At 49.3% G+C, this 121,896-nt stretch overlaps 1 long non-coding RNA gene across 1 annotated transcript; it reads left to right on the top strand.

Annotated features, from left to right (window-relative positions):
* The first annotated feature begins 868 nt into the window (after nt 1–868).
* On the top strand, nt 869–102,744 carry LOC142023554 (uncharacterized). Its single transcript, XR_012648257.1, has 3 exons — nt 869–1,255; nt 63,751–64,203; nt 101,199–102,744. It is a non-coding gene; the product is annotated as an uncharacterized LOC142023554 (long non-coding RNA).
* Nucleotides 102,745–121,896: the final 19,152 nt, after the last annotated feature.

The raw sequence follows: 121,896 nt of genomic DNA, 5'->3' as shown, positions 1-121,896 counted from the left end.
CACTGCAGCGGTAGCTGCTGGGGCTGAGCGGCAGCCCTGTCCCCACTTGACTTGCCTGAAATTGAATTACGCGTGGTTTCCCAGGAATGTAATTCCCATGCAAGCCGAGGGTCTACTGTATAGGGATCTAATTCAGTACAGACTCCTCTAACTTGGAACTTGCATTGTGGCCTAGTCACCTGATTTTATTGCATGCTTCAGGATAACGGGTGCCATTCCTAACACCCCAGCTTCTGGAGTCATGTGAATAGTTGGAAATCTCAAGGTAAATTTCTAGCCTTTATGACCACAGAGGTGGGAAAAAGCATAAAAATATGAAGCCAGTGCACAGCCGGGCTAAAAAACCCCACACTGAGATGGCAAATAAAAAGAATCCAAATATATTTTGAAAAACTTACGATTTGTGAATTGGTGCTGGAGCGGCTGGGGGGCGGGGGGCAGCTGGGCGAGATACTCCTGCCTTGAAGTGGTTTCCCTTCTCTCCAGGGTTTCCAGTTGAGTGCAAGAGCTCTGAGCACCCCCACTCTAAAAACTGTCCCAGCGCCCCTGGGTTTTGGGGGGTGGCATTGCTGAACCTGTTCATCTTTGCAAGCCTGGCACTTTGCTCTTTTTACTGTGCAACCCCGGCCTCCTTCCCCCCTCCCCTCCTGCGGCTCACTTGTCCCTCCGAGACCCACCCCACACCCTGCCTCCCTCCTGCTGCCTGCAAAGGGGCCCAGGCACGGCGCCAGACGTTCCGGCTGGGCGGGCAGAACTACAAGCCCCAGAGGGCTTTGCGCTCCCCACCCGGCTGCGGCCCAATCAGCGCGCGGCTGCGAGTACATAAGGGCGGAATGGCAGCAGCGGGCGGCATATCGGGCTGCGGCTGGCGGGGACGCGCGAGTGCGGCTGTTGCGGCGCGGAAGCGGAGCCGTGCCCGGAGGGGCGGCTGGCTGGTGGGGTCCCCCGCAATGCCTGGGCGGTGCGCGGCGCTGCTGCAAGGGGGGCGCCGCCCCGGGACCGTGCAGCGGGGCGCCGGTCCCCCGGAGCGGGCGGCGCTCCCCGTGCACGCAGCGGCCGGAGCTGCGGGGCTTGCTGCGCCCCTCTGCCGGCCGGGCGCTGGAGCGGCCGTGCTCGGCGCTGCAGCTGTGGGATCCTTTCGCCGCTGGACTCGGGCGCGCTCTGGATACGGGCTTGCGGCGCGGGGTGGCTTTGCACCCCGTGTGCGGAGTGTGCCAGCGCCCGCGCCTGGCCCAGCCTGGAGGGCGGCGTGAAGGTAAGCGGCTTTCCTGCCCCCTTCGTCCCCCCCAAGCTTTGGGGAAACGTTTCAGGAGCAGGTGGGGGGCACGATCCGATTCTTGGCACCCAGGCCCCTCTCTTTCCTTGCCCGGTAATCCCACCCTGGGGAAGGGTGGGGTCAGTGCCGGGGGGGACCCCACTTCTCCCTGCTCGCTTCTTTAAAACCTCCCTTCTGTGCATCCTTCCTTCTGTGGGTCAGGAGGTGGCTCATGTGGGCATCCAACAGCCCCTGGGGAAGGTGGCTTGGGCGCTTAGGAACATAAGAGGGGCCACACTGGGTCAGCCCACAGGTCCATCTAACCCAGTGTCCTATCAGTGGCCAATACCAGGTGCCCCATGGGGAGTGGACCGAACAGGTATCAGTCGAGCAGCCTGTCTCCTGCCATCCATCTGCAGCTTCTGACAGAAGCTAGGGACCCCATTCCTACCCATCCTGGCTAAGAGGTGGTTCTGGACCTCACCTCCCTGAGCTTATCTAGTTCTTGTTTTAAACCCTGTTGTCGGAGGAGGCTGTGAAGGCCAGGACTACAAGGAGTTCCGCAGGCTGGCGTTTGCTGGGTGAAGAAGAACTTCCTTTTATTTGTTTTAAACCTGCTCCTCGTTTAATGTCATTTGGTGTTCCCTAGTTTTAATATTCTGAGAACAAGTAAATAATTTTCCTTGTTGACTTTCACCACACCACTGATGACTTTGTGCTCCTCTCTCATATCCCTCTTAGCTGCCTCTCTTTTGTAAGCTGAAGAGTCCCAGTCTCTAATTTCTCTCTGTGTGGGACCAGGTCCAACCCCCCACCCACTTGCTGCTTTAGTTGCTCTTTTCCCTGGATCTGTTACCTTGGTGGCTAAATGGGTGAGGAAATAGCACCTACTCACCCGGGCAGCTGGCGCAGGCTTCTAGGGAGTAGCAGATGAGAGTAACCTCGCAGGGCATGGGTTCAGGGGAGTTCAAAAAGGTTTCAGGTTGAGACTGTAACTTACCAGGAGGCCCGTGTGGAGAATGATGAGCTGGTTTTTTGGGAAAAGAATTCAAGTGCAAACTGATCTGAATTTGGATAGGTGTGGGGATGCTGGGGGACAAGAATTTATGGGGTGTTAGCTCCATGATCTGCTGGGTGTGTGTGTTGCCTAGGTGTTTTTCAGCACATGGTACAGAAGTGCAGTGGGCAGCTTTTTCAAGCCCGAAAGGGTAATGCCTTCTCTTTGTGTGGCTGCCTCATCACAAGAACACTGATGCCACCAGGTCTCTGCGAAAGTCTGGTCTGGTCTGGCTGTGGTCTGAAGAAGTGGGTCTGTCTCATGAAAGCTCACCTAATAATTATTTTGTTAGTCTTTAAAGTGCTACTTTACTGCTTTTTTTTTTTTTTTTTGGCTTTGATTATTATATAGACTAGCATGGCTTTCTCTCTGTTACTAACCAAGTGAAATGGCTTGTCCTTCCAGCAAATGCTGCCTGTTTGCCTGAAACCATCTTTCCAGCAAGCTGTGTTAATTTTATCTTATGTCTCTTGAGATCCATCCCCTGAGGGACAGACTATCCTTGGCCTGTAACCTAACACCATCCTCTTTGCTTTCAGGGCACAAGAAATGGGTCTAATGGCTGGTTCAGGCTTCTCTTATAGAATATCTTTGTTTCCATTTTGCCCCTACATCCTTCTTGGTGACTTCTTTTTTTTTGGTTTTACTGAGCTGTCTTTCCAGGTGGGGTACATCCTCATGTGCCCTGCAGTGAGGGTGGGCAAGGAACTGAGAAGGCTCTCTGGATTTTAACTGCAAATGCTTTCTAAAGGTTCATCACCTTAAACTCTGTCTCTGTGGGGTGTTAAATGACCTGATCCCTTGGTTTTGCAGCCTGAGCCTCCCCTATATTTGTAACAATGCCCTTTTCTTATTGGATCAGTTTCCTCAGCCCAGCCTTTTGTACCCCTCAGTGGAAATGGTTTGCACCTGTCACTTGCAGCCCCTTCCAGTGAAAACTTGAACTGGGTTTGAGCCTGATGGTGATAGTGGACCTTTTGGAAAAGGAAGGGTGTCAGAAGGAGAGCTGCTAGAATCACAGCTTGCTGTTCCCCCAGCTTGGGGAGACTTAAAACTGTGGGTGGGCAGGGAAGAGACTATTTGCTATATATCAAGAAACATGGCTTTTTTTAATGTGCATATTTTATTCTCTGAGAAACATCAGCTTTAGAAGACCTTTTTAGCCCCTCAGAATGGGGCAAACACTTGATCTGTAGTATGAATAGCATAGACAGCCCAAATGCGGGCGGAGGGGGACAATTTGGTGACCAGTTACCTGTCAGCAGCTAAGGCTGGCAGGGAGAGCAAAAAGAGTGGAAAATATGGCTAAACTGCCAGACCTGCAAGGTCAGGTGCCAATCTTCAGGGAAGAATAACTTGACCATAATAGAGATTTTTTTTTTTTTTCCTGTGCCGCAAGCTGGCTCCGGTCTGTGTGTGTTGAACTTCTCCTAGCAATGATATCTTGCAGAGGATTTGAGCTGTGTGTTTGGTTCATAGGAGACTCCTTGCTTGTCCTGATCCAGAGAAGCATTTGAGGCTGATTACTCAAGTATCTCTGATACAAAAGAGTACTCCTGTGGGAATGTTGGGGCGGGGGAATCATGGAAACTCATTTGCTTCCTACAGCAAAGACCACGCCAGTCTAGATCTGCACCCAGTAACACTCAAGGCAATTAGTGTTGTCCGTGCCCTTTAGACACAGCTTGCTGAGGACAAGGGGGTCTATGCCAAAGTGCAGGCAGCTGCTGCCTGTGGCAGGTAAGCAATGCTTATTTGGAAGGGAGGTATTTGAGCATAGCTTGACATACGCAAGAGGTGGCTTTGTTTCCCACACATCGTGGTTGCTTTTTCCTGTGGGGAATGTGTTCTGCCTGAAATTTCCAGGCTTGAGTCAGTGTCCTTAATAAAATGTCTCAGGGGGTAAGAACTGAGCAATCATTGTGCTCCCATCACAAGCTTACAACAAGAACTGGCAGAATTTGGTGTGTGATAAGGCTTCTTGGAGGCAGGTGCTTTAGACTTACGGAGGTTATGAAGGGGAAGAGTCTTAGCTCATGGTTGGAGCAGGAGACTGGGTGTCATAGAGCCTTTGATTTCTTGTGGATTTGTTTCGGGCCTTCACTGAGTCGCTACAAACTGATGCACTGTGGGGCTTATCTGTAAAAGGCTTGAGGGAAGTACCTCACTAACTTAATTAGGCCTGTTCATCCCTGGTGTGTTCAACATAGGTTTGAAAAGAGATGCACTTCTCACTAATATCACTCCAGGGTTTGCACCACTGTCCTTCCCAACAGGATATTTCCCTGAAATCTTACCAGAGTTCAGGGTGGGTAGTGGCTGGGTTGGCAGCACTATTTCTGGCTTTTTTTTTTTGTATGTTGGACTCGGGTCTGTGATCTTGTTTGTGTGGTAAAGCTCCTGATGGGTGGGTGGGGAGACTCCAGTCTCAGCACACGCGAAGCCTCTTGGAGAATCATCTTGTGCTGATGAGCTGCTTTGTAGCAGGTGGTCAGGAGAGGCACAGACATGGGTCCTGTTCCTTCTTTCTGCTCTCTGCAGGAGGCTTGCTGCACCAGCTCTGTGCCATGTGCAGCTCTGACAATCCACCCTCGCCGATTTGCTGTGAGGGACAGGAAGGTCCTGCACGCAGCAGGCTTCTGCAACTTGCAAGGGACACAAATTGCCAAAGTACACCCTGCCTGCTTACTGCTGTAAAACAGAAGCGCTGCTGCTGCATTTTGGGCTCTTTCATATCCTATGCGATTCTGGGACAAATCAACACTGTGTGTGCTTTGATTCGTCCTTCCAATGGTCCCTTGAGAGCAATCCCATCTTACAGGCTGGGGTGCAGAAGCCAGTCCAGGTGTTCATGCCGTTCTCCAGCCTTGAATTAGTGTTAAAACGCCTAGTGGTCTCACGAATGCTGGCGTGAGCACGAGGGCTGGCTCATACCAGCAGATGCCATAACAACCTGTGTTAGCAGTAGCAAAGACTGCAGCGTTGATGGGACTCAGAAGACACATCGCAATCACATCCATTAACCACTAGTCCAGAGCTGCTGTCCAAGCTGCAGCTTTCATTGTGGGGGCAGGTGAAGAGCTGTGGCCTTTCCTGGTAGACTCTGCTTGGGTGAACCAAAAAAGAAATCTGACTATGTGCTCAGGCTTAGCTAGTGAGGGTGAGAAGAACTCACAAATAGGAAAGATGAGCCACAGACTCAGGTATTTAGCAACTGATCTGGTGTGGGGTTTTTCCCTAGATTAAATTGGCTTCCTCCCTTAAGTACTCATTTCTGCTCAGGCCCTCAAGTTTGGAGAGGCCCAAGTTACATCCCACTTTGGGAGCCCCGAGCCATAATAAAAATGATGACGCATGAAAACAAGACACCAAAAAGTGAAACATAATTTAAAATATTTTATTTACAATAATCGTCTTGGCTGTTCTGGTGCAAATGGATTAATTATTGAAGGATGTGCATATTAAGAAACTTATCAAATGCTAGAACAAAATCAAGTGAGACCCCCATAGAGCATGAGGCCACAGTCAAATGGCCCTCCTGGCCCCTCTTCTCCTGCCTTGCAGAAACTGACTAAAGCGATGGGCAAAGCAATTCTCAGCCATTAGACAAAGACTAACAAGACAGCTGACTTGTCAGTTGACACAACCAAAGCAGAGCCCTGCAAATCTGCTTTGTTGCCACCAGTATCTGCGTCTGGGCATGTGCCTTTGCATATCATTGGGGCTTTTTTGTTTTGCAGGTGCAGACACTAATTCTTGTATCGATAAAGGGCCCTAACCACAATCCTGCCCTGGTCACTGGTCCACTGTGCTGTGGATCAACAACGATCTAAATCCACTTGCTGCAGGAGTGGCAGGGTGGTCATAGGGTTATGTCAATCGTTTGGGGCTCAGGAGGTTGGAATCTGTTCCTGGATCTGCCACTGCTTTGGTGACACCCACAACCAATCTCTGACTCTCCTTCCTGTTAGAGGAAGGCGATCATCCTTTGTCTTACCTGTTGTAGATTAAGGGCTGGGGTTGTCTTTCGCTGTGTACAGCACCCGGCACAACAGAGCTCTGGTTTCAGGCAGCGTTAACAAGCAATGCTGCAATACCAATAGAAATGGAGGTGCCCTGGGTCATGGAATGGAATGTCGCACTTCTTCCTGGCGCTCATGCTAATGAGTCAGACGTCTTCATGTCACCTGCCTATTTGTGAGTCCACTGATGGCCGATCAACCCAATTCTGGAACTGCAGATCCTATCGCAGAAGAGGCAGGTGTTAGTAGCTGTTGGAGGGGCACAGGGCAGTTTGGCACTCTTGTCTTCTCCGCCTTGCCCCCACTGCTCTGCGGTGGGACCTCTCAAATGGCACCACCTCTTCATGGATTACCGTTCTCCACTGGGCGTGGTCTTGGGCAAGGTCCAAGTAGCAATACAGTGGAGCACATTTCTGTCATGCTGGCTCTTGGTGAGCTTGGATTTTGCCGAAAGGGGCTAGGAGTGTTGCTTTAGTGTCTGTATCCTTTATCCTTTGTACTGCTTCTGTGTGCATGAATTTGCATGCTTGGTGATAGGAGCTTTTTCAGTACAATCTCATGTATTCTGGTTGCCATTGATGTTAGAGCCTTAGGTAACAGCAACAAAGGGTCCTGGGGCACCTTATAGACTAACAGAAAAGTTTTGAGCATGAGCTTTCGTGAGCACAGACTCACTTCATCAGAGCCTTAGGTAGGAATTCTTGGTGGAACCCTGAAAGCCAGCGATGTGTTGTAATAGCATCTGTGTGCACACCTAGAAGGGAAGATGCTGAGAACTAATCATGTTGAGTGCATACAGTGGCAATTAATCCTCAGCATGCTGAGAAATCGAGCAGATCGTGAGGTTCACGGGCAGGGGTCATAATCCTCAGTCTACCAATGGGGCGCACAAGCCATGGAAGAAGCATGTGATGTGACCAAGGTTACATAATGAGTCGGTGTCAGAGACAGAGCTAAAACTCCTGATTTTCCCCATCTTCTCCCCCCCCCCCCCTTCATCACTGGGTGTTAGATCATGGCATTGGGCTCAAGGAAGGAGAGTAAGGCTAAAATGAGCCACTATGCACAGAACAGGAGCGTGCAAACCTCTCGAGAGCTAGAGGCTCTAGATTGCAGCTGGTTACCTCTTGGGACCTGGCTTGGAAACCCTGACTTGGGTCACAAATGGAAAAGTCCCTTTGGATGTGGGGCCTTGGATGAAAATACCAATGTGAGGTGGCCTTAGCCTCTTCTAAAGAATGTCACTGTCTGGGCCTTACAGGTTCGTGTGGGAAGGGCTTGAGGCCGATTCGGAAACTGAACCACCTCCCAAAACCCACCGTGGAGACGAGCTGACACAGAAGATAGGGGACAGTGGTGGGAGAAGACCCAGGCAGCAGAGTTGCTGTCCTCCCTGCTGGGATGGGGAGAGGAGGTTCTGGAGGGCTGGCTCCTATTAGGCCTGTATCCTTCCTGTTTAGGAGTGAGGTTCTCTACCCTGCTCCTGGTTCTAGAGTGGTGGTGACAGCGGGTGGCTGGGATGGGCTACTTGCTTCCTGCACTGCTGACAGATGCAATACCTCTCACTCTAGATAATCCAAGCTGCCTCCATTATGGGAGGCCTGGGGTAAACTGCCCCTTCCTTCACCTTGGTGCCGCAGTCCCACCAGTGTTCCCTGTAAGCTGAGCACCTGGGCAGCTGTCCAGGAGAGATTCAGGTGCATCACAGCAGCATGCCTTCTATTGGTGGTGTGCATCTGCACATAGAATTTATTCTGCTCCTGGATGTCAAAAACTAGAGGGAGCCCTGGTCCCAGGTCTAGAAGATTAGGCCTGCATCAACCCCCTAACAGCAAAGCTGCAGAGCCCGAGGACGTGAGTAGGGCCGGGGGGGTGTTGGAAGTACGTATGTTCCCTGGGGTCTCTGCTTCCGACCCTTGAAAGTTGAGGATGGACGGTGGCAGTGGAATTTGATTTTTGGTCATCAGGCTGACCATTTTTTGTAAGGGTGGAGGAGGAAATGCAATTCCTCCCCCCGCGCCCCCCTTAGCGTTTGTTTGGTAAAGACAACCCACCAGCGTACTTGTGTCTAGATGAATGCAACTATCAGGGATGAGTAGGTTGAACTGCTGTTCACCCACGTTCCTGGCAAGGCTCTTGCACCTTTGCATCTTTCAGACCTCACACAGGTGCATGTGACAGCCAAGCAAAGCCACTGTGCTGAAATGGGAGTGGGAGACAAAGCTGCATTAGTGACTCTGCTTCTTAATTATGGTCTACCTGGATTTTTTGGGGCTGGGGTCTCCCATGGGAGGCTGCTCACGAGTGCATTGTTCCCTCCCAGTAAGATGAGTGCTTGGTTGGCTGCCTGGAAGAGATGCAAATGTTGCCCAGCTGATTAGCACAGCACCCCAAGCCAGCAGCCTGTGTTTCTACTGGTGGTGCAGATTCCCATGCACTTTTTGTGCATATGAAATTGATTCTGCCCATGGAGGGAAGAAACTAGAGGAAACCCTGTCCTCTACCCTTATGAACTGGGCTTTTTATAAGAGCTCAAATCACCGGCCAATACTCAATGTGGCTGCCGCTTGACAAGGGGATTATTTCTCCATTATCTTTGTCTTCTGTCCCTTTTTTTTCCCTCCATCCCCAAAAACAGGCAATTCAAGGGCCCTGATTCTGTGGCGATCAGAGGTAGAGCAGTAGACCCTTTCCAGCAAGCTGTCACAGAGCAGAAGGGAGGGGGATGTTGCCCCTGCTTCCTAAAATATCTGGGGGAAATAAAGGCCCCCTTTGATTGCTTCTCCAATTGTTCCTTTTAAAACCCCTTTTTAAAGGGAGGAAAAAGCTCATTTCTTTCAGCATCCAGTGTCCTTAAGAATTTGATCTATTGTGTGTCCAGGACAGAGACCCTTCTATGAGGGCTGCATAAACTCTCTTCAGTGGGCCTCTCGCCCTCTCCCTCCCACCTCATCTCAACAAGCCCCTCATTCTCCTCTGAAGAGGGTCTCTCTGTCGAAGGCTGAGTAACTCTTCAGGGCAGTATTTATCGCGGTGCACTCGGCTCACAAAGAGCATTGGAGTGTCAAACTCACTCAGCCCAACAAAGGGGAGCGGGTGGAAGATACAAAACCCCCTTTATTTTCACCCCTGCAGGGAAACAAATATGGACTTTGTTCCAGCCAGCAGCGATCTGACAACCTGGTGTAGTGTGCGTACTAATATGGCACTAATAAGTGTGTGCACACGTGGTGGTGTGTGTGCATGCTTCTGGGTAGGTGGATGGGAACTCTTAGGTGGATGGCAAACTAAGATGCCTTGTGCAACAGGAGGTATGCAGCATGGGTGGCTCAGAGTTGCTGCTGAATTAGCTGTCTGCGTTGTCTTGAAGTGGGCTGGGCAGGAGGAAAGGACATTCTCAAAAGCCCTCGGTACTCCAAGACCAAAAGGGCTCAGCTGCTCCTATTGTGACGCTTATTTTAATGGACCAGATCTTCCCTAGAGACCCCAATGGGCTGGGTAGCTTAAAAAATTTGCCACCAGATACAGGTGCTAATTCTTCCTGAGAACTTCAGTCTAAAGAATTTCTTCTACAGGTTGAACCTCCCTCATCTGGAACTCTGGTACAAATTTAGTTAGTTGGATGACTGCTTATCGTGAGTGTCCAAGGTTCTCATGGTCCCATAAAGCTTGTTTAGCTGCCCACCCCAGTCCTGGTTCTGTGCTGTTTAGCTGAAATTTACCCCAAACGTCATCTAAGAGCCCACTAAGCAGTGGAGGTGTTGGTAATGTCCCTAGACAATACTTACCTCCCCTGGTAAACGCTTGTTTGGCACCCGGTCAGTACCCAAGGGTATCAAAGGAGAGAAGTAGAACCTAGAGTTCTGTAGCAGGTCTTGATTGCATCTCCTTGCAACAGGCTCGCGGAGTCACTGGAACTAAACTAATTTCTTCATGTTTTACAAATTCTGTTGCATCAGTGCACCTATCTTCCCCCTCTGTGGCACCGCACCCCCTTCCCTCATGCTAGCACTGCTGCAAAGAGCCAGGGCATTTGAGAAGCTTCCCAGGGTATAGTTCATTGTGTTTAGAAAATGGCCTGAAATGCTGTGATGTGACTTCTTTGCTATGGAAGAAATTATAGACAAGTGAAGCCATGCATTGCAGCCAGTGCAAGCCAAAAAGCTGGGATGGCAGTGGTGGAAATGGAGCATCCCATGGGCACTGCAAACGGAAGATGTTCCAGCCTGTGGTTTCTGGCAATGCCAGTCGTTGCTTTGTGCGTCCAATTGTGGTATGTGGGTTTTTATGTTGTGGATAGAGACCTCAGACCTCATTTTGCGTATGGCCCTTCCGTGTCTGCCAGCAGCTGGTGCAATACTAGTTCTGCAGTAATCGAAGAGATGGCTCCGTCTCTCTGAGGCTGCCAGACAGTTATTTGCCTTCCACCAAAACCAAACCCTTCACAAACAAAAGGTGGTCTGTTTTTTCAGCTAGTGTGCCCAGGACTTCTCCAGCCTTGGGTTTTCTTGCCCAATCTTTGCAGCTGTTGGCAGGGGGATGAATATCCTTTTCACAGCTGTCATTGTCTCCATCCCATGCTGTGGATGGAAGAGCAGCTGTCAGGGTGGAAAAATCCATCCCTCTAGACTTCTGTGCTGGGATTGGGAATACTTTCTGATGTTACCCAGACAGTGTTGGCATACTAGGAGACTGGATAGCAGTATAAAACATAGGAGCGGTGCTGACCTAGCTAGTCCGGTCCTTCTGCTTTTAACCTTGAGATTTCCTTTGTGGCCTCTCTCTGGCAGCAAACAATCGCTCTTGAAGCTTAACTGTCACTTCATAAGCAAAAGGGACCATTAAGATCCACCTAGCCAGAGACCCTCCCCCAGTGATGTCTGGTGGAAAGATGGCATGTAGTTTGTCCAAGCGTTGAAAGCTAAAGGTTACTGAATGGAATTCCCATAGCTTTTGGGTGCTCCAGGCCATTCATGTTTGGGACTTCAGATTCTCAGCATGCAAACAACTAATTTTCATGTTTAAAGCTGACAGATTTCTCTGCTTGACATGTTTCTGGTAGCACCATGCTTGCATTGCTGTGTGTAAACTGGCTTCCCTTTTGAGATTCCCAACCTATGCTGGGAAACACAGCCAGTATGGGCCCAGTCCTGCAACGTGCAGAGATTTCCTCTGCTCCTATGTATGTCACAGAGAGGCAGCAATGTATACTAGGCCAGAAAATGTTCAGTGACTGTTAACTGACAGGCAATGTGTAAGCTCTCCAGAGTGCCCTAAAAGCCACTTTGAAGTCTGAGTAGAGGGACTGGTTTCACACTGCAAATTGACCAGAGTGAGAGCTTTGGAAACTGGGATCTGTGGCTTGTCTACACAGCCCTGCAGTTGGGGTTGTAAGGGATGTCACAGCATGCTCGTGCAGGGGTATACAAGGTAGGGGGTGAATCCCTGGGGTGGGGTGTGCTAAAGGTCATAAAGGGGTGCTGCGTGATGGATGAGCCTGGGACCCAGCAGTTGATCTCATTTAAAAATACTGAAATGTTTAGTTTTATGGACACTTTTTCATTTCTATACTGAAAGCTTTTACATTCCACATATTTTTTTACACCTGCCAAAAGGACTCTCTTTTTTTCATATGCATGACCAAAACATGAATCGGTTTGGATTACACTACCCAGATTGGGTGGGTGGGGCTGCTAATTGCAGGGATGAAAAGCAGGCCTGGTGTGAAAAGCTTGTTCACCCCTGCTCTCGGGAGGCTCCTGAACGCTACAGTATATTGGTGCATGTTGCAATGAACACCTCTGGGTCAGAAAATCAGGGTGAGGTTGTGGACAGACCCTAGACCATGGATGTCCAACCTTTTGGTTTGCCTGGGCCGCATTGAGTGAAGAGCAATTGTCTTGGGCCGCATATAAAATATATAATACAGTTAATGTATATAAATAACATAATGTTAAAAGTTTACAATCTCGTGGGGCCGCATTACTAGCTGTCCAGGGCCGCATGCGGCCCATGGGTTGGATATGCCTGCCCTAGACCTTCAGAGAATTGTACTTTCTAGGCTCCTGTTTTGGAATATTTTACCCCAGGTAACTTGTGCCACAGCAGTTCCATAAAGAACATGAAACTTCAGTTTTTGCTTGATTGCAACCGATTGGGCAAACTGCCGTGTAAGACTGAAGTTGTACCCATAACTGTCTCTTCTGCACATGGAGAAGACTTCCACTCTGGCTTCTGTTTAAACCTCCTTAATGATGGGCCTGAGAAGAGGAAGAGTGGATTTTCATCGGCTTTGAATACTAAAACTGCCCTCTCCTGCCACTTAAATTCAAGCACTAATTTTGCAGGCCTTGAGCCTGAAATGCTGTCCTAACGAGAGCTCTCTTCCTGAGGTTATTGGGCAGCAAGGAACAAAGATGTTGAAGTGGAGCAGCATACAAGCAGGGTTTTCTCTTCCCTGGAAAGAGAACCCTGCTGTTTTCTAGACCGCTAAGCGTGTCAAAGCCCAAGTGGTGGTGGCTGGGAGGGGGGAGCTGCTGTTTTATTAGGCCTATGGAAAACAATGGGGAGCTTGTCTCTCCAGGGCACTGAGCAACCTGGGCAGGGAGGGGGCTTGGGCTGAAGCTGAATGTTGGGACCCTCCTTGAAGGAGAAAAGCACCTTTTTGTTTGAGTAGTTAAGGGGGCTGCAGGAGGAGGATTCTGGTTCTTTGATCCTTTTGGTCTCTTGCAGCCATCTCTTGACATGGGACAGTGGTAGTATTGCCTGAAGTGGGTCTGGAAGGCAGCAGTGGCACCATAATTGGAGACCTGTGGCTCATACACTTGCCACCACCTAGCAGCCAGGGGGCTGAAGGTACATCTACACTTGGATTTCTCCCATTGGCCTCCCTCAGCGAGGATGGCCAGGTAAGATGATCGCAGATATGCGGTTTCAGGTAAGGCAATTGGTGGTGTCGTAGCTAGAATTGCATATCTACAGTTGGCTTTTAAGGTCTGGTGTAGATTTGGACTGAGCCTGTGTTGCCATGGGGGACACTGGCTTTGTGCAGCTCTGGTTTGTGTTGCTGTGACATGCTTTGTGCTGTGTGGAAATGGAAGAGGGATGCAGAATCCTGTGGCTGGATGGTTAAGTGGGGCTTCTGACTGACTGCAACCCCTCTGCTCTGCGCTCTGCATTGGCTGCTTCTTGGCTCCTTGGGTGTAGCTCAGGCTCCTGAGTTCTCCAGCGTTTGCATGGGAGGGACGAAGACAGAGCGTGACCCGCTGCTTTGGGCTCTAGCCTGCTGTGATGAGCTGAATCTTGATGATGATTCAGACACATCTATGGCAGACTTAAGGACTTGAGCTGATCTGAGAGTGTAAACCCGCAGGGATGATCTATCTTCGTGTGCTTCTTTGTTTTGTTTCTCTAATACCATTGACCACACCTTGAACGTAACAAAGCTCTAGATCTCCACTTGTTGGCGTTTGTGAAGCTCAAATGCCAGCTCCTGCGGGCTTAGGTGAGAGGCCACAAGTCTGTTGTGACTTGGCAGATGGGGGAAGCTGTGGGATGGGAGAGGAAAGCAACTTAGTCAGTGGCAGAGCTGGGCACGGAATTCAGGGGTCCAGATGCCCATTCCTTACACGTCTCTCTCCAGAGACTTTGTTCAGCATGGTCATAGGTCAGGAAGATGAGGAGTGTCTTTGTAGGTAGGCAGCTCTCTCTGCTTTGTGGTGGATAGTGCTGCTCCTGTGCTATCTGCAGGTGGGTGGCTCTGTCTGCTAATCTTCTGTTACCTGTATCCTTCAGTGCCCAGTACTGCGTTGTCTACAGTAGTCCTGTCCCTCTAGGTCGCCTCTCTGGGCTGTGGTTGTGATGCATTGTTTGACTGTTCTCAGCTGTGCCGTGTTTGCTTTGGCCCTGCGCCAGCCTTTTGTGCAGTTTCAGTCATGCAGACAATGCCATAGTCTCTGCTGGCTTTTGAGTACTCCCTTTTTGAGCATCACAGGTTGGGAGAAGTCATTTTGGCAGAGGACATCCAGAAGTCCATAAAAGCCAGGTTTGGCTGGCAGGCCTTTTGGTTCCCATTAACTACATAGGATCAGAGTCCAAAGCAGCTGTGTGAGGGCTGGCCGAAAGCAACAGGCGTCGGCATGAGCATCTGGGCTTGAATTAAGCAGTGTGGAGGAAGCACTGCAGGAGATATTAGGAAAAACTACTTCACTAGCAGGGTGGTGGAGCCTGGAATGCGTTACCCAGAGAGTTGGTGGAACCTCCACCCCCCTAGAGGTTTCAAAGCCCTGGCAGGGATGATTTAGTTGGGGTTGATTTTGCTTTGGGCGCAGGCCTGGTCTTAACCTTCTGAGGTCCCTTCCAGCCCTAGGATTTGATGAATCCCCGCTGCTGTCAGTGGGAGGTCTGGCATGCTGTTTGCTGGGGCAGGTTGAGTTGTTCCCTGGGTTTGGGGCAGTGCTTCCTGTAAGTGGAGGGTTTAGGTGGCCAAATGAGAGATTTAGGTGCTGCTGAGCTAATTACGGAGCACCCGCGTTAGGCAGGCAGCATGTATTTCTATTAGTGGTGCACATCCACGCATGCCTTGGAGTCAAGGGAGTGTGTGGAGGTGGCATCCATTAGCCTGGCAGAAATGGCCTTGAGAGTTGGTTCTCTCTGCAGCATGGATGTGTGGTGGAAGAAGGCCCAATAAAGTCTTCTGTGGCCCAAACGTTTTATGTCTTTCACTGTTTTGAACTCGGGAAACAATTGCATGCCCTGGGACCCCCTTCCCAACCCCCTTCCTGGCAGGTTTCAGGGAGGTGAAACCAGGCCCAAGGACCAGACCATACGAAAGCTCCGCCAGCTGTTTTACAAATACCCGGGTTTGTATAACCCTCTGCTCTCAGGCTGCTGGAGCTCAAAGCCAACAGCTCTTCCGCAGAACAAGCTGCCTTGTCCATCCCATGCTCATCTGCCTGAATCAGTCCAAGAAGGCGGAGGGGCCGAGGGCGTTAGGAACAAGTGACCCGTGAGGACGCCGACAGCTCTTTCCAAGAGTGCTCGGGGCCCTCGAGAGTGGGTGTCACACTGAAGAAGGGGTTCCTCTGGGGGTCTGGAGTCAGTCGCGGAGGGACCTACAACCTAACCCTGGGGAGCTTGTGAACCGCACAGAGTCTGGCACGCTGACGGGATTCTTCCAGGAGTCGTGGGATGCAGAGGGCATCGGCCTGAGAGCCTGCAACCACGCTCGGCAGCTCTGCTGTGAAGTGGCGGCGCCTGGAAACTGAATCGAGATTAAAGGAGCTCGACAAGGCAGCGTGGATGGACAATGGCAGAGCTGAGGGTAAAGGAAACTCCTGCAGAGCTGAGCCCGGATCGGGGCAGGGAACCCTGGACTGCGTGGAGCTCTGAACCGAGTGGCCTGCCACAGCTCAGGGAGGGAAGGAGCGATTCCAACCCATCGTCTACTAGCAGCCAAGACAGACCTGTGAAGAGTTTCCAGGCCTGGGCCGAGGAAGGTGCCTGTGTGTCTGTGCAGGAAAGCAGCTTGTCTACTGGGAATGGCAAGTTGTGTGTGAGAAGCTGCCTCACCACCTGGGTGACTGGACTCACGCTGCTGTTAGGAGAAGCCAGGGAATGTGGCAAGTGGCTGTCCCACTGCTTGGGCTGGCCCTGGGGGAGCCCCCTTCTGCATTCAGATAGGGTGGTGGGTGACAGGAGAGCAGTGGCTCATGCCGGATCCCTTCCACAGGCTGATGGAGCGTAGGACCGGTAGGCAGGTTGGCTGTGGTGAAGCTGCAGAGGGGTGCTGGGCAATGCAAATGGGGCGAGAGGGAGAACTCGGAGGCCCTAACAATGTGTAATCTCGCTTTCTACCGAGCATCAGTCTAAGGAAACACGGCAGGATTCTTCGGAAGTCATTGTGGCCAGTTGGATGCTCTGAGGCCTTTCTAACTATCAACCATGGGGCTGGAATTTCTCAACTCACAGCCTTGCCCTGGGCAGCAGCTGCCCCTTGCCCTCGGTGTGCATCTCGCAGCACTTGGCTCAGTCTGTCTTTCTTTTGAACTAGGGTAAACGGGCCTGATTTAATAACTTCCCTGCCTCTTCTCCCCAGTCAATCAGTAGCACATCATGCTGCTTCCTGAGAAGACAGTGTTCTCATTCAGTCTTCTCTCCCTCAGGCTCTGTCAGTCAAGTGGTTGGTGGCAGGAGTCTGGTTCTCTTCCAATCACCCTTGGCCATGGAGGGCTGTGAACTGCCACTCCTACTCGAACAGTTCAGTTATGTTTAATCATGCCTCTTCTCCCTGCCACTGTCCTTGTACGTCTCAATGAAAGAGCTCTGCCTTTTTCCCTGGCCTGTTGGGTTGGAGCACAGTGGCTTTTTTGTTGCTTTGCTCTTGAATGAGCATCTGGGAAATACCAAGCACTTGACAACTTCCATCTAATTTGCAAAAGCAGTCTGTATTGGCCTTCCCCCGCTGTTCAGAGCTGCTTGGACAGGACAATCAGTCATGCGATATCTGCATGTGGAAGACTTCTGGTGAAGACCACTGCTGAGTGGGGAGGGTGGGGGGTGGGTGGTGCAGTGGAGGGGACTTCGTGCCCATAAGGGCTGCAGAATGTGATCTAGAGGTCCCACTGGGCAAGCTTTAGCAGAGGCTGGCTGTAATGATAAACGTGGCAGCTGGATTGATGATCTCCAGGTTGCAGACTGAGATGCAGCTGTTCTGTTTGGAACGAGGGGAGGAGGGTAAAAATCTGCCCTATTAAAATTGTCTGCATGCCCATGTGTAGCACTGCTTTTAGTTTGGGGCATGAGTGAGTCCAGAATACCAATACTAAACAGACATGGCAAGTCCTTTCTTAGCCTGGGATTCTGTGGCAGAGCCAGAGGTCTGTCATGTGAGTCTCTCAAGGAAACGCCTCTGAGGAGATTGTTGGTACTGGCTGTGAGCTGCCCAGCCTTGGCGGTCATGGCTTTGAACCCCCTCTGTCAGGGTCAGCCTGTTGTGCCCTTTCTGAGGTGGGAGACAATTACAGTATGCCGGGGGGGGCCACTCTTCAGATGAAGCTCAAGAAATGAAATTGTGGGTCTACTGTGTGGAAGTGAAGGATCCCAGAGGGCAGGGTAAGCTGGTGGACTCAGTTAACGCAAGCTGATGCTTGCTGTTGGCAGCGAGGTCCAGATTAATCTATGTGCCTCAGTCAAGCACGTAGTAGGCCACTTTGATTCCAGGCCCAAGAGCTTTAGCCAAAGGACATGGAGTGTCACCCCAGCCTGGGGTTTGAGTCAGTTGTATGCCCCTCACTTGCCCTAAGGCATCTGTGGAAAGCTGACTATCTTGACATTCCCCAGGGCCAGCCGGTACCTCCAGGGGTTCTCATGACAAATAGTCATCTGTCCCTGGGCCACCCTCCCCAGCAGTTGTGCGGCACCTTAGGTGCCATGAAGTTTGGTAGATGCCACTGAGCAAAGGGCATCCTAGGGTTTGACCCTAGTGCTCTGGGGAGCTCTGGTGTTGTAGCTAATTAAGCACTGCTGTTGAAGCCATCCCGCCTTGGAGTGTAGCACAAAGCTAGTCACGCTTTGGCCAGCACTCTTCTCGCTGGGGCTTTCTGCGTGGGACACGGCAGATCCAGTGGAGATGATGGGCTAGCATGTCTCTTCTCCATCCTTCCTCTCACACCACCTGGCAGAAACCCCTTAAAACAGTCGCGTAGGGCCATGTATCTGAGGGGAGCTGCAGATGACATTTGGCATGGCTGTGTCCATGCGGCTCTGCTCTTCCCTGCTAATTCTGCTTGGGTTCTTAGGTTGCCTGTGTTTATGGCTTGGACAGGGTGCAGGGGCTCTGGGGCAGGGAAGAGGGTGTCTCCACCTCTCTGTTGGGGTCCTGCTCCCATCTTGACTTTCTATGGAAACCACAAAGAGCTGAGCTCCCCAGTCTGGCTGGCCTGAATTAGATGTGGATGTTTTGCTTAATGGTTTCCATCAAGGTTTATTTTTAAATTGATCAATAGGAAAAAATGCTTAAGCTTTGAGAATTGCACAAAATAAGGGGAGAAAAAGCTCAGACAATTAGTCCAAGCCAGGAGAGGCCGAGGCTCAAAGTGAGCACTTGGTAAACATCCCTGACTCAACTCTAAGTTTCTCAAGTGACCTTTTTTCAGGTTGCCTAACTGTACCTTTCAATTCTGGGTGGAAACACACAGGAAAAAGTAATGAAAGTGCCCTATGGGCACTTCCACAATCCCACCACATCCGGATATATATTTCTGGCTAGTGAGTGCATGTGAATTCCTGACTGGCGGGTAGCAACTTGCAGTGGGACCAAGATGTCAGAATGGTTGGCTACCTTGTGGCCTGTGGCTTTACTGCAGGAACTGAGTGAGCATCCTCTTCCCATCCCATGCAGGAGCTCCTATGTCGGAGTGCCTGGACTCCACCCATGTCACTTTGGCTGCTCTAGTCACTGCAGTAAACCCCTAACACCCCCCGCCCTTCTCTCTGGACAACAGACTAGAGCGCTCAGCAAGGGGCGCTCCCTGAGAAATGCAGGGGGTTGGAAAGAACAAGGCTCCTCTCCAACCCCAGGGGAAACTCAGCCACACCCAAGAGAACTTTGAGCACAGTCGGTGCGTGCTGCCACTACCCTCAGAGGAGAGGGGTCTGGAGGAGCAGGATTGTGCTGGCCCAGTGTTCTGGGGACCGGTGTTAAGCAGGCAGCCTCTGGCACTGGTGTCCTTTGAACTGGTCACAGCAGGTAGTGGCGGGGCCTGTCGTCTCCCCCCCCCCCCCACCACGCAGGCCTTGGTCAGAGGTGAGGGAGCAAGGCCCCCATTGCATCCTACCACAGGGCAGGGAGGTGTCTGGCTGCACCCACAAGCCAGGCACAGCAGGGCGGTCCGACGGCGTTTTGCCAAGTCGCTCTGGCCAGCTGGAGCTTGCTGGGGAACAGGGCGCCTGGGCTGTGCGTGCGGACAGCAGTGACCTCTAGTGACTGCACGGCGACTCTGCACAAACTTGAGAGTAAGCTGTCAGAGCTGCGGTTTGCCATGGCTGCCTGGTTTTCCTTGGCCAGGGGTCGGCGACCAAAATAGCAAGAAGTGCAATTTTTCTGAAATTCAGTTAAAAACCTCAATTCAAGGGCTGCAATACATATGAATCAGACTTGGCTAGCAACGCTACCAAAATACTGATACTGTATTGGATCCCGCAATGCACCGCACATATTAAAGCAGGAGTTTGAAATTGCGTGGGTCTCTGTTTACATAGGAGTTTATTCTTCTGGCTTTTAATTGTTCACCACTTATCAAAGGTGGGTTTTTACTTTGCAATTTTAGCCACAAAAGTCCTTGCTGCAGGCTGCAGACCCCCTGTCCTAGGCCCTGTGTATAGGGCAGGAAAACTACTGGGGGAAGAATTAGTGGAGCTGAAATTCTACCCTCTCCGAGAGCCCAGAGCAGAGCTATCAATGCTGCTTGTGTGGGGTGATGTGGTGGGGCCTGCACACAGAATCACAGGGCTGGAAGGGACCTCTGGAGGTCATCTAGTCCAGCCCCCTGCTTCAAGGGCCTTGTCCAGCTGGGACTTAAAAACCTCTAGGGATGGAGAATCCATCACCTCTAGAGGCAACGCATTCCAATGCTCCACCACCCGCCTGGTGAAGCAGTTTTTCCTAATATCTAACCTACACCTCGCCGTCTTCAACTTCTGACCATTACTCCTTGTTCTGCCATCTGACACCACTGAGAACAATTTCTCACCCTCCTTTTTAGAGCTCCCCTTCAGGAAGTTGAAGGCTACTATTAAATCACCTCTAAGTTTTCTCTTCTGTAAACTAAACAAGCCCAAATCCCTCAGCCTATCCTCATAGGTCTTGTGCTCCAGACCCTTGATCATTTTTGTTGCCTTTCGCTGAACCTGCTCCAGCAAATCCACATCCTTTTTATACGGGGGGCCCGAAACTGGACACAATATTCCAGATGTGGCCTCACCAGTGCCAAATCAAGAGGAATAACTACTTCTCTAGATCTGCTCGAAATGCTCCTCCTAATGCACCATAATATGACATTAGCCTTCTTGGCTACAAGGGCACACTGTTTACCCATATCCAGCCTTTCATCCACCATAAACACCCCCCCGCCCCGGTCCCTTTCCATCATACTGCTGCTGAGCCAGTCGGTCCCCAGCCTGAAACAATGTTTGGGGTTCTTCCGCCCCAGGTGCAGGACTCGACACTTCTGATGTCCCAACACATCACACGCAGGTGGCACACAGCATCCTAGGATACCAATCAGCTGTCGATGCTGAAGAGTGTGTGTGTGTGTGTGTGTGTGTGTGTGTAGAGCTGTAGAAATCCTTCTCCAAAATGAGGGTTTATATACACCCTCCCAAAGGTTCTGTGGGTCTGTGACTCGGGGCTTTGTGGCTTGCTCAAGTGATAGAGCGGGGGAATGATGCTGGGAGGGAAAGTGGAGGCGGGAGTGGAAGGTACTGCAGTACCTGAGCCAGGGGTGAAAGTAACTGTTGCATTACCCTTCCCCCAGCTCTGGGGGGCAGGGGGAGGGTGCCTCAGAGCAGAGAGTTGGGCAAGGGGATTTGATACAGCACTACCTGTAAAGAAGTGTGAAAGGGGCTCTGGGTGGGGTTATGCGCAGGAGTTAAGGGTAGAAGTTGGGGCAGAAGTGTGGGGGAGGGGAGCCCTCAGGGCAGGTAATAGGGGTGCGCAGGGGTAGAAGTAGGTCTTTAACTAAAACGTTTTAGTCCTTAAGGTATTACAGCACCACTTGTTTGTGGGGTTTTTGCAAAGCTGCAGACGAACGCTGCTACCTCCTGGAGATGGCTGAAAATATTCTTGTGTTGAAGGAAGTGATTGAAATGCCTTTTATGTTCAATCCTGCGATGTCCTTTGTTATCCCAGTGTCAGTCCTTCCTTTTCCTAACCAGCTATATGCATTGATTGCTGTTCTGCTGTCACAAATGAATACCATTTTTTGAGGCTCCCTGCGGAATGGCGTTAACCGGGTGGCCCACGGGATCTGCTCAGACCGTTTGGATGGTAGTGGTTGCTCCAGCTGGCGTGTGCTGCCACCTGCTGGGCATTTCGTATTTGCAAGTAAGTGGCAGAGGGGCAGCTGTGTTGGTCTGGAACTTCCAAAAACTGCCCCCAGTCCTGCCCTGGTTAGTCGAAGGCCCCACGTGACTGTTTGCTTCAAGGAAAATCTTGTCCCTGAGATGAAAACTCAGCTGAGTTGAGGTTCTCTGTAAGAGCTGCTGTTGCAAGGTAACTTCACCCTTCATTCAGGCTGCATAGGAGCAAACTCAGTGCATCTGCTTTCCTGGGTGACTTCTGAGTAATGCTTCTCATGAGGCCTTGTGACTGGGCCCCGTTGGGTGGCAGTCTGTGGTCTATGAGCCCAGTGGCTTGTGTGGGGAGAGCGTGAAGGGGAAGGAGGAGTGGCTGAAGCCCTGGCACTATGGAGTGCTTGTTTTGTTGGTAATAGGCCTGCTAAGAACATTCTCTTGGCAGTCAACCGCTATTGCTTTTTAGATCTCCATAACACTGGCTTTTATGCCGTATTTGTGCCTTCTCTCATCCCTGGCCCAGAGAAGCCATGGGGCTTGCAGGAGCATCACCTGTTTGGCACATGATCCAGCAGCATTTCAATAGAAAAACAAAGTAGTTGGTGACCCCCAAGTCCCTACCGAGACACTTTTTCCTTTGGCATGCCCCTTGCTTGTCTAACTGGCAGCTGCCTGCCAGGATGCTTCCTGGCTGTTAGGCCAGAGCGTGCTGCTGAACTAAAACAGCTGCATCTTTCCAGCCATTCCTATGAGCCTAGATCCTCTTCTCTCCTTACAGTGGAGGAACTGAGGCACCCCGAGATATAGGGCCAGATAGCTCACTAAAGCTGGGTGACTGACAGCAGGAACCGATCATCAGCTGGTGCTGGGATGTCAACCCCAATGGCCTGGATGCTGCAAGCATTTCATCGGCCCATCCATCTGTGCCTCTGGCTTGTTTGTGTCTGTCTGTTTCCGGTCTAATTTTTGGGGGTGCATGTGAGGGGTCCCCCCTGCCTTCGATCTTAGCAGTGGGGCTGCTCCAGCTTCATTCCTGCTTGCCAACCTTCCGTCTGGGCTCGAGAGTTAAGGCAAACAAGCTCCCCTGGGACCTGCAAGAAGTGGAGAGGACCACAAGGCTTCTTGCTCAAACGATGTTCCCAGTGCCCTTTCATTGAAGGGCTGAGAAGCACTCGCTAGAAGCAGGCATGCCCCAGGCACTCCTGCTGGGATACACAGAGGCAGGTACAGCTTTGTCTGGCCACCCATATCTTCTCCTCCCACCGCCTCATGGAGGTCAGTCCCTGGACTTAGTCCATATCCCAACACATGAAGTTTTGCTGATGCCTCTAACTCTGCTCATCCAGCCCTGGCCTGCCCTGGGTCTGTGGGTGTCCCTCTGTTGCAGTGGCTGAGTGTTAGGTCAAGTTGATGCTGGGGTTACTCAGAGGCTGGCAAACCCCTTTCCCTCTGGTCCAAGAGCTGCATTTGGTCTGCATCTGTTTCCTCTCCAGTGCAGCAAGGGCAGCTGGTCTCCCATTTCCTGTTCCCCAGTGCGTTGTCTGACTTGGCTGGAGAACCACAGATCGCTCCCTTGTGAGAGGGATTTCCAAGCTACCCCATTCCCTGCCTTAGCCATATTACTCCCAGAGACAGGCTGCCCATTACCTGGTTAATGGTGTGACCACACACAGGCTGTGTCTGCACTGCATGTTGTTTGATGTCCCAAGGTAGAATTAGTAAAGTCCAAAAATAGCATTCACACGGCCACAGCATTGCGAAAGAAAACTTCACGTGAGCCAATTATAGCTGAGCTTTGTTCACTCACGTTGCTTTTCCCCCTTGAAGAGGGAGGAGGCAGAGTCGTTCACAGAGCTGGTGTACTTATTTTGAGGTGAAGTCCTCTTCTCTTGAATTATCCTCCTTGGCTCTCTGTACTTCGGGGGTTTTCTTAGGAAGGGAAAACAGTGGGTTTTCCAACCCCCCCGCCCCACAGTTGGAATTACTGTGCAGCTCTTTCTGTGCAAGCTTTTCTTATTGCGAAAACAAAAGCACTACAGGGGGGAAAAAGCACATAAAGTACTGATAAACCTGCTAGGATCCAAGTGCTCTCTAGTATGGGCTGTCCTTTTGCTGGATCAGGAAGACATCCCTGAGTGTCTTATAACAAGCCTAATTGTCCCAATTCTTCCTTTCTTTTTTTCTGCTAGAAAATCCAGTTTGAACTAATACTTGCAGAGCTCGCTGGGGGATGGCTTTAAAGGGTTGATGACGGGAGGAAGAGATGCTATTCAACAAACACCTGCCCAGTTGCAGTTTTAGTATCGGAGACTCCAAAGGTATTTACCTTAGATCAATAAGGTTGAACTTAATGCAGTTATCAGTTGTCCAGGATCCTGTCAATTTCTCAGCCTCTTGGATCTTCTCCAAGCCAGGGGGACTGGGTCAGTAGCATGTAATGAGTAGAGCCGCTCACACCCCAGAATTCCTATTCTGTGGGCAATTCCAATGTTTTCTACAGAACGGGAATGCTGAAACATTGAGGGGGAAAAACAGCAGTCATGCCGGTGTTCTGACTGTCTGCTTGTTGCTGTATTAAATGAAACCATTGCAGTGGGTACAAGTGGTGAAATCAGAGCAAGCTCTTCAGAACATAAGAACTGAGCCAGTACAGCCACCCAAAAGGTCCATCTAGCCCAGTATCCTATCGGTGAACAGTGGCGAATACCAGGTGCCCCAGAGGGCATTAACCAGGCAGGTAACTCTCTCTTTGTCTCTCACATGCCATCCATCTCCAGACCCTAAAACAGCAGCTAGGGGCACCATTCCTTATCCATCCTGGCTAACAGCCATTAATGGACCTAACCTCCATGAACTTCTCTCTTAAACCTTGTTATAGTCCCAGCCTCCTCTTTGCACAGCCAAAGCGTGGAACTCCTTGCTAGAACTTCCATGTATTGGTTTTTAAACGTGCCACCCATTAACTTCATTTGGTTACAATCTGAAGGATGAGCTTTGATCTCTTTCCTACACTGAAATCCGCTCTTCTCCTCCAGCGGAGGAGAAGTTTCAGTTGAAATAGCTTCTAGCTCTTAGTGAGGGTTGAGAGGGAAGCAAGAGAACCATTTTGAGATGAGTGACAACTCAGCCTCTCCTTTTGAGGGAATTAGGTTCTGGTCATAGGGAGTAGGCAGCAGGATTGTAGGTGGATGTAGGACTGCTTTAGTCAAGTGAAAGAGCTGGAACTAGATTTGATTAGGGCTGTGTGGGTATGGGATGGAATACATCTTCCTTTGCAGGGGCCAAGTGAGCCTTTGATATTAATTTCATCGAGGGGTTACATCTTTGTGCTCCTGTACTTTAGACCTAATCTCTGTCTAGAATGTCCCATGGATTGAAATGGATATTTTCGAGCAATCTTAGTTGCGCACTAGTAAGCTTGTGTTAACAGGAAGTGCACTTTTAATCCTTCACTAGAATGCTTTGTTCAATGGCTGCAAATGAGATGGTAATGAAGGATGAAACCGGGTATATTGATGGATTTCTTAAGCATTGTCTGGAAGTGTGGTGGTGGTAGGATGTGTACCCACATCCTCTGAACTGAGTGTCTTAAACTTGTCCCCTTGCAAACATTCAGGGATGGCTAACTCAGTTTGTGTTCATTTTTGTGCAGAAGGAGAAATTTTCCAGTAACCTTTGCACATAAAAATACAGTCCTCACGAGCCATGTCAGATGCTGGTTCTACAGAACAGCCACTGGATGGCAGCCTTGCTCCATGACTCCCCACTCCTTTTTGTCCAAGTTTCAGGCTTCTGTGCAAATCTGAAGTGCTGTTCTCCACACCACGGTCCTTGCTGTAAATCCAGTGTTGGTCCTGGGTCACAATGACCAGCCACTTTAGCTGATGCTGAAATTTCCAGACTTCAGGCCCATTAGGTTACTGGCTGCCATTCCATGGCTTAGTCCCTCTCTTTAGCTGGCTTCTGGCAGAGTCACCCTTCTCCCTCTTCAACCATTATCTGCAATGTGGTCTCCTCATGCAGGAGTGAGCAAACTTTTTGTCAGGCCCACTTTGTATCCCTGCAACAAGCAGCCTCCCGTCACATCTGTCTAATGTAATGCAAACTGACAACTTTTGGTTATGTTCATAGGGGGGGAACCCCTCTCGGCACGTAAGAAAATAAGTCTGTAGAATGTAAAGACTTCTATTGACTTTTTTGGTGTATAAATGAGTACCCAGGCATAAAACCAGGCACCTATTGCAACTTTCTTAATGAGATGGTCAAGCCGGAGACGCAGCAGCCAGTGGGGCTGTGGGTCCCCCCCTGTGGAATTTCATGCCCTCCAAGGTAACCTGCTCCTCACTTTGCACAGCTCTGTCTTAATGGACACCCACTCTGCTTTGGCCTTTGCTCTGCAATGGCTATTTTTACACCTGGGTGCCACAGTGGCTTTTCTTGTTAGTTGTAACTTGAGTAGAATTCCAGCGTAGCTTCGAACAGAGGCACAGACTTCTTCTAGATGCGACCAAGCAGCAACCCAGGTGGACAAGTGTAATCAGGCAGAGTCTTTCCTCTTTAATCCCGCCTCCGTGCAGGGAGCGACTAATGACTTCCTCAGCTCCCTGCCAGTTCTAAAATTGTGCATGGGAGCTGCACGGGCCAGTTGAGCCCAGAGCTGCTAACTTACAGCCCACAATGTCAGCCCAATTTTAAAAGGTGGCTGCCGAGCTTGGGCTGCAGTGGTGACTGGGGGATGTGAAGCGAGGCAGCCTCTGTCAGAAATGAGGGAGGGGTGGGAGGGAAACAGGACCCTGCGGTGGTGCTGGTGCAGTTTTTGTGATGGAACACCGAAGGCAGAAGCTGTGTTTTTTTTTGGGGTGGCTGTTACTGCAGGACAGGGAATGAAACATCCCTTGTTCTAGTGCCTCATCTGCTACTGGTAGTAGTTGCCTGCTGCAGTATAGTGTGTGCGCAGTTATGCCATACACGCAACAGTGCCTGTGCTGAATGACACAGGCGTGCTGGGTTTGAACAGGCCTCGCTCACAAAGGTATGTCTGGGGATTTCCTCTTCTGCTTCCCAAGTCCTCCCCCAGTCTTGCTTCTGAGGCAGAGCCAAGGTGTGGGCAGCAGCCTTCACTCCAGCCCTGACCCCTGCAGACACACCTTGCAGTCTCACGGTGGCTGAATTGCTTCTCACTGAGTCATCCAGTCTGTTGCCAGCAGGCCGGTGGTCACGCTTCAGCCTTTCACCTTCCACATGGCAATGTTCTCCTCCCCTCTTCTTCCTTCAGACCCTCTTGCTCAGCAGAAGCAAACCAAAGGGAGCTGGACTTGCTTCTCTTGGTTCCTTAGTTGCCCCTCTGAGCCCCTGGCAGTTTAGAAGCAGGTGGGGTTTGGAACGGGCCATGTTCAATAGGGAATTGCTGAAGTGGAAGAAACTCTGGTGTGTGAAGTTGCCTGTAATAGGGGAAGAATCCTTCTACCCATTGTCCATTATTTAGAAAACAAACTCTTCAGCAAACATGGGTGGCTAGCTTAAGATGGTCTTAAAGCAGTGTTTTCTCAACCTTCTTTTATAAAGCATCCCTTTTTCAGAAGAGTACCCCAACTTCTCTCATGTACCCCAACAGTATGTGTACTATCAACTGAAAAGCATGGTCCTAAGGTAATGTGAGGTCTTGGAACAAGTACCGTTCAACCTTTCTAGATTACTGTACCCCCAAGTTACACCTCACTTAAATGACTGACTTGCAAAAAAAATCACAGAAGACTCTGAAAATGTGTGGACTTCTTACAATCCCATCAAATGAATTAGAATAGAAATTTTGTACTTGGATTCCAGTGTAAGGCATACAAAGCAGTAGAAACAAATCCTTAACTTTTAGATTGTACTGACTTGACTGGTGTGTTTTATGTAGCCTGTTGTAAAACTAGGCAAATATCTAGATGAGTTCATGTACCCCCCTGGTCGAGAAACACTGATCTAAAACTCTTGGCTCCTGTGAGAGCAGATCTTTATGCCCTGGGACTTTTGGGATCTGTCCTTTCTAGCCAGCTTGCTAGTTAAACAGAAGAAAAGAGCCACATTGTGATCATGGTAGATCTCTAGTAACATGAGGGACAGAAGCCAGCTACTGGAGTCTAGCATCCAAAGACATGCCCCTATCCAGCTGTTCCTCAGTTCTAATCCACTGAAAGGTTTCACTCTTGCTAGATGATATTCTTAGCTGGTTGCAGTTGTGATTTCCAGTGACTCTACCAAACCTGGGAGCTCGGGTTGTGTAGTGAGTTTTGTTCCATGCTGTACTAATGAAACTGGAGACAGTTTATTTGCTTGCTTTTGTTTTTGGGTCTTGCAGCAGGACAAAAGTCCCTTCCTGCTGCCATGGAAGTGTGTTCTGGTTTGGTCTGTCGCTGGGCTGTCCCCATGCGATGGACGAAGGGGCTGATGGCTTAGCAGACAAGATGTTTTGAGGAGTGCTGCTGCTCCTGTCTTGTTAGATGTGTTTTCCTACCTGTGTGGTGTATGGACACGATTGTCTAAAACAATATAACCCCCTCAAAGGAAGTGTGGACCCTACAGAGGGCACTAGTTTGACAGAGCCAGGCATGGAACCTGGTTTTCGCTGACCTTGGCCAAGTCTGTTCAGCCCTTGTGCCTCAGTTTCCCTTAACACTATTCTGTTTACTTGCTCTTCACATCAGAGGCTGTCTGATCCTCTGAGTTTGTCTACAACTGTCTCTTAGAACCCAAATCAAAGCAACAGGCTACTTATACCCTCAATTAGAAGCTGACTCAAACCCAGTAAGACTGCTCACATGGGATTTTTGCAGCTGCGTTTAACTAGATCAGTTCAGAACCACTCCTTGCATTCAGTTCATGGAAGGGCTGTCTGTAGACCAGGCTGGTATGCTCAAACAGAGCCACAGTGGGACAGATGAAGGCAAGGTGCAGCTAGAATGCAAATAACTACCACTCAATTGTCCCTGACTTCTGTTGGGTTGTCCTCTGCTGGAGACCCCACCCATTACTTTTTAACTGGGCCTGGTGTGCTCTCACCTTCACCAGCTTGATCCTGCAAAGTGAGTTGGCTTAAGTGGCTTTTTTTAACACTTCGCTGGCATGTGTACTGTCCAAATGGGCTTGTGTGGTTTGGGAGATGATTTTCTAGGGACAGAGCTACCTGCTTCTTGCTCAGTTTTACTTTTATTTTTTCGTGGGGTGTGAAAGGATTTGACAAAGCCTTGGGAGTGATGCTGGATTGGAGCAATTCCTATGCACAGAAGGCAAAAGTCTCTCTCCAGGCTTTCAAACTGAGAGAGGACAACACTGGAGCTTTCTCCTCAGAAGAGCAAACAGGAGCAGTCCCCACTTCCTCTCACCCATAAACAAAGCCAGGCCCCACTGCTCCAGCAGCAGCCCTGCCAAGAGACCTTGCTGCCTTAATCGTTTGCTCTAGTTTTTTCCGTTAGTGTCGATCATGTGTCTGGTGCATGGGCCAGTGAGCCTCCAGCACAGGGTATACCTTTTTTCTTGCTTGGTGCAGATCCAGGCCCATAGGTATGAATTTCTGTATGTTTTTGTAACTATGGACCACTCCACCCCTCTGCAGAGGCCCTGCCCTTCTCTTCCCACCGGCAGCTCTCCAGCTGGCCCTGCTACCCACTGCTTGGGTCCCAACCCCTGCAAGCTTGTCTTCAGGATTTTTCCCCCTCCCGCTTAACCCAGGAGGAGGTGGATTTTCAGGAGTAGGGGCTGGGTGGTGAGGTGGTGGCGGCAGCAGCAGCAGGCCTAGGGGATTGCCTGCCGAAAGCCTCCCTCCCTAAGTACACACTGCTGGGTGCTCCACCTCAGCCTGCTGAGCGTTGCTGTGGGTAGGCAAGGGAGACCACAGAGCCAGGCTGGGGTCAGTGTGTGGGTGAAGCAGGGAAGGAGCTGGGGGTGTGTGTGGAGCAGGGAGAGGGATGTTTGCCAGCCCCTGCCCCCTCATACAGCCCTGAGATCTTCCCAATCTCTAGCCCATTCACTTTTGCTTTCCTCTGGCTGATCAGTTTCCATGTTTGGTCCTTTGGCCTCTTGGCTCTCATTTTCTACGTCCTTGCCCCAAACTCCCAGCTTCCCTGCTGGTTCTGTACCCCACTGGCCCCACAACCAGAGCTCTGATTTCCCTTGCATGTTGCCATTTAGCACCTCAGTTTTCTTCCATCTCAGGCTATTCCCAAGCATTGAGCAAAGCCTAATTGAGCAGTTGTTACAGCTGTGTCAGCGTTCAACCCATGGCACATAGAAGGCCAAAACTGGGCTTCAGCAAAATTCCAGCTAGTGCCTGACATTGGCACGAGAGTACTTTCAAAGTGCGAGGTTGGGAGCAAAGTCCTGGTGGATGGGGCCAGCAGCTGGACCTCCCACAAAGAGCTCCCCCGCCCCCCATATTGCAGAGCCCTTCCACCTCTAGTTCCTGTCCCTGACACCTGATAACGGTTGCTGTCATTAGCAGCCATCATGTGCTGTTCTTAAGTCAATTTGCATCTTCATCTGCATATGAAAATATTTTTTTTTTTTTTTTTTTCCCCTGCCTTGAAATGGCTTCAGCTGCATTACAAGACTGGAGGGCCTGATGCCTGTTCAGCTTCACTCAGCAAAGCGGTCACATGGGATCCAACACCACATTATTTCCCAGTCAAATCCCAGCTAGCTCGGTCCGTCTGAAGTCCTGCAAGTACTTGCAGATGCTTAGAAGTCACGGCTGGCGCAGATGCGTGGACGGTTTTAATGTGCGGAAGGGCAGGACCGGTCCTTAGTGTGCTCTACTTAGAGCTGGACAAAGAGCAGAAATGTTGGTTGCCATTGCGACTGGTTTAGTCCAACAGGAGGACCTGAAGGCCTCAGGGCCCCATTGCAGCAGATGCTGTAAGGAAGGCCGCAGGTTAGGAAATGAACCCTGCCTTAAAGAGCTTATGACAGCCGGTTGACAGGAGAAGGGCATGGAGGGAGAAGGTGGAGTATGTCCATTTCCCAGCTGGGAAAACCAAGGCACAAACAGACATGCCCCAGGTTAGACAGAATTTGTAGCCCAACCAGGAGCAAAACCCAGATCCCCTTAATTCTAGTCTGGTGCTTGAAACACAAAAACATCCTTAAATTAACTATGGTTCTGTTGCAAGCTGGGTGATGGTTTCTGGGCATGTGCAGGGTAGCTTTGAATGAGGCTAGAGGGTGTTGGCTGTGGGGGGAAGCAGTGGACATATCGCTTCATTTTTAGTGTGGCTTTTGATGCACCATCCCCTATGATAGACTGGAGAGATGTGTTTTTACAGGGCAGGCATACAACGGCATGACCAGCATACCCAAAAAAAAAATAGAAGGGCTGCTGTCAAAATTGGGTGGCCCTAGTGGGGCCCTGCAGGGATCAGTCTTGGGTCCAGTACTAATCATTGTTTCCATTAATGACTTGCTTGATGGAGTGCAGTATGCTAATGAAATATGCAGAGGACCCAAGTTGGGAGGAGATGCTTGCATGGTGGAGGGCGGGATTTGAGTTGAAATGGCCTGGAGAAGTCAGTGGGTCTGCAATTTAAAATGAAATTCAGTAAGAAGTACTAAGTATTGCACAGCTGCAAAATAGCTAGATGCTGGTGCTGATGAAAAGGCTCCAGGGATGATCATGCATCAAAAACGAAATGTTTCATCGATGTGATGGAGCTGACAAGGGTGGTGGGGATGGAGTTGTCATTGAGGTCCATGAACAAGAGTGTAGTATAGTAACAGAGGTATCCATGTTAGTCGTGTTCTAACAAAGCAGCAGAACTCTCTGCCCTTAAAGGCTAACAATGATTTATTCTGTCATGGGCCAGACCCACTTCATCAGATGAATGGCATTTCTAGTACAGACTGACACAAGTACAGAGGCCTGTCTCTTGGCATTTGGCAAGGAAGATGTCCGTTTGGATCTAAATGAGTTTCTTTATATAGTTGATGGATGTAGTATGTAAGGAAAGTCAGGTAATATACCACTCTATGAAGCACTTGTGAAACCCCCCTGGAGTATTGTTCCCAGTGTCACACTTCTTGAGTGATACGCACAAATTGGAGAGATCTCAGAGGAAAGCTAGTAAAGCCCTAAGCAGTTGTGAAAAATTTGATCAGGAAAGCTTGAAGGCTTATGCTTGTTTTCTTGGGGGAAAAGAGGGACTGAAAGCCTTTATGCTGAGGGTGTGTTTGAAGAGAATGGTGATCCATTATTCTGTCTGTGCACCAAAGACAAAAGTAGTCTAGGGCTTAATCCACAGCAAGCAAGATTTAGGGTTCTTCCCCGCCCCCCCAAAAGCTTCCTAACTTGAGGGGTAGTTGAGGTCTAGGCTAGACCTCCAAGTGAGGTTGTATCTTCCAAGGGGTAAATCATGGGAAGCTTTTTTTTTTAAGGCTAGACATGGCAGTTGTCTACACAAACAGACAAAACTTTCTTTCATGAGGGGTTTGGATTTGTTGGAGCAGGTTCAGTGAAGGGCAACAAAAATGATCAAGGGTCTGGAGAACAAGACCTATGAGGATAGGCTGAGGGATTCGGGCTTGTTTAGTTTACAGAAGAGAACACTTAGGAGGTGATTTTAATAGCAGCCTTCAACTTCCTGAAAGGGAGCTCTAAAAAGGAGGGTGAGAATCTTCAGTGGTGTCAGATGGCAGAACAAGAAGTAATGGTCAGAAGTTGAACGGGGGAAGGTGTAGGCTAGATATTAGGAGAAACTACTTCACCAGGCGGGTGGTGAACATTGGAATGTGTTGCCTAGAGAGGTGGTGGATTCTCTATCGCTTGAGGTTCTAAAGTCCCAGCTGGACAAGGTCCTGGCTGGGATGACTTAGTAGGGGTTGATCCTGCTTGAAGCAGGGGGCTGGACTAGATGACCTCCAGAGGTCCCTTCCAGCCCTGTGATTCTGAGTGCTTAACCTCTCCCACCCCACAACAAAAGCTTTTCGGCAGCAAGCAGCTGCATAAGTGGTACGCTCCTGCTGAGAGCAGATACCACTCAAAAGGATTGGATGCTCTCTTGTTCAGTGTCTTACACTGCCTGACTTCTAGGTGGTGTCTACCCTGCGTGGTTTTTTTTGCTTCACAAAGCTGGGGCAGGAGAATCAAAATTGCATTCACGCTGTCACAGCATTGGCAGACAGTGTTCCCATGCAAAGCCACAGCATTGCAAAAAGGTTTTCACGTGAGCGGACAATAGCTGTTCAATTTTGACCCTGACGTGGCTGGACAGTTGGGGAAGGCTGTTAGAGCTGGAGTCATTTCATGCATGGTAGCATGAGTGCTCCACTCCCTTTCAGAATAAAGGGCTTTTCCCCACCCCCAAAGAAACCCTGCAACTGGAGACAATCCATCTGAGAGGTGACTGTGTTGATGCAATGCTGTGACAGAACGCTGGGGTGTAGCCATACCCTGAGTTTGCTTGGAGGCAGGGCAGGAGACAGGGACCTCTCTAGGTCCCACCTCCAACCCTACATTTCAACCATTCAGAAACTCTAGCTGTGATTTCTATTACTGTGCATATGCCTCTTGTGATTGTTTTTAATGTGCAACGTTGTCAGGTGGCTTTGTACTTACATTGTGTACTTGAGATTATGAAATCGCCAGCGATGATTATAAATATCAGAGCAAGTGGGTGTGGGAGGCAAGAGAGACTTTACAGAGCAAGGAAAACTCCTGCTCTCTCCACATCTGCTCTGTAGGGCCTGCCTGGCTTGTCTTTTTCTTCCCCCCAAAAGGCCCATAGGACAGTGGTGGCATTATCTTTTAAATACTAGTGACCTCTGCTACCCAGTGGTGTGCAGGGAGGTGAGCTTTCATTTGCCCTTCTTACCTAGCTGCATGGCTTCTCACTCCCCTTCACCCGTTCATCCTCCACCAACCTTGGGTAGATTGGGTTGGAGGCTAGATTAGAACCTTGAGATGACCAGTTCTGTGCCCCATGACCAGTTCCCTGTGCCCTCTAGTCCCTGAGTGGGACAGCTTTTGCTCCCCTTCCCAGGAACTGATCTGGTGCCTGCCTGTTCTCTGAATCTGAGACCTGAAGAACTGTGGCTCAGTGACTCCGCATGGACTTGGGTTTGACTATGAAGAAATTCAACACTTGTTTCTCTCACTTTCTCTGCCTTGGTTTCCAAGGTTTTTGTGACACCTCCTGGGGTAGGTGGGTACAGGGGCCATATGTACATGCATGTACCAACACCTCTGTCCAGCAAGAAATAAGTGGTGCTTTTAGCCTTCCTTTACAAAGGGAAAAAGGAGCTTGAGGGTACCTGGTGAGCATGGGTGACTGGTGCCTGCTGGGGGAGAGGGTGCAGGCAGTCCCACCCAGCGGGACAGGGCAGGGCCCTCCATTGAGCAAGTGAACATTTTGGCAGGGACAGAGACTGGTGGTGCACTGCTCAAGTGTACCATGAGTCACCCATGCTGGGAGGTGTGTGGCACAGAACATATTTGCCTTTTCCATGACAATGAGGAAGCTGCAGCGTACAGGAATGTACAGCCTAAAGGTTGCAGGCTGATTTGAGTGGGAAACGCAGTGCTATCTTTTAGTAACCTGCTCAGCCTCCCTGTTCAAAGGAGATATCTCCCCTTCCTGCCTCGGGGCGAGATCCATTTCCACAGGGTAGGTTAATTTCTAGGTAAATAGAAATAAACACCTTGCAGTGAAAGCAGCTGTTTGCGCCTTCTATTTTTTGCAGCAAATGAACCATGAAAAGTTGCTTTAAAAATACAAAAACTTCATAGTCTGTGCAGGCAGCAGCTGCCCTCTCATGCTGGTGTTTGCGGTAGCTTTGTCCCCAAGATATAGCGGCGGCTGTGCCGGCTGCTTTCCAGCTTGCCATGTTCGTGGGACAGTAACTAAAACACAGGAGTCCCAGCTCGTGCCTGGCATCTGTCTGATGTGCCCCAGCCTTGAAAACTCAGCGGAAGCAAATGACGCCTGTGCAGAAAGATCCGCTCGGCTGAGTGGCGCAGGCTCAACCTCCGTGGTTTGGACTTTGAGTTTGGCACAGTCTGTGGCCAAGCATTCCTGTGGGTGCTCCATGGCTGGAGGGCTCCCAGGGAGAAGCCAGGCCCTCTGCTTGGTGACTCTTCCTCTGCACTTCCAGGGTGCCACCAATAGCTCATTTACACTGCTCAAACTTGAAGGGAGCAGGAGGAGTGTGGATGGGAGGTGCTCGGAAGAGACTGGGTGGCCGTGGAGCCCTGTACTGGGGGACAGGAGCATAGCCACTGATTGCACTCAATGGGCCTGCTGTCCTGGGGTTCTGCCTCCACCCTACTGCTCCCCAGTTGCTGCTTGGTCAATACCAGCCTCTCCATGCTGCCCGAGTGGAGCCTGGCAGCCAATGGCAGCAGAGGAGCCAGTACTGACCTCCCCTGGTCAGTCAGACACCCTGGTTTGGGACTGATCTGGTCCCCAGGGTGCCGGAGGAGGGAGGTACAACCTGTACCAGTGTCTTGGCTGGTCCTCTGCACAGCAATAAATTGCAACTCCTTTTATGTGACTACTGGGAAAAAACTACAATGGCTCATCTCCTAAGGATGGCTGGGGCTTGACGCTTGATAGCTGCAAAATGCTCAGACCCCCTTATTCTTCCCCCCCCCCCCCCCACACCTGAAAAGTGGAGCCTTGTGGGGTGGGGTATGGTGCCTCTCCTGGCTTGGAGTGTAGGCCAAGTCCTATGTCACTCCTGTGACCCCGTGCTCAGGTCAGTGGAACCAGATGCAAAGCACTGAGCCCGAATGCTCAAAGCTACTGAAGTGCTTAGTGCTAATTAAGATCAGTGGGAGTTAGGTGCCTAAATACCTCTGGGTATCTGGGCCTGCAATATCAGACTGTCTCCCCTGTCATTCCCCCAGTACTGCTGAAATATCCACCTGGGCATTGCTTGTCAAGTGCTGAAAAGGAGCTCTGAGATCTACTTCTGGGGCTCCAATCATCTGTCAAAGATAACGAGGCCACCTTCCCTGTAACTTCTGTGGGATGGGGAGCAGTATTACCTGTAAAGTGATTGCCCAGGACAGACTCAGGTGCTGCCCAGCTGATTAACAGAGCACCCACAGCCCTCAGCATGTTTCTGTAGGGGTGCACGTGCCAGGGGGGAGAATAGCAAGCCCCTCAGTGGAGAGGTTGTCTGCCCGTGTGGAACCAGAACCAGGTGCAGAACCATTAAGGGTGGAATTGTTTTTAAAAGCAGCAGCATTTGGACTTCGTGACCTGCCCTATGCCCATGCAGGGAAACCTGTGAGGGAGCAGATGAGTGAATGCAGGTTTCCTGCACAGTGGGTCCCGGCTGTAAACCCCAAACCCATTCTTTCCCTGCTCAGACTTCCCCACCGCTCCTGGGAAGATTGCTAGCCTCTGGATGAGGCTAAAAATGGCATGAGGAGATGGGACTATCTGGTGGGGGAGGGCATTTAACCAGGCCAGGCAGGTGGGCACAGGAGAGAAACTTGCAGAGGGCAAACTTGGCAGGCTTCTTCCTGGGGTACCCAGCGTGTCAGTTGGAAAATACTATTTTTTTTTTTTCCCCCCCCCTTTTTTCAGAACAGTGTTTATTTTCTCATGGCCTCTTTTTTTTTTTTTTTAACCTGGCAACTCGTACTAGCCCAAGGGCTTTTTCTTTTCTTTCCCTCCTGCTTGCAAGGCGACTTCTCTGACAAGTCATAAATCCTGTCTTCGTTGAGGGTGGGTGTGAAATAACAAATGTTTTCAAACAAAGTTCAGGCAAATTTATGACTGAGTTTAAGAGCAGGTTCCCTTCCGCCCTATAATCTCAAGTAAAACATGTCTTTTCAAAGCATAAGTATGCGGGACCCATAAAGCCAAGGAAGCCGGTTCTGGTGCCTTGTGTTCTTTATAACATGTATGAACAGCCTCTCTCCTTGTCTGTAGGAGACACCTGCTTAGTTCTGTGTTTATCATATAATTGTAGCTGTTGCACTCCTGGTTCATTTTAAATTTGGTTTATTTGCCTGTTTTAACTGGGAATGGCCCTCATAGCACTACAGCTCAGATGCCAATGTCTTAAGCTTACCGTGCTGAAGGTTCCTTTAATTCCTCTTCTGATCGTGGATCCCTTCCAGTTGTTAACCTGCCTAGGGATTGTGAAACTAGCTTGTGTTAGAACTACCCTTTCTAGGTGGTGACGGGAGAATCCCTCACCTCCATTGCCCCAGTTGGGAAGTAGCAATGCAGCTGGATGAGATGTCCCGGCGTGGTGGCTGGAAAATGAGATCTTTTTTTGCAAAACAAAACAAACTGGAATCAAATAAGGTGGATGGAGGGGGGGGAGTTCAATTTGGTTAAAACTTTTCTGAAATTTTTCCTTAAAATGAGAAACTTTGAAATAAAATCAAAAGGAACTTTCTTTGGCTTACAAAATAGAAAAGGGCTGTCCTGTAGCAACCTTAAAGACTAATGCAATCCAAATTTATTAGGTGATGAGCTTTTGTGCCTCAGACATGAGTCTTCAGAGTTGGAGAATTCTAAGCTTGCTTTGGTCTCTCTCTGTCCCACCCACCCATCTTTCTCTTCTCTCCCTGGAGAAGAGCTAGCTGGGAGGAGAACCAAGAAACCAGGAACAAATTGACATTTTTCCAGTGAATTAATTCAAACAGCTTATGAAATGATCATTTCTCTACCTTGGACTATGGCCATGAGGCTACAGTCATTGCTTCTGCTGAAACAATATTTGATCTTGGGGCCAGGTCATGCTGGCCAGGGGCCAGTTGGTGGGGTTCATATGTGGGCTGGTTTTCTCCATGTACCAGAGCGCCTCTTGGATTAACGTGCTTGTGAGGGCAACAAGGTGGAGAGGGGACCTTTTGCACTAATTTCCTATAACTGACCTTGGCTCATCCAGAGGCCTATACAACTGAAATGGTTCCTGTCATCTGACACTTGCTTTGTGAGGTTTCCTGTGCCAGGTGCCTAAGGTTCTGTTGAAAGTGATACAACTGCAAGTTCATGGACTGTCTGTTTGGGGATGATATTTTTCCCTGCTGTCCCTGTCAACTTTCACTTCAGTGCAGTTGTGCCCCTGCAAACAGTCACTGAAAACCCAGCACCCTTCTGCGGAAGCAACGACATTTGTCTTCCCCTCTGTGCCTAGATGGTGCTTGGCCCTGCTCTGAGTGCAGGGGCTGGACTTGACGACCTCAGGAGAGGCGTTCCAGCTCTGTCCCATATAACATGCAGCCCAGATCCAACCAACAAAATACCCCAGCCTGAAGGTGTTCCACAGTTCATTTTTTTTTTTTTTCCAGCATATTTTTGTTGTAGTCCCTGACATTTTGCCACTAGCTCCATGTTAGAAACGGGGTGTCCAACCCCTAGCCACATGTGGCTAGTGGGCTTGAACAATTAGTTTCAGAATAATATGGCTAGTTCGCTGTATCGTGTCTACTGCTTCAGAACGGGTTGGACACCATTGCTGAGAAGATTGACTTCACCCGATATGCTGCTTCCCAATGCACAAAACAGAATGTGGTGCTGAGCTGGGAGCGCAGCAAAAACATAGATCTGGGTCAAATTCTATGTAGTACTGGAAATTTCAGCTTTACAGGAACTACAGTGTTAAGGCTGGGTACAGATAGCACCAGGAAATTCTTACAGTTCTGGACAACAGGCATGGGGCATCAGAAGCTGAATTCCCAGTGTGTGCATTCCTAAAGCAGTGTGTGATTTGCCTTGCCTAGACATTCATCCATGCGCATTTTCAAGCATCATGCGGGAGCTATGGAACAAGGGGAGCTGACATGTTCAGGCTTTTGCAAAACCACAGGGGGTTCCCCCCCAATAACTTTTTTAAAAAAAACAAAAAACCCCACTCTGCCCTCAGTACTCTTTCCCAATATCCTTGGACCAGTATAACTAACAGTGCTAAATGCTGCTCGGTATTCCAGTGCGGGTTTGATCTCTACTTTCTGAAGTGTCTTAGAAATCTCCGAGCAATCTGTTTCTTTTTATGCTGTGCTTGCCACATGAATGGATCAGAAATAATGGTCAGTGTCATTCCAGGCATGCGTTCATCTTTTTTTGTAAACATTTAAAAGTTAACTTCTGAATTCATGTTTGTTAGAAACACTTGAGTACGTGTGTCAATGGTTAAAGGGAATCTCTTGGCATGTAACAGTCCCCACCGTGTGTCCCCTGCAAGGTGAGCGCTGGGGCAGCCATGGAGGAGAGGTTCAAATACCAACCAGCTGATTAGCAGAGCATGCAAAGCAGACAGCATTTCTACCACTGGTGCACATGTGTTTGGTGCATGTAACAAAAGTTTAGTCTGGAGGTGAATGGAAAAAATTAAAGGAGACACTGCCCCCAACCCCTTTTATGGCTGTCCTTTTAACTAGCTGAACACATTTAACTCTCTCTGCTTATAACCCTGTTAAGGATTGACAAATGCTGAATATCAGAATACTTGGCAGCCATTGAATCTAGAGCCTGTTTTGTGTGGCTTTTCTAGCACTTACGAATGAGTAGCCTCCCAGGGGCCCCACTGAGGATGGGCAATGCAGTCTGATAACCAGAGCCGCCACTTGGATAACAAAACCAAATGGTTTAGCTGGCTCCACCATTGTGTGTGATGCTCTAGAGGTCTGGGGAGGAAAAGGCCTGTGCCCCAAGGAACCTGCCGTGGAAATGGTTTAAAAATCTTGCAGAGGATGGGCATCCGGCGCTGGTGTGAAGCAGCTTCCATTGCGGATAGATGACAACTTGGGTCAATGACGCTCGGCACCGCTGCAGTACAAATCATTCTGGCGCTCCTGGGTGGCAGCAGCTAGATCTCTGCTTTGCACTAGTGTGATCTAATTGAAGGGGCAGCTTGTGTTGCGAATTGTGGTGGGGTACCCTGATGAGACCCACAGCTCACTGAGCCAGGTGCCCGCTGCTGCTGTGTGATGAATGCTCCCCTTCCCCCTTTCTGATGTGACTGAGCCTTCATGCTTGCTGTTAACCTGGTTAACCAAACATGGTTGTAATATCACCTGTCTATTAACCTGTCGGGCTTGTTTTACAGCTCCATTTCATGCCATCTCCCCTTGCCAGAACTTCCCCTGCAGCTTCAGTCTGTCGCTCTCACCTCTTCCAAGAAGGGCCTGCCTCGGAGTGAGAACTGTACGTTGGCTCCTTTTTTTTAGAGCAGGGGTCTGCAAGCGAAATAGCAAGAAGAGCTATTTTTTTTTCCCCCCCAGTTCAGTTCCAGAATCAATACTTCAAGAGCTGCAATGCACAGGAATGAGGCAGTCACTACAAAATGGCAAACACTACATTGTCACCCTGGTTTTTAAGAACGGCTCACACACTAACTCTGTACAAGTCAAAGTTGTTGCCCCCTATCCCTAGGCTTTACTTCCATCCTGCAAACCTCCCCCAGCCTTAACCATTCTCAGCCCCAAGCTCTTCTTCCCCAAGACTTACCTGCCTGAGATGACCAGCTCCCTGGGCTTCTCCTCCACAGCCCCTGCCTCCCCCTGTTCCCTCTTATTCAGCATGGCTCCAGAAGGGCAGGCTCAGCCACCCCTCCACCTGGCTCTCCTGCAGCCTGAGAGTTCCTTCTTGTGCAGGGCCTGCTCAGCTCCTTGCCCTGCTAGCTTCCTCCTCTTCCAGGCTTTGCTGCTCTGCAGGCTGCCACCGCTTAAACCAAAAAACTAAACCCAGTTTTAATAGCAGGTTTTGCTTAAGTGGCAGCAGCCTCCAGAGCTACAGTGCTTGGAGCCTCAAGTGGCTCCTTAAAGAGCCACGTGCGGCTCCAGAGCTGCAGGTTGCCGATGCCTGCTTTTGACCATGGAAACTGACAGCAGCTGCTCAAGAAAGATGGTGGTCAGGGTGGTGGGGAGTTAGACTTCAGTGAGATGATGCTATTCATGGGGTCATGACTGCTGACCCCTGCTGGCAGAAAAGGTCACAGGCAACGACCCAAAATATGAGACAATTAGTCCTTTTTAAAATTAGTTGGGATGCCTTTTTGGCATCCCTAATATGGGACAGCAGATGGTCACCCTAAGCTAATCCCTTCCTAGTGCGTCCTTCCCCCTTCCTTCCTGTTGCAAGCTGAAGCTACCAATGGTGAGTTAAGGGGCCTAATAAGTGGTCTACTTTTACGGGGCCTCTGCTCCTATCGGGGCTTGTTAGGGACATTTCTGTCTTGGCTGATCCCTAAGGCTGTGTCTCCACTACCTCTCCGTTTTGGAAAGGGCGTGTAAATGCAGCTGACTGAAAGGCAAATGAGGTGACAATTTGCATATTCAGTGCCTCATTTGCATAATGACAGCTGCTCGCTCTTCCGTAGGGGCTGCTTTCAAAATGCAAAGCTGCCTTGTAGATGGTTTTCCTTCAAAAGGAAGTGCCCCCGCCCCCTTTTTTTTTTTTTTTTTGAAACCTCTTCCTAATTTTTTTTCCAGGAAGAAGGTTGCTTTTGAAAGTGGAGCTTCCTTTTGAAGGCATCCTGTCTACACAGCTGTTTTGCATTTTGAAAGCAGCTCCTCTGGAAAAGTGAGTGGCCAATATGCAAATTGGCAGCTCCTTTGCATTTTTGGTTGACCTGTATTTACATGCCCCTTCTGAAAGGGAGGGGTAGGGTGGACAGTAGCAACCTGCCACCAAATCAATTACAGTAAGGGCCAGAAAGTAGAGAGGATGCAATCGCAGTGGCAGTGCATAGCCTTGTCTGGATGGTTCATAGCTAAGTAGGGCAGAGGGCTGAGGCTCTATCCCTCTCCTAGCTTGTCGCATCTATGTTGTCTTTGGATTGAGTGTGGCCATTGGCTCAGCCACAGACACACATGCATGTTGTGGCTGAATTTAAAGCCCCTGCACGTGCACCATTAGCCAAGTTCCTAACTTGAGGAGACCAGCTGCTTTAAAACCCGCCGAAGTGGCGCTCTGAATGTGAGGTACTCTAGGTCTGAAGACATCTCCGGGCTGTCTGACTTCTGAATGGAACTTGCTGGGTCTAATCTGGCTCGGCTGGTGACTTGGGACAGCCCTTCACCTCTTTCCTTATCTCCCGCGTGCTGGGAAGGAGCAATAAATGGGGCAGGCGGCTTCAACACCTGCATGAAACACTTACATAACTTGTCCAGGAAGGCTGAACTCTGACTCTCTCAACTGCCTGGCAGCCTGCCCTGAGCATACAGGAGAGAGTTGGTCACTTTTGTCTTAGTGGTGCACTAATGGCTGTGGCTTAACTCGGAAAGGCGTCTAGGACAGATCATGCAGAAGAAGAAACTTGGCTTTCAGATCCCAGCCTCAGTGGCCACAGATTTCCCCCTCTCCCACCGGTGCTTTTTTTTCCATTTAAAAAAAAAAATCCTGTGGAATAACACTGTAGGGCCTGGCCATGGTTTATTGCTTAAATACAGTCTGTTAAGATGAAAGGAAGCCGGCCCCTATCGCTAATACGCTTGGGGAAGCCAACAGTAGTGGAGTGCAGCTGTCATAGAGCAGTTTGTACAAGGTACTCAGGCCAGCTTTCCTTTTTATTGCTTGTCTGTTGCGCATCAGACTGATAAGAGACTTCCAGGGAGGCTGGCGGAAAGATAGCGGCAGTTATGTTTGTATTTTCTTCAGAAACGTGCAATATCCTTCCCACCTGACGGCATTCCTCACCAGAGGCAGCTGCATTTCTACAGCACAGCAGTTGTGTATGTTTTGCTTTCCGTCAGTTGCTGGACCACATAAGGCGCTCTGTAAGCCTGTCCTGCGGTAATGGGCCTAATGTGTTAAGTGTCACTCAAGTCTCAAGTTGGATTTGTTTGTCTGGTGTTACATTAGCTCAGACAGTAGGGGGTTGTGCTTTCCAATACAGCACTCAAGGGCTCGGGCCATGCAGGAGATATGGCGCACTTGTAATGCACCTGCGGGGGGTGGGCCCTCTTAATTTTTTTTTTTTCAGTCTGTGGGTGGAATAAATTTTGTTCTGCGAGGCATGTGCAGTTGTGCCCTACTAGAAGAAGCACATGACGCTCGCCGGGGCTAGCTGTGAATGCTTTACTAATCAGCTGGGTGGCACCTGACTCTTGCCTGCGCGGCTACCCAGATGCTCAGCTTACAGGGACCGCTGCTTGGGGGCCCCAGTGGTTTGTGTTCCTTGGCCTTGTTGTCTGCGTGGGTGTAGCGAGATGCATGTTCTCCTCACGTGCCCTCCTCTCCCTGATCGTACTGTAGCTGTGCAGAGCTGAATGGATGCGTAAGTCTGGAGTCTCCCAGACCTCGCTGTCGGAGAACCAGCCTGTGATGACGCAGATTGTATTTTGGAAGCCAGGGAACAGTAGTCTGGTGCTTAGGGCTCTGCTCCCAGTGGGATTAATGCGCTGAGTAAGTGAGAGTGACAGGGTTGTACACGCTGGGGGGGAAGAAAGCATGGTTTTGTACGGCACGTTCCTTCCACAAACACCAACTTCCTGTACCCCAAGCAGTGAGGTTTTCAGCAGCATCTGAGCCCAGTGAAGACAGGAGCTTAAGTGCTGCTGTCAGCTGGGGAAAAAGCAACAAGAAGTCCTGTGGCACCTTATAGACTGTCGGATGCATCTAATAAATCTGAAGTGGCCGCCCATGCTCTTACCAGAGTACCCCAGGCTCCCTCCCCCAGCCTGCTCTTGCAGTGGCTGGGGCAAGCAGTCTGGGGACTGCCCTGCACTACTGATCTGCTCAGCACTGGGACTGGTGGCACAGCAGGGGAATGAGAGGCAGGGGCAGGCTGTAGGCCTCACCACCCACTGGCTCCCTGAATCTCCAGGGCTCGCTATGTTGGACTAGGGGGCAGTGGCCCCAATGTGTCTGTAGAGGCAGGCTGGGACTGGGCATCACCAAGGGGTCACACTGGGGGTGGGACCTTGGGTGGAAGGGACAGGGTTGCATCCGTAAGCCAAGGCAATATTTTTGCCATATTTTTAGCCCTCTTAATTGTTGAGCCATTTTTGAAAACCAGAACCTAGGGGTTGAAAAGTCAAGCTGCAAATGAAGAGCTAAATGCTCTGCTTCTAAAACCTCATTTGTTTTGCTTCTCATGGGAAGCTCACTCAAACTTTGTTTTTAATGCTGGTGGATCCTAGTTCTCTGCGGACAAAACTGAACCTGGGAGCTCAGTGTATGAGCCTTTGCCGCAGAGCCAAAAGCCAGCTGGTTGGGAGCTAAGACTGTACCGCAAGCTTGTTAGACCTTCTGGCTTGGTCTATGCTAAGGAGTTAAGTTGATGCAAATGCGCAATTTTAGCTATGGCACGTACGTACATAGAATCGACTTACCTGGCTGCCTACAATCTCCCTTACGCCTCATGATATTGAGGAATACAGGGGTTGGCTTCCAACCCCGCATAGTTGAGTTTTGTTTGTCTACCAGGCACCTGAAATCAAGCTTGGAAAATTGACCTGGTCAGGGTTGAACTTCCCGGCAGTATAGACATACCCTCTGTAAATGGTCTCAGTGCCACTAGATGGAATGTCTTCTACCCACTAACTCCTGCCATAATGTGTTTAGTTTCTAAGGTGTTACGGGCCTGCTTTCTGCTGTTTGAAGCTACAGACTGACAGGGCTCACCTAAGACTAGAAGGCACAGTACGTCACACCTAGAGGGTATATGAGTTACATCCAGAGTCGGGAATTCTGTAGGCCTTACCCAGCAGTGGCTGGGAAAGGCCTCTGCTGATGTTAGCATGAGCTGACAATCATATCCTAGAGTCAGAGCATGCTGCTTGCACTGAAGCCAGAAACACGGCATTGGTCCCATATGTAAAATGGCTGCGGGAAGCATGGCTGCAGTTCCTAGTGGTGAGCGCTGAAGAAATAAATCTCAACCATGCGTGTTCTAATGTGGCCCTTGTCACTATGGTACTTGAGCACCTCTGTCTGCTAAGGCATTTATCTTCGCCAAACACTTGTAAGGTAGGGTGGTGCTCCTGGTACAGAGGGGAACTGAGGCACCAGGAGGCCAAAGACCTCCCCAAGACCTCAAACAGGGTCAGTTGTGGAGTAGCAAACTTAACTTGATTCTCCTACGTCCTTGTGATAGTGTTCCAATTGCGGAACCATCTTTTTCTCCCCAAACCTGGTTCGTTCGAGACTTTTATTTGGCAGGTTCTGTTTGAGGTCATTTTAGGGGATTACAAGAGCCACTATGAGTCGGGGGAGAGTGCCAATCAGGATGGGCCTGGGCAGATTGTGAAGTCACTTCCTGTGCTATGGCTGGCTACCAGGACATAGCCCCATCCCCTAGGTGACTAGCCTGGCTGGCACTGCATGATTTAGTTTCAAGCAGAACAAATCCAGGATTAGTAGAGCCGTTTTGCCATGCTGAAAGTGGAGCCCTCCTAATTAGCCTTGTGTGATGAGCTCTTTGGCCTTATGCGTCTGGCTGGGATGAGGTGGACAGTGGAGACACAGCTGCATTCACTAATTGCAGGAGTTGGCTTTCATCATGGAGTCTGCTGAAATTGGGACTGGCCTTCAAAGATGCCTAAGGAAACCTTTTCTCCAAGCCTTACCGAGCATCCCAACCCAAACCACAACGAGGAGTGATGTCGTGATGGGCTGTCAGATAAACGGGGCTTTCGACTGACGGGGGGAGGGCGGGGGGGGCTGGAGCAAAGGCATCTGCTGCCGAGCAGCATTTTAGTTGGTTGGTTGGGCAGGGGTCTCCTGTTCAGGAATCCTTTCCAAGGGTCCTGGACAGCAGAACCTCCTACAGCTACGTGGGTGTGGTTTTCCTGTCCTCCCTTGCAGAGATGTGCATTGAGCTTTATACCTTGCTTCTACAGCGTAAAAGGAGGGAAGTTTTTGTGTCCGCTCTAGGAGTCTGTAAATTTGACAGACTGGCTTCTCACTGGAAATGGTAGAATCCACATTGTTTGCAACACTTAGACTAGACCAGGTGAAAGAAGATTGCATGGAGCTGGGGAAGGCCAGATCTTCTGAGGGAGAGAACCTGACTGCTGGTGGCAAGACATGTTCCCTCCTTGCTCTGGTGGGAGCATGGTGTTTAACCGCTCACTGTCTCGCCCTCCTGCCTCCACTTCTCCTGTTGAGCTCGGAGGAGCGGTTCTCTGTCAACTTTGTGCCTGTGGGGATGAGCAGAGCGTTCCAGCTAGACTTTTTTTGTTTGCTTCTACTTGTGTCACAGATATGCATGTGCCTCAGTGTATCGAAAAACTATTCCACACATGGATGGAGAAAATCTGCATGTGGATGAAAGACTAGAGGGGCCAGTGCATGCAACTTGGAGTTAGCAGAAAAGAGTGCCCGCTTAATTGCATGGTGATTGGAGAAGTTGCTGGAATGTGGCATCTCTCTACCAAGTTCCTTGCATCTGTAGAAAGAAGGAAAGAAGTGTGGCTGGGGAGAGAGAACTCCCTTGAAGATGATGGAGGAAATACAGCTCCAGGCCTGAACTTACACAGTTTGAGGGGGTGTGTGGTTGGGTGGCTGGAGTCTGTTTCTACTTGAATGGACTTGCTAATGTTGGCAAAGTAGAACCATCCTGTTCTGCCTTATGAACTGGACAAATTTAATCTGGGCAGTGCCAAGAGGTGTCTCTCTCCTCCCCCCGCCTCTCTGCCCTAGTATTGGTGTCTTTGGTTTTCTCACTCTTCACTGATTTTTTTTTTTCTTCTTTTCCTTACATTGGATTTTAAGTTTCACTTGCATTTCCCAGTATGCGGGTGTGGGTTTAGGAGCAATGTCTAGCTCTTGAAGAGTCGTCTGCCAGTGGGCAAGACTTTGGCTGCTGTGACCTTCACAGGACAGCCTCCTGTCATAGCAGTGTTTTGTGATGCAGTGAGACTGTCCAAGTATTACGTCCCAGCTTGAAGCTGGAATGAAATCCTTCTTGGAAGCAAGTCTTTGCTTCACTGAATGCCTCTGCCTGCAAGTGGTCCACGTCGGGGGTGTGGTGAGACCTTCCACACTAAACCCAGGAGGGATTCAGAAATAGCAGGTCTGATGAGAACATCCCGACTCCACAACCATCTCAGCCCATTTGGAGAAGAATATTTGAAGTGTTTGCTGGTGTCTGTGGCTTCAGTGTTCTGTCCCTCCCACCAGGGCCTCCAGCAAAGGTGAGGTTAATTTGGCAGACTCCCTGTGCATTTTCCGTGGGCTTCTCCCATCTGTCTTGTTCCAAGAACAGCTACTTCTCTGTTTCTCTGGCTCTGAAGGCAGGAGCTGTGGCCCAGTTCTGCCCTGCTGGGGTATCGTGTAACCGCCTTTACCTTCATTCCTATTCAGTACAGGTAGCCGGGAGAGCACGGCCTCAACAGCTGGAACCGAGCGGACGGACAAGCCTCGGTGGTGGTCGAAAATTAAAGGGGACAAGTGTGGGGGGGGGGAGGGAGCAGTGGAAGGGATGAGTTTGTTCTAAACGTGTTCGAAAGGCGGATCTGTGGCTAGTTTCCTCACCCCTTATTTACACAGTCTGTTCAGAGGCAGGCCAGGAGCAGTTTTGACTTCATATTTGTGAGGGATCTTAGCCAAGTATTTCTACCATTTTGGCAGCTCGACAAAGAGTTGGTCACTTGACTTCCTTCTTCCTTTGTCCTTCCTTCACCCCATGTGGTCTCCCCAGACTGTTTCTGCTGGGAGTGAGGAGCTAGGCCCTTCTCTCTGGCTGTGAGTTTGGTGTGCCCACTAACCTTGAGGGAGCTAGTCAGTCCCCCTATTGCAGACTTTGCTCCCTTATGCCAGGCAGAGCAAACGAATGCCAAATATGGGGGGCTCAGTGATGGGGTTACCTCCCTTGATCATATATTGTATGTTAGGTGGGCTTAAAGGGAGTGCCTTGGCTCTCTGAGGGGCAGATTGAGGGAGAACTCCTCCGTAGCAGCGAGGGGGGTGGAGGGTGTCTCCTGCCACCCCACTAAATAGCCCGTTGCCTTTCGAGCCTCTTCCTCCTCCGTGGTTTAGGAGGGGAGAGTCAAGTAAAATGGCTGCAGGGGGATGCCAAGTAGCATCACTGGAATAGTCACCAAGGCTTGTTGACTGGCAAACTTGGACCTGTTCAAGGCTTTGCCCCTCAAACAGGACAAAACACATGGTTTGTAGGAGTGTGCCACGTGGACAAAGGAAGTGCTCCGGTGATGTGCTGGCTTAGTGTGCCAGTAGGCACCAGGCCCAGGGAGTGATGGCACCTGCTTGCTGACTGATCCCGATGTGACTTTGAAGGACGCGTTTTTGCAGCCTGGAGTCTGGCAGTGGAGATCCCGAGATCAGTTTTTCTTATGACCCCGGTGCCTGTAGGGCTACGTCCTCAGCTTGTTACCTCTTCATAAACCCTCAATAAATGACACGTCTGAGGCTGGACATGGGACTAGTGGCCAGGAGTCAGTCTGCCTCTTCCATAGTCCTCTAAGTCAGCCAGCTTTGGAGGGGTGCCGTGCTTTGCCTGATGGGCTGTCTCTCTCTGACCGCTAAGAAGCGATGCTTCACGAGACTTGGGATGAGGAAACATGGTTGAGAGCTGAGCTGCTTCAGCAGGCCTGAGCTTGCTGAACCTCTGTGCTGAGAAAGATCTAGTGTGTCTTGCACCCCAGGATGCAGCAAGATAATTGTCTTCCTTCATAAAGGAGCATGGCTAGCACTGAGCCATTGTTGGGGGTCCCTCTACCCTGAACAGCACTTGCACATGCAGATGAGAGCTGCAACCCAGCCTTGTCCTCTTCTTGTTGAACCGAATAATTGGGTGCTGATCAATGGGTCTAATTTTCCCATCTGTGTGCAGAATAAATTTTGTGCATGTGCACCACTGGCAGAAACATACCCTGCTGGATGTGAGGGCTCTGCTAATCAGCTGGTTGGGACCCAGATCTCTCCTCGGCGGCTGCCCAAGTGCTCTGCTCGCAGGGACCGCTGGTTCTCATTTCTCCTGGCCCAGCACAGAGAGAGAGAGAGAGCGCCCAACCCAGAAGCACAGTGCCATCTCTTAACATGTTGGGCTTGTTTCACTTCATACAGGCTTTTCTGCTCTGGCTTCATCTCCCCCTTTCCGTGTGTGTGTGTCCGTCCAGCTCACCACCAGTGGGCTGAGCGGAGCTTTGATCTCCCATGAGTGATTAAATTCATATCATCCCAACTGACAGCTTTAATATACCTCAGTCAGGCAGCCCTAAATTAGTTGTGTCTATCTCGCCAAAGCTACTGCTGCCGAAATGCCTTCTGACAGCTACAGGGTCTCGCGACCCTTTCTTTTTAATATACAGTGCAGGTTACCTTTTCCTCTGTTCCAGGGCATCCTTCCTCATGTTTCATTATAAACTGATCTACCGCTGCTGGAGTTACTCTCTTTTTGTCTGAGTGAAAACATCTGCTTGAATCCTTCAAACCTTTGCTGGGCTGCCCTGGGGCTGCTTGTCTGTCTTATTAGGTTGCGAGCCCTGTGTGGGCCCGTGATTTTATTAATACATTTTTTCATTTAGTTTCAGCAGTTTAGTGGAATTCTAGCGCCCGTGAAAGGGACAGGGCGGGGAACAGGCATAATGCAGTGAGCCACTCCTAATCTTCCCCCCCATGAAACCCTGGTTTACTCCCGAACCTGCTGGCTGGGCTAGCCCTTCTGGGCTGAGGGGCCTCTGCTGATCAAGCCATGCCCAAGTCATTTAGTGTGTCCACATAACCACCAAGGGCTTGAGCAGTGTCCCCTGTAAGGTGTGTGCTTTTGCAGTCACTGCAGGGAGACTCCTATGTTGCCTGGTTGATTAGCAGAGTGCTGACAGCTCTTTTTTTTTTTTTTTTTTTTTTTTTTTTTGGCTTTTCTGGTGGTAATGCCATTCCCGCATGCCTCAGTGCACACTGAAAAAAATTAGTGCACATGTGGCTGAGAGAAATATGCACTTGGATGGAAAAGATGAGCAGGAATATTGGTCTTGGGCTTCTACTGGGTTTGACTGGTCTGTACAGGTACAGCTTGCCCGTCTTGTGAAAGGCTGTCATTCCCAAGCATTCAGAGATTGTGAGGCCAATATCACAGGTTCCTTTTATTTGCTACTCACTGAGCCCTGATGCTCATGGAGAAGAGCTTTAAAATGTGACCATGCACTAGAAACCTTATTTCAGCGCAAGCCAAGACTTTCATACACGCCATGTGAGCCTAGGAGCTGAGGGCGTCAAACTCCACACGTGAGGCTCCTTCACAAAGCTGGAGAGATGGCAACGTTGGGAGTAAACATCTCATGCGGCTGTGCCAAAACTGGTTCAAGCCTCTCGATTTGGTGACTAACCTGAGCTAAACCAGCTTTAAGGCTTAACCAGGCTTGAGTTCAGCTGCATTAGGGGCTTGGGCTAGCATAATGAGATGGTTGCAGTGCAACTATTCCATCTGGGTGGAGACCCACCAGACTTCTTCACTGGAATCCAAATTGGGATCTGAAACTGAAGATTAAGCTGGCGTTCTGTGTGCGTTGCTGAGAAGGATATTTCCTTCCCATGTATCCACATGATTTGTACTTACCCATAAGCCCCTTTTCACCCAAACATGTAAAACGAGGTATGGACTTTTCCAAGGGGTTTATGTGCCCCCAGCCCATTTGAAACAGGAAGGGGCTGAAAGCTTATCTTACACTGAGAAGAATCAGTTAGCTTTTCACGACTGCCTGAGCTGTTAAACCCAGAAGGAAGAGCTAGCAGCTGCTACTGGTTCAGCTGCTGGGAAGTGAAACGGACCACTGTGCTTTCTGCATAGGGGGAAGCCGAGTCCCACGGTAGGAATGTTCCTAGAACAGGTGAGTTACAATTGTCTAGTTGTCTCCTGTCCTAGGAGACCTGTGGCTTGTGCACTGGCTAGAACAGTGTTTCTCAACTTTTTTTTAATGAAGTACCCCTTTGTCAAAAACAAAATGCATAAGTATCCCCAGACTTGTCTCGCATACCCCGAAGGGTACCACCAGTTGAGAAACCTAGTCCTAAACTAATCTGAGATCTTGCAACAAGTGCCACTAAGCTTTTCCAAGTTACTCTTTTCAGGAGTCGCATTTGGTTTGCCTCCCCCTGAGTCGCAGTTAGACTACAGGCTTACGTTAACAGTAGTCTTCTGTGATATTTTTGCCTAATGAGAACTTGCTGACTTTCTACCATCTTATTATCAAATAAACAAATTGGAATAGAAATCTTGTACTTACATTTTAGCAAAAGGCAGCTGAAGCGGAAAAAATAAGTCATTGAATGGACTTCTAGGTTGTACTGATTTTACAAGTGTTTTTGTGTAGTCTGTTGTAAAACTAGGCAAATATGTAGAGAAGTTGATGTAGCCCCCTGAAGACGTCAGTGTATTGCCAAGAGTACATGTAGCCCTGGTTGAGGAACACTGGACTAGAAGAAAGGAGCCACTGCATAGAGCTGAGAGGGGTGATGCTGCTGAAGGTCTATGACCCTAGTAAACAGTGGGGATGGTTCTACTGGGGTGGCTTCTCCTAGCTCCTTTCTTAGCTGAAGGAAACAGCCTGATGTGTTGTGAAAGGAAGCTGCTGTATGACCTGGTTGGAGATGCACTGTTTTGTTTGGGTGTGTTTGCTTATTTTGGGACCTGACTTTTGGACATGTGGATCCCTGGTGTGTGCCCCCCTCCCCCCACCACCCTGTCCTAGGCCCTTATGGCCAAAGTGGTTGCTTTGCGGTGGTGATATCCTGTGTAACTCTTCCTTGGGATACTCTTGGGCTAAAAGATGCTCCACACATGATTGGTGAGCATAAGGTGGCTATTTAAAGCAGAATTGCTTCATGCATTGGATAAACGCAGCCACCTCTGGGGTGGGATGTGGGAGCTGTTTTTGACTCTTGGGCCGAGACAGGAAGGAATGTTTGAAACTCCTTTCAACAGAACTTGCTGAACAATACATGTGAGGGGTAAGAATTGTTGGCCAAACGCTCTGCTGGTGTAAACTAGAAAAATTCTGCTGGCTGTAGTCATGCGTTGGTAGCTTACTCCACCTGGGAATTTGCCCCTGCTAAATGGTGTTGGAGGCTTTTTAGTAGTCCATTTTAATTCAGGATTGATGCTTGTTCCTTTAAATCTGTAACACACCATTTTGGGTGTTTTTTTAAAATGTATCTCCTTGACCTCTGGCTTCTGTTTTTTGTGACCCCAGATTTTTAAACCGATCTCTTTGGTTGCATCTGCACCACTGAGAGCTTCAGCTTCTTATAATGCAAGCTTTCAACTCCATCATGGGTACGCTCATGTGTTTGCAGACCTAGGAGGTGCTCCTACAGCAGCAATGGGCAACCAGGAGCAGGGAGTGGGCTGCCTGACCGCTGATGGGAACCCCATGGCCCACTGTTGTTGCATCTGCGGTCCCTTCCCACCATGAATCTGCTGATTTGCGGCATTGAAAGACTGGGAGAAGCAGGGCTGTATCATGAATCAGTGGATTTGTGGCACTCCAGAGTGCTGGGCAGGAGGGAGAGGAGCAGGAAGTTTGGGGTTCATGTGCCCTGGTGTGTAAGAGGCATGGCGGGGGGGAGAGACAGGACGTCCATGGGCTCCAGGTGGAACCCCAGTGCTCACAGAACCCACTGTGGCTCTACCGCTTCCTGTCCTTCATGCTGCGGTGGTTGGAAATTGGGGTTTAATGGCAAGATTTGTCCTCTTCTGTTCAAATCAAGGTCCTCGCTGCTTCAGATAGGAGCTAAAACCACATTCAAAAGCTCCAATCTAAACCTCTCCAGCCAACTTAAGGAAATTCTTGTCTGTCTTTCCAGGAGCTTGAAGGGAAGGGGGTGGGGAGAGAATCTTAATTGCCACGTCCTAAAGGAAGGAATTCAAAATAAAAAGCTAATCTCCTCTGAGGATTAGCAAAGCATGCGGCGTCTTGTCAGGCCTAGGTGCACGGTTCAGGCCTTAATGTTTTAAGACAAGAGACGGTCCTGTTCAGGCATATCTCAGTCATGTGCTGGCCAAGTGACCCCAGGCAGCCCTTGCAGACTGGTAGGGAAGGGGATGGCTCATGGCATTGGCAGAGGAGGAGTTGTACCAGCTGGGTCTTGGATGAACACAGTGAAATTCAGGCCAGTGACTGAAGTTCTTAATCTTTCCTGATCAGGCTGTTTCCTGCGAAGACGCTGGTTTTCTGGCAGAGACTCCTTGTGCTGTGACGTGGGAAATAATATTTTTTACTTCCTTATTAACTGGAGAGAGGAGACCAGTGTTCCTTTCAGCTCATGGTCAAGTGGCAGGTGTGGTGCATCAGGCCAGTGTTTCAAAAAGCGGCCACTTGCTCGGAACAGCTCAACATTTAGGAGGCCGTTTCAGATCCTCTGGGACAATGATGGACGACCTAGTCTAGTGAGTGGGCTGCATGAGTGGGCCACAAGAATGTCCTGACTAAGATCTTATCTCAGGAGAGGCTAGTTTTGCCAGCTGCCCTTGTGTGCCTTCAACTTTGGGTTCCGCGATGATGGACCTGTAGCAGCTCTCTGCCTGCCAGAGCCCCACACTTCCTCTGCAGCCAATGTTGTGTGCAGACAGCACACGCCTCTCTCTCCCTTTTGCTGATGTGATACAGATATAGTGGCATGGGGTGGGGGAGGGAACAGCACTGATGGAAACCAATAGAATCTGGCAACCCAGCATGTGGGGCAGCAGTAAACAAAATGTCTCGTGGGTCATGCGTAGAACCCTGATGTGGCCTGGAGGTTGCCCACCACTGCCTTAGGCCTGGGTTTTCAGAGATAATTACACAGGTCTGGCAGTCACTGACTTCAGCTAAAAATATGGGTGCTCAGCACCTCCGGCCGTTGGAAACGGCACCAAAATTTTAATGGTCGCTTGGTGTCCTGAGCACCTGGCGGCTCTGCTGAGCTCTGGAGAGATCCAGTAAGCATCTTGTTTTGGGGGGGGCATCCGTTAGCCTGACTGCTCATTAGAACTTCCTGTGAGGCATGTGGCTAATTGGAAAGGCAGAGGGCCGTATTTTCCCAGGATGCGCTTACAGGAGCCGCTGTTACTAGCAGAACCCTCCAACCTGTTGGGTGAGCTTGGTGACTGCAGCGAACAGCTAGTTACCTTGGGATGGTACCTCCTCAAAGGGGATGCTCGTTGGCCTCTGCCTTTCTAATAAGTTAGATTCTTCCCTTTCTAACACGGGGCCTGGTATGTTGACCATTGGATTCGTGCTTCTCCAGTTGAGAGGCAAGCAGTCTGGGCCAGATTGGGTAGAGAATGGGAGCTTTGTTCTCCACACCCTCTTCCTTCTCTGTCCATTTTTGTATTTAATTCCATCCTGAAGTTTTTCGGCAAAACCATGCACATGCCAGACCTAAGGATGAAGAACACTCGACTCACCGTCGTTGAGGATGAGTGAATTCCTTCTCACCCCTTCAGTTATCTCGGGGTTGGCTCCAGGCAGGGTAAACCGAAGTGCCTTAAGTAACTATTACATAGGTGGTGTTGTCATGGTCTAAATGGGTAGTTGTCAGTGCCTGTCCAATGCAGGGTAGGCTCACCCACCAGCCTTCTATGGACTAAGTGTTGTGACAAATAAGCCCTTCATTGGTGATGTTCCCATATTGTTCAAACTGCCAAGGACTGATGCAGCCTTCAGCTTAGGTGAGCTGGAAAGTTGACGCCGTGCCCATGGGACTGGTCAGCTGGGTTTCAGATGTTACCTCCCAAGTGGCTGGTATTTGTGGACCGACCTGGTGTCAGCATGTACTCAACATCACATCCAGTTCTGGCCCTTCCCCTTTGGTTACAGAAAGGACGTGCAGGCACTAGAGGCCAGAGGGAGGGCGACAAAATGATTAGCGGGGCTTGGGCCTGTGACTTGTGAGGCAGCTGAGGGATTTAGGCAACAGAAGAGAAGTGTGTGGGTGTGATTGGGGGGCGGGATTTGATTAGCAGCCTTCAGTTACTAGAAGGGTAGATCCCCCGCAAACGCCTGCTGTGGAATCTGACCACCTCAGGATCTTTATTACATTTAATCTCCCCTCACCCTTTAACAGATTAAATGACTTTCCCTTGGTCGTGCAGGGACGCTGTAGCAGAGCAGCACATTGAACCTCTGAACTAGGCCAACGGCCTTGCTACAGAGCGATCCTAGCACGAAGGGGACCCGATTTCAGTTGGAGCCTTTTGATGCTACTGCAGTAATTAAAGCACTGACAAAAGGTGGGAGCTGCCATTCCTGATCTCCTGCAACTTGGCTGCATGTGTGTGTTGGGAACAGAACAGCAACTCATCTTCTGTGCATCCCTTGGCAGCAAGAGGTGAAAGGTGGCTTGTTCTTGTTGGTGTCCTTACCAGAAAAGCATGTAGCTCGCGCTTCTTGAGACCGGCAGCTGGATTTTACTCAGCGTTATGCCCTCCTAGTGGCTTTGCAACTTTGGAGATATGCTCCCTGTAGCGGAACTTCACTATCTGACTGGACACGGTGGTGTCAGCCAGCTGTCTATGCGGAGAGCCCTGTTGTGCGGCATCAGCTTGTGGGAGGTAGGAAGATGGGCCAGGCCCCACAAGGAGAGGCTTGCAGAGATGGCAAAGTAGGCGAGGGGGTGCAGTGCATGGGATAGATGTAACGTAAGGAGACACTGAGGGAAGGTGCCAACCTTGCACAAAACTTGCTGTGTCTAAGCAAAACAGTCTGAAGATTTTTGGTGCCTTTTGAAAGGTGCAGTGCTGGTGGGTTGCAGGCTTCAGGGGAGGCCCCCTCACTCTGAGCCAGACCCTTCTGTGGAGGAGCAGCTTCATTCTGCTACACTGGTGGAAAGCTGCCTGTCAAGTTCGGTGTAGCAGGCCATGAGGTGGAAGGGAGGGCAGGGTACTGAGGCTACCCCCCACCTCTACCTTCTCAGGCTGGGAAGAAGGGCGGCTCGGTGAGGCCGTCCAGCCTTGTAGGGCTCTTGGCACCTGGCAGAACTCCGAGCAGCTCTTGGAAGGGTTGGCCTGATGTACTGCTGGCCCATGATAGGGAAGGCATAAAGATGGCCCAAAGCAATCTTTGCACCCCCCTCCTGAGTTGCACCAAATACCCCTTGGCCTGTGTAGATGTTCTCTCATACTGGGATGTGATTTTTTAAAATGGTCCATTTTTACTGACTGCTGGTGTCACAGATCAAAGGCTTTCAAGGGGCCAGAAAGTCTTCATGTGGTGTAATCTCAGTTTCCAGAGCAGATAGCTCTCCAGCCAGTGAGTAATTGCTGGACTATTGCCTGTGTTCAGATGGACACAGGGAGGGGGCAGACGGTCGGCTTTGCATGCCTTTCCGACTTACCTTCTGACCTGCTAGAGCTTATGGGTTTCCCTTCCTGGCCTCTGACATTGGCACAGCTGAATTCCTCCCATTCTCTGCCTGGGATTCATAAGCATGTTCTCCTGTGGGCTGGTGTATCTTGGGCTAGTTTGGGTGGCCGGGGTTTTTGTGTGAGTGAGGGTTAGTGGTCTGTGCTAGACAGGAGGTCAGATGGGATGTTGCTCTCTTCCTTTCTTAAGCTCTTCCTAGGACTCCAGCAATAATGTCAGGGATGGTCTGGACAGTACTTGGTCCTGCCATGAGGGCAGGGGGCTGGACTCTGACCTCTCAAGGTCCCTTCCAGTTCTAGCATTCTAGAATTCTAATATGATGCTTGTACTATGGGGAATTTGGGATTCCAGACACCAGTGCTTTCTCCACTAGCTCAGGAACCACTAGAATTGATTGCTCCCGATCTGCTGGTGTTGGCCTGTGTGACTGCTAACTGCAGAACCCTGAGACCCGCTGGATGTTCACTCGCCGTTACAGAACGGTGACACTTTGGCAGTGCGTGATGCTGAGGCCCACCAACGGGACTGGTACAAGCAACCCAATGCCTTTTTGTTTTTGTTCCTCAGAACCTGTCTTTAGTGGAGATCTGTTATCGTCCTCCAGAATGCGGCATAGGGTGGAAACTTGCCCTGTATCAGTAGGGGGTGAAGGAACAATAAGGTTGCGAGGTTTGTTGCTTTCTTCCAGCATTTTCCTCGTATGTTCGGCATTTCTCTCCAGCCAGGACTGTCAGGAGGAGGGCTCTTGATTAATAGAACTTTTGCTGCAGTTGGTACCTCCTAAGTATCAGACTGGGGAGAAAAGCATGTGTGAGCTGGCCAAGCTGAAGCCTGAAGTCCAACACGGCTTGCCCAGGATGGGTTTTGAGACTGCTGGGATGTGCCATAATCCAGCTCTTCATTCTAGGTAGGACAAACCCCATCAGAACCAGAGGCAGGTACAACCGAAACCCTCTTCACCAGAGCAGATGGGGCCAAAAGGGAGTAGGTGGCAGGAAAGATTTGGCTGCCGGTCCATCTTCACCTGGGTTGGGCTCAGCGGGGGAAACGCTTCAAGACTGCAAGAGGTTAAAACTTTGCCCCTGTGTTTACTTTAGTTGGCTGCCACACTGCATAATAATCTGTCAGCACTTCAGGTGGGGATTTATTTGTGCATTAAAAATGGCCTGGGGCGGGCGGATGCAGACACTCTACAGCACGCTGGAAAATGTGCCTCCAGCGTAAAAAAAACAGCCTCTCCAAATATTTCACCCTTTTAATAAGTGCATTTAATTAAAGTCATATAACTTTTTTTATTATTATTAAAAAGAAGGGAGGGGAAAATTGTGGCCTGCTGCGGCTGAAGGCAAAGGCTGGAATACAAAGAGAGAGTTTAACTCTTGACTCTTAATGGAAAACTCATCAACAGCATGTTGTTTCCTTATTTCCCACCCCTGTTTTGACTGCGGATAGAAAATGGGACTTTCTGGCTTTTCTCTTTCCATCCTAAGGAACCATTTCTGTTCTGCTGAAAGTTGGAGAATTAATTTTTCCAAATCAAATTGCTGGATTTTGTTACTCTTGGATTTGTTCATAATCTATTTTCCTAGAAAAGTCGTCCTGAATCTCTCAACCGTTCTTATGCTAATAGCGCCAATGATTTCATAAGCTGGGCTAAGGTTTCAATTCGGCTCTGGGAGGGTGGTGTGACGGAAGAGGAGGAACAACCATGCTGTTGGAGAGGAGACCCCTCTGCCATGTGAGGATGCCGGAGCTGGCACAGTGCAAGGTCTGGGGGTGAGTGGTGCATCTGGGCAGAAATAAGGGAACCCTCAACTGCATTGTACCATGTGCTTAAATTCCATATCTTCTGCTAATTACCCAGCCCAAGGGAGCAAAGCTGACTCTCCTGAGAGAGTGCAGAAAGGCTCAAGAGACAGCTACATGCCCTGGTCCTGGTTAGGGAACAGGGACGAGTCGTCAGCCACTTGTTGTGCTGGCTGACATGCAGATGTTCCAGATGGCTTCCAATAAAGGAGTGTTTTAAAAGCCTGCTCTTTATTTGCATTCCTGGCTGTGGTTCTGAGTCAAGCATGTGGCGCTAGATCTGGGGACCATTAAGCCCATGGAGAGCTTTCCCTTTCCTAGATCTTCTCGTCGTCAATAAAGGACAGTAAGTATCGGTCACCCAGCTTTGCCGAGGCCCAGGAAGGCTGAGACTTCCTGGTGGGTGCAGTTCTCAAAATGTGGGATTTGTGATGCTGGAGTTAGCGTTTCAACCAATATGTCCTTGGTATACTTGCCAAGTGGGTTTCTCTACTGGCCCTCCCGTTTTTCACCTTCCTTTGCAGCTGTTCAGACAATGGTCCCTGCCGTCCCTCTCCTGCCTGCACAAAGGGTTCTGCACAGCTCCAATAAGCACCCATCTAAGAGCATGCTTTACTCGGCATTTGGCATGGCTAGCCAATGAGAGGTGTGAGGGTCTTTGACTTCGACCCATGGCCTTGGGGTTGATAGCCAGTTGGAGTTCAGCTGCATTTGGAGTGGGAAGTGGGGGCTGGGTGGCGGGGGGAGGGGGGGACATGCTGCAGCGCACACAGGTTTGCACCTGGCTTCCTGCATCTGGGAGCCAGCTCCACTGTTGGCTTTGCCAGCCCCAGGTCCTGGTCTCTGTAGCTGCCCCTAGCCATGGCCCTGGCCTGGGGTGGGGAGGGTTGCCAACTCTCCCAGCCTGGATGGTCTGGAGGCCATTTGTACCAACAGAGTCGAGTCCTGCCCATCTGGGAGAGGTGGCAACCTGATCTCAACAGGTCTAAAGGCAGTGGCAGGGCAGCTCATCACCCTCCACCCCAAAAATAGTTCCATTGCCATGGAGAGGGCAGGACGGGAGCAGAAAGGGTTGTGGTGGGGTCATGGGTGTTTTTAATCCTCCTCCAGCCAACACCCCCTCACACAGCCCTGCCATAATACAGTATTAAAGGTTTTATAGAAATTACCTTTTGGGATCTTGCCGTAATACCATATGGGGGAAAAACAATATTCCAGTCTAGTTGTTCCCACCTCCCCCCCAAAACCCTCTGCCCTGGGCCCCCCCAAATTCAGCAGCAGAAGATGCATCCAATAAAGAACTAGAAGTGGCAAAATCCTGAGTCGCGTAAGCAGCAGTGAAAAGCAACCGCGGTGAGGAGTTGGCTGCTGAGTGCGTGGCTTGAAGCGGGTCTCTGACCTGGGTGTCGTGCCCAGCAGGGCAGTCCCTGTGCCTCAGCGACCGTGCTGTGCAGAGTAGCATCAGGCCTTCCTCCTGTCACACCGCTCACACGTGGCCCGACAGCTGGCACAGGAAGGGACTAATGACGCAGCCAGAACCATCCGGCCCGTAGGACGGGTGGGGCGGCTGCCCCAGACCATGTGGCTGCCTCTCTAGTGTGCCCCGTGGATAGGAGGTGGAGGATTATGTGAAGCGGCAGGTGGCAGCAGCTGGGGATGGTCTCCTGAGCTCTCCCTGTGGCACTTGGCTGCACCCTCCCAGCCTGCTGAGCTTTGCTTCTCCAGGTGGGTGGAGCAGGGAAGGGGTAGGGTGCCCAATGGTGGGGGTGAAAATGTACTTACCCCCCCCCCCCAACAGGCCTGCATAGGACTTCACTCTGGTTTCTGCTTCAAGTCCGCTGAGTTGGAGGCGGACTGGAAGGACTAGGTGCAACACTCCCGACTTGCGTGGCAGGTTTATTACATGCTGCATAGGCAGCGTGGGGTGATGGACTCGGATGAGCAGAAGCATAAGGAGTCTGGGCGAAGGTGCCACGGCTGAGCTGTGTGTGCAGCAGGAAGGCGAGAGAAGATGCTGAAGCCAGTGGGAGCTGGCTACTGGTTCCCTGCTATCCTGAATACTACTAGTTATCCAGTGCTTTAAAAGACCTAGAATATAAATGATTTGTGGAAATGCACTTCCTGACCCAGTCAGGGTGGGGGGACAGTGGCGGGGAAGGGGCGAGTACTTGCAATGTGACTGTAGTTGCGTCAGTGATTGGGGCAGTTCTTATGACTGAAGCTGGAGAGACTCTTTGGCCAGTTGCTGATCTCGGTGCTTGCTTCATGGAGTTTTTTCTTGGGGGACTATGGCTGTCATTCCGATGGGCTCAGGCTGCCTCCTGTGGCTGGACTGCACATGTGCTAAGCTTCCCTGTCCCCCTCCTCTAGCTTTAATGTCACGGCTGACATCTGCAGCAAGGTGGGGACAGAAGCGGGGGGGGGATGGGTTGGGGAGTGGGAGGCAGATTTCAAAGCAACTTTAAGATCATAAGTCCCATTTGATCAAATTTCGTATGCAAATGTGTTGCAAGAGCTTGGCCACACAAAGCTCTTTCTTTCAGCGCAGACCGCATTCATGTGAGATGTGCTTCAGTGAAATTACACCCGGAGGTAGAGTGGTGTCCTTTTAGTTGGTGGGTCAGATTCCTCTTGAAGATGCCTTGTAATGCAGCTGTGCTATAACGATTTTAAACAATGATTGTGCGTTTTTTTTGCGAGTCTAGGGAAGAGAACACCTCTCTCTTCAGGTTACCAATGCCTTGAAAATACATTCATTTGCACTTCATAAGAAACCAAAGTGGCTACGCTATTCTGTGCTAATAACTGTCCCCAGGTTGCAGTGTCGCTGGAAACTGCAGTGATTTAGGTAATTGCAATAGAAAGCTGTTGCCAGGCTCTTAACCTTTATAAATTGCAGCAAGGGACTTCTTAGGTTGGAGACTGGGAAGAACTGTCAGCTCTTGAATAATTTTGCTTGGGAGGTTGTGGAATCTCCATCGTTGGAGATATTTAAGATCTGGTTAAACATCTGTCATAGATGTTTCTTGGTCCTGCTGCGAGGGCAGGAGATGGGACGTGGTGACCTCTCAAGGTCTCTTTCAGTTCTATTAGTCTGCTTCTATCAGGACACAAGTGAACGCCAGTGATGCTGCACCTTATAGGCTAACAAATATTTTGGAGCATAAGCTTTCGTGGGCAGAGACCCGCTTCATCAGATGCTCTGATGAAGCGGGTCTTTGCCCACGGAAGCTTATGCTCCAAAATAGCTGTTAGCCTATAAGGTGCCACAGGACTTCTTGTTGTTCTCTAAGATACAGACAGATGCAGCTACCTCTCTGATACTTGATTCCAGTGCTGCTGGTGTCTGTCTGCAACAGCTCTTGTTTTTCAATACTACTGAGCAGTGGTGGGCTAGAGAAATGGAAAACGGGTGAGTTCTGGTCAGCGTCGCCTAGGCGAAGCCGGAACTTGCGTGCTCTGTTCATGGCGATCAGAGAATGCCCTGTCCTGGGGGGCTGGATTCCGCATTAGTGACCCTTCCTTTTTGGAAAGGTATGGACAGAGGGGGAAGTGACCCTTTGCTTTGATGAGCCTTGGCAGGAAATAGGAATTTGCTGCCTTGTGGGGGATGGCTTGAGAGGGTTGGGCGATTAGACCATAATCTCCCCAGGAGTCTTCTCGAAAAGTAACAGGGCGTATGTCAGCTTTGTGCAGTGTAGGGTAGTTGGAGGGATACTGTGTTGTGGGAAGGGGAGATTCTGATAGGGGACTATTCCAAAATTGCGGCTGAGCGTTCACAACTAGAATAGCTGAGCCCAGGGAGACTGATTGGGGTCTGTAGGACCATGTGTGGCGCAGCCCATGGTGAAGATATTTTCTTTTCTGTCTTCAAAACATCTGCCCAAGAGCAGGGGGGATGTCACCAGAAGGAACAGCAGCTTCATGAGCTGCTGCACTGCACTTGGCCTGAAACAGGAAAACAGAATTTGTTGCATAATTTTTCCAGGATTGAATTGCTTCTCCTTGTCACCCTTAAACCCTCCTGAGCAGCAGAGAGGAATATCTTACTTGCAATAGGAGCTTTTTGGGAACTCAATATGAGACAAGAAGTCTTGAATGCAGCTGTTGCTTTCCCTATGCTGGTATTGATATCTTTTGTCTGTTCCTCCATCTCTCGCCATAATACTCCCCAAATAGGTGAACTACTCCATCTTCCAGGTCATCCCCTCACAGTGTGGTGGTGGTGGTGTTGGATTGGCTGATCGTCCACTGTTTTGGTCTTTCCCTTGTTAATGCACAGTCCACTTGTGAACTTTTCTTGCATGCGTTCATGTTGGTGTGAAAGGAGGGAGATGTTGTCAGCAAAATCAAGGTCCGTAGCTGTTTGAGAGGTGTCAGAGTAGGACAAAAACCACTTGATCTTCAAATCGAGAAGAAAGTGGGGACGGTTAGACTGTGCTGTCAGAAAACTATCATCCAGCACAGTCCATCAAGCTTTCAAATGGAACCCACAAGGAACATGGCAGACGTGTGGCAAAGATCCCCTGAGATTAGAGGACAAGTGGGTGTTCTCCTGGAGTTGGCTAGAAGTTTTTTGTCCCGAGTCAGTGAAGTGGAGGGGATCTGTAAATGACACACATGCCAGTCAGAGTGCAAGGATTCAAGTCAATTTAAGTCAATATGAGCTTTTAATGGCTTAAGTGCCTCCAAGCGCAGGGCTAGAGATTGGCCAAGATGCAACCAACACAAGTGCTTAACTCACCATTGGGCATGCTAAACAGCTGGAGAAAGCTTGATCTTGGCTCTAGTCCTTCAAGACACGTGCATAAAACCTTGCAAACACTGTGCCTCTCAAACTTGGAGTATTTTTTCCTCATCTGCAAAATAGGGGAGAAGAGGCCAAAGAATTACAGACGGGGGAGGGAGGGCGGGGCACTCAACTGCAGTACCAGGGTACTTTTTCCTTTACATGCCTTGAGTCTCCGAGGTTGCTGAGCATCTGTGGCTTTTCTTGGAATCTCTTGGCTCTTTGGAATTTCACCCCCTGTAACGTAGAACAGAATGTAGCCCTGGGACTTTTGTCTTGTGACGAATGAATGCAGCAACAAACGGGTCGAGTTTCACGCTGGCTGTGGCGGAGGGGATGGTTAGCGCTTGACTCGGTGAAGTCTGAGTTTGGTGGTGGTTTGGAGGACGGTCAGACTTTTGTGGCAATGCCTTGTGAGGATGAAAATGAGAGCATTCTGACAAAATGCCAGCCTGGGCTTGGCGGGGCAGGATCTAAGTAAGCTCTGGTTTCCTCTCTGGTCAGTCTGCCCCATAAGCAATAGGGACGTCTTTCTACAGTTGCCAAAGATCATGGCTTGCATTGCCTAAAAAAGGGAAGCGGGAACAACTTTTATCAATGTGCTTGTTGGAAACCATATCTGTGGCTGTCCCTCTCCCCATGCTTTAGGGATATAAACACACAACTCAAAGATGCTTTAGACAAAATGCCTCCTGTAGCATGAAAATTAATAGGTTACAATCTGCTGGAGCTGCATATCCTGTTTTTTCTGCATGCATCATTATATGCAACGTTAAAATATGGAGTATGCATCTGCTTTTAGTTTTTCAATGGGCTAATGAGAGGTTTCTGGAGTACCGGTGATCGCTGATGGTTGGGTGGTCAAGTCAACTTGACACCTTGTTTGCCCTGTAAGCCCACAAGGGGCCTGGTCTACAAAGACATTTCACCATGCCACCTGCTGCTGGAATCCATTTTGAAACTAGAGTATTTCTGTGGAGATACCAAATAAGAGTGCCACTATGGGGGGAAGTCTCCATTTAAGCAATGGGAAGCTAACTACCTGACATGCCCTAAAGAGGATATTGGAAGAACTCTGAAAGGCTGGAGACCCCAGTCCAACTAAAAATTTGAGTTGAACCTTTATCCGTGCAGTAAGAACAGCTGTTTAGAGTAGAATTTGCGTGTAACAAGTTAGAACTAAATGCACGTTTTCATTTTAATTTAGTAATTTCCTTTTGATCTGTTTCCACTTGCAACCACTGAGATCCCATTTTTTAGTGAACAAATGTGGTTTTATTAAGTACATCGGGCTCAGTGTAAACAGTGTTACCTGGGGGAGAGACCACTGTGCAGATCTCCTTTTGAGAGAGTAAATCTATGAGTGTTCCCTGTGTAAAACTTAGAGTAAAACAGATTTATTTGTGGGGTTGGGGTCCCATTTGGAGATTGGTTTCCTGTATAGTGAACTCTTAAAATTGTGTCCTCCCAGAGGTGAAGTGATTTCGTGCATTCATTTCTCTGCAGGGAAGGGGCCGGTAGTCACAACTGCATCATCTGTGAGACCAGAGCATCTGTCCTAGGAAGCCAAAGCAAGAAGGTGCGGGCATCTGTGGCAAGATCAGTGCACTGGGGAACAATCCCGAGAGGATGTGTGTGGTTGCACCCCATCACAACAACATAAAAGGTTTTAGTGTCATCTCATAGATGCTGAATGTCTCCTTACACTGCTGCTTTGCGGTCCGGTGATCAGCTTCACGGTGGGCTCTAAGAACTTCCTCCTTTGCTGCCTGAAAGAGGAGAGCTTTTGGTGCAGTGAGATTTGAAAGGAGGCACACGGGAGGCCTATACAACAACCAGCATTGGTCCCTGGTGCTCTGTCAAACCTCCAGAAGCCTCTTGGAGGCGATCAGGAGGCTTTGTGGAGGATGTCTGGGGGAGAGCAATGCAGACTGAAATGGCATTTGATGGCGGTAAAAGGTAGGTAACTCGATTTGCAGTGCAATGCCTTGTTTCCCTTGGGGAAAATGGCCTTTGTATGCAATTCATTGATTGCAAAATACGCAGGCATTTTCCCCACTTTTGATATGTACAGGGGTGGGACACAGCCTACTTAATTCGCTTCATCAACTGGTCCTATTAGTGACGGGTAACTCCTCTCTTCCCCCTCAGTATATAAACCCTGGATTATTTTTTTTTCTACTTCTTGTTTCCATCCATTTGCCCACAAAAGCTCATAACTTAATAAATGTGTTTTAGTCCCTAGACTGCTTCAGGACAGCTTGCCTTTAGGTAAGGCTATGCTGATATACAGCAGCTGGGGTTCTTCTGCTCTGGTATTTTTTCTGAATTTTGGCTCACGCTGGATGACCGCCTAACCTCTGGGCAACCAACTTTGGGTCAGCAACCTTTCCGAGGCGAAGTGCTGAAATTTGACTTTTTGACCTCCAGGTACGGGCCGAGTGCTGGTGATACTTAAAGTCACTGATAGTCCTACTTAAACCAGCTTCATAAATAAATAGAGATGCAGAGCTTTGCAGCTAAGGATTGTGAGAAGGAATAAGGGTAAGCAAGAATAAACAAGTGAGCACAGAGTTGCAATCTCCTTAGAACAGATGGCAAATGCTCGGAGAATAACATGGCGGCTGCATGCCACACACGAGGCATGTCTTAAAATTGAAAAGTAGTGGTAACCAGGAAACGAGAAGTGTCAGTTTCTTGCCTTTTTTGCTACCGGTCTCATTACTCACCATTAATGTCCCTGGAAAACGTCAGGAAGTAGTGTTGGAATACTGTATGTTCAGTGAGACAGGAGAAGTTATGAACGAAATCCTGGTAGGGTTACCAGGAAGTGCAGAGAAGGGTTGGTTTTCCCCCCCCCCCCCCCCCCCCAACACCCGCCCCCCCGAGTAAAAGGCTTCTTGAGGTGAGCTAGGCAAATTCAGCAGCTCTACTGTCCATGCACAGAATGTGCAATCTCCCTAATTTAAAAAGGGCAGGGGGGCAGCCAAACTCTCTTCAAATCTGCACACCCCCTCCTGCAATCCCAAATACAGACCAGTTCACATGAATCTTTTTCTCTGCTCCCCTCCCTGTCTGGAGTTAACGCCACTTGTTCTGTTTCAACTGAATGAACACACAAAAAAGGAGACCCACATTCCTTTGGGTAATCTTATTCAAACATGGCACGGCTGCAGTTTCTCAATTAATCAAAAAGTTTCTCTCTCGCCTCTCATTTGTTCTCCTCCCCCTCTTGCAACCTGGCATCTAAATCAGAAGCCTGGCTCCTGTCCAGTTTCTCTGAGGTCCATGCAACTGGAGTGACACCTATCCAGGTAAATAACTGGAGATTCCGGTCCAGTCTGAGGTTTAGTTTGGATTATGGTAAAATAAATACAGTAATTGATTGCTTTCTCCAAGTAGACTAGCTTATTTCCTTTTATATTCAACCCCGGTCTGTTTCCCACCGTCCACTTCTCTAAACAGCTTCACTGAGCTGCTTAATTTTACTGCTTTCTCACTGTCCTCTTCCCCCATCCCCTCACTTCTTCTTTTTGGTGTGATTCCAACCAATTTTCTTGTCTGTCTTCAGAGTATCTTCTGCTGTACCCCCACCCTGTCGGGAAGGAGCATCGGACACTGCCTTGTGAATTACACTAAGGCCACGACCTTGACGTGTACATTTTTAGTACATTTGCAAGGGAGAAGTTTGGGAAGAGACTGGATCGATCACAGGAGAGTTGCCATGTGCAGTTTTTGGTACATCACCATACTCAAAACTAGTGAGGAGGCTGAGAGGTGAGCCCTAGATGTGGGGGAAAGGTTTGGAGAACGCTCTCCTTGCAGCTGTGGCTTCTGTCCCATGGGACTGGGCTCAGCTCCCCACTCCAGAGATCGCATCCAAGTGCATGGTGTCCGTGGGCCACTCAGGTTCGGCCCATCTGCTTCTTCATAGCTAGAGGTGCCCCTTCCTTTTCCTGGAGATGTCAGTGCGCCGCCCTCTCCATGTTCTGGGGAACACTGGGATTTCAGGCATTTCCCCCTTTCCAGGCACAATCAAACCCTGACCTTGCTTGTAAGTTAGGATCTGAGGGAGAAGCATGCCAAATTTCATGGTCCTAGCTCTTACAACTGTAAGAGGAGTTCTTGAACCAGTGTAGTGCAGAGGCGCTCTAAAATATATGGTAGACTTCTTTGGGGTATGATACTGGATTAGACGCAGGCTTGAAACAGTCGATATCGCATGCAAGTTCTACTCTAAATGATACAAGTTTCATAGTGTTCGAACTAAATGCACGTTAGTGGAGAAGGCACAGAAGCCTGAGTTCAGGTCCAAGGACTTTAGCTAATGCAATTAATTGTGTAGTCTAATTCGACCTGCCCTTCATGACAGAGCATTCTTGAATTGCACAGGTGTAGGGCTCATAGTAGTAGTCCTGTATGTCATTTCAGGTGGCATGTATCAGAGAACACAAGCAGCTCAGGGCCCCGTGATGCTGGAATAAGCAGAGAAACTGGGAAGGGTTTGGGGAAGAGCTAGGAAAAACTGGATCAAAGAGCTGGCTGGCTGGAAGTACTGTATGAAGCAAGATACAAAGGACTGAATCCTACGATAATACAAGGCTGGAAGGGATGTTAACATATCATCTAGCCCAGTGTCCTGCCCTGAATGCGGGACTAAGTCACCAGCACCTTGAAGACCAACTTACTTATTGGTCTTACCCACAAATGCTCATTAGCTAATAAATTTTAGTCTGTAGTTTGAGAAACAAGCAGTCCCATTGCACCTTTGGAGGCTAACACAAATTCCTGAGCCTGTAGCTCGTTCCTGCTAGGTGTGGTATGCCTTGGCCACAGGATAAGGCTGCGGTGAGAATGGGTTTGGAGGGGGAGACCTGGGAGAATAGAGTCTCCAAGAATTTGAAGCCTATAAATCCCACCGAGGAAGCGGAAGACGTTGGGGTTCCTCAGGTCTGAGCATGGAGAATGGGAGGGTTCGGGGAAGAAAGCATAGTTTTGTGCAGTGGTGGCCCCACGCAAAGGGTGAAAGTCTGGTTTCTTAACTAGACCAGACAAAGCATTCGATACCATTAGAGGTTACTTGGTACTGCCCACCTCCCGCCACCTTTCCGGCAGATGGAGAAGGCTTGTGTCTCCGATCTGGGGGTATCAATGGGGTCAAGAGTGCGAGGTCTGTTCTTATGCGCTCTAGTGGTACAAACACTTGAAGGAGACGCGTGAAAGCTCCGTGCCTCAGTCGAAGTAACGCTGCTCTAAGTCCCAGGAAAAGAGGCTGAACTGCAAATGCTTTCTTCAATGTGAGATTTTTATGCTTGTGCAGAGGAGGCCAGCACAGGATCTGTAGGCATCCGATGTCCAAGTAATGCCGAGGCCTTATGCGGACCCTACCCGGAGGGGGTGTAACTCTTGCCTTCGGAGCATTTTTAGAGCTCTCTTTGAGAGAGACAAGACTATCTCTATGTGCGGAGGGACTTAATGAGCTTACAACAGAAAGCTTTGACTGTGCCCCCTTGACTAGGGTACAGCCCATGTCCAAAGACGCTTCATGCTGCTGGCTAGCAACTCTGGCCAGGACTTTAAGAAAGGCCTGGCTTTTCCCACTGGGTCCTTTTTGGAACTCCCAAAATCATCAGTCACTTTGCAGGTGACCAGCACAAATGCAAGAGTTTCAGTTTCCAAATTCCCTTTGAACCACCATTGATTTTGATGTCAGTGGTGTGTATTTAATATGCCCCAGCCCACCTTTTTCTTCTGTTAGTTCAGGGATCCTGCAGAGTACAGCTCCTCTCTGTGGCCAATGATTAAGCATTTTTCTACTCCTGTATCTTTTTGTCTCCCTGATCTTCTGTCCTGCCGCACCCCCCCCGCCCCAGCAAAAGGAAGAAAATGGGTTCTGTGAATGTGGTTATTGATCTCAAAGTTAATAAGCTCTCTGAGGTGTAGCTTTTCCATTTGACCTGAGGTTGGATATTTGCCCATTTTTTTTTTCAAGGCATGCTTTTTCAGAGCCGTGAGATGAGCTCTTTGGTTTGGCTGCTTTTCTTTCTTTCATGGGCAGAACTTTGTGTTAGGTTTGTATGGCAGGGCTTGGGGAGTTTGTTTGCCTGTATTTTAAAATCCTCTGCACTCCCCTCCCGCACCACACGCGTGTGCACACACAACCTCCTTCCCCCCCACACCTTGGGAGGAGGAGGCATGCAGTGTATTTGTCGTTTGCCCTGGGTGGGAGAAGGCCTAGGGTTAAAAGGTTGTGTTCTGCAGGTGTGACCTGGTGCTGAGGCTCATGTGTTTCACTGGTGAGAAGGGAATTCATGCTTCGTTTCTAATGACAGAGCATGGCAGGTAGGGACACGATGCACCCTGGCTTGCAGATGTGTGGTTAGGCAAAAGACGGTTGCAGATGTTCTTGGAATTCCCAACCCGGATGCAAAATTGCTAACAGGATACATGGAAGATGGCGTCTGGCCAAGAGTTTTGCATAATAAGAGGATCGTGTTATGTTCCCTCAAAGTCCGAGCACGGCTGGGATTGTTCGCTAGCCCTTGCCTGTGCTCTGGGTATGTTTTGAAAAAATCTTCTGATCAGAAAAGCACCACTTTTGTGTGATCATAAATCAGACTGTTCTGAGAGCCCCAGACTGCTCCGTTTGCATCTGGGAGGACCAGCTCCTGGCCTGCAGGTCAGCTCCAGGGCAGATGCATGGCACAGACAGCCAAGTACCTGTTGCATTGAACCAATTTCCTTTCCTACTGCAAAACTGGTCTGTTCTGTAGTTCTCTCGCTTCCCTTTTGTGTAGGAGTATTTTTCCTTCTCCTCTTCCATGCTGCGTGTGGGGCATTCACTTTTTAAGTGGTGAAGGCTGAGGGGAATCCAATCACATGGATCTGTTTGCAGAGCAGGTTGTCACAAGACACTGCTGATTTTAGGAAATAAAACAGAGGCCAGAGCTGCATTTTGATGAGCTGTATCAGAGCTGGGATGTGCGTGTATATTACTTGATGGTGTCCAGTGTTCCCTGCAAGCTTTGCACTTCTGCAGCTGCTTACAAGAGATTTTAAATGCTGCTCAGCTGACTAGCAGAGCTAGTTTCTACGTTTGCACATACCTTGGTGCACGTAAATTATTCTACACACGAATGGAAGAAGGTTAGTGGAAAAGTTAATGATGTTTGCTTAGAGCTTTTTTCACCATGAAGGACCTGGTGATAGCTCTTCAAGTGGGCTGGGGGAGTCTGTCGTTCTCTTTTCACATGGGTCAGCTTTGGAGGCTAGGGACAGGCGTGTTTTTTTTTTTTAAGCAGAAAACCCAGCAGAGGGCAAGAATCTGGCTTCCTTATCAGCAGTGTTCCCTGTAAAGGTGAGTGCTTGGGTGGCTGCCCAGCACAGTCACATGCCACCCAGCATGTTGGCCCACAGTGGTGGTGGTGCACATTCACACCTGACTCACCGCACATAACATTTATTCCACGCGTGGATGGGGGAAGAGGGGGACTATTGCTGCTGTGGGTTTTGCAGGCGAAATTTGACTTTTGTCCCCCCTCCCCCCCATGTCTTTAAGCCATGGGGTGAGCATCAAGGTACAGGTTTGAAAACCTGCTGAGGTGGGTCTGGGCATTGGAACCCTGCTGAGTACGTGCTGCAGAAGGAGCATGTACTTGAAGGGATGTGTTTGTTACCTCGGGGTTTGTACGCATGTTTCCTGCCAAGAATCCAACAATTGATGGTTGGCAGGAAATGTTAAAAATCTGTGTATGCTCAATGAGATGAGGAGAGAGAGGGGCTGGGTCTGTGTGTGTCTCTGCTCCATCACAAGGGCTCGGAAATCAAGGAGCAGACTGAGTGGTGAGTCTTGAGTGCAGGTTGCGCTGAATCGCCGGTGGACTTCCAGCCTAGCGGACAGTGTGGGAAGCTGCCATGTTTGCAGGAGGTGAAGGGACACCAGGAGGAGAAGCCAGTTGGGATGCTGGGAATTTGTTAAAGTAGCATGGATCCGAACTTTTAGGTCAAGGACGAGTTTCCCATGCCTCTAAGCAAGGCTGATGGGCTACTTGAAGGCAGATGTTGGAGGCAGATGTCCTCTGTATCATAGAATCATATAGAAGAGTAGGACTGGAAGGGACCTCGAGAGGCCATGGAGTCCAGCCCCCTGCCTTCATGGCAGGGCCAAGCACTTTCTAGACCATCCCTGAAAGCCATCTCTCTAACCTCTTCTTAAATATCTCCGGTGATGCAGATTCTACCACCTCCCTTGGCAATTTGTTCCAGTGTTTGATCACCCTGACAGTTAGGAACTTTTGCCTAATGTCCAACCTGAACCTCCTCTGCTGCAATTTAAGTCCATTGCCTCTTGTTCTATCCTCAGAGGCAAGGAAGAACAAGTTCCCTCCCTCTGCCTTATGACACCCTTCTAGATACCTGAAAACTGCTATCATGTTGCCCCTCAATCTTCTTTTCCAAAATTAAAGGAGCCCAATTCTTTCAACCTTTCTTCATAGGTCATGTTCTCTAGACCTTTGATCATTCTCGTTGCTCTCCTCTGGACCCTCCAATTTCTCCTCCTCGTTCCTGAACTGCGGTGCCCAGAACTGGACACAATACTCCAGCTGAGGCCTAACCAGCGCAGAGTAGAGCAGGAGAATGACTTCTCGTGTCTTGTTCACAACACACCTGTTAATACATCCTAGAATCATGTTTGCTTTTTTTTTGCAACAGCATCACACTGAATTGTATTTAACTTGTGGTCCACTATAACCCCTAGATCCCTTTCTGCTGTACTCATTCCTAGGTAGTCCTTTCCCATTCTGTATGTGACACTGATTGTTCCTTCCTAAGTGGAGCACTTTGCATTTGTCCTTATTAAACTTCATCCTGTTTGCCTCAGCCCATTTCTCCAGTTTATCCAGATCCTTTTGAATTATGACCCTATCCTCCAAAGAAGTTGCAACCCCTCCCAGCTTGGTATCATCTGCAAACTTAAAAGGTGTACTTTCTTTGTCAATATCTAAATCGTTAATGAAGATACGGAACAGAACCGGTCCTAAAACAGACCCCTGCAGAACCCCACTAGTTATACTTTTCCAGCCGGATTGAAAACCATTAATAACTACTCCCTGGGTACGGTTATCCAGCCGGTTGTTCACCCACCTTATAGTAGCCCCATCTAAGTTGTATTTGCGTAATTTATTGATAAGTAGATTATGTGAGACCGTGTCAAATGCTTTACTGAAGTCAGGTATACCACATCCACTGCTTCTCCCTTATCCACAAGACTCGTTATTCTATCAAAGAAAGCTATTAGATTGGTTTGACATGATCTGTTTTTAACAAAACCATGCCAGCTGTTCCCTATCACCTTACCACCTTCCAATTGCTTGCAGATGATTTCTTTAATGACCTGCTCCATTATCTTTCCTGGCACAGAAGTTAAGCTGACTGGCCTGTAGTTTCCCGGGTTATTCTTGTTCCCCTTTTTATAAATGGGTACTATATTTGCCCTTTTCCAGTCTGCTGGAATCTCTCCCGTCTCCCATGATTTTCCAAGAATGATTGCTAAAGGCTCAGATACCTCTTCTTCTATTAGCTCCTTGAGGATTCTAGGATGCATTTCATCAGGCCCTGGTGATTTGCAGACATCTAATTTTTCTAAGTAAATTTTAATTTGTTCCTTTCTTATTTCAACTTCTAAGCCTACCCCTTTTTCACTAGCATTCTCTGTCAGGCATTCCTTCAGATTTCTCTGTGAAGACAGAAACAAAGAAATCATTAAACATCTCTGCCATTTCCAAATTCCCTGTTACTGTTCCTCCCGCCTCACTGACCAATGGCCCTACCCTCTCCTTAGTCTTCCTCTTGTTACCAATGTATTTGTAAAAAGCCTTCTTGTTTCCCTTTATGCTTGTAGCTAGTTTGAGCTCATTTTGTGCCTTAGCCTTTCTAATCTTGCTCCTGCACGCTCGTGTTGTTTGCCTATATTCGTCCTTTGTACTTTGTCCTACTTTCCATTTCTTATACGATTCCTTTTTTATTTTGAAATCGTGCACGATCTCCTGGTTAAGCCAAGGCAGTCTTGTGCCACGTTTTCTATCTTTCCTACGCAGCGGGATAGCTTGCTTATGGGCCCTTAATAATGTCCCTTTGAAAAACTGCCAACTCTCCTCAGCCATTTTTCTCCTCAGTTTAGCTTCCCATGGGACCTTACCTACCAGCTGTCTGAGGTTACCAAAATCTGCCTTCCTGAAATCCATTATCTCTATTGTACTGTTTTCCCTTCTACCCTTCCTTAGAATTGTGAACTCTGTGATTTCATGATCACTTTCACCAAGCATCCTTCCACTTTCAAATTCTCAATAATTTCCTCCCTATTTGTTAAAATTAAATCTAGAACAGCTTCCCCTCTGGTAGCTTTTTCAACCTTTCGGAATAAAAAGTTGTCTACAATGCAATCCAAGAATTTATTGGACAGTCCGTTCCCTGCTGTATTAGTTTCCCAACATATACCTGGATAGTTGAAGTCCCCCATCGCCACCAAATTCTGGGCCCTGGATGATTTTGTTTAAAGAGAGCCTCATCCACCTCTTCCATCTGGCTAGGGGGCCTGTAGTAGACTCCTAGTAGGACCTCATCCTTGTTTTTTACTCCCCTGAGCCTAACCCAGAGACTTTCAACCCATAATACAGTCTGAGCCGCTTTAACCATGATGGGCAGAAACTCAAACCATTGATTTTGTAAGTGTCCTTTTTTCTTTCGGGCTGGTATTCATTCTGGGGCTCTTATGAGGTGATGGGTAATTTTGGCCAACAACACTTCTCATGGTGGTGAAACACACCTGGGATTTTTACTACCTGTTCACTTCATACAAGAAACTTGGATGCTCTTTGGGTACAGTATAGCTATCTGGGGAGAGGGTTTTTTCTTTGAAGGGCTGAATCAAAAGGCTGGCTTACAGTTGCACGCGAACAGCACAGCAGTCTGCAGCGACTGTGCAGAATATCCCCTCTGTCCAACCCAAGCAGTCGCCTGCAGCAGAGGCTGCAAGTGGTCAGCATAAAACCATGTCAGCCTGCTGCCTCCTGAACCGTTAGTCTTCCTCCACCAGCTGGAGCACTTGAAGAGGTCTGCGTGCAGCAGTGTGAACCAGAACGAGCCCCTGGCTGTTGCAAACCATATGTTTTGTAGATCGTGCGCCCGTCTGCCTGGGGCAGAGACTCCTTTTTTTTTTTGGACTCTCCAGGACCTGAAACTTCCAAAGAAGATGACACTTGCAGTTGCTTTCCTTTTCAAAAGAAGCGTGTATCCTGTTGCTTTAGTGAGCTCTGTAAGTGCCCGTCAGCAGTGAGAGACTGCTCACTATATGGCAGCTATAGCCTAGCTTGTTGGACTACATGCAGACTGTGGGGCAAGAGTTGTTTCTTTCTAGAGGTATGCACTTCTCTTTGACACACTGGAAAGGATTAAGGCTTGAATTGCAGGTGGGTTTCCTCCCTGGCTGTCACCTGGATTATCACCATGGTGATGTCCTCCCTGAAACAAAAATAAAGAGCAGAACCGGTTGGACAGAGAGTCCGGCCTGAGAAATTTCAGGTGCAGCAAAGCAGAGGCCAGCTCAGATGGGCCACCAGGAGGGCAAGCAATGGCTTGTGGGAAACTTGTTTGGTTTGGGAGTTTGATCAGATGCAGGTGCTGTGATATCTCAGTAACAATGCCCCCTTCCTATCCTGCTGGGATTAGGTTGGATTATGGGAGAGCCCTTGGGAGGTGAAGGTAATAAATCTCCAGTGTTAGTCTCCACAGAGATTAGGGCGGCTGTGTTCCCGTCCATGGGCAGACTAGGTAATCCGTCGACTAGGAAATAACTTTTCTATGTGTACATCATAACAGCAAGTTTGGTAGTGAAGCAGTGACTATTGGGAGTGGTGGGTAAAATGCAGAGGCGGCGGCTGAATACAGGGTGGGGGGCATTCAAAACAGAAGCAATCTGTGGGCTAGGGAAGGTTTCCTAAAATGCAGCCTTTTGCAGGTTTGTTGGCCAATTAGCCCAATGATTTTGGAGCTCACTTATGTTGTGGTTTATCTCGCCTCTGGAGTCACCTTCCTGTTGAGACAGTGGCGAGATCTCAGAGGGTTTCTCTACCTTTTGTCCCTTCCGCCCTTTCCTGATCTAGACAGGAGGTGCACTGACTCCTGTAGAAGTCTGGCTTGTTTCCCTTTCCTAAAATCGTAGCAATTTAGCTAGACTCAGCTGAGCAAGGAGTGAAGACTGTATTTTTCCTTCTTTCCTTGCAGCTTACCCTTTCAGCATCTGTCCTGGGTAGCTTATATTTTGGGTAAACGCAACAACACTGAATTTACATTGGGAACCAGCTCCCTGGGTGGAACCAGCTAAAGAAGGGTGGTGAGCTGGAGGAGAACTGGGACTCTCCTGTTTTGGTGGGTTTGTTTGAAGGTTTCTGTGGTCTGAGTGGAAGCTGGCCACAAGAGCCTGAGGACGTTTGGTATGAGATCAGGCGTCTCTGCTTGTTTAGGGACCACCAGCGAGCTCCTGAGTGCCTCAGAAACCAGCCTGCTGCCACGTTTTTTGATATTGCAAAAGCAAATATTGAGAAACCCTTTTCACCTGGGGGCTGATTAAAACCACCGACAGGAAGCACTGTTCTTTGGGCATGGGGGCTGCTGCTTGCAAATTGGAGCAAGGATGGAAAGCTTAACCATGGCTAAACTGTGTGATACATGAAAAGTGCTGGTGGGCTAGTTGGCTGGAGGCCAGGGGGCCCCTGCTGGCTTTGAAGACTGCCAGAGCTCTAGAGTATTTTGGAGTTCTGACACATTGCAATTGTGTTCAGATGCCTTCTTCTGCCATCACCTTTAAATACCAGTTTGGTGGGTTGAAAGGCCTAAATAAATTAGCTTCAAACGGTATCATTTGGTGGTGTCTTTAGCCCTCTTTCTATATTTTTAAAATTTATCTTGCGATATTTAGTCCATAAAAAGCACTTAGCTGTGCCAAAACATTCACATTTGCACAGAATATACACTGTGTAAAGCCTGATGTTCTGGATACCCTGGTACGAATGTGGCCGGCATGGTTTTGGGGACCACAAACATGCCTCAAATTCAAATGCGACCCTGATGTTTAACTTCTGACTAAGCTGGCCCTGCCCCCTCCAGCCATGGCCACTTCTGAGCACATGCCTTCGACTGTCACACCCCCAATCTAGGCCGAGTCACCATCTCCAAGGGCCTGCCGTCCAGATTGAGTTGAGGCCACTGACTAGGTTGGGTGGCTTGTGCCCATTGCTCTTCTGGGCCAGGCTTTTATTTCGTGGTGTGGGAAGTTTTTTGTTAACATGTGACAAGTCCCTGCATCTGGGTACAAGCCAGCTGGAGAGCCAGGAGAAGAGGTGGTGTCAGGGCTTTCAGATTTCCCAGAAAGCCGGTGGCATCTCAGAAATTTCCTTGCCCCACGTGGCTAAGCCAGGCCACTGGGGATGTTGCCCTCCAAAGGAAGCCTAACAGCAGCTGTAGGATCCTGGGTCAAGTTCATGTTGACAGCTGTGGTGCATGCAGGTGAAGATCAGCTGGGGAAGATGCATTTTAGACACTGTCATGTACCTGTGAGGTGCTGGTTGCATGGTGCTGCTACAGATGCACCTGCTCAGATTGGGAGTTTTAGGTCCATAGGTGAAATCTGGGCCCTGTTGAAACCAGTGGGTATCGTGCATTGACTTCATTAGGGCCATTTTTGAGATACGGATTTTTAAGGCTGTTTGAAATCATCTAGTCTGAACTGTTGTGCAGCAAAATCCATTTAAAACCTCACCCAATAACTTCCATGTATGGTGACAAGAAGGGGCCATCACCCTGTTGAGAGAAGGGACCAGAAGACCTCTGTTTTGAAGTAGACCTTCATAAGCTCTCATCTGGAATGGACAGAAGGACCCTTTACCCTATTCTGGGAAGGGGAGAGAATAGAAAGGTAATCTCAATGCTGCTTTGATAGCGATGCAGTTGAGATGTTACCCAGCAAGTTCTGGTTTTATGCTAGCTTTTCATTATTTAGCAGAACAAAGACCAGCATGGAGTGACTTTCATTTCACTTGCTTATACTGAATGTCCAGGCTACCTCCTTTGGTTGCAGGGAGCTTCTTCAGGATGCTCAGATGGTCCTGAGTGCATGGTGATCTGCCTAATATGTGTGAACCCCAGAAACTTTTCAGAAACCAAAGTGGGACCGATCACGTGCTGTGGTTGGAGTGGTCTCCTAACTTTCAAAAGCAGCTTCTGGAAATGATTGGCAGATGCACAGATTTGGGGGAGTTGGGTTTTGGTGGGTAAGTGTAACCATGGATTTCTCCCAACCTCTCCACCCTGAGCAAACTCCTGGAGTTGTTTGAGGGCAACGTAACAGCGAGGGAAGGTTGTATAAGTAGCAGTATCAACTCCTAAGTGCTTCTGCTGTTATGGTGGCCCTGAGCATGGAATGCGAAAGGGTGTTTGTATGGTGGCTTTGTTGGCATTCTCCTGATCCTTTGTGGTGTTCCAGTACTGCCCCCTCTGACGCAGATGCCCCCCCCCCCCCCAGGCATGGTGGCTTTTCCTCTGTGTTTTTGTTTCCTGCTGTTAGCACACTATGCTGCACAGATTTGTTGCACACTTAAGGGACAATTTACTGACCCAGTGTGTGGTAAAGAAAAGAGCGTGGGGAGGTAAAACTGGTGGAAGGATTAGTGGCTGCTGGTGGCACGGCTGCCCCGGGTGTGGTACAGGAACATGATGTTCTATCGGTTCACTTTGCAATAGTTTCTTAAATTCTGGGAACTGCTGGGAGTATAAACCTAATGGTTGCTCTTGAGTATCTGTGATCTGCGTGCAAATGGAACAGGCTTCAGCTACAGTATGTTTCTTAGAGATTTAACCTGAAGAGCCCTCTGTCCACAGCCACAGCAGACGGCCTTAACCATCTGATGGCTTGACTTTGGGATGCAACCTGGCTCAGAATTGCAGAGGGGAAAAGGCATCACAGCTAGGGTGCTGGGAATCAGCAAATGATGGCGGCGGGGTGCAGAGACTCTCAATAAACTGAAGTAAAATGGACACACTGGAATTTGAATCAACCTTGCCAGGAACGCTTAGCTCACAGCAGAGCAGCTGTTCCTTCCCCAGTGGTGTGCAAGGGGACAAACTCCACAGGGAAAGAGCAGCTCAGACCTTGGTGGGGTTGCTTCCACGTATTTTAGCTGGCTGTAACCACCTGGGCAGCTCTCCCTGCATTAATCTCCTTTGCTTCACCATGGGCCAAGACAGTGTAAACACAGGGAGACCCAGAACTTTGCTCCTGTTTATTGGGTCTCAGAACACAGCTTCTCAAATCTCACTTCCTGCCGTGGGACTGCAGTGCTAGTGCCATTGGCCTGGGCTGTGAGTGCTAGAGGGAGAATGCTTCTACATCCATTAGAGTAATGCCCCGAAATATCTCATCGTAAGTACAGCATGCACTACCACTGTGCTCAGGAGTCGTCTTGCATAAGAGCTGGCGGCGGCTGCTGCTCCTCCAATTTGCCTAGGGTAAAGGGACCTTGTTTGTTCCGGGGTTTGCCCCCATTGCCATGCCAGGACCCAGACAGTGGTGTGGCAAGCTGCTCTCCTTTGAACCCATCATGCCAACAGGCTAAGCCAAAATTCTCCTTGCTCCTCTGCTCCGTCTGATGCGTTTCTAGAGATGTGCCCCGCCTGTGGTGGTACAACTGCACCAGCAGCCAGTCACAGCTGGTAGCAAGCTGGGCAAATGCCCCATGACGGTACAATGCACACTTGGTTCCATAGTTGCCTGATCCAGGCCTAGGATGCTCTGGGTGTCGAGTGACCAGTAAGCCGCACAAAGCTTGTTAGTCAAGGAGACCAGAGGGAACCAAGGATCTGAGTGCAGCAGCATCCATAGAATCTATCTGATCAGGGTTGGTGGATGAGAGGCCCAGCACAGGAGGGGCTGTAGAAGCTTGTGTGAGAATGGAGAGGCACCAACAGGGCTGCCAGCGTGCTGAAAACCAGATGCATTGATGATCATCCCCCGGAAATTACCAATGTTGCTGTCCTCCAGCTGTCACAGCCTTTTTATCGCCAGGCAGAAACTCAGATGGCTGAGAACTTGCTGACAGGCCCATTTGACCTGCAGCGTTGGCTCCTCCACTCTTTTTGGTTTTGTCTAATCGTCTGGTTTAATTGAGAGTTTTATGGTCTCTGAGTTGTGGGGCTCATCTTCTGGGAATTCTCTTAAGGCCTGTAACTGGCAAGAGGTGAGCTGTGAGCGTTTGGACCGTGAGAGGCTTTTGGGGTAGGAAAGAAGTAACTCGAAACCTTACCTAGAACTGTTCTGTCTCTCAGGAGCTGGGCACAAGTGTGGAACTGAGGCCTGCTTGCTTGCCTGGGAGGAGCTAGTCCACTGGTAAACTCACCCTGGCTTGGACAAATACCAGTGGAGGCTTCTTACCATGTTGGCATCTGCTTTGATTTATTGCTTTGTGTCTTGCGCCTTGCTCTGCTACAATTGCAAGGGATACTGATTCTGTCCTTCCTTCCACTGTGCAGGGACATGTGTGTACCTCTCTTCACTGTAGAATATAGCCCAGGCATCACAAATAACGGGCAGCCCAGTGGCACCTTAGAGCAGGATTTCTTTAGACTATGTTTCGCGGAACACTGCTCCATGAACAACTTGCAGGTGTGCCGTGAACATTTGGAAAAATAATTTTTTACAATAAGACTCTATTTTCTGTTATTAAAACCAGATACAATGCTACTATTTCATTGCTCTGTTACCTGATTAAATTACTTCATTTTGTTTTAGCTGTGCATATATTGCAGTTCGCTTGGGTTTTCTGGTCTGACAAATTACTTTTGAAGAAAAATTTTGTAAGCTTTCTTCATAAACGTGGCTTGGTGTTCAGTGGTCTCAAAGCTTGAGCTTAAAAGTTTCTTAAATTTCTTAGTCTCTAACAAAAATTATTAGGTTACACACTTTTGTGGGTAGAACTTCTTCAAAAGGGGATGTGGGCAACCGAAATTAGGGATCCTTTATCTCACCCTTTGTTTTCTGTTGCTCTTCTTTTCCACCCGGTCTGGGGAGAGGCCCTGGTACTCTTCTCTAAAGCAATCCCTAGAGAGGGAACCTTGCTGTCTGTTCTTGGGAGTCACATGCCTCTTATCTCTGTGGTGCATCTAACCTCTTTTGGCTTGGGCTGGGATAGCCTGATGCCTACTGTCTGTGCCAAACTTGACAGGCCCCTGAGCCGGTCCCGCCTGCTGTCTGCACCGGAGTGTGGTTTTTGTGGCTGAAACTGCCATGCTGGGAGAGCAATGACTCCTGAAGACTGACGAGGTCCATCCACATTCTGCTCGGTTTCTGTACGTGTCTGGGTGAGAGTGTCTGAGCTGTGTGTGTGCCCGTCAGCATAACTCCTGCAGGCGGAATGTGACTCCTCTGAGTGAGCTGCTGTTCCCACAGACGGGCTCTGCTTCAAGAGGTAGAAAGAGCTGATTCAGACACTGGTTTGTGTGGTTGGCCCCTTGTCTAGCCTTGAGGGGGTGCCAGGGATGGGTGGCTGAAGGTGCCCCAGTCTCTACCTGGGCAGAGTGCAGACTTCACATCTTCAGTGTAACCCTGTGGGAAGGCGATGGTAGGGGAAGACTCCTGTGGTGATTCCTGGGCAGAGGGAATCTGGCTTCCATCGGAGCTCATTCTAAGGTTAGAGTTTAGCACAGATCAGAGGATAGGTCATGCCCAATTACACAACTGATGCTTCAGAAGAAGAGCAGTTCTCTTCACAGTGCACCCTGTGTAGGGGAGGGTGTGAATAAATATGAGGGAGACCATAGCTTCCTGACCCCTGCAGGGAAGTTTAAACCCTGAAGGATGAGATTTGATTATGCTAGTTCCTTTACAAAAAAAAAAAATCTTCCTTAAAGAAGCTGAGCTTCTGACTGCATCTTTTCCTTTCTCAGGTGTGCGTCTCTGGCCTGCTTTTGTGCTCTAGTGACCATTTGAGGAATCCCGAAGCCTTCGCTTTTGGTCAGCCTCGTGGCTCGAAAGTTAAGCAGAACAGTGAAGTTCAAACATCTAAACGAATAAATAAAAAAGCATCTCCAGCTCTTGGTTTTATTCGTTGTTAGTCCTCTAGAATCTCTTCATTATACTTCAAGACAGCTTGTTTCTCTAGGGCAGCTTGTTGAGCCGGCTCCTCTGACAGGTTGCACTGATGTAGCCCATGACTAAGGGCCACTCATGCTGTTTCATTTCAGGACTGATGGTCCTAACTCAGGTTGTTGGCAACAATTAGTCGAAGGAAAAAGCACTTTTTTAAAAAACTGTGAAGAACGGACTGCAGGCTGCAAACATCTATAATTTTTTTTAAAAAGGGAGGGGGAAGGGACTGAAATTTGGTATCTCTTACCTTGTAGTAGCTGTGTACAGTAACTTGCAGAGAAGCTGGTTCACTCCAGCTCTGCTGTGTCCCTGTGAGTGGGGAACAATGGGACCCTAAATGAGCCTTGAAGCGTGAAGCAATTTATATTTTCTGGAGGGATGAGCAGAGCTGTTCTAGCAGATCTCGGTGGGACCTAGAGGCTAGAATAGTCGGCAGTGATGCAGGGTGAAACAGGTTTGTAGGCTGAGTTATACGCCCGCGAGGCAGTGGGAGGATTATGGGGCACTGTGGTAGCCAGTAAATACAGGTCAGATCTGAGTTGTGATGGCAGACAGTTGCGCTAAGGAGTTGGGTGGGGGGAGGTGATTGGAGGCTTGGCAGAGCAGTGGAGGGGATGTTTGTGGGGAGTGGCGTGGACAAGCTACGTGAGGTACCTATGATGAACCCCAATGGGGTAGTTTGGGGAAAGTCCTGCTCGATTAGCAGGAGCTAAGGGTATGTCTTCACTACCCAGAACATGGACCCGATCAGGATTGATCTTCCGGGGTTTGATTTCACGTGCCCTCGGGGGTCAGCACCCTTCAATCTCGCCAGGCGTAAGGGGAGTTGGCAGGAGAGTTTCTCTTGTCGACCTCCCGCAATGAGGATGGCCAGGTAAGTCGACTGTTGATGAGTCGATTACAGCAATAGCAATTGTGTACAGCAATCCCTGGAAATAACAGAGCAGTGGAGGGGAGAGGCATCCGTTAAAACCAGAAGTCCATTGTGTCAGAGGATTTACTCTGAGGGTTTCCTCCTTGGGCTCCAAGCCGTCCGCGCTCAGGAGAGCCCAGAGATTCCTCCTGGCTCTGAGCCGCTGCTGCCATGGACGGACAAACTGATGGACGGACGGATGGGCGTGCACACGGAACTGGGATAACTGCAGTGGCAGCTCTCCAAGCCACGGGCAGGAACCTAGCCCCTGCGGCAGTCTGAGTTGTGGGGGGGACCGGTGGCGTCTCTGGTGACTCTCACCATTTAGAGTACTATACTCTACTCCCTTTGAAGGGGAGGCTAGCGGATGTCCGGTAAAATGGTGGCTGCTATAACAAGGGTTTACTGTATCTACAGCTACAGTAGACTTTACGGTCTGGTGTGCACCTGGCCTTGATCAAGACTGGGCAGGAGGGTGGAGAGGGGAACCTGCGATGCATTGATGTTTACCAGTAGTTTCCTCCTGCTGCCAAAATGGGTCTCATATGCAAAACCTTCTCCACAGTTTAAAGGGGGCTGGAATGATCCCAGTAGCTCCACTCCAAACAGATGCTGTGACCGGTAATGCTGCTACCACTAAAGTAAAAACTGCTCAAGGAAAAGGCAGGGGGGTGTGCCCATTGGGAATATAACGGTCTCCCTGAAACGCACATCTCCCACCCTCGGAGCTTATGGCAGCACATCTCCCACCCCCAGCATGGCACTGAGGTGAGGCTGTGAAAGAGCCTACTACATGGAAACAGGCCAAGAAATAAATCAAGGCACCATAAAAATTGAACAAGCTGCACTTTTAATCCCTCCTCTGCTGCCTGCTCCATTAAAACTAGCAGAAAATCTTGCTCGCCTGCAGAGACTGACCTCGGTGCGATGTGGGTGACAGGTGGGAAAGATGAGCGCTTCTGTAGCTGCTGCTTGGCTTTAAATGAACACAGTCCATTTCAAGCCATATGGAAGGCTTTAAAAGACAATTGTGGCTCCCTGCGGGACAGGGCTGGTTTACAGAAAACAGCATTTTCCTGGGAGATAGTGAAAACTAGGCCTGTTGTGTTACAAGCGCCACCCTAAAAATAAAAGTGATTCCCTTGAAGATTGTAGCTTCTATGATGCGCCCTAGGCAGCGCAGAGACTCTGAACTTGGAAGTTACTAGCTCCCAGTCCTGTGCTTTCCTAGACCTAATTTCTGCTTTGAGGTCTCTGTTTGCTCCTGTCTGTCTTGTGTGGGGTTTTTTTAGAACAACATTCATCACTGTGGCGCACAAGTCTAGTAACAAAGTCCCTGGCGGAGTTACTTAAATCTCCGTTCCTTTGTTTCCCCATCTGTAAAATGGGTACAATCATAATCCCCACCCCAGGAGGGGGAAATTCATTAATGAGGTTTGCAAAGCACTAGAAATGACGGCTGTTACCATGTGATCATCATGTAAGCTGGTAAAAATAAGTGGACAGTAATATCAAAATTTTTGGCAGCAGTCTGTTTAATCAGGCCATTGCTAAGCAGTGCCAGGTACGAAAACTGCCAGCTCTCTTCTACTGCATTATAACGTTTCTGTGTGAGACATGCCAGCTGTTTGATAGAAGAAGGTAAATGTTCTTCGCTTGAAGGAGCAAAGCTAGATTTTTTTTTCTATTGAAATTGTTTGTTTGTTTTTTTTTTAATTCCTCTGCTTTACTTAAATGTTCCCTCGTTTTGAGTGCAGCAGCTCGAAAGGTAAATTGTGTTGGCCTTTTGGTTGCACTTTATAAGAAAGTTAGTTAATCCTGGTAGTGGTTTGGGCTCGTGGGTTTTTTAAAGCTTTACTATCTAAAATCCTAAACCAATTAGTCTACAGGGGAAAGTTGTGTTTTCTCAGGCGTGTGTTAATTTCACGTGGAGTATCAGAGGGGATAGGGAGCAGCCTTGCTTTGCCTATAACCAAAGGCCAAATTTAGAGAGGGGGACAGTTTTTCCAGGCTTCTCTGCAATAAGCCCTAATCCTAGCCCGGGGGCCTGTCTCATTGAAAATGTGTAGTTTTACTTTGATGCTCTCCTGGGTCCGCTATGAGAATTCGACAGGCTTTTTTGCTGTGCTAATGTCCCAGATCCGACGGTATAATTATCTTTTTATTGGGCTGGTTGTGTTCTTCGTTTCCAGTGCGGCAAGGCTTACATGTGCCCAGAAACCTCTCCTCAGTTAGGGCTTCCTGTGTGAGTTCAGGTCTGGCTCTATCAAGGTATTTAGGTCCTGACTTCCAGTCTATCAGTCTCCATTTGTAACATGGGGATCATTGCGCTGGCCTGCATCAAACAGGGGCTGGGAGAATAAATGTGGTGAAGATGGCAAGGTGCTCATGTACTCCAGTAACAGAGGTCCTCTGCTGACCTAGATGATAGAGCCCTGTGCCCATACAAAAACATGGAGGTGCATCCGCCAGGCTCAACGCCTCATCTGATCAGAGTTTTACTTGCAGTCACACCACATATCTGGCAGGGCAAGGTGGGGGTCTGTGGGGAGCACAGCTGAGCAAGGAAGGGGCAGAGGCAGGCAGAAAGAGAGACTGGGGGTAAGAGGCAGCAGCTTCCTGCGTCCTTCCTTGCTGGCAGTGCAGGGGCTTGCCCTGATGCTCCCCTCCATCCCCCGGCAGCCAAGCGGGCAAGGGGAGGGAGAGACCTATGTGGATCTCTGCCGATATGTCAGGCTGTGGAGGTAGGCCGACTTTGTTTGTTCTCTGCTGGCTCACTAGGGCTTGTGAGGCCACATTCTGGCTTTCTGTAAACGCACCGCCCGCCTCCTGTTGCAAAAAGGAGCTTGAGGGCCACCCTTAAAGCTATCGCTTTGGGAGTAAGTGGGTGACCGCGAGAGCTGCCTGCGAAGATGGGAGCTAAAGCCGAACTCTGCCAAAGTGTGGGATTGTGTGGCCTCATAGGGGCATGGGAACCCATTTTCCTGAAACCTGGCTTGTAGTTTTTTGATGGCATTAGGATGGGTGAGACACGAGCATTGCATTTCATTTGGCCGTGCCCGTAAATAGAGCAGATGATTTTCAGTCCCTCCCAAACATCTTTGAAATGCTAAAGCCGGAGTGTTCTTCCTGTAGAACATACTGTGTTTTGGTGCGGGGGATGGGAACCGTGTCAGCAGGCCATCTCTTTGCCCATCTTGTTGACGCCACTGTCCAAAAATAAATGCCCACATCCTGGTGTGTAGGACTAGGATAAGTAAGCACAACACCTAGCACAGTGCGGCCCCAATTCCACACAGGTGCCTCTGGGTGCTCCTACTATTCGAACAACTGCAGTAACCCAGCCTACCTAGAGAGGAGGTTGCTGAAAGGACCCAAGTTCTCAGGTCCATCTCAGGCATCGGGGTGAGGCTTTGTCTCCTGTTGTACCCCTGAATTTGAGGGGCTACCCAGCTCTCAGAGCTGCTTACATTGCACCCATCGCTGTTGTAACTGAGCACATCCTAGTGATAAGAACACAAGCGCGGCCATACTGGGTCAGACCAAAGCTCCGTCTAACCGGTATCCTGTCTTCTGACCCTGGCCAATGCCAGATGCTCCAGAGGCAATGAACAGAATAGGGGATGGATCACTGGAAAGTTCCTTGAAAGCGTGTAGTGTCGTCCCTGACCATCCTGGCTAATAGCTACAGATAAACGCATGAAGAATAGTCGTTCTTTTTAATCCTCTTCTAGTGCAGGCCTTCATGACTTCCTCTGGGGAGGAATTCCACGGGTCGAATGGGCATGTATAGAAAGAATACTTCATACCTGGGTTTGGTTTTTAAATCTGCTGCCTGTTTCATTTGGTGAACTCTGGGTCTTGTGTTTTATGACAAGGAGTAAACACTTCCTTATTTACTTTCTCCACACCAGTCCTGCTGTGTCCTAGCATCTCGTATTACAGCTATACGTGAAGCGACCTCGCTAGGCCTTTCTCCTCATGGTTTTGCCACTGTTTTGTTTGGGAGGGTGAAAACTTTCACAGTTGATGAAGCCTTCTAGTCTTGTGCTTTTCTTAGGGAAAGCGGTGGGTAGAAGAGAGGACAGTGGTTGAGTTTCGCTGTGGTAGTTAAAATCCTCCCAAGGTGAGTTTCCTATTAAGAGTCCATCCCTCCCTTCCTTTCTTATGAGCCTGAGTGTTTTGTCTGTGATGCAAACAAGTATTCTTACGTTGCACTAGAGGAGCAGAGTTGGTGTCAGCAAGCCTGGTCTTGGAGCTTTAGGAGGTTTTTTTTAGGGATTTGATTGCCTTCAAGGCTCTTAATGGAATGGAAAGGCTGTAGTGCTGTGAACCTGACCACTCGTTCCCCTGCATGTAACTATTCAGTGAGACCCAAATGGTGGTGGTGGAAGTCAAAAACGTTGCACATGAAAGGTGCATGGGGTAATATCAGGTTTATCGAAGCAGCAGTTCCTGTTTTGCTCTGGGGCTGGTGGTTTTCTCTCCCAGGCATGCTACATCTTGCCTGTATTTGATATCCTCCTTTTTCAGGGGAGAGAGAAGGTGGGGTGGGTGGTAAATTAATCAGCTTATGGTCAGAACAGGAAAAAACAGTGCTTAAATGGGTAATCCCCCTAGGGATAGGAATCAACTCAGAGCTGTGGAATGAATTTGCAGAGTATTTCCTCCCTCCCTCCCCCCCCTCCACCCCACTTCTCCAGAAAAAGTATTCTGTGTTTCTTAAAGTGCAAGTACGCTCAGTTGCTGTGTTCCGCCTCCTGCCCATCGTGGGGTCCCCTCCTGCCTTTGGCCAATATGGAAGAAGTTGGAAGTACCTTTGTCCTCCCCAGTGGACGTTTCTGAGTCACCTCGACTCGCCATGAAACATCCTGTTTTTGAAGTGCTCCTTGAATTCTCTCATGTACTAGTTGCCTCTTTTGTCTATGTCCATTGAGGGCATTCCAGAACTTTGTACAATGGCTCGCCTCCGCTGTGGAGCTTACACACACCCCTCCAGTGACTCGTGGGCCCAGAGAGGAACAGGACGTTTCAAAGGAGGTGGCTCAGCACCTTCCAGGATTTGGCCCATAATTTTGGTTTCGTTGGCTCTCTGCGCAGGAATGGAATGGAAAGGGGTGGAGGCTCTTCAGAAGAGCGGGATGGAGGAGAAATCTGGGTAACTCAGGCTTGCCAGTATAGCTGGTTTTTTCTTTCCCAGACATTAAAATTGGAATCTCCATAAAGCTTTCATCACAGGATGCAGAAATCACTGGGGCGGGAATTCCCGGCCTGTTATGCTAGAGATCAGACTGGGTGGTCACCAGGGTCCTTTCTGGCATTAAAACCTATTACTCCCATTTTTTTTTTTCCAGTCTATTAATCTCTTTGCAGAACTTGGCTGCGGAAGAATTGACCCAGACTCGAGAATAAAATCACTGTGCGGTGTTCAAGGCTGTTTACAAACACGAAATTAACTTCACTGGCCGCCTGAGAGGCAGAAATGGGAGCATTCCCCCTCCCCTAGCAGTAAAACGCTGCCGCTTCTGGAACGAAGCATATTTATTGGTTTTAATCTAATGTAACAAAATGATTGTGGCCGATTAGGGCAGAGTTGGAAAAATACCCGTTCGAAATGCACCTACACCAGGTACGTAAGCCACGTAATTCTCAGAGCCGGATCAGACCCTGGGATTATTGTTTCCCTACTTATGGAGAGCAACCTGGGATGTTTAATGAACTCAAGTGACTAGGTCCTCACTTCAGTCTCAGCAAATTGAATGGTGTTCCCTTAGTCCAAGCGAGAGGAGAATTTGATGTGAAGAAACCCTTGTGTTGAGGTGAAGGCTTACAAAAACGCAACGTCTGTCCAAGCAGAGCTGGATTCAGGAGTTCCCAGCCCACCTGTCCTAGTATATTGATAGCCTTCAAATAAAGTTGAGCTATTTCCAGAAGAGCATTTGAGTTTCTTCGAGAAATCTGAGCAGCATAAGGAATGGCCCTTTAATAATGAGAGGGGAATTGACAGAGTTGGTTGCTGTTTGGAGAGGGCCACAGGGGAAACTCAAATATACAGTGATTGCTGCCTTTTCTTTGGCTTGTTCTGAGAGGTGCAGGGATGAGTGGCAGGGCTGCCCATCCATTTCCTTCTTTCTTTTCCTCTGAACTTTTTTTCTCTCTTCTCACCCCCCCCACCCCCAAGCTTACAAATCGGTTCAGGATAGGGGGAGATATGAGTAGGTGGCTTACACCTGTTGGCCTTCAAGAGGGAAGAGTTTGCTGTGGGATTAAATGAGATTGCAGGGCATTCTTGAGTGAAAGTTAAATTAGTCCCCTCCTAATAAGGGAGGGTTTAGGTTGCAGGAGGAACTCTGTTTCCCCTGGCTGCATTTACTTGGGGGCTGCTTCCTGCAGTTCTCCATTTACCATTCTAGGCTGCAGCGAGCCAGTTCTGTTCACTCCGTTTTCAGTTAGAAGTGCGGAATGCACCCACTCCGGGAGTGGCCAGACAGCTTTGGTGTGACTCACCCACTCTCTGGGTGGGCCAGCAGGAGCAAGCACTCTGCCAACCCCAAGGAGCAAGGAAAGAGGGAGAGGGTGGGGAATTGCTCTCATCTCGAGCATGGCTGAGTTGAGGTTGAGACAGTGGGAGGAGTGATGGCAAAAAGCATCGAGCTCACCAGTGGGGTGAAAGGGGTGTGTGAATTGCACCAAGAGAGAATTCCAGACTGAGGTAGGTTAGCACAGACTTCATTAGCTAAGCCTTCTCTGTGGTTTAACGCTGGATTGGAGTTTTCTAAACTCTTCCTTCCTTGCCCTCCCCCACCCCCCCGCACAATCTTTGCAGGGTCCCAATCAAAGAAACAATTAGCTGAGCCTCTCTCAGGCCATCTTCACTGGAGGGTACAGTTTTTCCAGTGCCAAAAATGCTCATACTGGGAGGAAAAAGACTTGGTTATTTTCATATCCATTCTCCTTCCAGGACAGAACCTGGGTGTTAAAATCACCTCATGCACCAGTAATGTGAAGCTGAGCCTACTGGAGGCAAGGAAGGGTTGAACCTCTCTAGTGTGGCACCCTCAGGACCTCACTGGTGCCCAACAAGAGAATCTGCCAAATCGTGGGAGGTCAAAATTGTCTAGTTGTGTTACCAACATTTGTTTTGCTGCTTGCTGGGCTCTTAAAAGAGATTTAGAGGTGAATAGAGCTAAATAACAGCACAGAACACTGAGAGCCAGGACTGGTGACTGTAAACCAGCTTTATGGGACCATGGGAAATGTGGCTGCACCCATGATAGGTGGATATTTGGCTAACTAAAATCCATGCCGGACCACAGATGATGTTGGATTAGAGAGGTTCAACCTGCATTTAGCAGAAATGGCTTTAAGGTCTGGTAGGTGGGCCCTGAAGATCTAAAGCACTGATGCCATGGGTGACATTATTAAAGCTGCTATTTGAACTGTGCAGCTTGATAGCAGAGTGTAAGGACAGGTCAAGCTGATTGGTTATAGCCAAGTTTGCCAGAATTATATCTAATTTTTTTACAATATTATCATTTTTAAGCATTTGTTTAAGTGGTTTTTTATTTAAATTTAAACAGTTGTGTGAAATTGCGAGGAGGGTGTGATGGTAGACATTGAGATTCACCCATTAAAACGCAAACTGTCAATGGCTACGTCTACACTAGCCAAAAACTTCAAAATGGCCATGCAAATGGCCATTTACAAATTTATGGGGCCCTACATGACTGAGCCTCCCTCCCTTCCTCCACCCCACCCAGTTTGTGCTAGAGTTTGCTCCAGCTCCAGAGAAGCCACAAAGGCTGTGCGTTCCCCTCTGCTCCCAGTCTGGCAGGAGGTAACTCTCAGTGGCTGGCTGAGAGGAGCATGTGGAGTTGGCTGAGAGGCCCTGCTACCTGCATGGCAACCAGGTAGCTAAGGTGACACAGGGACATCCTTACACATACAGGTACACACAGCTGCACAGGAGCACCCACAGATTGGATGCCCCTAATTTCCCTCCATCTCAGTGGGCCACGGGATTGTCTTCACTGAGATGCTCTCCCAAAATGGGGTAGTTTTGCTCACTGCACATATGTACCTGGAATTTTCGGGGTATACCAACTGAACCATAGCAGTGCTTTGGTTGCAGAGATCCTGCACGGCTCACTGCCAAAGTTGCGTGCAGATTGCACGCATGTACCCTCCCTTTACGGGCATGACTTAAATGCTGTAGAAACCCTGCATGTAGGCAAGGGTAAAAAATATCTTGGAGGCCACACACAGGATCCTGAGGGAAAAGGAGTTGGTTCTCTCAGAAGGGTAAAAATCCTGGGGCAAACCCTGCTCTCCAAGGCATTTCTTTCAGAACAGTATGAGTAGGTGACTCTGAAGCACATCAGCTCTCAACCACAACCCAGCATTAGCCAAAGTGCTTGCTGAGGCCTATGCTCAGGCTTTGAGTGAAACCAACACACCCAAACACACCGAGGAACAGGGCTAAAGATACCACTCCTCTGCCCAACAGTGGGTCTGCAGATGTCTCCATGAGAATGAGCTAATTTGCACCAAAAGGCTGGAGATATAACTTTCAAGAAGTTCCCATCCAGCTTGCTGGCTTCCAAGATAATCCACTGAAATGGGATCTCTCTGCAAATCACTCCAAAATGGAGCCAGAAAGGAAGCCCAGTAAAGAACAGAAAGGGAAGAACCACTCCTATACATTCAATAGACTGTCCCTCTTTAAATGCATCCTATAATTAGGATTGAAAGGATAAGATTGTGATCAGTAAATGTTGATTTTGCCGTACATGTAGAAAACCAACCAAAATATTTCCGTCAATAACAGAAAGTTACAGATAGGCAAAGTAAGCAAAATGCTGCTTGAGAACCTAGGATATTTACTTTATCTATTGATATGGCATCTTGGCTGTGTCTACACTAGCCAAAAACTTCGAAATGGCCATGCCTGTTCCTGCCATTGTTCTGCCCAGAACCTCATGGCTGCAGAGAGGAGCCAGCTTATCTTCACTGAATGCCTGAAGGGTCCTTGACTTCTACCTGGACAGGATTAAAGCTTCTCCCAGGCAGTTTTTTACCACTTGCAGAGAGGATGAAGGATCCACTCCACCTGCCAAAGTGGGTTTCAGGTTGTATTATCCAGCACATTCAGAGCTGGCAGAGGCAGCTCCCTTCGCAGAGTGACCGCACGTGCTATCAGAACCCAGCCCGCGTCCATTGCGCTTCGAGAGGTTCATCCCTTACAGGTGTCCCACCTCCTTCCTGGAGAGACCATTTTGTGGCTGAGAAGGAGCTGAGTGGTAGCAGGCCTACATGTCCCTCTGGACTCTCATTTGGAGGCCCTTGTTAGGTGGCCCAGGGCAAGTTTCTCTGCCTCCTCCAATCAAGAGGGCACGGGGTCATCTGACATTGGAGGAAAACGTGTTCGGGGAACTCAAGTTACTATTGAGGTGCTATCTCCTTTTATGGTTGGAACTCTCATTGGGGAACATCCATAATCCAGCATGATTTTAATTCGCTGGATGACCAGTTATGGGTGTGGCAAAGTTTGTTTGTTTTTTTTTTTTCCCCCCCTGAGGTTTCAAAGTTTATTTAGAGCCACCAGTCCTGGCTCTGCGTTCTGTGCTGTGTTTAGCTGTAATTTACCCCAAATGTCTCCTAAAAGCCCAGTATGCAGTGGAAGTGTGAAGTGTTGGTAATGTGGTAGACAACACTGATCAGCTGGGGACTGGCAAAGTCTCTCTTGTTTCAGCACCAGCTGGATTAGGGGCTGAACCTGTAGAGGCCAAGTAGACTAAATCTCGAAGGGACGCAGGCGCTGCCGCAAGTGACCTGAGTAAAGCTTCCATCTTCCCCCTGGTGCAGTCAAACCTGCAAGAGTGGCCATTGGTGAAAGCACAAACATTTCCTGCCCACCTGGCTTCCTGTCTCTGATCACGTGTAGCTGAAGGGAAGGACTCAGGACAGTTGGAGCTGCAGTAAAAGAGGTGAAGTTGTGGGGAAGGAGGGGGGAAGTTCACAGGCAAGGAGATAATTTAATCTGACAGCCCATCAATCCAGCTGTTACAGTTATCCTGTTGTGGGATGTTTGGGTGTTTTATTTTTTAAATGAAGGTGCCAGGTCTGAATGAAACCTGCCTCCAGCCCCTCCTGTGGGTTGCCTGGAGTCTTTCCAAATATCTGACCTCATCCCTTGTTTATCAACTCGTTGGAAGAAAATCCCTTCCTCCCTTGTTCTTTCATCTGCCGAGCTGTTTAAACATGACGCACGCATTCTGTGAATGCGCTGGTGAGCTTTTCCTGCAAGTACGAACTGTGGCAGGGTTGGAGGAGAGCAGAAATCTCACTGGATTGGAAAAGCAGAAATTAATTGTTCCAATAGAACAAGGCCTCATCTTCCCGCAGAGGAAAGTTTCTGAAATGCAAGAAGCTGAACACTGATAACCATGCAGTTACAGCTAGCTGAGCTGGGTGGAGGAGGAGTGGGGGTGGAAGGCAGGGCTTGCCTTAAAGCGTCACTGGGCTGATAGAGATGAGGCTGTTTGGGGATCAGGTTTCAACCTGTGTTCTGATCTGGAACATGGAGGTTGTCCTTTTTTTTGAATAAGCTTAAACAAAGTCTCCCGCTCTAAACACCGCAGGTTACGAGTGCAGTTTCTTCTCTCTGATATGCTTGTTGTCTGGCTTGATCAGTGACCTTTCTGTAACCGTTGGAGTGTCAAAATTTTTGTTCACGCAGGAGGTAAGATGCAGTCTGCCTCCTTTGTGATCCGGCAGGGACCCCTTGATGAGAGTGCAGCTCTGTTTCCATGGCATTAGGCCCATTGTGACTCAGCTGATCCCTCCACCAAGGGCGCCTCATGTGACGGTGTCTCAGTGATGGGGGGCATCTGATCAGACTCAGAGTTGGGTGTGTTGGTCGAGAGCCATTGAACGGTAGTAATTCTCTCCTCCCTGAGCCATTCCCAGGTCCTCACCTTTGGCCTGCAGAAGAAATGTGGCCGTTGCCTGTGTTCTGAGTGCCTCCATGAACAAGATGACACAGACTGCTCTGTGGGTTGATCACCCCTCTGATGGGGAAAGCAGGAAGCTGCTGCAGTGGTGAAAGGTGCCTCAGTTCTTTGGCATATTTTAGTGGTAAACTGAGGCACATGGCCTGGTTTTCAATGGCCAATGTGAAATCTGACTGGGCTTAGGCTGGGTCTTGAACTCAGACTTGGGGAAGAGCCTTACTCCCCTCAATTCTGCCCATTGAAGTCAAGAATAACTGTGTTCTGACTTCTCTCCTGTAGTCCGTCGTAAGCTGCAGGGGCACGAGAACATAAGTGTGTTTAGAGACCTGACTCATGATGGCTTACACCATAAAAGGGAAGTGACTCACCTTTTTGACTAAACAAGAACTCAGGCTAAGCTGACAGCACCTGTCTGGGACATGGCTACTTATTAACACGTTACCAGCAAGCGGGGCATGGGAATGAAAGGCTTGCTTTGCTTACCGCATCTTAAGGAGCTTTTAATGATCTCTATTCCCAAGTACTCTGCCTTCTGGCAGGGCTTTCACGTGGAATGTGTAGGCTGGCAAACCATGATACGTATTTTGGACCAAAGCTCTGTGAAGAAGGTGAAATATTTGCAATGGAAAGAGTCAGAATATATTGATCGGTGCTTACTGAAGTGTTTTACAGTCATGTCCGGGAGGCCCAGCGGCAGTCAGGGCCCTGTTGTGCTAGGTGTCATCCCAAAGAGGTTACAGTCCTAAACAGGCAGGCTGCAAGGGTGGGAGGGGAGACTGAGGCACAGAAGGGAACATGACTTAAGACCTTCCAGCAGCTCAGAGCCCAGAAAACATCAGTGTGTCCAGATTCTCTTGGCAGCTTTCATATCTGCTGGGCTGCTCAGATAGTGTTACAATATAATAAGAGGATACCCAGAGAGGCAGTGTGTTATCCGTATCTACTAACATGTATTAATGTGCTATATGTACTAAACACATTAATACAACATGGGTCGGTAGATACTGATCTACATACATACCCTGCAGTGATTTGCAACCAGGAACTGTGGTCCAATCTGGTAAGTCAATTCCTGGAACCATCTGGAAGAACAACATTGACCTTCTGGGTGGGCTACTCAACTGGGACACTGCCTGTCAGGAGAAGCCATGGGTGGACCATAACTGCCATTGCCAAACTAGCTGGGCTGAAGTACTGGAGGGCATGGTGCATCAATAGGCCTGTTCTATCTCCCTTAGACTTTCCCTTAAAGAAATCCTGTTCCTTGTTGATTTTTTTTTTTTTCTGTCCATCCAGCCCTTGGCTTGCTGAGGATCACTCGGGTGGTTAGGCACACTCGAGCATCCCAGACTAGGAATTGCTGTAGGGCTAGAATCAAACCATTGTCTGGGCACACAAAAGGGGCTGAAGGCACTAACCACTGCTTCTTTATCACACCTGTGTGTTCTGTGTCTTCTCCCCTTTCAGAGAAGGGAGCCAATCTGACTGCTTGTGGGTTTTTTAGCAAATTAAATAGTCCCATCCTTCTCGGCTTCCCACAAATATTCCCTCGCGTGCCTCATCCCCTGAGGCACCGACAGTGGGAGGGGAGATGGGGGCACGTTTCTCCAAGTGAGCGACATAAGAAAATGTTAGTGCATGAAGCTTCAAAGCATGTGAGATCTGTTCTGGCCCTCGAACTTACTTAGCCTAGAGATCGTCAGCCGCTGGTGAACTGGTGTAGCTCCATTGGATCTGTTTTTGCCTGTTCGCAGCACGTTGGCAATTAACCAGGGTTTCGGATAGCTCATGCCCTCAGGAGATCTGGGTTCAAGTCATTGTGGTGGCACAGATACTCTGCGTGAGCTGGGGCAAGTCATTTCTTCGTCTGTGAAAGGAGTGATAATTGTCCCTCCTTTGTCTTGCCTGGTTAGGTCAGCAGTTCTTTGGAGCAAAGATGGTCTTTTTCTAGATGTATGTACAGAACCTAGTGTAAAGGGGCCCTGCTCCTGGGTGGAGATCTCTAAGGAGCGATAAATAACTCTCAGTAATAAGCTCTGCCTCTATAGCTGTGCTTACAAAATTCAGCACATCTGATGTAAAGAATTCCCAGTGGGGTAAAGGCAGCAGGGCTAAGCAAGGAATGGCCGCCTGACCAGAGGCAGCTGGGAAGTAACCAGGCTCAGCTGGGTGCTGGGGATGCATTGAGGCCTAAGAAGATGATCTAGCCAAAAAGGACCACGGGTGTGGCCAAGCTCAAGCCAAGCCCTGGACGCATGGTCTTTGCAGGGGGGAGCCAGAAAGTCTCAAGCAAACAAATTGGAACACACATCGGCTACGTCTACGCTAGCCAAAAACTTCAAAATGGCCATGCAAATGACCATTTTGAAGTTTACTTCTGAAGCGCTGAAATACATATTCAGCGCCTCATTAGCACGCGGGTGGCCGCGGCACTTCGAAATTGATGCAGCTCATCCAGACGGGGCTTCTTTTCAAAAGGACCCCGGCTACTTCGAAGTCCCCTTATTCCTGTCTGCATCACAAGGAGCTCGACTCTTGGGTAGCCTGATGCTAGTGCATGTGAACCGTCCAGAGGAAAGGAATTGCATATGCGCTATGATTTTCCATGTAGCTTTCATCCCAGGGGATCTCTGAGCACTCTATGTGCTGTGGGTAGGAATCGCTTGCTGCCCACTGAAAGACAGTGGGACAGAGGACTGGAGGAAGGAGCTTTCAGGAGCTCTGATGCATAATGTCTCCAGTGGCAACCGCAGGGGAAGGTCATAGTTAACAGCAGGTAACTACCCAAGTTGGAGTTGAGCCAGTTCGCCAGGATTCATATCCTGCCCTAACAAAAACGGGGAGGAAGGCCTAGCAAGGAAAGGGGCTGGATGTCTCGTCTATGAGATGGCATTTGGTCACTGGATCAGCAGACTAGCTTTGGAGTCCACTTCTGCTCTCAGCTGTAATCTGGATTTGCTTTAGACTTCTCCCCACTCTCAACCTGCTTTGCTTCCCGACGTCCCAAAGAAGTCGATGGCGTGTTGCCGCTTATCCGGCCCTGTGGCAGCCTCTGCTTAGGAACCAGGTAGAATTGTTACAGGTGCTTGGGGGGGGAAAGATGCTTTAAGAACATCTGTCCCTTCCCTTCCTGGCTGGGTACTGATAGGAGTAGCAGGAGAGCCATCTGACAAGGACAGAAGGCAGCATTATGGTAGTAGTGGACAGAGCACTGGGCTGGGATGCAGAAGATCTGGATTAGAACTTTTGTCCCTAGATCACGCTCTGGGCAGTAAGTTTGTCCCTTGCTTCCATTTCCCCATCTGCAAAATGAGGGTAATGATGCCCATCTCCCTTATAAAGTACTTGGAGGTGTACTGGTGAGAGTGCTACCAGGTGTCACCTTGCAATGGAAATCTGCATGTACTTGTATCATCATGGCTATTCTAAAAACCCCTTCTGTTGTTGCGCTAGCTCTATTTGAACCTGAATTCTGGGGTACGGGGGAGCAGTGCTGCTCCTCTTGGGCAAGACAAGCCAGGAAATGACTTTGATCTCCTGCGGCGAGCCTTTTTTTTTTTTTTCTCAAATGAGCCGCGTGGAGCGTGCCCTGCTCCCCACCCTGCACCTGCCCTGGGAGAGGGCGAGATAGCGCAGCTCTGTGCACAGGCTCTGATCTGTTATCTGTTTTATGGGAGTTTGATTGTTGCTTACCATGCAGCTAAGGCAAAAACTTCAAAAGCAGCCTATTGTGACTGCACCGCCTTGTGCAAAGAATCCTGAGTCCTGCATGTTGGAAGCTGTGCCTGCCAGCCCCGCGCTCATTAAGAAATATGTTTTTGGAACGTGAAATGGTACTGCAGAGTTTCCCTCCTCCCTCGTTGCCCTTGGGGGTTGGTGAGGCCAGAGCTGTGCAAATTATTTCCTTGCCCTGTGGGTTCCTGTGCCTGGTTTTTTTGGCTTTGCTGTCCGGGGGGAAGTGGGGATGGTGTTGAGTTCCTTGGTGGTTTTTGATTGGCGACTGGAGGAAGGTGCTGCTGTAATGTTGTGTTTTGAACGTCGGTCTTGTGAACCAGGCTGCTGGGAACAGCCAGAGGATGCTGTTCCCAGTAGCCTAATTCTAGGATATTGTGCACTTTTGCGCTCCTCCAGCCTTGCTCTTACCCCTCAATTCTCAGTTGTAACCCCCTCTTTGCATACACCTGACTATTGCAGTCCTGACCGTGGCACTTCAGACTGGGCCTGTTATCTCAGTCTTCGGCCTGCTCCTGAACAGAGGTTGTAGCCCTCCTTTTGTAATTGCACAGTGGTAATTTTATTGCAATTCAGATGGCCCTTAAATCCCAGAAGGAGGCTGAAACTCACCATCCCGAAAACTGATTTTTCAGGGTTTGAACTCAGGTCTTCAGTATTTAAATTCCACCATTTGGAAGCTAGGACACCAGCTGGACCCCCTGGAAGACAATAACTCCCCTCTGTGTTCTCCCTCCCTGCCTTTCCATCCGTGGTGAAGGTTAAGAGTTAGACTTCACAGTAAACTCTTATGACCCAGAGTGGGAGCGGAGTGTTGGGCTCATTAACTCTATTGCCAGCCATTCCCCAGTCAAGGGAGGACCTCATGGAAGGGTGGGAGATTTGTGATGGTGCTCGGTGTTTGCCAGCGCCACGTGGGTTAACAGGCTGCGTTGCGGGGTCGGGGTGGGGAACAAAGAGAGGGACTCTGCACTCTTTCACTCCCCCATGCTGCTATTTCGTCCCGGCGGTTGGAAAGCTGCATATTGCCACCTGGAGGATGGGCCGGGGTAACCCCACAACCTCGGCAGACCATCTGGAAGTTATTAAAAGATTCCACTTTGCAAGAGCTGGGGAAGCTGGTGCACAGATACATGCAAGCTCTTCAGAGCTGCACTATTACCTGCCCCTAAACCTGATTCACCGAACAGAAAGCCTGGAATGGGTTCCCTTGGCTGCTTATAGGAAGAGCCCTCTTGTGGCATTTCAAATGTGGCTGGCACCTTGGCCTGCAGGTGCTGCTCCTTGTTCACTCTCCACTGCTCCCGGAGATATAGGAGGCACAATGGCATCTGAGTCACGACTCACGAGCTTGATGAGACTTCCACTTCTCCTGTGTGGTATCAACAGAAAGGGAAAGCCAGGCATGGTACCCTCATTAGGGTACCAAGTAATTCTTGATATTTTTTTGACCAAAAGGCATTAAAAAGGAGAGACTAAAACCAGGGTGTCCAACCAGGTCTGAAGCAGTAGCCAGTCCAGTAGTGAACTAGTCACAGTGGCTAAGTTGGCTTGAACAATAAATCAGCCAACTAGACAAATGTGGCTCGTGTTGGACACCACAGGAAAAATCAAATTCCTTGAAGGACAAGAACTCCAGAGGCCAAAAAGAGTTGAGTGGATCCAGGGTCACAGCGAAAGGTTCAATTCCCTCTGTGTTACAGCAAAAGCTGCTGAGATCTGTGTGATCAAACGCTGCCTGTGAGAGGGGACCCCTCTGCGGTGTGTCGGAACTGGGGTGGGGCATGGGATTCCTAGTGTGAGAGAGGTACCCATAGCAGCTGTCATCGAGTGAGCTTGCTGTAAAGAGTATAGCGCATGGCAAAGGGGAAGCTGCTTAGCTCCTCGGACAGGGGCTTAGTCGGAGAGGCAAGCCCCTTCTGCCTCTTGTGTTGCTGTGGCCAAGTTACCGTGCTAGAGTAACTGAGTGTCTGCCTACCTGGGCCAGAAACTTACACACCCAGCCCTGGAGAGGGGAGGATGGGGTGTGATCTGTTTTGTACCCTTGGTCTCGCTGCACTTGCTTTTGAACCCTTTTCTCCTCCAGCAATCCCAAGTCCATGATGTCTTTAAAAAACAAATCCATCTGCTTTCCCCCACCACTCCCCACCCCAGCTATAGCAGGGCCCTTGGTGTTGCAGCTGAGGAGACAGGAGATGGATGGGGCTCAGGGAGAGAAAAGAACACCGAAGCATCATCGAAGGCAATTCACAAGGGATACCAAAGCTGCCTCAGTGGTGACTGGGCTTCAAATCTGCCAAACCTCCAAGATGAAGCCATTTCTTTCCAACTCCTCAGTTGGAATCACAGGCCAGATCCCTGCTCTCCACCTTTTCTGCCTTTTAGGTTGTTAGATGTGGGAGGAATGGGGCCAAACAGCTGTTTGGGGCCTGATGGTGTTGGCCAGTGTCTGTGAAGGATTCATCCAATGTCCTTCTGCACTGGGCTGACATTGCTCTGCTGCAGTCATTTGGCCTTTGGCTTGCATGGAGGATGCTGGGCTTGCTACCCAAGAGATGTCCTGTCTGTCAGCTCTCTTAACTGCCATGCAGCTGACTACTTCAGCCTGGAAGTGCTTGCGTGGAGGAGCTGTATGAAGAGCGGTCCTGCCCAGCCTCCTTTCTCCATTCCTAAGCCTTACTACCTCCTAGTGCCACTGGGATATTCGTACTGGCTGCAGAGGCCACCCACGAGACCCCTGGTACTTCCACTCCTGTGCCTCATCCCTGCACAAGTGCGTGGAGTCTCTGGGCAACAGGGAGGAAGCCCCAGTTTGAATCGCACACTTTCACTGTTCCTTGCGTGCTTAGTTTCTCAGGGCGCATTTGCACTTGTTCCTAACCTCTTTGAAGCCTAGAGATACTCAGGTGATAGAAGGTAGAACGTGAGATGCCAACAAGCAGCATCCAAAGCACTCGGCCCACATCATCCAGGACTTTAAGTGCACTCCCTCCCCCGCCCCCCCCCACACACAACAAAACTCTCTTAAAACCAAGACTCCGATCTCAGTGGTTCAGGAGCCCAAATGTAGTGATCAGTATTACCCAGAAAAGCCACAGTGGTGTCATTTTGTTGTCCAGCTGTCTAGTTTCATAGCGAAACGACTGACCTAGTATTTTATTAACTACAATTTGTTGTTAACCATAGTTTAATTCATCCTAACTGGTTGACTTTTTTGTTAATCGCATTCTGTTGCAAAGAGCCACAGGGAACGTATTAAAGAGTTGTTCAGTCTGAATATCACAGTTGTGGGTAAAGCTGCTGGATTCTGTTCCTGCATCTGTCTTTAAGGCACAGTTCCTTATTGCCTTAGTTTTCCCTGGTGTTACAGGTTAATAATATTTGCCAGAGGGTTTTGTGATACTTATCAGTGACTTGTAATTTTGTTTGGAGCTCCTTGGATAAGAGGGGGCTATGTATGTAAAGTATCATTAAATAATTTATCCATCTGTGTTCCCAACCCTTGGGCATTCATTTTCTGTAAATGAGCATTTCTATTTCCTTTTAATCGGCCTCAACTCTATCACACACTCTCTGTTGTGATCAGTCCAAGCCGTGCTAAGCAAATTTTATTTAGCAGAACAGCTTGAGTTGTAAACAAAGCTGGCAGAAATTCAATGTAGGGACCAATGTCATTGCTGCTTCCCTGGAGAGATCTAGCCGAGTATATAACTTTTCCCAGTATTGTCAGTGCATCCTCCACTCCTGTCACTGAATTATAGCTCCTTGGGTTGGCTGGCTCAGTTATCTGCCAACAGCTGTTTAGCAGTCTCCTGGAAACGAACTAGAATGTCTCAGACCAGCTTCTTGTCCAGAAGTGTCTACATTGCACAATCCGCCATCTCTGCTGCCATCCCTTAGGGATGTCATCTCAACACAGAGGTTAAGAACTGAAGAGAGACATAATCTGAACTCATTTATCCCCCGAGAGAGGTCCAGGGTCGGACACACAGATTGCACAGTGCTGGGGGAGCTGGAATGGCAGCTGCTCATGCCAGACTGGTTCAGCTGGTTTGTGGACAACTTGAGTATCTTGGGCACCACTTGTTTTTGTACTGAACTAGCATTAACAGCCTTGTTCTACCCTGATGTTGAGTTGTATTGTGGTCATGCCCAGTGGTGCCATTGGGATTGGGCCCTATTGTACAAGCCTAGTGTGTGGTAAATAGTCTACTATGAACGGCTGCACTAGTCACGATCAATGTTGTTGCACCAGGGAAGTTTTCCAATCTACTGTACTAGGTGCCATGCAGACCTCTCGGAAGACACTGTCCCTCCCCCAAAGAGCTTAGGCGACCCAGTAGACAAAGGCTTGTGTGAAGGGGAGATGAATGGGATGTTTGCTGCAATTCTTGGTGCTTGTTAGCATTTTTATATTGCAGTGGAGCCGAGAGGGCAGCCAGGTCAGCGCACTGTTTGCACTTGGTGCAGTAGGTGGAAAGGATGATTGTGTGTGTCTCTGGCCCGGTAAGTTTACAGTCCTAAAAACTTCCATCGCTCCCAACCTACACATTTCCTAGGCTAGCCAGGGTTGGCAGTGCCATCTAATCCACTTCCTCCGGTCCTCAACTTACCCTCTCTGCATGCTGCCCTCAACATAACATTCTTCTTCCTGAGCTAAGCCATTTTGATGGGTTACTCTGATGCCTTCACACTGCTGGTAACTGCACCTGGTACCTGTCTTTCCCCTCGGTGGTGGGGAAGTAGCATGTGAGGATGCTGTCTTGGTGGACTTCAGCATGGTTGTGTGCTTCCCAATGGCTCAACAGTGCAAGGTGCCCAGCATGTCCCAAGAGGATTGGAGAGCTTTAGATTTAGGTTTGAATTGAATACTCAGCTTCTCTATAGAGGCAAAAAGGTCCCTTAATGCTAGGCCCAGTCAGGTCAGCCAGTTGATGTCTTCATTTTGCTGCATTGCACCAGGCTTCCAGCTGCTGTTGAACATAGTGGGGTTCATGTTCAGCTAAGTGTAACGGTGGAGGAGGTGCTGTTACAGCTGTGGCCTGACAACCAGAGTGTTCCATTAACTCCTTGCTTTTCTTTTTGTTTTTCTTTCCTGCAGGCTCTGTGGCAGAAGAGAGGGAAGAGAATTCTGGGCACGTGGACCTGGGATGCTAACCGGCCAACCAGCTTGCTCCTGGAATGTTTCCGTAGAAGAGGCTTCGTTCCAGCAAATGGTCCTTTTGGTAACACTTTACCTGGGACCGCTCAGCCTACAGAAGGGGAGCCCTCCACCTGCAAGGCCTGACGACGAAGCGTCGAGGCGAAGGAGCTCAACTTGTGTCTTTCAGGAATCTAGATGGCTTTGGAGGCAGCATTGGGATCTTTCAGCTAGTCTTCCCCATCATGGAAACTGCCTCCTTTGCCACCTGCTCGTGAGGCAGTTAGCACAGTTCAGTTGTTCTGCTTTGCTCCATTTTTTCCCCCTGCTTTATTCAGCTTTGTCCTGGTTCTGACCTTACTTCTGGGAATTCTGTGCAGAGATGGGACTTAATTAGCCTCCAGGATATGTTGTTCTGGGCCTTAGACTTGGAAATTCTCCTTTGGCCAGGAGGCTTTCAGGCTGGATATGTTGGGGTGATCAGTTGTGTGCTTTTGAGTGAAATGGGAGTGCAACATCCCTGCTCTTTGGAAAGAGCCCGCTGTTCATCTATTTCCATGGAAACAGCTGCCAAATTTTTTTCCTCTCGTCCTTGTGACTTCATTGCGCCTTGATCCTATGTGTGTGTCTGGCTTATGACCCAATGTGGAGAGCAATGTGCAGCCCCTTGCCATGGCAATAGTAAAGGTGAAGACTTCCTAGCTTTCATTTCCCAACATTGCACGTCTTGGGAACAAGCCTTTGGTGCCTGGCTCGCGATGAGAACATGTTGGGATATTTACTGGAATAGTCTCACCAGATGCAGATACACTCATGCTGCTGTTGAGAAAAGACCCACTGTATGCTCCTGCCTACTTCAGTCCAGTGCAAGCCTATGAGACACCATCTAAAACAGAAGGGGCCAACACTTAGTTGTGATCAACTTTAAAAAATAAACCAGGTTGGGTGGGGGACCAGGTGAAGGAACACGGGGCCTGTAACCACAGTGAGCGAATATCAAGGCACCAGTAACAAAATGAGGAAATGTTGCCTTCCACTTGTATTAAATGTCTCTCTTAAGCACCGTTGCCTCTTTTGCTTCTAACTCCCTTCTGCCTGAGCTTTTGAGACCTCTGTGCGGGGGCCTGTCAGCCAGCTGGAGCGTGGAAGAGTCTCAGATAGTGGCCAGTACTTGACAAACCTCTGCATTTAAGTGTGCAGGGTTGGAAGCTTGCTGTCCTGTCCTAAGCCCCCCCAGACACGCCTATGAAACATCACAGCCTGACGCTGGGAGCTGTTCCAGCTGCCATGTGCATCAGACTTAGGTGACAATGGGCAATAACGTGTGGGTCTCAGCTTCCAAACGTGGGGTGTTCTCTAACCTCTCTTATTGCCCATGCAAAGTCCTAAAAGGTGCTCTGTAGAACTGCACAGTGTAAAGAGCGCTAAACTAATACAGAGGTTGAAAATACTTCCCAAAATGGGCAAGATTTGACTTCAGTTCCCTGTAGGATCTGTCTTCTCACAAGTTAGAATAAAGACTGTATGCTTCATACGATTGTATTCAGTGTGCAAAGCTGCTGCGTTTTATCAAGGCTCAAGATTGCAGAGGCGCGACACTTTATGGTTGAAGTGTACATGATTTCCGGCATAGCTTTTTAACTGATATCGGTCTGTCTTGGCTCCTTAACCCCCTGCTGCGTTTTGGGTTTGGTCTTGAAGACAATGTCCAGCTGTATTTTTTTTGTCTTGGAGCAGTCTGTCAGCCCAGAATTGCTCAAAAGATTTTGAGACCCTTTCGGTGCCCTTGGGCGGAAATTTGAATGTTTATGAAACCCCGACTCAAATGATGGTTGAGTGGTTTGTGGTGTTGCAGTGGTGGTTTTGAGTGGCTCATAATGAAAGCTGTAGGGAGGCAGTTTGTAATTGGATCATCGAACGGAGGAGCCCAGTTTTGCTGATGGGCTCATAGACGGTCACATGGTGGACTATTTAACGTATCGAAGTGCCCAGCTGCAGATGTGGGAGGCAGTTAGTGATGCAGAATAGATGTAGATTGAAAGGATATTCTCCTCCTTGTATTTTCCAATGATCCAAAGGCAGGTTAAATGTTGGTTTTTCATCTCGCTTATTCAGGCATAAGGTAGAGTACCTGGGTGGATGTCTCACTGGTGTGAGAGGAGAACGGGTGGGTGCTCCCTGTCTCCTAGAATTGCTTCTGTCATGTCATATAGTGCTGTACTATGGCAATGATACTTACAGGACAAACAGGATCCCAAGGGTAAGTATGAAGAGCTAAAATGGCTTGAATGCAAGAGTAATCCTTTAGCCAACTCAGCTGCTTGAGTGCTTTTGAATGGTTCTGCAGGTATTTCTCCTTCTGGATACATGAAGAACTTGAGCAGAGTTCACTGTGCAGGGGATACCCCTTAGAAGTCCAGGTTACATACCTAAATCATGCAACTTACAGTGAATGACTTATAAAAGGGAATTAATATCCTTAAGGAATAATGTGTACTGTGCACACACGTGTGGTACATGTAATGTAGCGCTAACCCAAAACAAACAGAAGAAATAGAAGAAGAAAAACCAGATGGCCATGGCTCCCTACTGCCTCCCCTGGCTACCTGCTGGCTCCCCACAGCTCTCTGCTGGTCCCCCATGACTTCAGGGCGCTCTCCTGCTGTGTTCCTGGCTTTGGGTCCCTGAGCCCCAAACCACCTAAGTGTGGATCAGTGCAACTTGTAATGAATCTGCTTTTCCTGAATTACTTAACAATGTATATGTGAAACTGTTTAGTGAGGTGACTTACAATGAGGGCCCCCTGTATTGGCCGTCTGTAGCCCCCTTCTCAGCACAGCAGCAGTAATAATCCCTAGGAAAATTATAGGGCTCCCATCTGGGAGTCTGTCCTTGGTTTTCATGATTGCTTTGAGTGCTGTTGTTGCTGCCTGCTGAGGAGTTTAAGCTTCTCCTGCTAGCCTTAACCGAGGGAAAGAAGCGAAGCTGTGGCTCGAATTCTGCCGGCTCTAACAGCTTCTCCAGTGAGCAAATGACTTTTTGTCCCTAAAATGTGCATGAAGGTTGACTGACAAAGTGTCAAATGTAAAACCCAATACTCGGCCACGCTGTGGTTTCTAGGCCAACATGATGGTGTTTGGCAAGTTACACGGAGACTGAGCGTGTGACTTACCCGCTGGGCAGAGAATGCCCCTATACGATGCCTACCTCCCTTTTACGCTCTCCTGCTGGCTGCTTTTCCTGCCTCCATAAGGGTGTCTGTGCTCAGCTGATGGTGTAATGTTCACCACCATTTAAAATCTCTTCTGACCGTGAGCTCACGGAGCCAAAACAGGCTTTGTTACCTGTCCACCCCATGACCCTCTCTAAAATGAGGCTGCAGAGGTGCAAATAAACAATTACATTGCCATGGTAGGTCAGATCCCAGGAACCTAGCGAGCGTACAAACCTGGAACAAAGAGGGTCTGCCCAAAATGCTTACGGTGTAAAGATTTGTCTGCACAGCACAGCTTTTAGGCTGGCAGCATGAACCTGGCGTTACTGGCCCTCTTGCTGACAAAATACTTGACTCCCCTGGGGGGCGGGGCGGGGGGGTGGTTCATGTGGTGGACAAGTGTTCTGTTGTTGTTAGTGAGCCAGTCGCACTGCCAATTGCCCTGGCAGAACTTTTGTGTTGGGAGGGGCATTTTAAGCCCCTGTGAATTTGGTTCGGTCGGTAGCATAGACAGTGCCACCAGGTAAAGGTACATCTTCACGAAAGGGATAGATCTTCTGGAGTCCAGTTTAGTGCACCTGGTAGGCTGCTTGTTGGGAGTAAGGGGAGTCGCCGGGAGTGAACTTCCCTTAGTGGAAACAGCACGGAAGCTCAAATTAAGGTATGTCAACACAGCTACATAATTAACCTACCCTATGACAAGAGACAGCAGGTAGGTAGAGGCAGGTAGGGGAGCTCAGGGAGATAGGACTGGTCAGCACAGCAGGGGTTGGCTTCAGCACACCACCAGCTAAACCGAGGTCAGGTTTGTTTTTTGTAGACTAGCAAAGAGAAAAGTGTCGGAGTTAAAATTTTCAGAGCAGCTTCACGCCTAGTGATGACAAAGCTCAGAGCATCTCCATGGGTGGCTTTGTCCTTTTTCTTAATGCCACTGTACTTCACCACTTGTCTGTAGCATACAACACACCTGCCACCCTGTACATCTCTTCTGCTGTCCCGTTTCTTTTCTGGCAACTCAAACTGATTTTTGTCCTTTGTGGCTGGTGTGTTTGGAGTAACTATTTTGGATTTCTGCCAGAAAAGGTGTGAGTTCGGGGTTAGTTCAAATTGTGGGGGGGGGTGCGCCTGTGAATGTGGTTTTCTCATCTGACCAGAAGAGTTACTTTTCTCTCCTTACCCCACCTGTCGTGCTGTGCTGACGGGAACATCGGAGAGCCCAAGATAGGTCAGGGACAAAGAAGCAGAGTGTAGGCAGGCTTGCTCGTTATTGCCTCCTAAACAGTTGGGTGGTATCTTTGAAATAAGTTGCATGGTTGCAGTCCCCTGCCTTTTAGGACAGCCTCCACATGTCCAGAAGAAGCTACCATCGCGGCTGTCACTAATTCATGCCATTGCTGTAGGGGGCCTAATGTAACCTGTTTGGTTATATTTTAGTGTAGTTCGGTTGTGATAGAGTGAAAAATAAAGTGGGGTGGACAGGGTGCAAGGGAATGCCCATGGCTTCTGCCCGCAAGCACTGTGGTGAACCCTTGCAGATGCATTTCACTTACCACACAAAGCTGAGCTTGGTGCTGGAGCAGGTCAGAGCATTAATGGTGCTTTTTGTCACTCCTGCCAATGGTCTGTGCACACAAGGTATAAACACAATAGGGTGTAAGCCATTGGTGTCATTGTGGGAGATGAATGAAATTCAACATGGGTATGTGCCAAGTAATGCACCTTGGAAAAATAATGCCAAGCCCATGTACCTCGTGATGTTCTAAATGAGCTATTACCACTCAGACTGTGGTGTTACCATCAATAGTTGTCTGAAAACTTCCGCTCAGTGCACAGCAGTGGCCGGCAAGTCCACCAGAATGTTAGAGCTATTAAGAAAGGGGTAGAATATGTTATAATGCCATTGTCTGAATCCGGGTTGTGTCTATACCATGAATACTTTGTCCAGTTCTGGTTGACCCATCTGCAGAAGGACATAGTGAAAATGGAAAAGCTTCGGAGAGGAAACAATGATCAAAGCTTTGCAATAGCTTCCGTTCAAAGAGAGTAACAAGATTGGGGCTGTTCTGTTTTAATAAAAGACAACTGAGTGTATATTATAAAGCTCTACAACACCACAAACATTGAGGAAAATGTGACTAAGGAAGGGGCTGTTCACCCTTTCCCAAAAATCAGAGATTACCCACCTAAATTAAATAAGCAGCAGGTTTTAACAAAAACAAGAGGAAACGCTTTGCACAATTAACTAACAATGACTTCGTTGCTAGGGGATGTTGTAGCGGACAAAAGAATAACTGGGTTAAGGAGAGGTCCATTCATCGCCTTTAGCCAAGATGATCAGGGTGCCAAGTTCCGGGCAACCCAAAACCTCCAACTATAAGAAGTTAAGAGCTGAAGGCAGAAGTGGATCCCTCTACTTTTGCCCTGTTCAGAGAGCTGCCTGTGGAGACTGGAGGCAGGAATAGATGGATCATTGGGCTGACTTGGGTTTGGAAGTTAATACGTTCTTACTGGGAGCTACTCCGGGACGAATCTGCACCCACATGGACATGCGCACTTGAGGAGGTGGGCTCTGTTCCTGCTGATGCTAGTGGAGAGCACAGTGTGGGTCGTGCTGGGCAGGGGGTATGCATGCAGCCTTGCGTGGGCTTTGCTGTCTCTCTGAAGCGTGTGAATTAGTTTTTTTCCAGCAGCTCGGGAGAAGTGGCTCCTAGTGCCGCTCATGGTGAGACTTCCCTGCAGCGGCCCTCTTGGAGTTCGTAACTAATATTGACTTCAAAGGCTATTTGCTCTTCTTGTCGGCCGTGTACTCCTGCCTTGTTTGGAGACAGAGCAAACATGAGGCCAGGCCGTTGGGATGGGTGTGGGACCTGTGCGGCTATTTACCTGAGTAACTACGGAGGAAAACCAACCTGTTGTTCTTGCTAATAAATACAAACGGGAAGCATGGATAAACTCGTGGGGATTTATTGGTTTGCTTTATGAAATGCAAATATCAGTTCTAAGCTGACTTGGCCCAAGCGCTGCCTTTTGGCTTTTGTGTGCGCTGTGCTGGCTGGCGCCTGGGCTGTCGGATAAGCGGGCGCTCCATGGTTAGCCGGTTTATGCTGAGGGAGTATGTTTTTTAAAAAAAAAAAAACACTTTGCTTTTTTTTTTTTTGGCCTTGATACTGCAACAGCCCAGGCACCCCCAGTGATGTGCAAAGGGTCCTCTGTTCCCGTTGGCTCCTATGGGAGCTGTAAGACCTCCCATCCATCTTGGGAGGCACTCAGCACCTTGCAGGGTGAGGCCCTTCATTTAACAATCTACTGTAGGGAAGGTTGTCCTGCCAACAGGCATAATCAGGCTCGAGCGCAGAGCTGCATGGGGTCGGTTGATTTCCTGAGCACCATGCCAGAACTAGTGCTGAGCTTTTCATCTCCAAGCACGACGCTGGCAGCAGCTTGCTACTGCTGGCTGTGCAACGGCTCTCAGGAGCCTTCCACTTCTGCACAGTCTCTGTCCAGTATAGCCCCATGCTCAGAGGCCTGACTTGGGCATGTTCTGTTTCCCACTGTCAGAACGTAATTACAGACCCTTACATTTGCATAGGCTATTCTTTAGATAAACTCTCCTTTCTATTAATGCTGATTCGGCTGCAGACTGGAGCAGCACACGATGCACTAAGGAAAGCAGCGCTTTTGTCTTTCGAGCACTTCACTTCACGTAGGAACTTGCAAACCGCGAGGCGCTCAGCGGTGGCTGCAGCTGGCATAGCAAAGCTGCCGGAAGTACAGGCCTTTGTCCTCCCTCTCTGTCTCTCCGCTCAACATCCAGCTCAGCCAACACCTCTTCGTCCGGAATTGATTCCCCAATTTTAAGGAGAGAAGGGAGCCTCGGGTAACTGAGTCAGACCTCCTGCATTGTGCAAGTTCATCAATTAAAGTCTGTTACCCTTCTGACAAGTCCACTAACTTGTATTTGGCTAAACCACAGCTCTTGAGCTGAAGATGGGTGGAGGTGGAATATAAGAACAGCCATACAGGGCCAGACAGGTGATCTATCTAGGCCAGTATCCCATCTTCTGCCAGTGGCTTTGGAAGGTGTGAACAGAGCAGGTTATCCTCAGGTGACCCAACCCCTGTCTCCCATTCCCAGCTTTTGGCAAACAGACTAGGCATGCGTCCCTGCCTAATTGCCATTGATGGACCTGTTTTCTGTGAAACTAGTTGTTTTTAACTCTTAATCTTGACCTTTACAGCATCTCCATTTTCTTTTGGGGGCCTTAGACAGCCTGAGCTTTTAAGAGGGGTGTGTGTGTGTGTGTGTGTGTGTGTGTTGGGTCTCCCGGTAACAAGGCTGCTGAGACTCACCTTGCTTTTTGCTACTTTCACACCTAGGTCTGAGTGAGAGAGGGGACACTCCACTCCCCTCCCACCCCCATAGTTGATCTTGTTTCACTCCTGTTTGTGCCCTAAGGGAGTGAGCCAAGCCTCCTGTTTTAGGGTGATGAGCATTAAATGTGATCTCGTGTTTCTCTCTGCAATTAGCGTGAATTTCGAAAACCTGATGGACAAGTAGGGGATGGTGTTGAGGAGTTTGGGGGGAGTAATAGACTCTGCTCTTTTCTCAGCTCCTAGGAGTAAGGACAAAAGGCATCCCTCATGCAGTGCCATTGGCAACATTGCGTTGAGACCAAGGGGCAATTTAGCTCCTTGCATTGAAGTCTTGGGTTTGGGTTGTAAGAATAAATTCATGGTGATGTGTGCACCTGACAATTACTCCTCAACTGGGTCTGACCGCATCTTCCCTGGACCAGCCTGGCAGTGGACTTTTGGCAGTGGGGGCCAATGCTGGGCCCTCATTGGAGCTGTGGGGAGCAGGAGGTGGAGAAGTAGGGGGAAAAAAAAGTCCAGCAGGGATGTCTCTTTTTTTTTCCCAGGGCTGAAAGTACACCACCATGATCCCCAGGGTCTAGCTGTGCCCTATCTGGCTTGAGACGGTGCTGTTCACACTCCTGCTTCCACCCACCATCATGATACCTTAGGCAAGGCTGGGTCCAAGTTCTGGATAGACCTGGATTCAAGTCCTGCAGTGACTTGAGAATCCCCTAGACCCAGCAAGCCCATCCCTTCTATCCCAGCTATAGCTAAGCCCTAGCTCAAAAGCCGCCATATAATAGAACATAATAGTTTGCCACCATGTTATAAGTCAACACTAAGAGATGACGACCACCTCTGTTGACGTGGGGCCTGTTGTTTTGGTTCCCCTTAGGCAATGTCTACACAGCTCAGATTTTAATGAAGTGTCTGTGTCAACCCAGCCCTGTCTCTAAAACCATGTGTGAACAGGGTGTGTCAGCAAAATACTTCCACACTGTGTGAGCGGTTTTACTGGGGTGGCAGCCAAGCGCTCCTGCCAGCGAAAGCGAGGCTCAAGCTTATTTGCCATGGCAAAACCTCTCTTGTTCATGAGTAGGCAGGTTTGAAGCACCCGTGAGCGACAAAAGTTTTGTCAGTCAAGGAAGGGCCAGTGTAGGCTCAAACTAAGGCTGCCGCTTTCTTTGGAGCGGGTCCTTGTCTTGTTGCTCGTCTGATTTGAAAAGCCGCCTGTCCCATTTGCCTTCCCCACTTTTAAGGCAGAAAATGGACTTTCCCTTTTCTCCCTCTTGCTGAGCTCCCTTTGATTTTCACCTCCTTGTTTTGGCAAATGTCCTCTTGTGGCCCTGGAGGAAAGCCGGGTACCCCCAGAGCTTGGCTGAGAGATGGTGAGCTCAAAGTCTCCCATGAAAGCGGCAGAATATTGAGCGGGGGGAGATAAGGCTGTTTGTGTCTTTGGGTTTTTTTTTTTTCTTCCGTTCTGCAAGCTTTTTCCAGAGTGACTCTACCCCCCCCTTCTCCCCACCCTCCCCCTTTTGTGTAAGGTGAAAGGCATCTCTCTCGTGTTTTTGTGACCCCAGCAGGTAGCTGATTGTAAAACAGCTCACCAAGAAAAGGAGAGCTGAAGGGAACTTCTTGTTTCAGCACTTTTATTTTGCTTTGAGCTCGACGCAGCGGAGAGGAAAAGAAAAGAATAGCTGTTGATTTTACTTGGCTCTGACCCCTAGCTAAGGATCGCTGGAACCCACTTTAAAGGGGTACTGTCAAAATGCTGAACACCAAAACAAGCTTTTCATCCATTTGTATGCTTTTCTTCACCATTTATGCTCCTTTCTGAACTTCTCTTCTCTTGGCCAATGAAATTAGACTGCACTGCATCCTGTTTTGGTTCTTGCACATATAAGTACATGCTGCGTAGTATAATTAGGAGGTGTTAGCATGGCAACATTGGCCTCTCTATTGCACTAACTCCATTCGTGGCTAGCAATAGTAGGTTGTTATACACCAACCATTAGAAGAAAAGCTACGTAGTCAACCAGTTGCTTGCTTCTGTTGGGATTGCCAATGAGGAGTGGAAGTTTACAGTTCTCTTAGATGTTCTCCCTGCAATCTAAAAATGGCTTGGAAAGGTTTAAAAAAAAAAAAAAAAAAAACTTTCTTGTTTGCTTTTTGTGTGAATGCACAAGGCCTGTGCCCAGCAGCCTGTGCATTGGGACCCATGCAGTCAGCTGTAGTTATTGGCAAAGCAGCGCCTTTGTGACTGCTTGGAAATGCACCCTGCAGTTAACGTAACAGTCAGGATAGGCTGAGTGCTGCTACCATCATTCCCAAAGCAAAAGGGACTCTGAACTTGCCCGAGTTCTTGACTGAGTAAAGGGGTTTTACGGAGGGTGGGGGGGTGAATGAGTGAGAGAGAGAGAGAGAGAGAGAGAGAGAGCGAGAGCGCGTGTGCGTGCGTGCGTGCCTATAAGCATGGTGTGATCCAGGAGAAGCTTAGAGGAAGGTTCAGGAGTTGACTAAACAGGTGTGGTTAGGGTAGCCTATGCTGGCCCCTGGGCAAGGTGGAGGCGGGGCAGCTCTGTGCTCCTAGAAGGGGTGGGGTTGGCAGCAGCCTGCTCTTCGTCATGCCCTTCCAGCCTTCAGAACAGGCCAGGTAGTGCTCTGGTGGCAATTTAAAGGGTCTGTGGCCAGAGACGTGCTCTGCCCATGCCTCTTTCCAGCCCATGTTCTTCCTCCTCCATCCTATGCCTGGCCTCTGGCTGCCCAAGAGAGAGTCAGGTGTCCCCCAACTGATTCACAGAGTGCTCACAGGTGGCAGTGTGCATTTCTAGGAGTGGTGCACATCCGCACATGCCTGGGTGCACAAAATTTATTCTACCTTGGGATGGAAAAAATAATTAGAGGAAAGTCTGTTCTTGGCCCTTATTTATTGCAAGTGCAGGTCACAGTCTTAATTTCTGCTTTCCTCCCCTACTTTTGCTTTACAAGGCTCTTTTGCTGGTTCCAGCTTTTTTTAAAAAGAGGCAGCAAAGAAATTCCCAAACAATCCTCAGAGGACTGAGACAGAATGGCCCGGCTTGATTCTTAACCAAGTTCAACTTGAACTCCGGAAGGGAGGTGGGCGGAGGGGGGAAACCCCATTCAAGCAGTGTGTTCAGGAAGGGTCAGGCTGCTTTTGGAAACGACAGCCAATCGCATGACCCCATCTGGAGTAACTAATGGAAAGGAAGAAATGGGGACCGGGGCTGGGATTGCTCAAGGGAGAGCTCAGGGGCCAGAGGAGCAAGAACGCTGCGAAAACTGAATCCATTTGAGCGGCCGTTGTGCGTACGGTTACAGCTCCTCTCCTGTTCCCCCTCAACCAGAGAAGCATTAATGAGCTGAGCAGGAGGAGAAGGGACTGTTTCTCTATGGCAGCAGGGCACAGCTGAGGGGATGGGTCCTAGCCTGTTAACGTCACTGTAAAATAATAATTGGTCTCAGTTTGCAGAAACCCAACAAAGTACAAATAAATCCCAGCAGGTAGGAGTGAGCGATGGAGCTTGGCTGGATTTGTGAATGAGCTGCAGCCTGGGCCACAGAGAAGGATGGGAGAGGAAGGAGCTGCTGCCAAAATTTCCCATGTGTTTCGCTACATCCTTCTCTTCCCCCACCTTGGTTTTTGTTCTGAGCCCCATCTCCTCCCAGTGGCTGTCCCACCATCATCTGGTGTGTATTTAGGAGGAGTTCTAGATACTCTTGCAGATGTTATGTCTCCTCCGGGGCCCATAAAATCCATCTGCTTGAGCAGCTGGCCAGCTCTGGGGGGATTTCCAGCCCTTAGGGTGGTCCCTTACGCCGGTGGTTTGCAGATCAGGAGGCCGTATGCATGTTGTTACGTTGTTTGTTTTGACAGCCTAACAGTGTCAGGCATGGGGATGGCAGATGTGTGCTGGATGTCCCTAAACAAGATGAAAGGAGGGAGCCTGCTAACACAGGCATACTGGCTCCCCCTGGAAAATGCTTGGGGTCTTTTTGTGAACTACAGAACAGGTGGAAATGTGGGTGAAAACGGCCTTTTCCTGAGAGGGAAATTTTTGCTTTTTCAAAATTTCCCTGTGTCCAGCCCAAAGCCTCACCACCAGAAAATGTCCACCAAAACTGGATAGTCTAAAGTGTTTTGTTTGCTGATTTCTTTGGAATTCCTTATTTACAGGCCGCCTCTAAGAATGAGACCACTTCTTGGCCATTTTGTTGATGCTTTTCCTCAGAGGAGCTCAGCGCTCCTGAACAGACGACGTATGATGCCATGCACCAACGTCCCTGAGCTATTTACTCGGGAGGAGAGGGAGTGCGGTGGGTTGCTAGTGTCTCTCAGACAGGGCTGTCCTTAGAATTGATTCAAACTAGTGCCCTGTAGTGGGAGAGGAGTGGCCACACACTGACCCAGAGTGGGAAGAGCCTCTCTTTGAGCCATGGTGGGCGGAGCTCCACTCCTCCCTATCATCTGTCAGGAGGCGGGACAGGGAGTATAAAAGGAAGGCCAGAAGCTCAGATGGCACTTAGCCCCTGGATGAGCCAGACACCTGGTGTGAGCTCCTAAGCAGCAGCGGACATGACAGAAGCTGAAGATGGGCCAGGACTGCCAGGCCCACAGACAAGCGTTAATGCCAAGGAGCTGCAAGCCCTTGGGGTCCCACGCACTTGTAGCCCAGAGAACTACAGTAGCTTTTACAGTGAGGTACACCCAATGGGGTGGGAGGGTAGAAGGGAGTTCAGAAGTAGCCCAGGGATAGACGGCCCTGCTCTGGCTGGCTAGTGCCTGGTTTTTGCACCACCCTAGGCTAGGCTTGTTGACTGTTTTGCCCTGCGCTGAGTTGAGGGCCTGGGTGCTTGGACTGTGTGCTCTGCCTGAATGCAGGCTTGAGTCCTGGGACTATTACCGCCCAATGTGGGCCAGAGCCTAGGCTCGTTCCGACTACAGGCCTGGGCCCTGAGACTTGAGCCACAGCTACTTCCTGGCCTCTGGCTGAGCCAGCACGTGGTGGGGTGGAGTGGCTGCCCAGTGACCCAGCAGGGGCAGAATACTGGTGGGCAGAACCCCCGCCTCACCTGGGTTATATACCCAATGGCAGCCCAAGGGGGGGGGCGCGGGTGATACTTTGTTAATATGATTTTTGTAATCTTCAGCAACATACAAAGGAAATTGTCTTTAACACAGGTTTTGCCTAACCCAATAAAGTCAGAAACTGATGGTACACAGCTGGGGTCGGCACATTCCTGTCACTTGGCTTCATTGCCACTTGAAGGGTTCGCACGCCAGTTCCGTGTTCTGCTGGTTACTCTGGCAGGGTTTTTCACTGACCTCCTTTAGGTGCTCTCCAGAGGAAGCAGAGCCACAGAACAGCGCTAGGAAGAAGCAGGTGGATGCACATTAAGATCCAGTGTTGCCACTTTTCGGGTGCCCTTTGCAGCCGCATGTTCTGCATATGGGTAAGGATGGCTTTTCTAATCAGTGCTATTGCAGCTTTCTGTTCAGATGGGTCACATTTGAATTCTCGAGCCTCTCATTGTATTCTGTTGGCTGCTATTTGTTTCTTTAGCTACGTACTGAACTACAATCCTACTGCACATTCTCGTGGCCTCTCCTTTTTCTCTTCTGGCATATAACCCCATGCACAATAATGTGCCAGTGGAGGATCTGAACTCCCGTAAAGCTTCATGTCCTTTTGTTGAAGCTCTGTATGCTTTCTCTATGCGCTTAGTACACTAGTTTAAAATCTTTCTGACCAGTATAACGTCATAAAGATGAGAGGGATAATCAGCTAATCCAGCTCCTGCTGCCAAAGGCAGGAAGGTTCACAACAGTGTGCACTAGAATGCATGGGCTAGTGTGGTTTTCAGTGTTGCACCATTACCCTGGGGAGACTGTGGTTGTCGCTACACAACCATTGCCGCAGTTATGCGGCTATAGGCAGGAGTGGCAGGTTTGTGTAACTTTTGGTGGTGCTCAGAATGATTCCAAGTTTGCCCCCACCCTACCTTGCAAGTTGATACACCTTTGTTTGAATAATGTAAACATGGACTGTACAATACACAACCCCAAGGCTCCTGACTCAGGTCACTTCCCCACTGGACTGCACTTGAGGCATCAGCGGCTGTGTTCTCTGTTTCCTTGTGCATCCCGCCCTGCCGGGCCGCTTCAGGGGAAGCAGCAGCACTCTAGAGTAGGAGTGAGCACCGGAAGGCCAGCTGCTTTGTGCAGCCTGCTGGGCCATTGTGCCCCAAGTGGGTACAGGAGCGGGGGTAGGGGTGCAGAGAGCAAAGTGCAGGGCTTAGGGGCACAGGAGGGGGATGCAGGGGGCAGCAGTGCAGGGGTTGGGGCATAGGAGGGAAGTGCAGGCACTAGGGACTGGGGTGAAGTGAGCATAGTGCAGGGAGCCTTGGGAGCTTATGGGGGACCAGGGCCAGTGGGGGGCACCATGGGTCTGGGAGCTGGGGGGGGAGGTGTCAAAATGCAAATTTGCTCAGGGTCCCATTTTCCCGAAGGCCAGCGATTTGCAAAGACACTCACCCAAGAAGCCCCTTTAGGCTGCAGGCAGTTGCAAGGTTTTCGCTCCCCTCTTGCTCAGTAAGCCCTCTCCTGTTCACTCCTGGGGTGGGGGGCAGGGCTAGGTGAGGGGCTGCCAGTCATGTCGCATCCTCCTCCCTCCTGCCACACAAGGGGAGAACCCAGGGATCACCTGTTGCGAGCTGGCTGCCTCAGGCACTGATCCTTTGCATCTCTGCATAAAACAGTTTTGAAACCCTGAGGGACCTGGGTCTCTGAACAGTGCTGGTGCTGAGCACCTTGGTGGATACTTGTGGGGCTGGGGCACCAGCAGTCCCTGTACCTCACCCCCTGTGACTGTCGGGTAGATGCTTCCTACATGGATGGAAAGCTCTCTAACTTCTGAAGATGATCGTTTGCAGCCAGGCAAGTCAATAAATGTGGTCACCCCTGGTTCAGTACATCTTGCTTTCAGCAAGTGTTTCTGGAGGTCTTGGAGAAGTGGTGATGATTCCACGTCATTTTTCTTCCTCTATCCTCTTGGGCTTAAGGCAGGTCAAATGTCTTCAGTCCGGCACCCTTGGGGCCTGACTGGTGCTGAAACAGAATTTGCTGGACCACGGGAGGTCAATGTTGTCTACCAGCATTACCAACATTTCCACTACCCACTGGGCTCTTAAAAGGCATTTGAGAGGTAAATTACAGCTAAATAACAGCACACAACACTGAGAGCTAGGACTGGTAGCTGGAAATGAAGTTTATAGGACCACAGGAAACTTGGCCAGTCCCATGATGCGTGGACATCCAGCTAATTAAAATCATGCTAGCCCAGAGAGTGCCAGATTAGAGAGGTTCAACCTGTAACACTTTTATTTAAAGCACTTGTGTCTGACCACCTTTTTCAAATCCAGTCTGAAAAGCTGGCTTTAGTGGCCCCGATCCAAACCCCATCAAAGCGAAGGAGAGCTTCTGCTGGTTTGCGGTCAGGCCCTTTGCATCGGCCGGGATTACTCATTTTGTATTTGTGTGACTTGTATTTGGAAACACCTTCTCTTTGAGTCTCTCTCTTTCTCCTGCTTGATTGCCTGGTTAGGTGCTGAGCCTGTCTCTTCCCACGCTATTCCAAGGAAAACAACCATGACTCACGTTCCCTTATCAGTTTGTTATGATTCTGATCCGGCTAACACATGACTGATGGCTCTTACCCTTTCTGCCTGTGGGCTGGAGTCACTGAGCCGTATTCAGAGGTGGCTTGAAGTTGCATTAACTCGCACCTTTAGCTCCCCCAGCACGTAAGTTGTGCGCGTGCTCCGACTTGGCAGACCCAAGTGAAATGCGAGGTTCATGGGGTGTCAGTTGTCCTTTGATCTCTAGACATCTGTCAAAAGAAAAGGAAAACCTCACCCAGCCTTAATTCAGTCGGTCTAACTTTGCTCCCTTTGAAGGACTTGTCTGGGAGCAGAATTAAGCCACCTGATTTCACTGGGAGCAGAGTTGAGCCAGCATGGAGAGTTTTGGACCTGACTTACCCCCACCCTTTCAAGTCTCAGGGAGCCTGAAGATGGTCGACGGAAGGTCTAAACGATACCTGCTTAGACTCAGCTCTGAGTTTGGTCTGGTGGAAACCAGTCTAAAGGAGCCTGAATCCAAGACCACTCAAGTAGGGAGCCTTACAAGAGGATGAGAGCGGTAGCTGTGTTTAGTCTGTATCTTTGAGAACAAGAAGTTGCCCTGTGGCACCTTTTAGACTAACAGATATTTTGGAGCATAAGCTTTCGTGGGCCAAGACTTGCTTCATCGGAACACCTGATGAAGCGGGTCTTTGCCCATGAAAGCTTATGCTCCAAAATAGCTGTTAGTCTATAAGGTGCTACAGGACGACTTGTTGCTCTTACAAGAGGATGTAATTGTGCACTCTCCCTCAGTGGGGCTCAAAGACCCAGATCTTCACAGCTACGTAGAAACCCAACTCCCCTTGACTTCTGTGGTTTTGCTGGGAGAAAGGCTCACTTAGCTCTTACTGAATTCAGTCCTTCAGCCACCTTGGAGGGGAGCTGATCTGACTCCCAAGTGAACCCCGGGGGCTTCTGGAAATCAAAGTCAAAGCGTTAGCAGGGAGGCTGTTAAATCCGGTCTCGGACAGCTTTCCTGCTCAGCAAGGTGCCCCTGTAGCTTTACAAAAGCACTTTGAGAATATCTTAAGCAGGATGTCGGACCAGTGTACAAGCCAATCCATCTCTTTTCATCACCTTTTCATATTCTGCCTGCGCTCAGAAGGGTTTGCATTTGCACCTGACCTTTAAAGGGATGTGGTTGTATTCCAGCAGTTCATTTCCTTTGGTTTAGACTGATTAACAGAATGACTGTAACAAAACCACACGGTGCTCCAGCACCAGCTCTCGGATAGCACAAGCGAGGCTAAGGGAGGTTTCGTTCTTGGCACATCTAGGTTGCCTTTTTGCTTGAAGAGGGCAGATGAGTGGACATTGTCAGTTTCCCCTTGTGCTTAGCCCTTTTGTGCAGGAGTACTTGTGTGGAGAGAGGCTTGCTGTGATTGTCACTCGCTAGTTCCCTCAAACCTGACAACCCGGGCTGCAGCCAACTGTGTGATGTTGGGGACGCCACTTACGTGGCCTGGCTCCGGTGTCAGAGGGGTGTTATCTAGTTAAGTCCCCCTACCCAACTCCAGCTTTGGTTTAAACAAGGGTTTTATTTAACCACCGAGGCAATGGGTTTAAACTACAGTAGGGTAGAACTAGATCAGTGTTGGGGGGAGGGAGGGGAGAAGCTCCCTTGCTTTAGAAAAGTAGGACAGCAGAAGAGCCTGTCTCAGGAGGCCGAGGAAGCTCCTTTTCTGGGGGTGTTTAAAAAGAGGCTGGATAGGTGTCTGTCTGGAGAGTTTGGGCACAACAAATCTGGCAGCTTGGCAAGAGGTGAGGGTAGCTGACCCTTGTGGTTCCTTCTAATGTTACGTAGTGCATTTGGTCCATCTCTGGTACTTCTATGGCCTGGGTGGGTTGTGGGGGAAGGGAATCGCCAGGCCCATGGGCAAAGGGCTGGGGCATGGCACCATGTTCCTGGAAGGGGTGGGGCTTCAGGTGGAAGGTGTGATGGTTGGGAGCCCCAAAGGCTTTTAAATCAGTTGCCCCCTTTGCATCCCCCTCAGCCCCTGTTGGCAAGCCTACCTATGGCTTCCTTTATCACACCATCTGACCTCTTCCTCAGCCTGTCGGGTTGGGAGATAACCCTTGAAATATAACACTGTCATGTTGCCAATGAGGTTTGATTTCTGTTCTATTGGCAACAGGTCCTTTCAGAACAAGATTCTATTTGGCCACGATGTAGCTGTGGAACACACATGGCCTTGTTTGACCGCTGTGAGCACGGTGTGTTTGTGCTATCGCAAGCAACTAATCCACAACTCCAAACAATGGACACCACAGCCTGTGTTTCGTCTCTGAGGACGGCACCTAAAAGACCCTCGTTTCTGTCTTGGAGGAGATACCTGCCGTGGAAGGTCCTCTAGCTATGCTTAGGAAATTTCCTCCCTAAATGGTCGCCAATGTAGTGGGTGCTTAGACTCTGCATCAGAGGGGTAGCCGTGTTAGTCTGGATCTGTAGCAGCAACGAAGGGTCCTGTGGCACCTTATAGACTAACAGAAAAGTTTAGAGCATGAGCTTTCGTGAGTTAACTCACTTCAGATGCACACAGAAAGGCACAGGCTAGTGAGAGCCCTGGGGACTTATCGAACAGGCTTGATGATGAGCAATTCCATCGCAAATGGCATCCTGCAGTGGTTCAGTTGTGCCCCTTAGCAAGGAGGTTTCTCACCCAAGCACCAGTGTTGAGGAGTTATTTCTCCTCTGGGCCTCACGCCTTCTGGAGCATGGGAAGATGCAGGATCTGATCCAAAGCCCAGTGACATTAGTGGGAGACTTCCCACTGATTTCTGTGGGCTCTGGATTAGGCTAACAGTGAGAAGCAGCTCCTGCTATTCCATTCTCACGATGTTGCCAGCTTTTCTTTTGGTGTGGGGGTGCCCAGGCTATGACTCAGCCAGATGTGCTCCCCCTCTGGGACCTTTACAGTGGCAGCAGCACTAGGTGGCTTTCCCCTGGACAGATTTGAGGGGGACCCCTGGACAGAAGTAGGTCTGTCCCTACTGTATGGAGCAGAAACATGGAGAACAAGAAAGAGGATGCCTCCCCACCAAAAAAAATCGAGCCGTTACCAATAGCTGCCTCTGTAAAATTCTCTTGATCCACTGGAGACACTCCATCAACAACGAAGACCCGTGGCAAGTGACTCATCAACTTTTTCGCCGCCCTCTCTTCCTGATTTCTTTGTTGGCAGGGTTTGGATGTACCTTCAGAAAACCAACAGCCAACACCACAAGGCAATCCCTAACTTGGAACCCCCAAGGAAAAGGGAGGGCCCAAGAAACACCTGGTGTAGAGACCTGAAGGCAGACACGAAAAAGACAGGAGACGCCTGGTTAGAATCGGAAAAGATTGCCCAGGACAGGAGACCCTCTCGTGAATGGTTATCAATGGCCTATGTTCCAAGTTGTAGCTGCCTCTTCGGCTCTTCCAGAGTCTCTGATCTGGAGAAGTAATTTGGCTCTGTTGAGGAGAAATGACCGGGACCTCCTTTTCTATTGACAGCCAAGATGCTGAGGCCTCAAATGCCCCCCAACCTGACCTTCCTCTGTTGTGCATATGGATTTTGGAGGATTTCGAGGCTGTCCTCCCATCCTATGTATTCTGACATACCTCTGCCTACTGAGACAGTGTCAGGACACAGCCTGGTCTGCGGGCCAGGGCTTCCTGGTGGCTTCAGTTGGGTGTGTCGTGGGGAACCCATTCTCACACCGCTCCCGTCAGGAGGCTGCACAGGCAGCTCCATGTCAGGGAGAGGAGATCCGCGAAGCGGTACATAAAGACACACTGCCTCAGGCATGCCAATGAGTTGAAAAGCAGTTTTGCAGCAGGTTTGCCAATTCTGACCAAACTTATTCCAGGAGATTTTTCCCCTCACCCCAACCAGACCTACTGTTTAGTTTTTCTTTAAAATACCCTGTTAAAATCTCCAGGATTGCTTACAGTAGTCACTAGGAATCTGATGCTGACTCCAGGTCACTCCTGAAGCAGTGACAACTCTAGTTCACAGCAAACATTCAGCTGCCTGTGCTAATTGGTCTGCTTTTGAGGCAACCGGGAAAAAGTCTCCTTGGAAACATCTTGGCTCTATCCTCCTAATAATATCTACAGATTGTGTTCTTGTTAGCAGAGGTTAAACACATTTTCAAATGGGCAGGGCTTTCATTCTGGCCAAACATACTGGTACAGAGTTCGGCACCTTTTTTCCCCCCGGATGGTGATCCCACAGCTGGTGCCACCCGCAGGGATCCATGCCCCAGCCGGCTCCCAGCTGCAGGGCTATGGAGTCCCTCCGCCATCCAAACAGGAATCCCACAGCAGAGGCTGCCAGCACGGCTCCCAGCTGCGGGGTCCCCCCACCGCCACACCGGCTGAAGGTCCTGCAGCTGAGGCTTCCGGCAGGACTTGAGTTCCAGCACCTTTCTTTCTAGGAAAAAAGCACTGGAAATAGGGCATGTTAACAATAGCCTGGAGAGAGTTTTTCCATGGGAGCTTTTCACCCAAGCAGCGATGTCCTTGCTCGGTCGTATTGAGCGCTGCAGAGTGGATACTAAATGTCCACTTACAACAACAAAACAGTTCTGAAATTTAGCTTTTATGTGTATATATTCTTCCTCCTCTGGCTTACTGTGTCAGACCTTACTCACTCTAATTAAAAACAGCGACAGAGTACTAGCCCGGGACACAACTTTGGAGGCCATAAAATTCCAGGACAGGTTTATGGAAAGCAATTAAAAGGGGGGTAAAAGTTGTTTAAAAAATTAAACACTAATTACTTTTTTCACCTTCCCCCGCCCCCCCCCCCCTTGACTGAGCTTGTTTGGCAGCGGGTCTGAGAGGCAGAAAACTGGGGGAAGATGGCTGCTTTGCTGTCGTAAATCATATTGAGCAAATGTTCCCTTGGTTTTCTGCCGCATAACTCGTCTGCTGTCAATTAGCCTAAATCATGTTTTTTCAATTAGACAGGCTTGGAGGCTCTTGAGCAAACCTCTGGTAGCAAGCAGGGTGAAAGGGGGCGGGGTGGAAATGTGACTGCAGGCAGCCAAGTGGCAATATCTTTGGAAAAGGTGTTATCCCACTTGCGCGTGTTCATATAAAATACAACACTATTATCTCTGCTACCAGCAGCAATAAGAAATGGGAATGAGGGGAGGTGGCAGGCAACCTGAAAATGAATGGAATGGGGAACGTTCCTCCAGCAGCGTAGACCTGCAGCTTATTCCTCCTCCGCTATCTCTCTATTTAGCATCGGTGTGGCTTAGATTGGACAAGGCTATAGCCGCCAGGGTCTGATTCCTGTGGTTTTGCATACCCAGCTGATGCTGCAGCATTTGAAGGAGGGGAAGCACTTTCTTCTGTCTGCACAGCACCTGCCACCACTGGGTCTGTGTAACTGGGGG

The sequence above is a fragment of the Carettochelys insculpta genome, chromosome 20 (genome assembly GCF_033958435.1).
Source record: "Carettochelys insculpta isolate YL-2023 chromosome 20, ASM3395843v1, whole genome shotgun sequence".
Lineage (NCBI taxonomy): Eukaryota > Metazoa > Chordata > Testudines > Carettochelyidae > Carettochelys > Carettochelys insculpta.
The sequence above is the reverse complement of the archived record's forward strand: the minus strand, read 5'-3'. Positions and strand labels throughout refer to the sequence as shown.